Genomic DNA, 144,179 nt, shown 5'->3' on the forward strand with positions numbered 1-144,179 from the left:
TCTTCCATCCATTCCTTTCCTCTATTTCTACTCGTGTTCTTATTTTGCCATTTCTAGTGATATCTTTCAGTCGTGGGTTACCTATTCCTTGGATTTCAAATATTTCCCTCCCAGGGGTGAAGAGATTCGATCCTGTGAGTGCTAATAGTGGTGAATTATATTTCCATTCATTCTTTAAGTGAATGGTGTCCCAAATTTTAAATACATTTTTTGTTATTTCGTGCGTGTCGGTGTCCAATATTCTATATTTCCGTGGAATCCAAATATTCTTATGTAGTGTGGCTCCACTTATTGTGTTTTCCATTTCCACCCATTTTTTTTCATTTTTCTCATTTGTCCACTCTAACATTCGTGTTAAAACTATGGCTTTATAGTACCTACTTATATCTGGGACGGCAAGACCCCCATGCTCCTTTTTCCTTGTGATCAGCGTGTATTTAATTCTTGGTTTTTTATTAAGCCATATGTATTTTAGCATGATTGTTTTAATTATTTTAAAAAAACTCTGCGGGATTTTTACTGGTAACATCTGTAATCTGTAATTTATTTTAGGTAATATCGTCATCTTAAACATATTTATTCTTCCAATCCATGAAAGTGGCTGTATTCTTAACTTTTTCATTTCTTCTTTGACCTCATTGATCAGTGGAATAAAGTTTGCCTGATAAATTTTTTCGACTCTAGGAGTTATTTTAATTCCAAGGTAATTGAGTTCTTTTACCCAAGTGAATGGGAATTCTTTTTGTAAAAACTGAACTTCCTTTTCCTCTAGACCTATGGTAATTTTATTTAATTCCCGGTAGTCGATGCAGGGATGTAGGGAGTGATCCTTCTTCTCAACGAAGAAGATGCCCGCACCTGCAGGAGATGTGGAGGGGCGAATGAATCCCTTCTTTAGGTTTTCATCGATATAGGTTTTCAGGGTGCCCAGCTCCTGCTCAGTTAAAGGAAAAATCCTTCCGAAGGGAACTTCAGTTCCGGGTAAGAGTTCTATTGGGCAGTCATAGGGCCTGTGTACCGGGAGAGTCTCTGCCCCCTTCTTGCTGAACACATCCAGGAAATCCCGGTAGGGCTCGGGAAGGGATTGGTAAAGCTTGGTATTGGAGTCTAAGCAAAGGCACTGAGATGGTGTAATGGGTGTTCCCAGTAGACAGTGTTGTTTGCAATAACTGGAGAGAAACTGAATCTTTCCTGTGGACCAGTCGATGCTGGGATTGTGAGCTTGCAGCCAAGGCATTCCTAGGATAATTGGAAAGCGGGGAGAGGAGATGACATCCAGGCGTAAGAGTTCCTGATGTTCCGGGCCAATAGTGGCCAGTAAGGGAACGGTCTCCTGGGTAACTGGTCCGGAGCTGAGGGTGGAACCGTCTGCTAAGAATACTGCAAGTCCCTGGGCCTTGGGTTGGAGAGGAATACTATGGTTATCAACAAAGGTTCGGTCAATGAAGCCGCTGCATGCTCCTGAATCAATAATGACCGGTACTGGGATGTTCCTTCCAGGAAGCTGTAACATAACAGAAAATGTCAAATGGTTACCAGATCTGGGTAAGACAGGTGCACATAAAGAAGAGGACAGCAGGCACTTACGTCTCTTGTTGGGGCAGGCCCTCACAAAATGTCCTTGTTCTCCGCAGTACAGACACAAATTGAGCGTACGTCTGCGCGTCTTTTCTTCTAGGGTCAGGGATGGACGGAGCAGACCGAGCTGCATGGGTTCTGGAGCTTCTGTGGCTGGAGCAGAAGAGGCAGGAGGAACTTGATTCGGAGCACTAGGAACCCTGGGCAACATCCAAGTGGGACAGGGGTGGCTAACGGACCTCTCTGAACGTCTCTCTCTCAGACGGCGGTCAATCTGGATTGACAAGTTTATGAGCTCATCCAGCGTCTGAGGTATCCCAACACGTGCCAGTTCATCTTTGAGGGGATCAGATAACCCCAACCGATATTGGTGACGCAAGGCCACGTCATTCCACTCTGTATCAGAGCTCCGTCTGAACTCTACGGCGTAGTCTTCGGACGCTCTGCGACCTTGCTGCAGGGAGTGCAAGGCGGCTTCAGCAGTAGCCGTTAGTTGGGGGTCCTCGTATAGCTGAGACATTGCTAGGAAGAGGTCATCCAAGGAATCCAGAGATCTGGATTTTTGCTCCAGTAAACGGTGAGCTCAAGTTTGAGGCTCGCCGGTCAGTAGTGATATGACGAACCCCACCTTTGTGGCTTCCAGAGAAAACGTGCGGGGTTGTAAGGCAAAATACAGCTCACATGCGTTGCGGAATGCCCGGTACTTGCAACGTTCTCCAAAGAACTTTTCTGGTGTCGGTATCCTGGGCTCCGGGGGGAGCATTACTACAGAGGGTGCTACGGAAGGGCCGGCAGACGCTGCTCCTTGAGGAGATGCTGAGAGGGTCTGGACTTGTCCCTCTAATCTGGTATAGCCTTCTTGTAGGCTTTTGACTGCCTGGGTGAGGCCCGCTAGGTGCCTACAGAGTTCATCCATGGGGGAGGCCCCCTGCCCGGACTCGGTCATGGCTGCCTGATACTGTCAGGTCTCTCACTTACCAGACCAGAGAGTCCACTTGGGCAGAGGGTAGACTCCCTTACGTATCCGACTTGCGGCCCCTGGTAGAGCAGACAGGAAGCACACAAGTGCGGAGTGGTACCAGAGCCTGTGCAGGAGTCCGTATTTCGGAAGCTAGCAGTCTTCAGACAGCAGGTGATGGTTAGAGGCACAGGCAACGGATGCTGGGCAGGAGCTAAAGACAGGTCAATGCACAGGCTGGGTTTGGCAACAGGCGGGCAGCAGAGGTACAGGAGGAGCAGGCAGAAGCAAGGTCAAAACAAGCCGGGGTCAGATGCAGGCGGAGGTCAGAAGAATCCAAAGGCAAGCCGGGTCGTCAACAGATCAGGAACTCAGGAACTCAGGAACACAGGAACTAGGAACAGGAAACAGGAAACAGGAACTAGGCACAGAGCTGTTGATCAGGCAGCACTGATCAGAGATAACAGCAGACCTAAATAGGCTGATTGGCGCCAAACGCCGCGCTCGTGCGCGCGCCGATACGCACAGACGCCCGCGCACCTGCACGCGCCCGAGTGCGCCCCCGGACACCGGCGCGCACACCAGCACCACCAGGCACAGCGCGGCCAGCCAGACTAGACATGCCAGTGCCCCCAGAAGCACGCGCCCCAGCACGCACAGGAACGCGCGCACCAACGCGCCCCGGCGCGCACCGACACCCAACCAGGTAACCTCTCTGACAATCCTATCACTACCGCAGGCAGCTTCATTATTTAAACGTTAGTGTAGTGCGTCCTCTGCACAGTGTTCAGCTAAAGCTACAAGTTAGTGTAGTGCGACCTCTGCACCGTGTTCAGCTAAAGCTACAAGTTAGTGTAGTGCAACCTCTGCACAGTGTTTAGCTAAAGCTACCTGTAGAAGGTTGGTGTTGTTTTCCTGATCCTATCACTACCGTAGGCAGCTACATTATTTACACGTTAGTGTAGTGCGACCTCTGCAGAGTGTTCAGCTAAAGCTACCTGTAGAAGGCTGGTGTTGTTTTCCTGATCCTATCACTACCACAGTCACCTACATTATTTACACGTTAGTGTAGTGCGACCTCTGAACAGTGTTCAGCTAAAGCTACCTGTAAAAGGTTGGTGGTGTTTTCCTGATCCTATCACTACCGCAGGCAGCTACATTATTTAAACGTTAGTGTAGTCCAACCTCTGCACAGTGTTCAGCTAAAGCTACCTGTAGAAGATTGGTGGTGTTCATATACTAATAATACTACAGGCAGGCAGTTGATTTTGCTAGCTGCAGTATCAGTATATATATATATATATATATATATATATATACATATATATATATATCCCAGCTTAGTGCAGCTACATCTCATTGCAGGCCATTAGTATGTCTGGAAGGCCAACAAGGAGAGGCAGACAGTCACAAGCCAATAAAAGTGGGCAAGTAGGCTCTGTGTCTAGAGGCAACAGTGCTGGTCATGGACACGGTGCATCCTCATCAGCACGTGGCCATGGGACACGCTTGGCCTTTTTTTGGGCAGCTGGCTGTGTTGAGCCGCAACATGCGGAAGACTTGGTCGAGTGGATTACCAAGCCGTCCTCATCCTCCTCATCCTCTCTCACCCATGCTCAGGGTACTTTGTCTGGCAAAGCAGCTGACAACGCGGCCTCTTCCCTCGGCTCAATGGCATCAGTGACTCCTTCCCTAGCCCCACCATGTCCTCCTGAGGAGTTCCTCGAACTGTTTGACCACAGTGTTGGGTACATGCTCCAGGAGGATGCCCAGCGTTTAGAAGGCTCTGATGATGATACTGAGCTAGATGAAGCCAGTAACCTGAGCACGGACAGAGGGGGTGCCCAAGAAGGACAGCAATCTGGCAGTCATGTTCCCCCTGCTGCAGCATACGGCCAGGTTTGCTCCAATGATGAGGAGGGAGGGAATGATGAGGTCACTGACTCAACATGGGTGCCTGATAGGAGAGAGGAGGAGGAGGAGGCACATCACCAACGAGGCAGGATGCCCTTCAGGGGCCAGCCTAAGGGGAGCACACTGACTGCATCACACCTCAGAGCTCTGCATGTGCAGGGCGCTGCTGTCTCTGCGCGTTATTCCAAAAGTTCTTTGGTGTGGGCCTTTTTTGAGACGAGTGCATCAGATGGCACTGCTGCTATTTGCAATATATGTCTCAAGCATATCTCGCATGGCCAAAACATCTCCCGCTTGGGCACCACATGCTTGACCAGACATATGTTGACCTGCCATGCAGTTCGTTGGCAAGCGTACCTAAAAGACCCACACCAAAATACAAAGAGGACCTCTCCTTACTCCTCATCAGCTGGGATCTCCAACCCCACTATACTTTCAGTCCTCTCTGAGACCTGCACTGAAAGGAATGAAGGTGTAGAACTAGGTGTGCCACAGCCAAGTACTTGCGGGCAATCTGCTATCGGTACACCGACGTCAGATTGGACCAGGCAAATTTCCCTGCCCCAGCTGCTGCACCGCAAAAAGAAGTTAGCTCCCAGCCATCCACATGCCCAGCGGTTGAATGCTAGCTTGGCAAAATTGCTAGCACTTCAACTGCTACCTTTTCAGTTGGTAGACTCTGCCCCCTTCCGTGAGTTTGTGGGATGTGCGGTTCCTCAGTGGCATGTACCCAAACGCCACTTTTTCCCACGGAAGGCAATTCCGGCTCTCTACCGGCAAGTGGAAGGCAATGTCTTGGCCTCGCTGGACAGGGCGGTCAGCGGTAAGGTGCATATTACCGCTGACTCATGGTCCAGCAGGCATGGACAGGGATGTTACCTAAGTTTCACGGCGCAGTGGGTGACTCTTCTGGCAGCTGGGAAGGATACAGGACAAGGTGCAGTAGTGTTGGAGGTTGTTCCACACCTCCAAAATGCCACTACTAGTGATTCTGACACACCTCTCTCCTCCACCCCCTTCTCTTCTTCTTCCTCCATGGCCTCTTCCTGTGCTTTGTCCTCGGACCAGCGGTGCTCCGTAGGCATTCAAGGGGCTACTCAAGTACGCAGGCCAAAAGATGCCATGTGGTGCTTGAGCTGGTGTGCTTGGGGGACAGGAGCCATACTGGGGCAGAGGTTCTGTCAGCTCTGCAGGGGCAGATTCAGAGGTGGTTGATGCCACGCCAACTTAAGGCAGGAATGGTGGTTTGCGACAATGGCACCAACCTCCTCTCTGCCCTCCGACAGGGACAAATGACCCATGTGCCCTGTTTGGCTCACATCCTTAACTTGGTGGTGCAGCGGTTTTTGGGCAGGTATCCGGGCTTACAGGATGTCCTGAGGCAGGCCAGGAAAGTCTGTGTGCATTTCCGCCGGTTATATAATGCCAGTGCTCGGCTGGCAGACCTCCAAAAGGAATTTAACCTGCCCAAGAACTGCCTGATCTGTGACATGCCCACCAGGTGGAACTCAACGTTAGCCATGCTGCAGCGGCTGTACACGCAGCAGAGGGCCATCAATGAGTACCTGTGCGACTATGGCACCAGGACAGGGTCAGGGGAGCTTGTTTTTTTTTCCCCACGCCAGTGGGCCATGATCAGGGATGCATGCACTGTCCTGTCACCATTTGAGGAGGCCATGAGGACGGTGAGCAGTGACAGTGCATGCATTAGTGACACTGACCCCCTGGTCCACCTGTTGGAGCACACGCTGTGTGGAATAATGGACAGGGCACTTGAGGCAGAACAGAGACAGGAAGAGGAGGACTTCCTTAGCTCTCAAGGCCCCCTTTATTCAGACAGTGTTCCTGCGTGCCCGCTGATCACACAGGAAGAGGAAGAGGAGGAGGAGGATTGTGTCAGTATGGAGGTGGAGCCTGGCACTCAGCATCAGCAGCAGTCTTTAAGGGATCATTTACAGTCCCAAGAAACACATGGACTTGTACGTGGCTGGGAGGAGGTGGCTGCGGATCAAAGCCTGCAGAAGGATCCTCGTATTTGTGGTATCAAGGAGAAGGAACAATACTGGCTGGCAACCCTCCTTGATCCACATTACGAGGGTAAGGTTGCGGACCTTATCTTGCCATCGCAGAGGGAGCAGAGGATGAAACATCTTCGGGAGGCCTTGCAGAAAGGTCTGTGCAATGCATTCCCAGAGACTGGGAGGTTACAAACTCCTGTTTCTGGACAACATGTTGCTAAAGGCTTTGCTCAGTCAAAGAAGGAACGGTGGAGAAGGTGGCTGTCTGACCGATGCGTTTTTTAAAAAATTTTTAATCAGCAGCCCCAGGGTATAATCGGTTCCAGCAACCATCGCCAGCGTCTGTTTTACATGGTGCAGGAATACCTAGGGGCAAGATCTGACTTGGACACCTTTCCCACCGAAAATCCTCTGGGTTACTGGGTCTTGAGGATGGATCACTGGCCAGAGCTTGCACAGTATGCAATTGAGCTAGTGGCCTGTCCTGCATCCAGCGTTCTTTTGGAACGCACATTCAGTGCTGCTGGAGGCTTTGTAACCGATCACAGGGTGCGCCTGTCCACCAACTCGGTCGATCGACTAACCTTCATAAAAATGAATCAGTCTTGGATCACCACCAGTTACCAAGCACCTGATGCTGATGTAACCGAATAATTTTTTTTTGAAATGTCAGATCCCTTCAAAGACTGCCTATGCTGATGCTGAGTGACTATCCTGTTATGCTGAGTAATTATGCTCTTCCTCCTCAATGATCATGCTGATAGCTTGATCAGTGCCTAAGGCCCAATTTTTCAGCCCCTGTTTAAACAGGGGCGTGTAATTACAATTTTTGTTGCAATTCTTTGCAGCAGGGCTAGTTCCTGCGCTCCAACTAGAGTATCTGTGAGGGGTTGCAGTGTTGTGGCACCAGCACCAGTGCCTAAGGCCCAATTTTTCAGCCCCTGTTTAACAGGGGCATGTAATTATAATTTTTGATGCCCATTCTTTGCAGCAGGGCTAGTTCCTGCGCTCCAACTAGAGTATCTGTGAGGGGTTGCAGTGTTGTGGCACCAGCACCAGTGCCTAAGGCCCAATTTTTCAGTCCTTGTTCAACAGGGACATGTAATTAGAATTCTTGATCTAATATTTCACAGCAGGGCCCGTTTCTGCGCCCACCAAGAGTAACTGTGAGGATTTACAGTGTTGTGGCACCAGCACCACCACCACCACCACCAAAGGCCCAATTTTTCTGCCCCTGTTCAACAGGGTCATGTAATTACAATTCTTGATCTAATATTTCACAGCAGGGCCCTGTGTGGGCTTACAGTGTTGTGGCCACAACACCTAAGGCCCAAATTTCTGCTGAGTATATAGGGCAAGCCCCTTCTTTCAAACATCCAACTTACAAACGACTCCTACTTGCAAACGGAAGGAGACAACAGGAAGTGAGATGAAATCTACCCCTAGGAAGGGAAATTCTCTCCTGTAAGAGTTAATATGGGAAAAAACTTTTCTCCTTTACACTGATGCTTTATCACCAATCCTTGTTTCTCTAAAAACCCCACATTTTCAAAAAACATTTGTCATTGGGACAAAAAGTGAGGTGAAATCTTCTGAAGAGGAGCACAGACAGCAAAACAAATGTCACAGGGGTGATAACCCTTCCCTATGTTTTCCAAAAAGCTTAAAATAGATTTTTTGGCTGGAGCTAAACACGTTAAAAATGTACCAGTTCAAAATTACAAACAGATTCTACTTAACAACAAACCTACAGTCCCTGTCTTGTTTGCACCGCCTGTATACTGCTGTTCAGAGTATATAGGGCCTGGGGGCCCCACACCTTTCCTTTTTTAATTTGCGTGTGGAGTTCCCCTTAATACCCATACAAGACCCAAAGGGCCTGGTAATGGACTGGGGGGTACCCATGCCATTTGTCTCAGTGATTTTCATCCATATTGCCAGGACCCGACATTACATAAAAGCTGCAAGCAGTTTTAAATGACTTTTATTCCTTTAAAAATGTCATTTAGTGCAGGGACTGTTCTAAGCACGGGAAACACGCGCCACTTTACAGGCATACTATAGACACCCCCCAGGTATGATATTTAATGGAATATTTCACTTTTTTTTTTTTTTTACTTTAAGCATCATTAAAATCACTGCTCCCGAAAAAACGTCCGTTTTTAAAACTTTTTTTTTTGCATTGATACATGTCCCCTGGGGCAGGACCCAGGTCCCCAAACCCTTTTTAGGACAATACCATGCAAATTAGCCTTTAAAATGAGCACTTTTGATTTCGAATGTTCGAGTCCCATAGTAGTCAATGGGGTTCTAATGTTGCGAATTTTCGGTCCGTTTGCAGGTTCTGGTGCAAACCGAACCGGGGGGTGTTCGGCTCATCCCTACACTGTGGGTAGCAGCCATATATCTCAAATGTGCATAATCAAACAAATTCCCAATCAGGCGCGTCTTTCAGATGTGGCCTATATGATTGGCGGGGTCCAGCGTCCCTGTTGCCGGGCGACTTGACTGTTTCACCAATCCCTGTGTACTGTGCTGACCCCGTTAAGGCAGCCAGGAGCGCTGGCCTGTGAGGCCATTAACATCATGGAAACCCAAGGTGTCAAGGAACCCAGCTGTCTCTACCTGCCCAAAAAATAATAAAGATGTAGGCTGCACAACAGGAGTAAAGTAGGAGTGCCAAACTCAATTTTATCATGGGCCACATCAGCATTATGGTTGCCCTCACAGGGTCGGTTGTATCCTAAGACTAGATGTCTGAAGCACCCCAACCCCCCTTACGTCAGATGTCAGGAGCCCCCACCTTCAGAAGGAAAGAGTCACTCTCCCTCCCTTACATTGTGCTGCTGCCGAGAAGAAGCTGGGGGTGGAGCTGGGAAGCAGAAAGTGCAGGGTCTAGACAAGGACCTGAAGAGGGCTGGAGTCAGCTGCCGGAGTCTGCTGAATACTGAGACCAGGGGAGGTGGAGATGAGGGGGTGCTGCAGTTGCACAGAAAGTCACACGGTCTGTAGGAGGAGCTCTATCCTCCTATCTGCTGCTAACTGCTGAGACAAGGTGGGGGCTGCAGGGGAGGTGAAATGCCCTAGTGGGCCAGATTTGGCTTGCAGGCCTTGTGTTTGTGGTGTAAAGAGTCAGCCAAATAGACAAAACTAAAGAAGGGTAAATTGAAAAAATAGTCTAAGGAATTCAGAAAGACATCAAGACCAAAGGACAATTACAGATATAGATAAAGATGAAAAAGTATAGGTGAAGGAAAGGAGCTGGGACTGTCCACAACTGTAGGCCTGCATCGGCACATCTATTGGTTACCTGTGATTAGGGATGAGCTTCGTGTTCGAGTCGAACCCATGTTCGACTCGAACATCGGCTGTTCGATCGTTCGCCGAATTGCGAACGTTATGGGCCGTTCGCGCTAAATTCGTGTGGCGCGTCACGGCCCATAATTCACTGCGGCATCGCAGTGCATTGCTGGCTGATGATTGGCCAAGCATGCACTATGACCCGCATGCTTGGCCAATCACAGCGCTGTCAGTAGAGAGAGCTGTAATTGGCCAAAGCCAGGGTGGCTTTGGCCAATTATGGCTCAGGGGATTTAGTACACACCCCACACTATATAAGGCCGCCTGCACGGCGGCCCTGTGTAGTGTGTGTTCCGGTGTGCTGAGAGATAGAGAGAGAGAGAGACAGTGTCATTTGATTTGAGTTAGATAGATTAGGCAGAACAGTCAGTCAGTTAGCTGCACTTACAGTGTATTGTGTAAATATATGCATCCCAGGTGTTGCATATATATATATACACTGTATTCAGTTTAGCTAGATCCGTTCCTGTTATCTTCTATCTAGACTATTTACATTTAATGCAGTGCGTCCTGCTCACAGTGTTCAGCTAGATCCGTTCCTGCTATTTACATTTAGTGCAGTGCGTCCTGCTCACAGTGTTCAGCTAGATCCGTTCCTGTTATCTTCTAGACTATTTACATTTAGTGCAGTGCGTCCTGCTCACAGTGTTCAGCTAGATCCGTTCCTGCAATTTACATTTAGTGCAGTGCGTCCTGCTCACAGTGTTCAGCTAGATCCGTTCCTGCTATTTACATTTAGTGCAGTGCGTCCTGCTCACAGTGTTCAGCTAGATCCGTTCCTGCTATTTACATTTAGTGCAGTGCGTCCTGCTCACAGTGTTCAGCTAGATCCGTTCCTGCTATTTACATTTAGTGCAGTGCGTCCTGCTCACAGTGTTCAGCTAGATCCGTTCCTGTTATCTTCTAGACTATTTACATTTAGTGCAGTGCGTCCTGCTCACAGTGTTCAGCTAGATCCGTTCCTGCAATTTACATTTAGTGCAGTGCGTCCTGCTCACAGTGTTCAGCTAGATCCGTTCCTGCTATTTACATTTAGTGCAGTGCGTCCTGCTCACAGTGTTCAGCTAGATCCGTTCCTGCTATTTACATTTAGTGCAGTGCGTCCTGCTCACAGTGTTCAGCTAGATCCGTTCCTGCTATTTACATTTAGTGCAGTGCGTCCTGCTCACAGTGTTCAGCTAGATCCGTTCCTGCTATTTACATTTAGTGCAGTGCGTCCTGCGCACAGTGTTCAGCTAGAGCCGTTCCTGCTATTTACATTTAGTGCAGTGCGTCCTGCTCACAGTGTTCAGCTAGATCCGTTCCTGTTATCTTCTAGACTATTTACATTTAGTGCAGTGCGTCCTGCTCACAGTGTTCAGCTAGATCCGTTCCTGTTATCTTCTAGACTATTTACATTTAGTGCAGTGCGTCCTGCTCACAGTGTTCAGCTAGATCCGTTCCTGCTATTTACATTTAGTGCAGTGCGTCCTGCTCACAGTGTTCAGCTAGATCCGTTCCTGTTAAATTCCTACTGACCGGCAGGCTTGTCTGGTTACAGTATATAAAGCTACCTGAAGAAAATTACAGGTGTTCTATTTGATCCTATTAGTACCACGGTCAGGCAGCTAGACTATTTACATTTAGTACAGTGCGTCCTGCTCACAGTGTACAGCTAGATCCGTTCCTGTTATCTTCCTACTGACAGGCAGGCTTGTCTGGTTACAGTATATAAAGCTACCTGAAGAAAATTACAGGTGTTCTATTTGATCCTATTAGTACCACGGTCAGGCAGCTAGACTATTTACATTTAGTACAGTGCGTCCTGCTCACAGTGTACAGCTAGATCCCTTCCTGTTATCTTCCTACTGACAGGCAGGCTTGTCTGGTTACAGTATATAAAGCTACCTGAAGAAAATTACAGGTGTTCTATTTGATCCTATTAGTACCACGGTCAGGCAGCTAGACTATTTACATTTAGTACAGTGCGTCCTGCTCACAGTGTACAGCTAGATCCGTTCCTGTTATCTTCCTACTGACAGGCAGGCTTGTCTGGTTACAGTATATAAAGCTACCTGAAGAAAATTACAGGTGTTCTATTTGATCCTATTAGTACCACGGTCAGGCAGCTAGACTATTTACATTTAGTACAGTGCGTCCTGCTCACAGTGTACAGCTAGATCCGTTCCTGTTATCTTCCTACTGACAGGCAGGCTTGTCTGGTTACAGTATATAAAGCTACCTGAAGAAAATTACAGGTGTTCTATTTGATCCTATTAGTACCACGGTCAGGCAGCTAGACTATTTACATTTAGTACAGTGCGTCCTGCTCACAGTGTACAGCTAGATCCGTTCCTGTTATCTTCCTACTGACAGGCAGGCTTGTCTGGTTACAGTATATAAAGCTACCTGAAGAAAATTACAGGTGTTCTATTTGATCCTATTAGTACCACGGTCAGGCAGCTAGACTATTTACATTTAGTACAGTGCGTCCTGCTCACAGTGTTCAGCTAGATCCGTTCCTGTTATCTTCCTACTGACAGGCAGGCTTGTCTGGTTACAGTATATAAAGCTACTTGAAGAAAATTACAGGTGTTCTATCCCAGCTTAGTGCAGCTACAGGCCATTAGTATGTCTGGAAGGCCAAGAAGGAGAGGCAGACAGTCACAAGCCAATAAGAGAGGGCAAGCAGGCTCTGTGTCTAGTGCTGGTCGTGGAGACGGTGCATCCTCATCAGCACGTGGCCATGGGACACGCTTGGCCTTTTTTTCGGCAGCTGGCCATGTTGAGCCGCAACATGCGGAAGACTTGGTCGAGTGGATGACCAAGCCGTCCTCATCCTCCTCATCCTCTCTCACCCATGCCCAGGGTGCTTTGTCTGGCAAAGCAGCGGCCTCTTCCCTCAGCTCAATGTCATCAGTGACTCCTTCCCTAGCTCCACCATGTCCTCATGAGGATTCCCTCGAACTGTTTGACCACAGTGTTGGGTACATGCTCCAGGAGGATGCCCAGCGTTTGGAAGGCTCTGATGACGATACTGAGCTCGATGAAGGCAGTAACATGAGCGCGGACAGAGGGGGTGCCCAAGAAGGACAGCAATCTGGCAGTCATGCTCCCCCTGCTGCAGCATACTGCCAGGTTTGCTCCAGTGATGAGGAGGGAGGGGATGATGAGGTCACTGACTCAACGTGGGTGCCTGATAGGAGAGAGGAGGAGGAGGAGGAGGAGGAGGAGGAGGCGGCAGCACATCACCAACGAGGCAGGATGCCCTCCAGGGGCCAGCCTAAGGGCAGCACATTGACTGCATCACACCCCAAAGCTCCACATGTGCAGGGCGCTGCAGTCTCTGCGCGTTATTCAAAAAGTTCTTTGGTGTGGGCCTTTTTTGAGACGAGTGCATCAGATCGCACCGCTGCTATTTGCAACATATGTCTCAAGCGTATCTCGCGTGGCCAAAATATCTCCCGCTTGGGTACCACATGCTTGACCAGACATATGTTGACCTGCCATGCAGTTCGTTGGCAAGCGTATCTAAAAGACCCACACCAAAGAACAAAGAGGATCTCTCCTTGCTCCTCATCAGCTGAGATTTCCAACCCCACTAGACCTTCAGTCCTCTCTGAGACCTGCAGTGAGAGGAATGAAGGTGTAGAATTAGGTGTGTCACAACCAAGTACTTGTGGGCAATCTGCTTTTGGTACACCGACGTCAGATTGTACCAGGCAAATTTCCCTGCCCCAGCTGCTGCACCGCCGAAAGAAGTTTGCTCCCAGCCATCCACATGCCCAGCGGTTGAATGCTAGCTTGGCAAAATTGCTAGCACTTCAACTGCTGCCTTTTCAGTTGGTAGACTCTGCCCCCTTCCGTGAGTTTGTGGAATGTGCGGTTCCTCAGTGGCAGGTACCCAAACGCCACTTTTTCTCACGGAAGGCGATTCCGGCTCTCTACCGGCATGTGGAAGGCAATGTCCATGCCTCGCTGGACAGGGCGGTCAGCGGTAAGGTGCATATTACCGCTGACTCATGGTCCAGCAGGCATGGACAGGGACGTTACCTAAGTTTCACGGCGCATTGGGTGACTCTGCTGGCAGCTGGGAAGGATGCAGGACAAGGTGCAGTAGTGTTGGAGGTTGTTCCGCCACCACGCCTCCAAAATGCTGATTGTGACACACCTCTCTCCTCCACCCCCTCCTCTTCTTCTTCCTCCATGGCCTCTTCCTCGGAACCAGCGGTGCTCCGTAGGCGTTCAAGGGGCTACGCAAGTACGCAGGCCAAAAGATGCCATGCGGTGCTTGAGCTGGTGTGCTTGGGGGACAGGAGCCACACTGGGGCAGAGGTTCTGTCAGCTCTGCAGGGGCAGGTTCAGAGGTGGTTGACGCCACGCCAACTTAAGGCAGGAATGGTGGGTTGCGACAATGGCACCAACCTCCTCTCTGCCCTCCGACAGGGACAAATGACCCATGTGCCCTGTTTGGCTCACGTCCTTAACTTGGTGGTGCAGCGGTTCTTGGGCAGGTACCCGGGCTTACAGGATGTCCTGAGGCAGGCCAGGAAAGTCTGTGTGCATTTCCGCCGGTCATATAATGCCAGTGCTCGGCTGACGGACCTCCAAAAGGAGTTTAACCTGCCCAAGAACCGCCTAATCTGTGACATGCCCACCAGGTGGAACTCAACGTTGGCCATGCTGCAGCGGCTGCACACGCAGCAGAGGGCCATCAATGAGTACCTGTGCGACTATGGCACCAGGACAGGGTCAGGGGAGCTTGGTTTTTTTTCCCCACGCCAGTGGGCCATGATCAGGGATGCATGCACTGTCCTGTCACCATTCGAGGAGGCCACGAGGATGGTGAGCAGTGACAGTGCATGCATCAGTGACACTGTCCCCCTTGTCCACCTGTTGGAGCACACGCTGCGTGGAATAATGGACAGGGCACTTGAGGCAGAACAGAGGCAGGAAGAGGAGGACTTCCTTAGCTCTCAAGGCCCCCTTTATCCAGACAGTGTTCCTGCGTGCCCGCCAATCACACAGGAAGAGGAGGAGGAGGAAGAGGAGGAGGAGGAAGATTGTGTCAGTATGGAGGTGGAGCCTGGCACTCAGCATCAGCAGCAGTCTTTAAGGGATCAGTCCCAAGAAACACATGGACTTGTACGTGGCTGGGAGGAGGTGGCTGCGGACCATGTCGTTCTTAGTGACCCAGAGGACTCCGGACCGAATGCCTCAGCAAACCTACGCTGCATGGCCTCCCTGATCCTGCAAAGCCTGCGTAAGGATCCTCGTATTCGTGGTATCAAGGAGAAGGACCAATACTGGCTGGCAACCCTCCTTGATCCACGTTACAAGGGTAAGGTTGCGGACCTTATCTTGCCATCGCAGAGGGAGCAGAGGATGAAACATCTTCGGGAGGCCTTGCAGAAAGGTCTGTGCAACGCGTTCCCAGAGACTGGGAGGTTACAAACTCCTGTTTCTGGACAACGTGTTGCTGAGGCTTCGGTCAGTCAAAGAAGGAGCGGTGGAGAAGGTGGCCGTCTGACCGATGCGTTCAGACAATTTTTTGGTCCGCAGCCCCAAGGTATGATCGGTTCCAGCAACCATCGCCAGCGTCTGTTTTACATGGTGCAGGAATACCTAGGGGCAAGATCAGACTTGGACACCTTTCCCACCGAAAATCCTCTGGGTTACTGGGTCTTGAGGATGGATCACTGGCCAGAGCTTGCACAGTATGCAATTGAGCTACTGGCCTGTCCTGCATCCAGCGTTCTTTCGGAACGCACATTCAGTGCTGCTGGAGGCGTGGTAACCGATCACAGGGTGCGTCTGTCCACCGACTCGGTCGATCGGCTGACCTTCATAAAAATGAATGAGTCTTGGATCACCACCAGCTACCAAGCACCTGATGCTGATGTAACCGAATAATTTTTTTTGAAATCTCAGATCCCTTCAAAGACTGCCTATGCTGATGCTGAGTGACTATCCCTGAGTAATTATCCTCTTCCTCCTCAATCATCACGCTGATAGCTTGTAAGAACATTTTTGGTTCTGGGCGCCACCACCAGTGCCTAAGGCACAATTTTTCAGCCCCTGTTTAACAGGGGCGTGTAATTACAATTTTTGATGTAATACTTTGCAGCAGGGCTCGTTCCTGCATTCCAACTAGAGTGTCTGTGAGGGGTTGCAGTGTTGTGGCACCAGCACCAGTGCCTAGGGCCCAATTTTTCTGCCCCTGTCTAACAGGGGCGTGTAATTACAATTTTTGATGCAATACTTTGCAGCAGGGCTCGTTCCTGCGTTCCAACTAGAGTGTCTGTGAGGGGTTGCAGTGTTGTGGCACCAGCACCAGTGCCTAAGGCCCAATTTTTCTGCCCCTGTCTAACAGGGGCGTGTAATTACAATTTTTGAAGCAATAATTTGCAGCAGGGCTCGTTCCTGCGTTCCAACTAGAGTGTCTGTGAGGGGTTGCAGTGTTGTGGCACCAGCACCAGTGCCTAAGGCCTAATTTTTCAGCTCCTGTTCAACAGGGGCATGTAATTACAATTCTTGATCTAATATTTCACAGCAGGGCCCTGTGAGGGCTTACAGTGTTGTGGCCACAGCAACACCTAAGGCCCAAATTTCTGCTGAGTATATAGGGCAGGACCCTACTTTCAAACATCTAACTTACAAACGACTCCTACTTGTAAACGGAAGGAGACAACAGGAAGTGAGATGAAATCTACCCCTAGGAAGGGAAATTCTCTCCTGTAAGAGTTAATATGGGAAAACAAGTTCTCCTTTCCACTGATGCTTTCCAATCCTTGTTCCACAAAAAAACCCAAATTTTCAAAAAACATTTTTCATTGGGACAAAAAAGTGAGGTGAAATCTTCTGAAGAGGAGGAAAGACAGCAAAACAAATGTCACAGGGGTGATAACCCTTCCCTATGTTTTCCAAAAAGCTTAGAAAAGATTTTTTGGCTGGAGCTAAACACGTTAAAAATGTTCAAAATTACAAACAGATTCTACTTAACAACAAACCTACAGTCCCTGTCTTGTTTGCACCGCCTGTATACTGCTGTTCAGAGTATATAGGGCCTGGTGGCCCCACACCTTTCCTTATTTTAATTTGGGTGCGGGGTTCCCCTTAATATCCATACAAGACCCAAAGGGACTGGTAATGGACTGGGGGGTACCCATGCCGTTTGTCTCACTGATTTTCATCCATATTGCCATGACCCGACATGACATTAAACCCGCAAGCAGTTTTAAATGAGATTTTTTCCTTTAAAAATGACATTTGGTGCAGGGACTGTTCTAAACATGGGAAACACGCGTCACTTTACAGGCATACTATAGACACCCCCCAGGTACGATATTTAAAGGAATATTTCACTTTTTTTTTTTTACTTTAAGCATCATTAAAATCACTGCTCCCGAAAAAACGGCCGTTTTTAAAAGTTTTTTTTGCATTGATACATGTCCCCTGGGGTAGGACCCGGGTCCCCAAACCCTTTTTAGGACAATACCATGCAAATTAGCCTTTAAAATGAGCACTTTTGATTTCGAACGTTCGAGTCCCATAGACGTCAATGGGGTTCTAACGTTCGTGCGAACTTTCGGTCCGTTCGCGGGTTCTGGTGCGAACCGAACCGGGGGGTGTTCGGCTCATCCCTACCTGTGATTAGGGACAGGTGACAGATTGCATCCAGGGGTGGACTTCTGTCCTGTAGATATTCAGTCAGACTTAGGTAATGATAGATGTGCTGATACCAGCAGATATAGGCTTACAGCTAAGGACAGTCCCAAATCCTTGTCATTCAGTTGCACAGGCTTAGCAGCGGCCAATAATCAGAACACCTGGGATCCCGGGCCACAGGTATTCGCAGGAGAGCTCCTTTTCTGTGTGAATGAGACCTAAATAAGATAAATGCTTTCCAGGTGCAAGAAAACGTGTGCAAAGTCTTACAATTGTTTTTCTTTAAAAAGCAGCCACAGCCTGAGTGGAAAAGCCTGTTCCTTGCCAGCATGCTAAAGCAAAGGAACCTTGCTCTGTGTGTGGATGCAGTGGTCCCTCTGCTGATGTCAGACAACACCCTGTGCTGAATCACAACTAAAGCTCTACAACCAGGAGGGAGCATGATCTTTGTTGATTGTTGGCTTCTTGATTAATAGTGTTGGGTGAACGTTTCATCCCAAGCATCAGTTCAGGCCGAACATTGGCTGTTTGGCCCATTCGTCCAACATACGAATTTGCAGGGTGTTTGCTTTGCCCAATCAGGGCGCAGTATAAGCTAGTTGTTAAGGATCAGGGCCGGGAAGCCGGCAGTGGCATCCTTAACAACCGATGAGTTATCAGCTGTCAATGGGTTTGCCCGCCGACAGCTGAATAAAAAAAAAATTGCTGGTTAAAAAAAAAAAGAAAAAGCGGCGTTGGGTCCCCCCCAGGATAGACTAGCCCCTTATCTGAGCATGCAGCCTGGCAGGTCAGGAAAGGGGGGGAACAAGTGAGCACCCTACCCTCCTGAACCATACCAGGTCACATGTCCTCAACATGGGGGTGGTTGCTTTGAGGCAGAGGGGCTCTGTCAAAAAAAAAAAAAAAAAACAACGTGCGGCCCCCCCCAGAATCCATACCGGACCCTTATTCGGCATGCAGCCTGGCGGGTCAGGAAAGGGGGGGGACAAACGAGCGCCCTCCTCCTGAACCATACCAAGCCACATGTCCTCAACATGGATGGGGGTGGGTTTGCCACCCTAAAGCACCTTGTCCCCATGTTGGCTTGGACAAGGGCCTCATCCCCACAGCCATGGCCAGTTGTTGTGGGGGTCTGTGGGCGGGGGCTTATCTGAATCTGTTGGCTTGGACAAGGGCCTCATCCCCACAGCCATGGCCAGTTGTTGTGGGGGTCTGTGGGCGGGGGCTTATCTGAATCTGGAAGCTCTCTTTAACAAAGGGGCCCCCAGATCCCACCCCCCCTCCATGTGAATGAGTATAGGGTATGTATTTTAAGTACATATTTTGTAACTGTCAAAGTCTTGACCTCAATCTTGGTAAAATTATATAGTGTGATCTGAAGCTAACTATTCAAGCAAGACACCCCAAAAATATCGCTGAAATATTGAAATTAAACGTATGCTTCACAATATTTGCTGCTAATCAAAAGTCAAAAGATAAACGCAGATTAAAATTTGTATTTTTACTCCTGTCAAAAGTTGCTGCTTTCAAGAATTGTATAAAATGAACGTGTTAGCATAACTTTGGGACTTGCTTTGCTTCTCTATAGAAGAAGAGTAGCCCACATACTTTAGTAAAAAGCTCTATGATGAATGAACAGTTGTAGGTAATGGATACTTTATACAGCTACTGCTTTCCACCAATATTAGGAAATCTCCCTTCCCTTTTCCAGTGTGACCTTCCTGCTCTTACCCAGAGATCAGTGTGCCAATTTTTCAATTTGGTTGTAAATACTATACAATTTTCTTTAGGATTTTAGGCCAACAAGCACTGCTCAGGACATGGAGTTATTAGATAATGAATGATCTCAAGTCAAGCAAATCAAAGGTCTGATATATGTTGTTGTTATCCATGTGCCAGGTTGCCCATCTCAATAATATTGTTCCAGTATTTCATTTAGGTCCCTGGTGCTCAACCTGTGACCCTAGGGCTGCATGTGGCCCCAGCCATCAATGTATCCTGTCCTCACCCTCTGACCCTTATTTCCTCTATTAGGGTTGCCGTTTCTGGCAGTCCTTTCAAACATTACATATACTGAACAATATGTGCTCCCCTTTGGTGATATCAGGGGCCGCATTTGAGGCCCCCTTTAACTCAAACATTGAAAAGCACTGATTTAGATGTTTACTCCCCTGTTTCAAAGTGTACCCAGAGAGTCAAGATGAAAAAAATGTGAAATTCTCCCAGCAAATGTGTGAATATTTATGTAATATAGGCCACACACCGATCCAAAAAATATATATCTGAGGCATTATTGTTTTAAGAGAGACAAAAAGTCCCATCTATCATGATTCATTCATATTTTAGCAATTACCTACCTGTGATTAGATAACCCTCACCAGGGGACAAAATATTGGCCATTATATAGTGGTAAATACTTTTATAAATCTGAGATACGTCAGTATAGAGTTAATCAAACTCAGAGATGTAATCGAAACTTGGTAAGGTCTTTGTTGTTCTTTTGTGGTTCCAATAAGTTCATCATAGGTTTCCTGTTATATTAAAATGATCATGACTACAGAGCAAGGCAGTACAAATTGAAAAACAAGTCTTTCAAGTTTTCCGGTAGTGCCCAATACAAGATCTACTTTACTTCAACCTAGAGGACTTTTATAATGCCTTTTCTTTTGGGAGGGCTTTTGGCTTTTTAACTATCTGGTAAGTGAATGTATAATAAATTTGCGCCATGGATATGGGATCGAATTAGTTTGGATCCGCAGCAGGTACTATATCACAATATATGTGAAAATAACTGTCAATTTACTAAAGACCGCACTAAAAACTGCAAACCTGGCTAAAAGGCATAAATTGGGATAAAATATTAGGAACAAAGAATACGGAGGAGAGATGGGTTTGCTTTAAGAGCATATTAAATAAGGGCATTAGCCAATGTATCCCATTGGGTAATAAATTTAAAAGAGCGAACAAAAGTCCTGGATGGCTTAACTCCAATGTAAAAATGCATATAAAAGCAAAGGAGAAGGCCTTCAAAAAATACAAGGTTGAGGGATCATCCTCAGCATTCAGACTTTATAAAGAATGCAACAAGAAATGTAAGGGTGCAATTAGGACAGCTAAGATAGAACATGAAAGACACATAGCGGAGGAGAGCAAAAAAAATCCCAAGAAATTCTTTAAATATGTAAACAGTAAAAAAGGGAGGACAGACCATATTGGCCCCATAAAGAATGAGGAAGGACATCTGGTTACAAAGTATGGGGAGATGGCGGTATTGAATTTATTCTTCTCCTCAGTCTTCACGAGTGAATCGGGGGGCTTCAGTAACCAAAACTGCAGTGTTTATCCTCATGACACATAACAGGAAGCACCCAAATGGTTAACAGAGGACAGAATTAAAATTAGACTTGAGAAACTTAACATTAATAAATCACCGGGACCAGATGGCTTGCATCCGAGGGTACTTAGGGAACTCAGTCAAGTGATTGCCAGACCGTTGTTCCTAATTTTTACAGATAGTCTACTGACTGGAATGGTACCAGCTGATTGGAGAAAAGCCAATGTAGCACCAATATTTAAAAAGGGCCCAAAATACATCCCTGGGAATTACAGACCAGTTAGCCTAACATCAATAGTATGTAAACTCTTGGAGATGATGATAAGGGACTATATACAAGATTTTAGTAATAAGAATGGTATCATTAGCAGTAATCAGCATGGATTCATGAAGAATCATTCTTGCCAAACCAATCAATTAACCTTCTATGAGGAGGTGAGTTGCCATCTAGATAAAGGAAGGCACATAGACGTGGTATATCTGGATTTTGCAAAAGCATTTGACACAGTTCCCCATAAACGTTTACTGTACAAAATAAGGTCAGTTGGCATGGACCATAGCGTGAGTACATGGATTGAAAACTGGCTACAATGGCAAGTTCAGAAGGTGGTGATAAATGGGGAGTACTCGGAATGGTCAGGTCAGGGGTGGGTAGTGGGGTTCCCCAGGGTTCTGTGCTGGGACCAATCCTATTTAATTCGTTCATTGCCAGAAAAAAAGGGGGTGTGGGACTTTAAATGAAGCAGATGAGTAGTGGAGGAAGATAAATAAAAAGTATTTAATCATATTGATATCACAGCATACAGTCATATTCAATTCTATGTAAAACATCAAAGACGTGCAAGAATTACACAAAGCAAATTGTAACAGAATATACATAACAACGCATGATCAAAATGGATGTATAGGTAAATGAACAAAGAGGAAAAGGTATAAGCATATACCACAGGTACCATGCCCGCCGCTGGCACATGCACCCACAAGAAATCTGTGTTTCTACAGAGTAGGTATATAGATATCTTACAGTATAAAAATTATATTGGATAAAACAATGAAACAATAAGTGATGGTCCATGTAGCTGTAGCATCGAGTAAAGCTCTACGCGTTTCGTGGGTTTACCCACTCGTCAGGAGCAGATGCAGCAAGCAGTTCTATAAAATATATATAAAGAGATGTAAGAGACCATATTCTGAAAAAGAATTTCTTTTATGGTATAGATGGTAAGCTAGAGACACTCACCAACTCGGACCAGAATTGCAGCGCGGGATAGCCGGTACATGGTCGGCCGGGAACATAATTTTTATACTGTAAGATATCTATATACCTACTCTGTAGAAACACAGATTTCTTGTGGGTGCATGTGCCAGCGGCGGGCATGGTACCTGTGGTATATGCTTATACCTTTTCCTCTTTGTTCATTTACCTATACATCCATTTTGATCATGCGTTGTTATGTATATTCTGTTACAATTTGCTTTGTGTAATTCTTGCACGTCTTTGATGTTTTACATAGAATTGAATATGACTGTATGCTGTGATATCAATATGATTAAATACTTTTTATTTATCTTCCTCCACTACTCATCTGCTTCATTTAAAGTCCCACACCCCCTTTTTTTCTGGCAATTAATATAGGGATGGAGGCACCTTTTGGTGCCTCATTTAAAGTCCCAAATCCCCTCTCCCTCATTGTATTCATATATTCGGGATGGAAGCATTTGAGTATGTGGGATTGGCAGTGTTCCCCTGTCAACCCTGTGTGAGGCTGCCCTCATTTATAGGGTACCTTTTAATAAGGTTTATATATCTATATATGGATATTGTTAACATTTGCTATACATTGCTTATGAACATCTATATTTGTGAGTACTGTACAGAATATTGGCTATTATATACATGTAGCATCCCCTATGCAGGTCCCAAATACCCACTTTGAATATTTTTACTTATAGTTTTAACATCTACACTCTCTATGCCTAGGACCATTGTTGTGGGTTGGTTGTTTGGTGCATGGATCCGGCTGGGGTCCTTCCTTCACCGTGGGAGCTGCGATGCGCCTAGTGGGCCCCTCCCCCTCCTCCCTTCATCGGTCTTGTGCTCCGGGGGACTGGGCGGGCGCCCCTTCGCGCATCGGCGCCACGCCTGTCACGCTGCCTGTGTGACGGCGGGCACGTCGTGCGCATGACGCTAATCATGACGTCATTGCGCTGACGTCCAGCCACTACATCCAGTGCGCTGATATGGGGGAGTTTCCGCGCCGATTACCGAGTGTTCTATCGGTTCAGGTGCGGTACCTTCTCCCCCATTGGCCCACTGGCGTGGCGTTGGCGGCATATTTGTACACTCCCCTTGCAGTGAGCTGATCCACAGACCAGTCTCTCTCTGGGGTCACGGCACACTAGTCATGTCCATCCTCTGGTGCTGCTAGTTACAACGTTGGTAAGACCTTCCTCTTTGGCTTTGCATCTTTTTCTCCTCTCCTTTCTTGGTCCCACGTTCTAGTCACATACTCTTTCCACTTATTCAATTTTTTCACTTATCACCCATCTTGGTTTCTTACACTTGTATAGTTCCATGCACTCACTCATCACTCTATATATACTTCTTGAATTTTAGGCACTAACCCTACCACGTTACTTTTTTCTGTGGAACCACATTGGGTTTACTTACATACAATATTACCATTCCTACCCACATTAAGTCGCTATAACTATATATATATATATACCCAATATATCTTTTCTCAGATGTATTTGTTATACGAAGTATACTTTAACTATTGCTATATTAAATTCCACATTACTATAGTCCCATGTTTTTACTCAGTACTCAATATATGTTCCCATATTTTTAGTGGACTACCCCTAATACATTATTCGCCCCTGTGTGGCTACATTGGACCTATTTCTATATAAAATCATTACTCTTACTTAGATTAGGTTGTTATAATTACATACCTATCTATTATTCTATTTCCAGACACCTTGCTATATGAAATGTACCCAACTATTGCCACATGGATTTTCTATTCACCTCCTACACTTCCTTGTCACCATCTTACGTTGCTTTTGTGCACTATGCCGCCTCAGCTCCCGTGCGGGGGTTATGTTCCCGGCCGACCATGTACCGGCTATCCCGCGCTGCAATTCTGGTCCGAGTTGGTGAGTGTCTCTAGCTTACCATCTATACCATAAAAGAAATTCTTTTTCAGAATATGGTCTCTTACATCTCTTTATATATATTTTATAGAACTGCTTGCTGCATCTGCTCCTGACGAGTGGGTAAACCCACGAAACGCGTAGAGCTTTACTCGATGCTACAGCTACATGGACCATCACTTATTGTTTCATTGTTTTATCCAATATAATTTTTATACTGTAAGATATCTATATACCTACTCTGTAGAAACACAGATTTCTTGTGGGTGCATGTGCCAGCGGCGGGCATGGTACCTGTGGTATATGCTTATACCTTTTCCTCTTTGTTCATTTACCTATACATCCATTTTGATCATGCGTTGTTATGTATATTCTGTTACAATTTGCTTTGTGTAATTCTTGCACGTCTTTGATGTTTTACATAGAATTGAATATGACTGTATGCTGTGATATCAATATGATTAAATACTTTTTATTTATCTTCCTCCACTACTCATCTGCTTCATTTAAAGTCCCACACCCCCTTTTTTTCTGGCAATTAATATAGGGATGGAGGCACCTTTTGGTGCCTTATTTAAAGTCCCAAATCCCCTCTCCCTCATTGTATTCATTTAATTCGTTCATAAACGACCTGGAGGATGGGATAAACAGTTCAATCTCTGTATTTGCAGACAATACTAAGCTAAGCAGGGCAAAAACTTCCATGCAGGATGGGGAAACCTTGCAAAAAGATCTGAACAAATTAATGGGGTGGGCGACTACAAGGCAAATGAGGTTCAATGTAGAAAAATGTAAAATAATGCATTTGGGTGGCAAAAATATGAATACAATCTATACACTGGGGGGAGAACCTCTGGGGAATCTAGGATGGAAAAGGACCTGGGGGTCCTAGTAGATGATAGGCTCAGCAATGACATGCAATGCCAAGCTGCTTCTAACAAAGCAAACAGAATATTGGCATGCATTAAAAGGGGGATCAACTCCAGAGATAAAACGATAATTCTCCCGCTCTACAAGACTCTGGTCCGGCCGCACCTGGAGTATGCTGTCCAGTTCTGGGCACCAGTCCTCAGGAAGGATGTACTGGAAATGGAGCGAGTACAAAGAAGGGCAACAAAGCTAATAAAGGGTCTGGAGGATATTAGTTATGAGGAAAGGTTGCAAGCACTGAACTTTTTCTCTCTGGAGAAGAGACGCTTGAGAGGGGAAATGATTTCAATATACAAATACCGTAATGGTGACCCCACAATAGGGATAAAACTTTTTCGCAGAAGAGAGTTTAACAAGACTCGTGGCCACTCATTAAAATTAGAAGAAAAGAGGTTTAACCTTAAACTACGTAGAGGGTTCTTTACTGTAAGAGCGGCAAGGATGTGGAATTCCCTTCCACAGGCGGTGGTCTCAGCGGGGAGCATTGATAGCTTCAAGAAACTATTAGATAATCACCTGAATGACCGCAACATACAGGGATATATAATGTAATACTGACACATAATCACACACATAGGTTGGACTTGATGGACTTGTGTCTTTTTTCAACATCACCTACTATGTAAAAAAAAAGGTCAATATGTACAAAAAGTGTAAACAATTATTATGGAATCTTCAACTTTAAATAAAGTGACAATACGGCCAATGCAAATTAATTAAATCTATGCTGGCGTATCTCAAATTTATTAAAGTATTTACCCCTATATAAAGTTCAGTATTTTGTCCTCTTGTGTGGGTCATCTAATCACAAGTAGGGGATCGCTAAAGTGTGAATAAAACATGGCAGATGGAAAGCCTCTACGGGCTGATATGAGTTTAAGTCACTTCAGAAGATCCGCCTTACATGTTTCGATGTATAGCCATCATCAGAAATGGTATGACCAGTGGCGGCTGGTGTTTTTTTTTTTTTGGGGGTGGAGGCGGCAAACCACCCCCCCACCCTACTCGCTGTCTCGGTCCGGTACTTACCCCATCTAGGTGGCAGGTGGCGGGTGGTGAGCTGCGGCCAACGGCCAGTAGCTCCTGTGTCCTCTCCTCCATCATGGCGGCTTCTGCCGTGCGGCTCCTCCACTCCTCCTAGGCATTCAATAGGATTGCCTGTCCTTTCAGCCAATTGGGCGATGGGTCTCAAGACCCGCTTTCTGATTGGCCAGGAGGAGGATCAGTGTTAAAATAGCAAATATTCCTTTGATATTGTAACAAACCTGGGTGGGCTCGGTTTTCATTCTCTTCCCCCCGAGCCCACCCTATTTTGAAGTCTATTAGAGCCTCTGGCTCTAATCAGGTGCTTCAAAACCCCCCCCATTGGAATTCATGCATCTGGCATCCTGCAAGGGGCCGGATGCATGGATAGGGGGGAGGCACATATGCGTTCTTAATGGACAGGCCACCCCTTGGTATGATGGCTATACATCAAAACATTTCAGGCTGATTTTCTGAGGTGACGTGAACTCGTATCAACCCGTAGAGGCTCCCAATCTTTGGATGTGGATGGAACCGGTGGTGCTCGCTGTACTTTACCCATGCTGTTTCCCCCTTGTGTCAGGCAAGACACACAACAATGTACAAGTGTATCCAAATAATTTTAATAAATAATTGAAGTTTGGTTTTACACTATGTTGCACTCTGCTTGTGTTCCCTATACAGGTGCATCACATAAAATTAGAATATTATCAAAAAGTTAATTTATTTCAGTAATTCAATTTCCAAAAAAATCTTAGAGTGTCCTTCCAAAATCCAGAGATGCAAGCGAAGCAGAGAAGGGTCCCACCGCTCAGGTAGGCACAAGCCAATGTAGATAAGAGCCAGTGTAGTTGGAAGAGTCCCAGGTGCTGGCTGATGCAAGATGAAGCAGGACAATCAAGAAAAGCTGGAAGCCGCACACCGGTGTGCGGCTTCCAGCTTTTCTTGATTGTCCTGTCCTTCCAAAATACTAGTGTCCACCACCACAGAATAGAATTGCAACCTCCACCGCAAGAAATGCTCACTTACCAGCTGATAGGGACCTCCTATTATGGAAGGTTCCAATCGCTTGGGGCTAATACCCAGCCAGGGCCTTTGTCCAGTGAAGGGGATATCCCTATGGCACCTCTCACCAAGCCATAATCCAAAGACCAGGGTATGGATGTGCTCATATAGGAGTCCTGGTCTTTGGATTACAGGCTTGGTGAGAGGTGCCATTGGGATATCCCCTTCACTGGACAAAAGCCCTGGCTGGGTATTAGCCACAAGTGATTGTGACCTTCTGTAATAGGAGGTCCCCATCAGCTGGTGAGCGGGCATTTCTTGCGGTGGAGGTAGCGCTTCTATTCTGTGGTGGTGGACACTAGTATTTTGGAAGGACGCTTTAAGAATTTGGAAGGACATTTTACTTCACCTGGACTTTGTTTCACTTTATATATTAATTTATTGGCTATTTTAGGTGGATAATGAAGTCACCTTTGATTAGCACAGGCTTGTTCTCCTGTCCTAAGGACGTGAGAAATCAGTCTGTTTTTTCAGTAACTGAGTCCTGGTGGAGTCCTTCCAGCAACTCGCTCTTCTCCCTACCAATGAGGATGCAGGGGAAGGAGCAGATCGAGCGGCCATGGTTGTGTGAGGGCTCGCATTATGCAGTGTCAGTGAGCAGAGGGAGGGGGGAGGAATCACCTGCAGGAACTGACTGGGGACGCTCTCCCTCTCAATAGAGACTGTGTTACTCCAGCGGCGGCCCGAGTAAGATGCGGCGCATCCGCTACGAATGCAAACAAAAAAGACGTTGCCTTTTTGTAAAAGAAAAATATTTTTTTTTTTAATTGGGGGGCACATGGTGGGGCACAGCATAATGTTGGGGGGGTCAGGGCCCCCTCTGCCCCCCCTTGTGACGCCATTGATCAACGTAATGTTTTAAAAACAGTCCAAAAGCCCAAGTAGGGATTCACTAAAAAATGTCCATGGATAGTAGTAGATTCCACGTGAGAGGTAGGCCGGTTTCATACTGGTGCAACACGACAGCCGTCCTACTTTGGATCCGACTTTGCCCTGTGACTTGAAGCCGACATACGTCCGACTTTCAAACTAAACAGTAAAGTTAGCCCAAATTTTTTTGTATAATGTGAAAAATGATGTTACGCCGAGTAAGTAGATTTTTTAACATGTTATGCTTTGAAATTGCGCACACTCGTGGAATGGCGACAAACTACGGTAATTAAAAATCTCCATAGGCGACTCTTTAAAAAAAAATGACGGTTACCAGGTTAGAGTTACAGAGGAGACCATTTGCTAGAATTATTGCTCTGGCTCTGACGATTGCGGCGATACCTCACATGTGTGATTTGAACACCGTTTACATTTGCAGGCACGACTTACATATGCGTTTTCTTTGGTGCGTGAGCACACGGGGACAGGGGCACTTTAAACGTTTTTTTTTTCCTTATTAATTTTATTTTTTTATTTTTTTACAATGTCACTTTAAAAAAATAAATAAATAAAATGCTGATCATTGTTATTGCTGTCAAAAGGAATGTAAATATCCCTTGTGACATTAATAGGTGGTGACAGGTACTCTTTAGGGAGGGATCGGGGGTCTGAAAGACCCCAAATCCCTCCTTTGCACTTAAAAGTATTTAAATTCAGAAATTCTGAATACCGTAATATTTTTTAAATCGGCACTATTGGCAGCCGAGTAAATTGTTGTGACGTCGCTTCTGGAATTTTACATCGGAGACCCGATCAAAGCCAAATTTGCTTTGGTCGGGTCTCAGCCTAGGCGGCTGATGCGCCGGATGTGGCTCGGGTCTCCCGGTGGGACCGGAGTCCTGAGAAGAGTGGCAGAAGGAGGAGGGAGGGAGGGAGGAGGGACGTCCCCTCCCGCTCCTTAGGATAACAACCGAGCGGGGTTCAGGGGTTGGGCTTGGCCCTTACTTCCAGTGAAAGGAACTCTTAAGGTGTCAGCATACCAAGACATTTTGCACAATTTCATGCTCCCAACTTTGTGGAAACAGTTTGGGGATGGCCCCTTCCTGTTCCAACATGACTGCTCACCAGTGCCCAAAGCAAGGTCCGTAAAGACATGGATGAGCAAGTTTGTGGTGGAGGAACTTGACTGGCCTGAACAGAGTCCTGGCCTCACAAATGCGCTTCTGGAAGAATGGTCAAACATTCCCAGAGACACACTCCTAAACCTCGTGGACAGGCTTCCCAGAAGAGTTGGAGCTGTTATAGCTGTAAAGGGTGGGCCAACTCAATATTGAACCCTATTGACTAAGACTGGGATGCCATTAAAGTTCATGTGCGAGGCGTCCCAATACTCTTGGTAATAGAGCGTATTTAATAGTGAAACAACTTTACCCAAAAAGTTTAGACATGGAGGTAGCAAAGATGCCTCTGCTACCCCTTCAACCCATATTTTCAGGTAAAGCTCTTTTATAACTTTTGGGAACGTTTTTTTGTTGCCTGTACTTTTATTTTCAGATGATAACTGCTTCCCCTAGTTTCTTCTCATAGTTGCACAGAACAGGAAGTGAGGGAAAATCTCCCCAAAAGAGTCACTAGCAGAATAACTTTTTTTAACACTGTATATTAAAATTATTCTCCATATCTACTGTAATGGAAAGGGACTTTACACTGTGATGTTTCACTAGACTATAAATGGCAACATACAATAGATAAGGTTATCACTTCCATTATTACTCATTTATACAACACAGAAAAAATTTCTTTAAGGAAAATGTAACTATTCTTATCAGTCCCTACCCTCAAAGGAGCATCCTGTACACTCTAATGCCCCTAGGGGGCCAAATAAGAAACCAAGTAAACCTTGGAATAACATACAAACTCTATGCAGATTGTGTGCTTCATAGGAAACAAATTCAATGCAAGACTGCTCAACCCAGGGGCACTCCTTGGTTACAACTTTTCAGAAAGTCAAAATTTGCTTACTGCCAGTGGTCTGTGATTGGCGCTCTAGAGTACAGAATACGGCCAGATGTTCTTTAGCAGGAACAGTTTTTTTATTCCAACCAAGTTAATTAAATATACTTTTCTAAGTATCAATAGAAGTGTTTTAGTTTGTCCCATCCATGTCACTGTTGCTTTCCTGGGAACCTTGGTCCACATATATATATTTGAAAAAAATATAACAGGAAACAATAGTAGAAAAGGATTAAAAATTCTGAACACTATAATTATATACACTATATTACCAAAAGTATTGTGACACCTGCCTTTACACGCACATGAACTTTAATGGCATCCCAGTCTTAGTCCGAAGGGTTCAATATTGAGTTGGCCCACCCTTTGCAGCCATAAGAGCTTCAACTCTTCTGGGAAGGCTGTTCACAAGGTTTAGGAGTGTGTCTATGGGAATGTTTCACTAATCTTCCAGAAGCGCATTTGTGAGGTCAGGCAATAATGATGGACAAGTAAACCTGGCTCACAATCTCCGCTCTAATTCAACCTGAAGGTGTTCAATCAGGTTGATGTCAGGACTCTGTGCAGGCCAGTCTAGTCCCAACACCCCAAACTCGCTTATCCATGTCTTTATGGACCTTGCTTTGTGCACCGGTGCGCAGTCATGTTGGAACAGGAAGGGGCCATCCCCAAACTGTTCCCACAAAGTTGGGAGCATGAAATTGTCCAAAATGTCTTGGTATACTGACGCCTTAAGAATTCCCTTCACTGGAACTAAGGGACTAAGCCCAACCCCTGAAAAACAACCCTACACCATAATCCCCCCTTCACCAAATGATTTGGACCAGTTCACAAAGCAAGGCCCTTAAAGACATGGATAAGCGGGTTTGGGGGTAGAGGAATTTGACTGGCTTGCACAGAGTCCTGACCTCACCTCGATAGAACACCTTTTTGGTGAATTGGAGCAGGGACTTCGAGACAGGTCTTCTTGTTCACATCAGTGCCTGACCTCACAAACGCACTTCTGGAAGAATGGTCAAACATTCCCATAGACACACTCCTAAACCTTGTGGACAGCCTTCCCAGAAGAGTTGAAGCTGTTATAGCTGCAAAGGGTGGACCAACTCAATATTGAACCCTACGGACTAAGACTGGGATGCCATTAAAGTTAATGTGCGTGTAAAGGCAGGCGTCCCAATACCTTTGGTAATATAGTGTATATTTAAGATACAGTTATCAGAATATATTGTATTTCAGGTTGGTGGTGTTTTGGCGATTTCACTACCTCACTTGTTCCCTTGATCCTATCTGAGATTATAAATATAATAAGTGAATAACACCTTTTGTCTATATCAGAATAATGCCCCGTACACACGGTCGGACTTTTTTCGGACATTCCGACAACAAAATCCTAGGATTTTTTCCGACGGATATTGGATCAAACTTGTCTTGCATACACACGGTCACACAAAGTTGTCGGACAATCCGATCATTCTGAACGCGGTGACGTAAAACACGTACGTCGGGACTATAAACGGGGCAGTGGCCAATAGCTTTCATCTCTTTATTTATTCTGAGCATGCGTGGCACTTTGTCTGTCGGATTTGTGTACACATGATCGGAATTTCCAACAACGGATTTTGTTGTTGGAAAATTTTAGATCCTGCTCTCAAACTTTGTGTGTCGGAAAATCCGATGGAAAATGTGTGGTGGAGCCCACACACGGTCGGAATTTCCGACAACAAGGTCCTATCACACATTTTCCGTCGGAAAATCCGACCGTGTGTATGGGGCATAAGACCTTGTTGCGTCTCTTTCCTTAAAAAACAACTAACCACTGTGCTAAAGAAAAATAAAATAATCCAATTTATTTACGTAGAAGAGAAGTTGGCAATTAATCAAATCAAATATAATGCAATACAAAGTATATGGTACTACTCAAAAAAGAATATTACAACGTAATGTAAATACAGAATGTTACCAATACATGGAGATAACTACAGAAAAGAAAGTTACCGGAAAAAAAAAACAAAGAATAATGTTGATTCTTTATGTAGACATCCTGGTCTCCAGAAGTCTGGGCTCAATTAGAAAAATACAAAGCTGAGCTGTGTCTTGCTTTTATATTCCCTCTCTGCCCCACCCCCCAAAAAAAAAATAAATCTCTGGATCAGGTCATAGGGAAAGTTCCCGGCTTTGCACCAAAGTTATATCTTACTGTACCAGTCCATCTCTTGAGCTGTGGCTTTGGCTTTGGTTGACATTCCTTCTATTCTTATCTCTTTTTAAAGGAGAGTTGACATCAAGTTCGGGAGAGCCCAAGTCAATGTCTTCAGCAGAACACCATCATTAAATGTAGTAAACCCCAACAATGAGCTTCTCTTGCATCATCCTGAGACAGAAGGTGGATCTTCAGTTAAATAAAAAAAGACAAAAAAGTGCCAAAAAAATAAAAGTAGCCTTCCATAATCGTGGAGAGGATCTTGGTGGAGACCAAAAGCAATTAATTTATTCCATTAGGACTTTCTTTTCCAACAAGCCACCAAAAATTGGTTGAAGATCACATGGTTGGTTGACACAGAACATCAATAACATGTCAAAATCAGCAGCTCCACACTGTGCCAAAGCTTCTAAAGCAAGAACCGCCATAGTTTTTCTTTACAAGTGCAATTTGAATCGTAAGTTAAATGTTCACAAATAAATAAATGTATCTCTTTTTTCTCTTATTCCAAGTGCATAATCCAAACCAGTAAGCCATGTGTTTGTTTTTAAGGTCCCCAAAAGATGAGACAGAGCAAGAACACAAGGAACACAAGGTTGGTCTGATTAACGGTAAAACACCCACTCCAACAGGCACCTCATCCCAAATGAAGGTAGATCAGGACAAAGATGTTAAGGGGATTTTTGCGTTGAACCTTAGCACCGCAAAAATCCCCTTAAACTCTTTGTCCTGATCATGAGACAGAGCAAGTTTTTTAATTCCTTGTCATCTGTTGGGAAGCACATTTTTGGTGTCCTACTAAGAAACAGAGTTGGGGTCCAGATACAAGTGGCACCTTGAATCCTTGATTTCTGAGCACCCTTTTGGTAATAACACAATGGCTTTAAAACAAATACTGCAGGGTTAAAGCACACAAAACAAACACATTGAAGAAACTTGTGAGAAAATGTTTGCTCCCGCTAGAGCAAACGTATTTCACATTTGATGTAATCCCGAGGGCGTTGTAAGTCTGGGTGCCGAGTTCACAGATGTTTCTCGTGCTGCAGCCTCGGATGGCAGTCTTAGCAGATGTAGCTCCTGTTGGGAAAGTCACAAAAGGCATACATTAAATCAGTGAACCACTGTGGATTTCCAACTTTAAAGTGGAAGTTCACCCTAGAATTATCTTATGAACATTAAAGAGATTGTAAAGGTTCAGTTTATTTAAATGTAGCGGTGCCCCCGTGGGGTCGCCGTATGCTGTAGTTCCACCTGTCACCCTGCTCAGCCAGGCACCCACTTTCAGTCACTCTCCACTGAACAATGAACAGTCCATCAGTTTGTTTTTGCATTTTATTGAGGGGATTTAACTTGGATGGGGTAAAGGGAACATGGGATGCCCAGATAAATGAATTCAAGTAGATGAAGAAAATAGTTGAAATCTGTACTTGCAGTTTCTAAAGCTCCTCACTCCTCCAGCACATCACTTATGAGTCAACGTTGCTTCCTCTACTGCAATGCTTGATTCCTGACACAGCTAGCACTGGATTAGACCCCACTCTGAATAAAGATATGCCATTTGCTCACAGGGGTCTGCAGCCCCTATTGGTGTAGCAACCAATAGCTGTTGAAAAGAGTCTTTTTGTGCTAGTTGTTATTTAGGTGGACTACTGGTCCCAGTCAGTCCTGTGCAGACTCTGCCAACCCTCCTCTCTAACGCCAGCAACATCTCATTCTCTCCATCTGGCTTTTCATCCACTCCCAACATGTCTCTCCCAGATCTCCTGACTGTGCCTGTCACTCACTGAACCACAAATGGATCCCTCCTGATGAGTTGCCCGGCAGTGTTCCCCGCTGTTCCGCACTGTCCTTATTCTGCTCCTGTTCGGGACACCCCTGTATGAGGGGTTCCTTCCCAGCTCTCCGAGCCCTGGCCCAAGGTCACCCCCTTCCCCGCCCCAGAAAGGGGGCTCCCTCAAAGCCCTCGACAGCCTAACACTTCATCACTCAGTTCTTCCACCTGTACATCCCCCCCCCCCCAGCAGGCTGACCCTGGGTATATATAGGAGGCCTGCCCCCTGCCAATCCTAGTTGGAGTGTATCTGGGAGCCCTGACCAATCCCCATGTCACTCCAATGTTCTCTCCCCAGCTCCAGAACCTTCTAGAAACCAGAGGGAGGCGCCAGAGAGATGAAGTAACATGTCAGTCACCTGCTGCTGCACTAAACCACTCCCAACCCCCAGATCAAACCAACAGGCCTAGCTTTTAGCTAGGCCTGCCTAAATTTACCTGCACTGGCTGTAACAAAAAACAAACCTACCTCTAACAACTACCTACGGTAGAGGGTGCTACATAAATAACAAACATTTTATACTTACCTGCTTTCTATAATGGTTTTGCACAGAGCAGCACCGATCCTCCTCTTCTCAGGTCCCCTGCCGACGCTTTTGGCTCCTCCCTCCTGCTGAGTGCTCCCAGAGCAAGATGTTCCCTCTGAGGGCACTCATGCATGCTCGCTCTCAAGTGAGCTCTGTGTGTCTATGAGACACACAGAGCGCGGCTCAGCTCCGCCCCGGGCTTCCTTCTTACTGGCTGTGATTGACAGCAACAGAAATAAATGGCTCTCACTGCTGTGTCTCAGTGGGAGAGACCCCCAAAAGCCGCTGTTTCCGTGCACATTGCTGGATTGAGATCAGGCTCAGGTATTAGGGGAGCTGAGGGGGAGCTGCATGGGGATAAAAAACCTTCAGCCCTTAGAACTATTTTAAACAACAATATAATATATATATAGCATGATCCTTGATAGGTGGATCATACCATGGGGTTGATTTAGTAAAATTGGAGAGTGCAAAATCTGGTGCAGCTCTGCATAGAAACCCTTCAGCTTCCAGGTTTTTTTTTTCGTCAAAGCTTAATTGAACAAGCTGAAGTTAGAAGCTGATTGGCTGCCATGCACATCTGTACTAGGTTTTGTACTCTCCAGTTTTAGGAAATCTCCCCCATGTCTGAATTCTGTCTGTGATTCCGTTGACCAGCAATTAGCCTGAAACTGAGGGCCATTTACCAGCGATACCAATGCAACTCATGGTGTAGATCAGGGATATGCAATTAGCGGACCTCCAGCTGTTGCAAAACTACAAGTCCCATCATGCTCTGCCTCTAGGTGTCATGCTTGTGGCTGTCAGAGTCTTGCTATGCCTCATGGAACTTGTAGTTCTGCAACAGCTGGAGGTTCGCTAATTGCATATCCATGGTGTAGATCCTTCCTCCATGCTATCTACATCTTGAGTTAGTAAAACCTGACTAGGGGCCACTTTTTCTGTGCTCTGATGCTGCCAAAGATGTAGTTAACACAAGGGGGGAACTCATCGACATCATGAGTTGCATGGCAGGCCGTTTCAAATGCTAATTACTGGATATTTAGAGCACAGATAGAAGTCAAACTCTGTAATGTAAACCTCTGCTTTATTATAAACTTTGAAGGAAATGTGCTGCCTCTGATACCACAAGATGTTCTATGTTACTTTTATTACTAAAAGCTTATTCTACACCTCTCTGATTTGGTTTTATTTCATTACAGGGATTTGGCTTCCTCTAAGCCAGGGGTGTCAAATGCAATTGTTGGCCGCATCTGCATTATGGTTGCCCTCAAGTGGCCGGTTGTATCTGTAATGCCCCGTACACACGATCGGACTTTCCGACAACAAAATCCATGGATTTTTTTCCGAAGGATGTTGGCTCAAACTTGTCTTGCATACACACGGTCATACAAATGTTGGCCCAAAATTCCGAACGTGGGAACGCGGTGACGTACAACACGTACGACGAGCCGAGAAAAAGGAAGTTCAATAGCCAGTGCGGCTCCTTCTGCTTGATTACGAGCATGCGTGAACTTTTGTGCGACGGACTTGTGTACACACGATCGGACTTTCTGATAAGAACCTGCTCTCAAACACTTGTGGTCGGAAAGTCCGACAGCAAATGTTCTATGGAACATACACACCGTCGAACTTTCCGACAACAAGCTCACATCCAACATTTGTTGTCGGAAAGTCTGATCGTGTGTACGCGGCATAAGACTAGATGTCTAGAGCACCACACACCCTCTTACATCAAATGTCAAGAGCCCCCACCATCAGAAGTCAAGAGCCAAGGTATTCTCATTGGAGAAGGAGATGGCAACTGTTGAAGCTTAACCATCAAGTCAAGGAAAGTCGGTCCAACTTTGTCCTTGAGGACCAGTAACACATTTGTGAAGAATTCTCTGATTGATTCACCTGTAGTGAATGTTAAGTGAATGCCACATTCATGTCTTTAGAAATAAGCGCCTCCTCCCCCTTTTATGAAAAAAAAAAATAAGCCCCTATAGGGTTTGGTTTAACTCTACCTGTTAGATCCGAAGCCTGGAAGAAACACGAGTCCTCATTCCCCGTACATTGCAGTCTTTCTGAAGTGAGGCAGTCGGTGTCTTGTGCCATGCAATTTTGACACTGCATTCCATTTTTAACTGAACTGTCTGCAGAAACTTTAGGGAAAAAGACCATGAAAACCATATAAATAAATGAAGCTCAATAAAGAGAATGTACCGCCAACCTAAAAAAACTTGCAGGTAAAAGCGCATAAAATCAAGTACTACAAATGTTTACTGGGAGTATTTGACTAATTGTGAACCTCTGCATAGACAACTTTTATATAGAAGGGAACGGCGCCAACACACTAATCTAATGAAATAATCATAAACCAGTGCTGCTCCTAGAATTAGTGTGATACTGATAACAATAAAATAATAAAAAAATGGGCGCTAACTGATCAATCCAGTGTTAAATTAACCAATTCAGCCCCGGAAGATTTTACCCCCTTCCTGACCAGAGCACTTTTTGCGATTCGGCACTGCGTCGCTTTAACTGACAATTGCGCGGTCGTGCGACGCTGCACCCAAACAAAATTGATGTCCTTTTTTTCCCACAAATTGAGCTTTCTTTTGGTGGTATTTGGTCACCTCTGTGTTTTTTTTTATTTTTTGTGCTATAAACAAAAAAAAAGCGACAATTTTGAAAAAAATTCAATATTTTTTACTTTTTGCTATAATAAATATTCCCAAAAATATATAAAAAAACATTTTTTTCCTCAGTTTAGGCCGATATGTATTCTTCTACATATTTTTGGTAAAAAAAATCGCAATAAGCGAATATTGATTGGTTTGCGCAAAAGTTATAGTGTCTACAAAATAGGGAATAGTTTTATGGCATTTTTATTATTATTTTTTTTTTTTTTACTAGTAATGGTGGCGATCTGCGATTTTAATCGGGACTGTGACATTATGACGGACACATCGGACAATTTTGACACATTTTTGGGACCATTGTCAATTATACAGGGATCAGTGCTATAAAAATGCATTGATTACTGTAAAAATGTCACTGGCAGGGAAGGGGTTTACACTAGGGGGGGGGGGGGGATCAAGGGGTTAAGTGTGTTCCCTCAGTGTGTGTTCTAACTGAAGGGGGGAGGGGACTGTGTAGGGGAGATGACAGATCGCTGTATCGCTGTTCATACTCTGTATGAACACACGATCTGTCTCTTCTCCCCTCAAAGAACCGGAAACTGTGTGTTTACACACACAAATCCCGGTTCTCCTTGTGTCAGCAGCGATCGTGGGAGTCTGGCGGTGATCGTGACCGCCGGGCACTCGCATCTGCTCCTGTAGTGGCCAAACAAGCGTCGTAACATAATGTCGTTTCGCCCAGCCGTGCCATTCTGCCGCAGTACAACCACGGCGGCTGGTCGGCAAGTGGTTAATAATTTCATAAGAATTCCATAACATCAGTGTATAATCAAAATAAATGTCCATAAATATCAAATACCACAAAGATTATATATAAAAAATACCAAAACGAAAAAAATTGAAAAAAATCTAATAAAAATATCAATAAAAATATGAATAACAACATTGTTGGCCGAATTTATCTGGTGAGCACATTTGAATATCTCACTCTGGGTGGAGCACTACTTTTTTGATTAATGAAGCACTTTATTACACAGAATCATGGTGTTGGAGTTCATACATTGGACTGTTATCATTCATATTTTTATTGATATTTTTATTTGATTTTTTAAATTTTTTTCGTTTTTTTTATTTTTTATATATAATCTTTTTGGTATTTCATATTTATGGACTTTTATTTTGATTATACACCGATGTTATGAAATTCTTATGAAATTCTTCATTTATCACTGGATTGATCAGTTAGCGCCCTTTTTTTATTATTCTAACTTTTATAATATTTGAATAAAGAAAACATGGTGAGGTAATTACATTTTTTCTTACACAAAAAAGTTCAAGTGGTTTTTAAACCCTTGAAATACCATGTATGGCAATATCTCTAGGTGTACCATGTATGGAAATATCTCTAGGTGTACCATGTATGGAAATATCTCTAGGTGTACCATGTATGGCAATATCTCTAGGTGTACCATGTATGACAATATCTCTGGGTGTACCATGTATGGAAATATCTCTAGGTGTACCATGTATGGAAATATCTCTAGGTGTACCATGTATGGAAATATCTCTAGGTGTACCATGTATGGAAATATCTCTAGGTGTACCATGTATGGAAATATCTCTAGGTGTACCATGTATGGAAATATCTCCAGTGTACCATGTATGACAATAACTCTAGGTGTACCATGTATGATGATATCTATAGGTCTAGCATGTATGACAAGATTTCTGGGTGTACCATGTATGACAATATCTCTAGGTGTACCATGTGTGACAATATCTCTGGGTGTGCCATGTATGGCAATATCTCTAGGGGTACCATGTATGACAATATCTCTGGGTCTAGCATGTATGACAACATCTCTATGTGTACCATGTATGACAATATTTTTGGGTCTAGCATGTATGACAATACCTCTAGGAGTACCATGTATGACAATATCTCTAGGAGTACCATGTATGACAATATCTCTAGGAGTACCATGTATGACAATATATCTTGGTGTACCATGTATGACAATATCTATAGGTGTAAAATGCATTACAATATCTCTAGGTCTAGCATGTATGACAATATCTCCGGATGTACATGTATGACAATATCTCTAGGTGTACCATTTATGATAATATCTCTAGGTGTACCATGCATGACAATATTTTTAGGGGTATCATGTGTGACAATATCTCTAGGGTAGTATGTATGATAATATCTTTAGGTGTACCATGCATGACAATATCTCTAGGTGATCACTTACAATTAACTTTAGGTAGGTTGTAGTTGTTGGGGAAACACTGGGTCACCAGCTTCATTGTGCCTTTGAGGAAAGTAGCACTACCAGCAACCCCACACTGGTATATAGGTGAACATGTGTTGGTATATCTTTCAAAGCTGGCATCACCTGTGTAGAATGTTAGAACCAAGTAGTATTAATTATTAAAGTGGACCTGCCATGGACATGGTAAATACTTCAAGTGGTTCTCCAACTTACCCATCGTTGTTAGGGCATGAACAGTGCTACACACAGTGCCACTAGGGCAGGTTACATTTGTTCCTGGGCAATAGGTGTTGCTGGCATTGCCTGCAATATAAATAACAACGTATTAACATTTGGGTAAAAAATAACAGTAACAGATATGTGTATATGTAATCTATAGCCATTTTAGGGTATTTTTTTAATTGTATTATTATTATTATTATTATTATACAGGATTTATATAGTGCCAACAGATCCTCTTCTTCTGGGGTGCCCCGGCGGCACCCCTCCTCTACATCGGGAGCCCCCCGCGGAGAGCCGCATTACATAAGGGCACGCGTGTGGGCGTGCTCACGAGTCCCGCTGCTGCGCCATTGACACAGACAGCAGGACTGAGCCCCAACCTCACCCCTGCGCTTGCGTCACTGGATTTGATTGACAGCAGCGGGAGCTAATGGCTACTGCTGCTATCAATCTATCCAATGTAGACAAAGATAGCTGCTGGAGTTGCTGGGCTCGTGCTCATCGCTGGAACAACGTTTTTCACCTTAATGCAGAGCATGCATTAAGGTGAAAATCCTTGAGGGTTTACAACCCCTTTAAGACATTGGACAGAAAGAAGACTTTATTGTGCTATGCACTGATTTGGTTGAAAGGCGTTTTTTTTTTTTTTTAATTCCTTTAGTTCCTTTTCAATATAGCCTGTGTGGTTATACTGGTCTCTTTGGACCCAAGCCCTACTTCATAGAAGCCATGGTTTCCATACACTGCACTGATGGTGGCCAAAGAGCCTCAAACAGCTGTATGCAGTTTGGAATCAGTAGTTTTATCATACGCTTACACATAGGGTGTGCCAGGTGTGCCTGTGCACACCCTAATCATCCTGTGTGGCACAGATTTCCCCCTGTTTATTTGAAATCTGAATTTATTCTATTCTAAATTTCAAATTTCGGAAAACAGTAATATATTGTTATATTCTTTCTACTTTATTCTATTCTTTTCTATTGTTCATTCTATTCTATTAATTTCTATTCTATTTGAATTCGAATTTATACTATTTGAAATTAGATTTTCAGAAGATGGCTATATTCTTTTTATTTTATTCTACTCTCTTTTCTATTCTATTCTATTTTATTCTTTTCTTTTATTTTCTATTCTAGGTTGTTCTCTTTTACTCTATTCTTTTTTTTTTATCCTGTCCCTTTTTTTCTATTTTTTTTTCTGTTCTGTTTTATTCTGTTATAGTCTATTCTTTTATTTTCTATTGTATTCTATTATTTTCTATTCTATTCAAATTCCAATTTATTCTATTTGAAATTTGAATTTATTCTATTTCAAATTTCAGAAAACAGTAATATATTGTTATATTCTTTTGACTTTATTCTATTCTTTTCTATTCTATTTGAATTTGAATTTATTCTATATGAAATTCGAATTTCAGAAGATGGTTATATTCTATTTTATTCTACTCTATTTTCTATCCTATTTTATTTTTTTCTGTTCTTTTATTTTCTATTCTAATTTGTTCTATTTTACTCTATTCTTTTAATTTTTATTCTGTCCCTTTATTTTCTATTCTATTTTTTTCTATTCTTTTATTTTGTATTATGTTCTGTTTTAATCTGTTATAGTCTATTCTATTATTTTCTTTTATATTTTATTATATTATTATCTATTCTATTCTTGTATTTAATATTCTATTTTATTCTCTTTGGAAATTTGAATTTGATTTGGAACCTATTAGAATTCAAATTTGATTAGAAAATGATTCATGTTTGATTAGAAAACTATTTGAATTTGATGTGAAAACTATTTGAATTTGAATTTCATCCTGAAATTTTCATCCATTATTTCGGATTTGTTTGAATTCATTACTATTGTAATTTGGAAATTCAGATACATCCAAATTTTCAAATAACAAAAAAATTGTCCTAATTTCGGAATGAAACGAACTGAACATGTTTAGCTAGAAGGTTGTAATGGTGCACAATGAAAACCTGTGTCTTAGTGTTAACATAGAGCAAGAGTTACTCTACCAACATGTGAAATTGGAATGACCTATAAAAGTTAATATTAGAGATGTGCAATTAGTTTCATTCCGAATTCGTTTTTCCTCAAAAATCGGCAAATTCTTTAATTCGGAAACATCTGAATGAAGGAAATGCTGTTAAATGGATCTTTCCGATAACAAATTTTCTAAAAGAAAGAAAATTCGAAAGAACGAAAATCTGAAATTTGAAAATCCGAAAATTCGAAAGAGCAAAAATAAGAAAGAACGAAAAGCCGAAAATAAGAATGAGAATTCGAAAATTCTAAAATCAGAAAGAACAAATAAACATTCAGATAATTTCTAATATGATTAAATTATTAAGTTTATTAACTAATTATTATAGTAGTTTTTATTATCACTATTGTTTATTAATAATAATAATTATAATAACTATAATAATAGTTATAAACTATTAACTTATAGATATTGAAACTTCCTTTCAAATTTGGCTGTTAGTGAACAAAACAAAGTTAGGAATTATCTGAAATATCGAATGCTGCATCTAAACGAGTGGAACGTAAAAAATTAATAATAATAATAAAAACTATAATAATAGTTATAAATGATTAAATTATAGGTATTGGAACTTCCTTTCAAATTTGGCTGTTAGGGAACATAACGAGTACGAATGTATCCGAAGTTACAAATTATCCGAAATAACAAATGCTGTATCTAATCGAATGGAACGTAACAAATTAATAATAGTAAATAATAATAATAATAAAGCTATAATAATAGTTATAAACTATTAAATTATAGGAATTTCCTTTCAAATTTGACTGTTAGTGAACGTAACGAATATGATTTTTTTTTTGAAGTTATGAATTATCTGAAATAACGAATGCCGCATCTAAACAAATGGAATGTAACAAATTAATAATAATATTAATAATAATAATAATAATATAAATAAAAACTATAATAATAGTTATAAACAATTAAATTATAGGTATTGGAATTTCCTTTCAAATTTGGCTGTTAGTGAACGTAATGAATACAAATTTATCTGAAGTTATGAATTATCCGAAATAACGAATGACGCATCTAAACGAATGGAATGTAATGAATTAATGATAATAAATAATAATAATAATAATAATAATAATAATAATAAAAACCTAAAATAATAATAATTATAAACTATTAAATTATAGGTATTGGAATTTCCATTGAAATTTGGCTGTTATTGAATGTAACGAAGAAGAATAAGAATTTATCTGAAATTATCCAAAATAACGAATGCCGCATCTAAATGAATGGAACATAACAAATTAATAATAATAAATAATAATAATAATTATTAAAACTATAATAATAGATATAAACTATTGAATTCTAGGTATTGGAATTTCCTTTTCAAATTTAGTTAGTAAACGTAACGAATACAAATTTATTCTAAGTTCCGAATTATCCGAAATAACGAATACTGCATTTAAACGAATGGAACGTAATGAATTCAAATTTATCTGAAGTTACAAATGTATTCAAAATAACGAATATCAATCATAACAAAGAGATCGAAAAAAAATAAACGAATGCAATGAAAAGGAAAAAAAATTTTTTTTTCGGCAGTGCACATAGTTAATAAAAAAAGTTATGCCCACTTTTACATTACTTTCGGTAAATCACATTTTTCTACAATTTTTCCATTTGTCAGCCTATAATAAAACACCATCAATTAAATTATTTTATTTAATAATCTATTAAAACTTTGTGCTAAGGGGTTAATAGGACTGTGATAATTACCTCCACAATAGCAGATACTCTGATAGACAATACTTTGCCCGCCGATGGTGTATGTTTGATTGTTGCAGGCACTTGGTTGGGTACAGCCTCGGATGGCTGATGATTGGCCTGTTAAAAATAAACAATTGATGTGATTGGTTACACATATGATGAATTTACTGTACTTTCTGTACAATATACAATATGTTCCTGATATTCTGATATCATGTGTAAAGCCATTCCATACATGTATCAAGCGTGGAATGGCTTTACGAAGCACGTCACCTAATATGTGCTGTGCATACTACATGTATGTCTGCTATCTGGCTATATGCTCTAAGCCTGCCCTCTCATTATATTATATATATATTAACCATTCGCCACCAAGGCCAATTCTGACACTTCTCTCCTACATGTACAAATCACCATTTAGAAAATTACTCAGAACCCCCAAACAATATATATATATTTTTTAGCAGTGACCCTAGGGAATAAAATGGTGGTCCGTGCAACTTTTTATCTCACACGGTATTTGAGCAGCAATTTTTCAAACGGTTGCAGACTGGTTGGCGAGTTGAGCTGGGAATTTTCTCCGGTTTTGTTTCTCATAAAAGTGTTCTGAGTGGCTCATGAGCCACTGGAACGCTTTCAGAAACGGCGGAAGGGGATGTCCACCCCCCCCACCCCCCCTTCCTCCATCAGCTCGCTGGTGTTTCTTGGGCTTACCATTTCCCCCGGCTCACCCAAGAAACAATCTGACAGTGGGTCGGCTAGTCCCAGAGGTGATCAAAGAGTAGATCCTCTTTGATCGCCTCAATGGTCTTAGAGGCCCGGAGCGATGTCATGACCTCACTCCTGGTCCAGGCTGGAAGTAAACTATTTTTTTTTTAAAACATGAAGGTAGCTTTGACCTGGTTTAAAGAAAAAGATAAAAAAAAAATTCCTCTGACCTCCTCTTTAACTCCAAACAGGCAACCTGTAAAAGCGTTTAAAGCATTGCCTATGGAGATTTCTTAAGTAACGTAGTTTATCGCTATTCCACGAGCGTACAGAATTTTAAAGTATGACGCTAGGTATCTATTTATACAGCTTGTCTGAGCTTCAGAAAGCAGAGAGCAGGAAGCTGAACTTTGAAATTTCATTGACATGATAAAATCTTTGAACCCATGCAAAAACGAAGGGTGCCGCTCAAGGCTCTCACAGGTCCTCGTCTGCTGTCAGCTGCTGAGAGTACAGGCAGGGAAGGAGCTCCCAGCTTCATGGATATCAACGAGAAAAAGGAAAGTTCAAAAAGCCGCACATCACAAAACAAAACCCCTATGTGTGGAAAGTGAAAACAGCCTCAGCCCTGGCCACACCTCAATGTGTTTCGCCCCACCCATGGGGCCATATTATGGGGATCTGACTGCTCAGCATGGGACCTGGAAGCCAGTGGAGATCACTGGAGTAGAGATGTCCATTACAGTGCCTTCCAACTTCTAGGGGGATAGGCCAGGTATGGTGTATATGGTACATTGTTATATTGTCAGGACCAATTTATCTTTAAACAATTGGGTTTAGATCATGTAGCGCCCTCTAGTGTGCTATAAGCGGTAGTGCAGGCAAATTATACTGGCCCAGGTATAAATTTGAGCAATAGAATCAAGGTCAGGGTTATTAGTGGTTAGGGCTGGATGACTCATCCTGGCAGCTCTCTGGTGCCTCCCCCTGTTTCTAGAATGTGGGAGAAGGTTCTAGAAGTTAGTGGGCGGAATCTAGGAGGGGTCGCCTTGAATATTTAGGGCCCCTTAGCCAATCCTCAGGAAGTGGGCCTGGCAGGGAACTAAGAAGCCCTTAAATAAACATGAGCCAAGCAGGCCAAGGAGTCGGGTGGAAGATAGAGAAGCAGTGATGGGGAGTCTGTCGATGGCCCTTGAGGGACCCCTGCCAGGAGGGGTTTTACCTTGGGCTGGAGCTTGGGAGGCTGACCTGTAAGGATCCCACCACAGGAGGCTGTTGGAGGAAAGCTTTCCAGAAGGCAGCAGGAGCAAAGAGAGACAGAGTGAGTAGATCGGCATGGTACAGGGACAGACAAGGCGCGAGATTGCCAGCTGTAGCAGGTCTCTCTTAAAGACAGCGGTGTGCCTAAGTATTCATCCAACCTTGTCCTGGGAAGTCTCCAGTGTGTGTCAGTCGGGTAGACTGGGAAGAAGAAGCAGCCAGGTGGGCTGGTGAAGTTGCAACCGTTTGGGCTAACATTTCTGCTGAAAGGACCATCTACAGCTAATCAGATGGTGTTGCAGGAAGCAGTTCACTCCACATGTGTTACTTTTCCAAGGGACTGAGAGTTCCTAGCCTGTGAGAAGCTGTTGCTGAGCAAACTAAAAGACTGTTAGTTCTTAAAGTGGAGTTCCACCCAAAAGTAGAACTTCCGCTTTAAGTACTCATCGCCCCCTTACATGCCACATAAGGCATTACATTTTGGGGGGGTGCTTTGTTTTGAGTGGAAGTTCCTGTCCCACTTCCTGCTTCCGAGTCCGGGACACCTAGGCGACTCCTCCTCTCCCCCTAGGCGTTCCCTCGCTCTCAACAATCTTCTGGGACAAGTCACAGGTACAAGAAGATTGCCTGTCCACTTGGAGAGCACAGCGTGACTCGCTCATGCTCAGTGCATGCCCGGCCGTGAAGCCACAAACTGTCATTGGCCGGCTGACCACAGCGAGGCTCCGTGCGGCCGCATCACTGGACCGTGGGACATGTGATAATTCCTAACCCCATCCAAGTTATCATCCCCTAAAAAACAAAAACAAGCTCAAAGACTGTTTTTTCTAGATCTGGATGCAAGAAGGAAATGCTGTGTGACTGGCTGTGCAGCGGTGAGGAACCCTGACATCTACAACTCCTATGGGGTTAGTGCTATAATCAACACAAATGAAAAAGGAAAAAATCTCAGATATGACTTAGTGCAATTGTATCAGACAATGATATATTCTTCTTGTAAGGTTTCTTTAGAAAATAATATGGGATATAGGGATTTAATGGTTTTCTTGGAAGATGCTCTTGTAGACAATTAGCCACAATTTCCTCATTAATTTGCCTATATGTTAATGCAAAATCTTTGCTAACATGAAACTTTTTAAAACTGACTTTAGTACTTAGAGGTAAATCCAAAAAATACAATTGCTTACCTTTTATGTTTGTAGAATAGAGAACACACACAGTCTCGTTTCCAGTACACTGAACTGTTTGCTCCTTGTAGCACCATACAGAAGAAGATGATTGGCAGATAGGACAGGTCACTCCATTGGGTTGAGAGCTGACAGATGGCACTTTGAAAAGAACATACATTTATACTTTTAAATGTTGAATACAGGGGGGGGAGTATCTGGTCTTCTATGGTCACCTGGTGTCACACAGATATCAACTTGGCACTGGACCAACCATTGGTAAAGAAGTGCAACATTAGTTTCTATGGAAAAGCTTGGACATGTCTGATACTTCTTGCTCCAAACTTCACTGAGCAAAATTGTAAAGGCAACACTTTTTATCATGCCCCTATTTATCATGACCTGAACTCAAAAATCTACGACTTTTTCTATGTACACAAAAGGCCTATTTCTCTCAAATATTGTTCACAAATCTGTCTAAATCTGTGTTAGTGGCCATAATAAAAGGCCACTTTAAAATGTGAAGTTTTATCACACAGCACAATGCCACAGATGTCGCAAGTTTTGATGGAGCATGCAATTGGCATGCTGACTGCAGGAATGTCCACCAGAGCTGTTGCCCTTGAATTAAATGTTCATCTCTCTACCATAAGCCGTCCCCAAAGGCGTTTCAGAGAATTTGACAGTACATCCAACTGGCCTCACAACCGCAGACCACGTGTAACCACAGCAGCCCAGGACCTCCACAACCAGCATCTTCACCTCCAAGATCGTCTGAGACCAGTCACCCGGACAGCTGCTGCAACAATCGGTTTGCATAACCAAAGAATTTCTGCACAAACTGTCAGAAACCGTCTCAGGGAAGCTCATCTGCATGCTCGTCATCCTCATCGGGGTCTCAATCTGACTGCAGTTCGTCGTCTTAACCGACTTGAGTGGGTAAATGCTCAAATTCGATGGCGTCTGGCACTTTGGAGAGGTGTTCTCTTCACAGGTGAATCCTGGTTTTCACTGTACAGGGCAGATGGCAGACAGCGTGTATGGTGTTGTGTGGGTGAGCGCTTTGCTGATGTCAACGTTGTGGATGGAGTGGCCCATGGTGGCGGTGGGGTTATGGTATGGCCAGGCTTATGCTACGGACAACGAACACAGGTGCATTTTATTGATGGCATTTTGAATGCACAGATATACCGTGACAAGATCTTGAGGCCCATTGTTGTGCCATTCATCCACGACCATCACCTCATGTTGCAGCATGATAATGCACGGCCCCATGTTGCAAGGATCTGTACACAATTCCTGGAAGCTGAAAACATCCCAGTTCTTGCCTGGCCAGTATACTCACGGACATGTCACCCATTGAGCATGTTTGGGATGCTCTGGATCGACAAATACGACAGCGTGTTCCAGTTCCTCCCAATATCCACAGCCATTGAAGAGGAACGGACCAACATTCCACAGGCCACAATCAACAACCTGATCAATTCTATGCGAAGGAGATGTGCTGCACTGCATGGGGCAAATGGTGGTCACACCAGATACTGACTGGTTTTCGGACCCCCCTCCCATACAGTAAAACTGCACGTTTTAGAGTGGCCTTTTATTGTGGCCAGCCTAAGGCACATCTGTGCAACAATCATGCTGTCGAATCAGCATCTTGATATGCTACACCTGTGAGGTGGATGGATGTGTGTACATAGAAAAAGTCGTAGATCTTTGAGTTCAGCTCATGATAAATAGGGGCAAACACAAAAGTGTTGCGTTTATAATTTTGCTCAGTGTAGTGTAACCATAGTCCTCTCAGCAAGCACGCCTTGTTGACTGTAGGCTCCACAAAGGTGAAGGCTACATTTGTTATTTCTGAAGGTAAAAGCAGGTTCTACCAAACTATTTTCTGTTTTGAATAAGGTAAGGAAGGGTTAGAACCCTTGGTTGCTGTCCAGCACTCCATTAGAGAGACTACTATCATGGTGACAATGGTTTTAGCCTTAGCAGGTGAAGATAAGTTTGGCTTTTATAGTTGAGTAGGCTACTGCTACAAAGAAAGTAAGTTATCCCGACAATGTAATACAGTCAAGTCCATTTAATAATGTATATGGATTTAATTACACAGAGCTGCATTAATTACGTATGTGCTTGCGCCCTCACCTGGCAGGATGGATGAAGAGCAGTTGTCAAAAGCACAACAAGAAGTAGACATCTTGGTGTTCCCGTAGAGTGTGCTGATACTTCCGGTTTGATCACATTGACTTGGAGGTGTGCACGATCGGATGTATCTTGTTGACTTTGATCCACCTGATATTAAATAACTTCAGTTAAATTTGCATTCATTTACCTCCCATGATTTTTTTAATTATTTCCCAATCAGTGGAGTAGCACAGGTTGCCAGCGCCCAAGGTAACCTTCCTGAGTAGGGATGAGATCAGGCATGCACACCTCCCAACATTTTGAGATGGGAATGAGAGACACCTGCTAACAAAGGTCTGTAGGCATAGGACACGCCCCCTGCCACACCCACTTAAAGGAGAATTAACCAAAAAAAAAAAAGGTTAATTAAATCCAGAAGGGCTTTTTTTTACCACTACTAGTCCTTTATATTGGCTTTTAAAATGTACAAATGCAGCAATTTAGAAATCGGATGAAAGGTTTAGCACTGGGAAACACTTTTCGAAAGATAAAAAGTGCATTTTATATACAACTATATGGATCAGACCAAAATGAGGGACAAATGAGGGACAAATGAGGGACAGAGGAACGATGCTCCAAATCAGGGACAGTTCCTCGAAATCAGGGACAGTTGGGAGCTATGAGCATGACATGAGTCTGAACCCGCCTAAGCTAGCCCACCTAAAAGCTGCCAAAGTTGTCAGCAAATCATAGGAGGAAGAGGGGTTCCTTACCCCACAGCTGCATGTATGGGAGGAGAATGCCTCTCTGTCTATGATTGGCTGTCAGCTTTGACAGTTTTTTGTCTGATGGTTGCCAGCACAAGCATTGTGCCCCTTAACCCCCTTTTTGAATTTTGTGCCCCTGTGGCCTGGCTTCTCCCAAGCTGGTCTCAGTGAAAATTAGGGGACTTTCACACCGCTCTGTAGCAAAACCGCGGTAAAAATGCACATGCGTTTTTATAGCAATTTTGCTGTGTTTCAGATGCGTTTGCTGTGCATTTTTGGGTTGTCTGTACCCATGAAAAAATGGACATGTAACTCAAAAACGCACCAAAAGTGCAAACAATGTTGCCACGATTTCCATTAATTTCAATCGGAAGCTGCGTTTTTGGTGCGGTTTTCAAAACTGCATCAAAATTGCAAACTTGCATATTTATTTATTATCACTGTACTGGGGTCTGGTGCGTTTTTGGTTCATTTTTGATACATTCCAGTACACTCTTGTGCATTTTTGATGTGTTTTACTGCGTTCCAGTACAGTCCAGTACAGGAAAAATGCAGCATGTTCTACTTTTTTTTTTTTTTTTCTGGAACGCCCTGGAACTGACTGCACTGGTGTGAACTATGCCATTGGAAACCATATAATCTACTTTCCATGCGACTGCATGTGGTGTGAACTGGCCCTCAAAAGGAAACATTTTTCTTGCAAGGAAAAAAACGCAAAAAACTACCGTAACAGAAAATTGGAGATGAAATTTTAAAAAATGGAGATTGTTGATACCATGTGTATGTGACTGAGTATCTATCTTATGGGGCTTTAAATGAGGTTTCCTCTTCACAACACATTTAGATCTCTTCACCTTCTCTATGGTAGCATTGGGATTCTTGCTAAATCATTAAAATAAATCCGTCTATTATAATATAATGACACCGGGTTTATGTGAAGTGTAAACAGCAGTGGTAAGCCCAAAAGAAAATTTCTGCACACTGAAGCCACGTGAAGGAGGGAGTCTAAAGCAGTGGAGTGGAGAATCCCTTTAAAAATATCTTACCCACAGTGGATTCTGTATATGAGGTTACACAGACGGAGCCAGAAGTACAGGTGACATTGGGTCCTGAGCAGTTTGTTAAGTCCGTACACTCTGAGCATGATAGGCTATAGCCTGCATGTTAATTATAAAAAAAACAAAAAAAAAAAAACAAAGAAAGGTACATTTCCATGATTAAGCCATGACTGGGTGAAACATGTTAGCAGGGCATGATAGATAGATAGATAGATAGATAGATAGATAGATAGATAGATAGATAGATAGATAGATAGATAGATAGATAGATAGATAGATAGATAGATTTATAGATAGATAGATTATATATTATAATTATTATTATTATTATGTAAAACTCCATTATTAAGCCCATATATACTTATATATTTAATATATAATGCAATATAATATATACATTATTTATTATTATTATTAAAATTCTCACGTGTGTAGAAATCTGGATTGATTCATCTCTGCTTACAAAATACTGCCTATGAAAACTGAACCCCCCCCCCCATAGACAGCAATGTAAAAGAATACCTCCATTCGGACAGATGAACTTGAAGTCAAATATCGATCCTGCACTGTGAGATAGGTGGCCCAGACTACAGAAGCTTTTAGTAGCACAACCCCGAATCACAGCTGGAGCTCCTGTTGGAAGTAAATGAAACAAACAAAAAAAAAAGGTAATTTAAATAATTTAAGTAGCTCTAAACTCTAAGGGATCTATGTATAAAACGTTTGTTGTGCAGATGGACAAACATCTGCACAACCAGGACGAAAATTGCTGTATTTCTTCTACTATGTGTGGTTCCTATATCGCCATCTAGTTGCCACCATACTTTTTTTTAAGTATTTTATGAAAAAAAAGCTCATTATGGCCACTAGGTGGAGCTAATGATAATGAACAACACATATTACAGAAAATACAGTAATTTTCGTCCCGCAAATTTTTATCATATCGGCACAGCAAACGTTTTATACATAGATTCCTTCAAGTGTGGCATTTATTTTGCTAAGTGATTATGTATCGTAAAGATCTTGCTTTTTTTCCCCCATGAAATGGAGACATTTTTACATTTTTTTTTTCGTATGCTGGTGCAGCTGATCTCCTCCGGCTTCTGTGGTCACCAGTGGTGGCTGCTCCATTAGGGGCGCAGGGGCCACCCCCCTTATCCATGCACCTGTCCCCTAATCTACATGCAGGGCGCTGGACGCATGGACTTCAATGTTTTTTGTTTTTTTTTTAAGCACATGATTAGAGCCTGAGACTCGAATTGGCTTCAGAAAGGGTGGGCTCGGGGCGCAGAGCACTGCGCCCTGACCCCACCCAGTTGTGTGACAATAGCAAATTAATATTCACTATTGTCTTCCTGTTTCTCCTCTTGGCCAATCATGAAAGGACCTGATTGGTGTGGAGGAGAAGCCACCATATTGGCCAGGTGCAGAAGCAGGGGGGGAAGCCACCGTGGAGGAGACTCAGGGGGAAGCCGCCAAAGCTGAACGGGATGGGGTAAGTGTTGGGGAGTCGAGCGACAGGGGGGGGGGGTGTTGATCAACTGACTGAACGGGGTAGGGTGTTGGGTGGTTTGTTTGCCGCTACCCTCCAAAAAATGGAGCACCAGCCGTCACTGGTGGTCACCATCAGGAAACCATGCTTAGAAATAGTCCACAGGAAAGAGGAAACACCACAGTAGGTCATCACATATGGTCATCTCTTATTCAAAGCATTTCGGTCGTTAGACCTTAATCATGAGCCCCCCGCTCCAAAAAAGCCCCCCTCATGTTGAGGGTGTGTGGTCTGGTATGGTCGCACTCACCCCCCCCATTTCCTGACCTGCTGGGCTACAAACTCAGATAAGTGCCTGCTATGGATTGGGGGGGGGGGGGGGCCCACATCATCTTTTAAAATTTTGAAGTCGGGGTTCCCCTCAAAAAAAATCCATACCGGACCCAAAGGGCCTGGTATGGATTGGGAGGGACCCCACGCTGATTTATTTTCTTAATTTTTCATTTTCGGTGTTCTATCAAAAAATGCCTCCCATCAGATAATGCTTACGGTGGGTCTGCGCATGTGCAGTATGCAACATCGCTCCAGCTGATATGTTGATCATCTGGTGTGACGTCAACACAGCGCATGCGCAGACCGTCAGAGGCAGTACCTGACGATCTGCAAAGAGCCGAGAGAGAACGTACTTGTCAGATTCTGCCTTGCTGTTGCGGGGCTGTTGCGGGGCGGGTTTTGGGCGTGTTGAAGGGCGTGTTTTGTGTTTGTTGCAACTTGCCCTTAGACACAGCCAAAACCCGCTCTGCAACACACACATACCCGTCCTTTAACACACGGAAAACCCGCCCCGCAACAGTGAGGCAGAATGTGCCCAGTACAATCTCCATCGGCTCTTTGCAGATCGTCAGATAATGCCTTTGAAGATCTGCGCATGCGCTGTGTTGACGTCACGCCGGCTGATCAACATATCAGCTGGGGTGACGTTGTGTACTGTGCATACGCAGACCCATCGGAAGCATTATCCGACAGGAGGCAGTATTCAATAGAAAGAACACCGGCAATTCTTTTTTTTTACATTCAGCGGGGATGAATAATCAGTTCTTAAATGAGTTGTAAAGACAGAAGGTTTTTTATCTTAATGCTTTCTATACATTCTTGCGCAGTTGGCACCCGGTGCGGAAAAACATGATATCACCCCTCTCCACCAACTATAGTCCCCCCTCAGTACAGACCCCCCTCCAATAAGTACAGACCCCCCTCCACTAAGTACAGACCCCCCTCCACTAAGAACAGACCCCCCTCCATTAAATACAGACCCCCCTCTTTCAGTATAGACCCCCCACCAAGTACAAACCCCCCTCCCTCAGTACAGACCCCCTCACTAAGTAAAGACCCCCCCTTCCTTAGTTTAGACCCCCTACTAAGTACAGACCCCTTCCAGCAGTATAGACCCCTCTCCCTCAGTACAGACCCCCCTCCCTCAGTACAGACCCCCCTCCCTCAGTATAGACCCCCCTCCCTCAGTATAGACCCCTCCGTCAGTATAGACTCCGTTAGTGCAGACCTCCCCTCCATCAGTATAGACCCCCCTCAGTATAGATCCCTCCCTCAGTACAGACCCCCTCCCTCAGTACAGACCCCCTTCCATTAGTATAGACCCCCCTTAGTGCAGACCCCCCTCCATCAATATAGACCCCCTCTCAGAACAGACCCCCCTCAATCAGTATAGACCCCCCCTTAGTGCAGATCTCCCTCCATCAGTATAGTTCCCCCTCAGTACAGACCCCCTCCATTAGTACAGACCTCCTCCATCAGTATAGACCCCCCTTAGTGCAGCTCCCCCCTCCATCAGTATAGACCCCTCCCTCAGTACAGACCCCCCTCCCTCAGTACAGACCCCCTCCATCAGTATAGACCCCCCTCAGTACAGACCCCCCTCCATCAACATAGACCCCCTTAGTGCAGACCCCCTTCCATCAGTATAGACCCCCTTAGGGCAGACCCCCTCCATTAGTATAGACCCCCTTAGTGCAGACCGCCCTCCATCAGTATAGACCCCCTTAGTGCAGACCCCCCTCCATTAGTATAGACCCCCTTAGTGCAGACCCCCTTCCATCGGTATAGACCCCCCTCCATCAGTATAGACCCCCCTCCATAAGTATAGACCCCTTTAGTGCAGACCCCCCTCTATCAGTATAGACCCCCTTAGTGCAGATCCCCTTCCATCAGTATAGACCCCCTTAGTGCAGACCCCCCTCTATCAGTATAGACCCCCCTCAGTACAGACCCCCCTCAATCAGTATAGACCCCCTTAGTGCAGACCCCCTTCCATCAGTATAGACCCCCCTCAGTACAGACCCCCCTCCATCAGTATAGACCCCCTTAGTGCAGACCCCCTTCCATCAGTATAGACCCCCCTCAGTACAGACCCCCTTCCATCAGTATAGACCCCCTTAGTGCAGACCCCCCTCCATCAGTATAGACCCCCCTTAGACTTCATAAAATAGCGCATGAGGTATTTTATTAGTGTTTTTTAGTGAATGCCAACAACATTTTCAAAAAAACGCTTACTTACCTTGCCGCACACTCGGATGCAGTAAGATACCACAATGGAGTCTATTGTGCCTTACTGAACTGTCACTTACCAGTCATTTTTACAGAATGGATGGAGCAAATGCTCTCACTCCCGACGCATTGCATGGTATCCTCCGCTGTACACCATTCCGAATTTTCAGCCATACAGGTGGGACATGTCACTCCGTTGTATGACGAGTTGGGGGCTGGCCCTGTCACTTTGTATATAAAAACAAAAATGAAATGACATTTTAGGTTTTTGTGGCACATTTTGCACCGTATCTTATTTATCTCCAGCTGTCACCTTATATTATTAAAAAAAAAAAAAAAAAAAAAAACTTCATCCGTTTTCAGCGCTGTCACACTTTGAATGACAATTGCGCGGTCATGCAACGCTGTACCCAAACTACATTTTTATAATTTTTTTTCATACAAATAGAGCTTTATTTTGGTGGTTTTTAATCACCACTGGGTTTTTTTATTTTTCGCTTAAAAAAAGGAAAAAAGACAGAAAAAAAATGTAAATAAGTAATTTTTCTCCTTCACTGATGCGCACTGATGAGGCGGCACTGATAGGTGGCACTGATGGGCACTGATTGGTGGCACTGATAAGGGGGCACTAATATGCAGCACTGATGGGCACTGATAGGCGGCATTGATGGGCACTGATGAGCTGGCACTGATGGGCACTGATGAGGAGGCACTAAAATGCAGCACTGATGGGCACTGGTAGGTGGCACTGATGGCCACTGATAGGCGGCATTTTTGGGTACTGATGGGCACTAATAGGCGGCACTGATGTGCACTGATAGGCACTAATTAGGTGGCACTGATGGGTACTAATGAGGGGACACTAATATGCAGCACTGGTGGGCACTGATAGGCAGCACTGATATGCAGCACTGATGGGCACTGATAGGTGGCACTGATAGGCAGCACTTTTGGGCACTGATGGACACAGATAGGTGGCAATTATTGGCACTAATAGGCGGCACTGATGAGCAGCACTTTTGGGTACTGATGGGCACTAATAGGCGGCACCGATGTGCACTGATAAGCGGCACTGATGGGCACTAATGAGTTGGTACTGATGGGTACTAATTAGGGGGCACAAATATGCAGCACTGATGGGCACTGATATGCAGCACTGATATGCAACACTGGTGGGCACTGATAGGCAACACTTTTGGGCACTGATGGACACTCATAGGCAGCAATTATTGGCACTAATAGGCGACACTGATGGGCACTAATGGGTGACATGTATGGGCACTGCTATGTGGCACTGACGGGCACTGCTAGGTGGCACTGATGGGCACTGACAAGCACTGTAAGGCAGCACTGATGGGCACTGGCAGGAATCACTGATGGGTACTGATAGGTGGCACTGATGGCACTGATTGGCATCACCGGTGGGCACTGAAGGCATCACTGAGAGGCTGCACTGATCGGTGTAGATGTCCCCACTGAGGAAAGCCGCTTATCTGCTCTCCTCTCCTCGTGCTCAGTCAGCGGGAGTAGAGGAATGCCGATAACCGGCAACTCCCATTTACACTGTGATCAGCTGTGATTGGACACAGCTAATCACATGGTAAAGAACCTATGTCATAGGCTCTTTACTGTGATCGGTGATGCTTTTAAAGCCTGGTCCTGGGCTTGATCTTTCGTTTCTATCTGGGTTGCAGCTTTAAAGCCGTATTAAACAGCAAACATTTATTATATTGCAGCTTACCAATTCCCTGACCCCCCACCCCTTCAACCTCTGCAGCAATGCTGGCAGCACTCATACGTCTATTTCCCAAAGACAACCTCTGGATATGACGCTGAGCATGCGCACTCAACTTCTTTGGTGGACCATGGCGAGGCCTGTTCTGAGTGGAACCTGTCCTGTTAACCACTTAAGGACCAGAAGATTTGCCCCATTAATGACCAGGCCATTTTTTGCGGTACGGCACTGCGTCAATTAAACTGACAATTGCGGGGTCGTTTGACATTGTACACAAACAAAATTTGCATCCTTTTTTTCCCCACAAATAGAGCTTTCTTTTGGTGGTATTTGATCACCTCTGCAGTTTTTATTTTTTGCGCTATAAACAAAAAAAGAGCCAAAATTTTGAAAAAAAAAAACAAAATTTTTTTTGATTTCTGCTATAATAAATATCCCCCAAAAAAATGTTCTTCATCAGTTTAGGCCGATATGTATTCTTCTACATATTTTTGGTAAAGAAAATTGCAATAAGTGTATATTGATTGGTTTGCGCAAAAGTTATAGCGTCTACAAAATAGGGGATAGTTTTATGACTTTTTTTATTTTTTATTTTTTTTTTACTAGTAATGGCAGCGATCTGCAATTTTTAGTGGGACTGGGACAGATTGGACACGTTTGACACTTTTTTTGGGACCATTGACATGTATACAGCGATCACAGCTAAAAATATCTACTGATTACTGTATAAATGACACTGGCAGGGAAGGGGGCGACACTAGGGGGGCGATCAAGGGGTTAAGTGTGTGTCCTAGGGAGTGTTTGTAACTGAGGGGGGGATGGGACTGCCTGGAGGAGGAGATCGATCGCTGTACATAATCAATAGGTACAACAGGTCTGTCTCCTCTCCCCTGACAGAACGGAGATCTGTCTGTTTGCGTTGACGGATCTCCGTTCTGTCTCTCTCAGTAGCGATCGTGGGTGCTAAGATCGCGGACATCGTGGGCGCCGGGCACGTGCATCAGCTCCTATGTGACACGGCGGGCGCGGGCGCCTCTTATACCCCTTAAAGTGCCCGCCGTACAGCTAAGCCGATTTGCACGGGGGGAGCCAACCTGCCACCGTATAACGACGGTCGGCTGGTCAGCAAGGGGCTGCGCAAATACCACGTGACATAAAATATTGTAACGACCGCCATTTTATTCTCCAGGGTCTTTGCTAAAAATATACACTGTATATAAAAATACTGATTTAACTTGCAACAAGTGTCAAAAATAGGCCTGGTCCTTAAGTGGCTAAACAAACATATATACACTGTATTATTGAGTGTGAAAATGTTACATTACAGTAGATTGACCAAAAGCTTTCATCTTACATAATCACTTACATGCGGGTTCGGGTAGGGTGCAGTTGTTGGTTGAACAGATGGTCACCAGCCTTTGTGTTCCATTGAGAAAGGTGCTACTCCCAGAGATGCCGCATTGATATATTGGCAAACACGCACTGTTATTGACTTCAAGGCTTGTATTACCTGTATAAAGGTCATAGTAAGTATGCAATGGGACCAGGTACTTTTCGAATACGCTTACTGTAAGTGTTTGTAGAACTTACCCATGGTGGTCACAGCGTACACTCTTGCACAGATGGTGCCACGAGGACAGATAACATTGGTGTCAGGGCAATAGGTGTTGCTGGCGTTGCCTTAGAAAGATAAAACCAACAAGACATTAATGTATTGCTCCACATAGGTACAGATGTGTCCTCTTTGCAACATATCTCTTGAACCAAGGACTTGAACCATATCTCTTGAACCTTCTTTAACCACTTCAGCCCCAGAAAATTTAATCCCCCCCCCCCCCCCCCCTCCTGACCAGGCCATTTTTTTTTGCGATAGGTCACTCAGTTACTTTAACTGACAATCGCGCAGTCATGCAACGCTGATGTAAAATGATGTCCTTTTTTTCCCACAAATAGAGCTTTCTTTTGGTGGTATTTGATCACCTCTGCGTTTTTTATATTTTGCGCTATAAACAAAAAAAGAGCGACAATTTTGAAAAAAAAAACCCTTTTTTTTTTAATCACATCTTTTATTATTACTTTTACATACAAACAACAAAAGCAGCAAAAACAACATACAACCAAAGCATGTATTGGGAGGAGAAAAAAAAAACAAAAAAACCCTGGCCCCCATGCCCCCCCCCTCTCCCCATACTCATTATACATCCAAAAATTCAGACCATCTTCTCAATATCTTTTCAAATTTCCCTGGGCAGCCTCTATGTAGAAGAGTATATTTTTTCCTTAACCACTTGCCGACCGCTGCACGCCGATATACGTCGGCACAATGGCAGAGGTGGGCAAATGGGCGTACCTGTACGTCCACTTTTAATCGGCGGGGCTAGCGGAGCGCGCCCCGCAGACTCGATGTTCGCCGGTGTCCCAGCGATCGTGTCACGCAACCGCAGAACGGGGAGATGCCTATGTAAACAAGGCATTTCCCCCGTTCTGCCTAGCAACATGACAGGGATCTACTGCTCCTTGTCATCGGGAGCAGCGATCGCTGTCATGTGAGTGGAAGCCCATCCTCCCCCGCAGTTAGAATCGCTCCCTAGGACACACTTAACCCCTTGATCGCCCCCTAGTGTTTAACTCCTTCCCTGCCAGTGACATTTACATAGTAATGATACTGGTCCCAAAATAGTGTCAAAAGTGTCTGTTGTGTCCGCCATAATGTCGCAGTCAGGATAAAAATCGCAGATCACCGCAATTGCTAATAAAAAAAAATAATAATAAAAATGCCATAAAACTATCCCCTATTTTGTAGACACTACAACTTTTGCACAAACCAATAAATATACGCTTATTGGGATATTTTTTTTTTACCAAAAATATGGAGAAGAATACGTATCGGCCTAAACTGAGGAAATGTGTTTTTTTATATATTTTTGAGGGATATTTATTATAGCAAAAAGTAAAAAATATTTCTTTTTTTTTTTAATTTGTCGCTATTTTTTTGTTTATAGCGCAAAAAATAAAAACCGCAGAGGTGATCAAATACCACCAAAAGAAAGCTCTATTTGTGGGGAAAAAAGGACGTCAATTTTGTTTGGGTGCAACATCGCGTGACCGCGCAATTGTCAGTAACTATGGAGTTTAGGACATCTCCATAACATATGTATTAAATTAGCATTGCTCCCTTTACATCTTCGACATTGGGCTGTATCTCTGCGTTTCCACTGTAATCGTTTCTCAGGTGTATAATGAACCCTGTGTAGAATTGATAATTGTGTTCAATTTTGTGTTGAGGATAGGGGTGCCAGGGGTGTTGCCGACAATGCCAGTGCCCAGTGTTCATCTGAGATTGGTCCTACATCGCAAGACCAGGCTGACCTTGCTGGTATGTCCACAGCTCCTTTAAATTTATCATGTAATATATCATATCCTTGTGATATCAAACCCTTTTTCCTTTCTGTCTTTTCCAACAAGGCTATTACCACTGATTTATTACATTTCAATTCATGCGATCGGCCCTGGGCATTTAATGCGCGCCTAAGCTTTAAAAATTGAAAAAATCTTTGATTTGGGATATTGTATTCGTTTTCATCACATCTTCCTGGAATAGCTGTACCATATACCTAATGCCCCGTACACGCGGTCGGACATTGATCGGACATTCCAACAACAAAATCCATGGATTTTTTTCCGACGGATGTTGGCTCAAACTTGTCTTGCATACACACGGTCGCACAAAGTTGTCGGAAAATCCGATCGTTCTGAACGCGGTGACGTAAAACACGTGCGTTGGGACTATAAACGGGGCAGTGGCCAATAGCTTTCATCTCTTTATTTATTCTGAGCATGCGTGGCACTTTGTGCGTCGGATTTGTGTACACACGATCGGAATTTAACCGATCGGATTTTGTTGTCGGAAAGTTTTATAGCCTGCTCTCAAACTTTGTGTGTCGGAAATTCCGACAGAAAACGTCCGATGGAGCCCACACACGATAGGAATTTCCGACAACACAATCCGATCGCACTTTTTCCGACGGAAAATCCGACCGTGTGTACAGCTATTCCTTAGTCCCTTAAGCCTCCATATCTCAAACCTTCCCAGTTTCATCAGTTCCCCATAACTACTATTGTTCCATATTTATTTTTTCTTTATTTCCGTAATTCTTTTCATTTCCTGCCGTACCTTGTCAGGAAATGAAAAAAAGTAGGAAATATTTTTTACTTTCTGCTATAAAACACATCCAATAAAAAAAAAAAATCAAATAAATTAAATTTCTTCTTAAATTTAGGCCAATATGTATTTTGCTTTATATTTTTTGGTAAAAAAAAAAAAAAATACATGTTTTGGTAAAAAAAATCTCAATAAGCGTATATTGATTGGTTTGCGCAAAAGTTATAGCGTCTACAAACTATGGGATATTTTTATTGAATCTGTATGGATTTTTTTTTTTTTTTACTAGTAATGGCGGCGATCAGCGACTAATAGCGGGACTGCGACATTGCGGCAGACAAATCGGACACAATAGTATGCAAGTTCTTGGAGGGGATGATAAGGGACTATATACAAGATTTTAGTAATAAGAATGATATCATTAGCAGTAATCAGCATGGATTCATGAAGAATCGTTCTTGCCAAACCAATCTATTAACCTTCTATGAGGAGGTGAGTTGCCATCTAGATAAAGGAAGGCCCGTAGACGTGGTGTATCTGGATTTTGCAAAAGCATTTGACACAGTTCCCCATAAATGTTTACTGTACAAAATAAGGTGCGTTGGCATGGACCATAGGGTGAGTACATGGATTGAAAACTGGCTACAAGGGCGTGTTCAGAGGGTGGTGATAAATGGGGTACAACAAAGAATTCACCCTGGGACTTTAAACTTTAAATGAGCCGCACACCTGGTGCCATGGTCAAGTTCAGTGGTGAGTATGGGGTCCTGTTTACCATCAGTGGCTTCTCCAGCTTTCATGTTTAGGGGGGGCACATGGGGGGACAGGGACAAAAGTAGAGGGGCAACGATAAAATGCAATTTTATACATACAGTATATATATATATATATATATATATATATATATATATATATATAATATATATATATATATATATCCTGTGGCCCTTTACTACGATCCCACAGCGGCCCTTTCACATGTTCTGCAGTGAGCTCCCTTCCTACTGTATTGGGCCCCCCCCAGGGTGGCAGAAAACAAGAGATATATGTCACCAGCATACCAAGAAAATATAAGGGTCCAAAGCAGTGGGAGAACTATCAGGGTTGCAAAGGTTTTCTTGTCACCGGGCCCTGGTGTTCTGCCACTGTGGGGTTCCCCGGCCTCCTCTTGCTGTCCTGCCCCTGCTATTGACAGTGCTGGTCTGGCATCTCTTGGAATTTACAGGCTGGTTCTCCTGTCCTAAGGATGGGAGAAATCAGTCTGTTTTTTCAGTAACTGAGAGTCCTGGTGGAGTCCTTCCTGTACTTCCTGCTCTTCTCCCTGCCAATGAGGATGCAGGGGAAGGAGCAGATCGGGCGGCCGTGGTTGTGTGAGCGCTCGCATTATGCAGTGTCAGCGAGCAGAGGGAGGGGGGAGGAATCACCCGCAGGAGCTGACTGGGGACGCTCTCCCTCTCTCTCACCAGTAACAAGAAGTCCAATTAGCTTTCAAGACTTTACTTTTCCAGCTTCAAAGCTGACAATTTTAAGGCATACAACTTCAGGGCATACAGCTTCTCACCAATTTTAGTCGGAGTTATTGCCACTTTCTCAGGTCGGGCACTCTATGTCCTATCCCCAACTCCCTCCAATCCTGGGCACTGGGACCTCTTCAGGTATCCCCCAGCTAAGGAATACCAATTACTGGAAGCACTATATTTCTGAAGGAAGGGCTCCACTAGGTCCCATGGGGGCCAGCTCCATAATTCCACTTTTGTCCTCACAGCTTTCCAAACGAACCCCTCCCACTCTCTCACATAACACACTATTTATCAATGGTGAGGGCGCTACCTAGTGGCCAGACTGAAAATGGCACCAACACCCCCTTACAAGTGTATCTAAAACCTTTTTTTGTCTCAGGGATTCCAGATGCGTTCATTCATCAATTTTACCTCCACAATAACAGTTAGATGTGTAAGTAATTCCTGTTCCATTGGCTCTGTATCTCTCACTTCCACATGTACGTCTGGCACATCCTCGAACGGATGACAAGCCCCCTGTTGAGAACAAAAGACAGTCAATAGTAATTATTTTTATTACTTTGTTGGCAAACATTTGACTTTTTTTATTTAACCAAAATTTGGTTTAAAGTGGTTGTAAAAATATACCCAGTGAAGTGACTGGCTTCAGGTGATACACAGCAATTAAACAAATCCTCCTACATAAGTTGTACCTGTTTATCTGCAGTCTTCTCTTCTCTACACCCATTCAAAGTTCAGAATTTATAAAGCTTGTCTGAGATTTCAGAAATCAAAGGGTGGGGAGCTAAGATTACATACTGCAGAGCTCACTGAGGAGAGCCAAGAACTATTGGAGGGAAGGGAAACACCTCCCTTCACACAGCACACAGGAACAAAGCTGATGCTGTCAATCATAGGTTGTGTGCTAGAGTTCCCTCCCCTGTCACCTTTTTTCTCTTGGTGACAGAAAAAACTTGTCAGAAGCAGATGCAGAGGGAGGAGGCAGCAGTCAGAAATGACACTTAGTGCTCTGGATTGAGACAGGTACACATTATAGAGGGATATGCTTCAGATACCTAAATATGTGACAAATGTGGGCTGTTGGTAAGAAGCGGATGCTCCTTAACATCAAGATAAATCTGCTTACCATTTATGTTTGTAGAATAGAGAACACACACGGTTTCCTCTCCGGTACAATTCACGGTTTGCTCATCATAGCACCAGCCAGAAGAAGAAGATTGGCAGGTGGGACAGGTCACTCCGTTGAGTTCAGGGCTGACAGGTGACACTTTGAAAAGAACATTCAAAAATGAATTCCAAAAAGTCGAATTTAGGAGAGCAGCTTCTCTTCCGAGTTACAAAGATGTATTTTAGGTACTTGAAACAATTATTGACTTTCTAGTATGCAGGCAAGCATTTAATATTCTGATATTTCTTGCTTGTAGATACCACCAAAAAATGTCACAAAAGAGAGGCGACTGCCCCTTTGTAAAGTGTACAGCTATTTATTTATTTATTGATTGATTGATTGCGTTTTAATTTTGAATAAAGTAGAGAATAGACATGTGCATTAGTTTTCGTCCGAATGCATTTTGTGTCCGAATTTTGAGTACTTTCACTATCGTTTTAACAAACGATAACGAACGTGCAGAATCCGAAAACTGAGAGATCCGACATAAACATTTATTTTCATTTTCGTCGCGACAATAGTTCGATATAGATAGGAGATTCGACATGGCGCTGACAATAGCGATCTGTGTCCATCGAACCTGTGGTCGAATGTGCCTAACCTTAGCTCTATTAGTCCAAGATTATTCTACATAGAGAGAAAAAGATTCTACATAGAGAGAAAAGATTCAACATTATAGAGACAATAGTAAAAACGGTCGAATGTGCCTAACCTAACTTTATTAGTCTAAGATTATTCGACATAGAGAAAAAAGATTCGACATGAAGATTCGACGAAGCAGTCACCACAACATTTATGGTCAAATTCTCCGCCCATAGGCTATAGAAGAATTCTAATGTTGGTTGACTAGTAATAATAATTAATAAATATAATTATTACTAGTGTCATACAACATTAGAATTCTACTATAGCTTGTAGGCGGAACATTCGACCAGAAATGTACGATTGCGGCGTCATACAGTTTAGCTGCTCCGTCAAATCTTCTTAGAACATTCGACAGACACCATAAGCCTTCAATGACAGATTTGACCTTAATTATTTCGGATTTTTAAATGAAACAAAATAAATAAAAACTAATTTCGGGAGTAACTAAATAAATTTATTTTTTGAACGAAAACGAAATTCCGAAACAAAATATTTCAGTGTGCAGATGTCTAGTAGAGAATGGTAAAAGCTAAATTCCAGGTATAGATAATCTTACATAGTTACATTGATCCAGCTCGGTCCAAAGAACCATGCATTTATCATTCCTGTGGGTTTTCTGTGCACGTTGACATGACGAGCAGCTGCCCTGCTGCTTACTGAACAGGGGAGGTGGCCCAAATGGCATAGATGCCATTCAAAAAACACTTAGCATTTTCTCAATGGATGCAAAGAATTCTATGAGTGGATGAGATAGTGAATGGGATATCCCCACCCCGATTCTCCACCTCATCCACTCAGAGAATGCTTTGCATTCATTGGGAAAATCAAAGGGTGGTGCCTGTGCCAGTGCCAAGTAGGCTACCTCCCGTTTTATCAATGCGGTAGGGAAGCCACTTGGAAGCGATCTCCACTAGCTTGAGACCCGGAAGCTAGTGGGGATTGCTGTAGTAACAAGGTTTCCAGCTTCCAGGGAGATTGCCTAGGTATGGTGTTTGTGTAGAAGAGAGCTGATTGGAGGGAAGGGAAACACCCCCCTTCACACAGCACACAGGAATAGAGCTAATGCTGTCAATCACAGGCTGTGTGCTGGAGCTCCCTCCCCTGTCACCTGGACCGATGTAAAAATGTTCATACCTAAACTTCAGCTTTCAGCCCCCATCAGGTTTTATTTTATTAATTTATTTAGATGTCTTAGCACTTTCAGGGAGATTTCCCTTTACTTCCCTTCACCAGAACAGGTTTCTGTACTGAAAATTTTTCCCTCATCAAATATGACAACTCTAAAATGTTGGTTTTTCCCATCACTATCTGCACTGGAGACAATGTTACCCAGGATCAATAAAGTGGACACAGCTCAGTGATATTGATATGTTTAGAAGAATTACAGTCAACGAATAATTGGAGAAGATGGAAGTTACCTTGGCTCCCTATAGTAGGCCAACATTTCTCATCAATAATTAAAAGGAAAGATGTCTGACAGGTGCCTTCACTGACCAGATGCTATAGGCGATGGGAGTTCTAACAGTTTAACGTGTGAAACACAATGTTTGGCAGCTGACTTCAGTCCTTCTCTGGTCCTCCACCAGAGGGTGGAGAACTCTTGACTTTAGTTGGTGGCATGGTGTGCCCTGGACATCTACTCTTACAGATACAACTGGCCCTTTGAGGGCAACCATAATGCAATTGAGTTTGACACCCTTGCTTTAACAGATGTGTGGTGCGTTTAGGTAGCTTTATTACCTGGCGGAGGGGATGAAGAACAGTTGTCAAAAGCACAGCATGAAGAAGACATCGTTATGTTACCATAAGGGGAGCTAACAGATCCAGTTCTGTCACATTGGTTTGAAGGTGCACATGACCTGATGAATCTTGAAATTGGTCCACCTGTTAATTATTTGAATAAAATAAATTTATTGTACATTTCCTCATACATAAATTATATGAAATGTCCAGACATGAAAATAATATCTTAATTTGGCTTTCCTCTTGCCCCTAAGCAAAGGCGTAGAACTGTTTAGGACCTCTCTGCATTGTAATGTGGAGGGGTTCTGCCTAACCATTACTCAAAAGTCATCGATCTTGAAATCATGGCTGTTGATCTATTGACTTGTACTTGAACTGACAACACTCATTTACCAGCAGTTGTACCTCAGGAGAAGACTTACATCCTGGAATAGTTCATATGGTGCATAGTCATACTGGAATTGGCACTGCATTGAAAGAAGCTCTTGTAAATGTAACTCACCGACAGTGGAGTTTGTATATGAGGTTGCACAGACAGAGCCAGTAGGACAGGTGACACTGTTTCCTGTGCAGTTTGCAGAGTCCATACACTCCAAGCATGAGATGGAATAGCCTATAATTTGAATAAAAACAGGATAAAAGTGAGCACACATTTTTGAAGCCTTAGTCTTTTTTTAAGATAAGCATGATAGAAGTCCTAAGGTAAACCAACGTGCAGTCAGCAGAGGCACCTGTTAAAAGAATATTAGGGTCAAAGCTCTTTTGACCATACTTCTCCTGGGGATCACAGGAGTGCCCTTTGTTCTGAATTCCTTTGACCTGAGCCGGTCCAGACTCTGGAGAGAACCCAACTTTAATGTCGGGATACACCCAGATGCCTGGTCCGGCAGCTGGCTTAGCCTCTCATTAAGCCTCTACAGCCTGGTGCTCCAGTTAGCACTGGAGGGGTAGAGTGGAGAATAAATTCTTCAGGAAAGTCAATATTTAATGATTATAAGAACATGTTCAAATACACTATCCATGTGTTCCATGGCTCATTTTTGGCCACTTTTTCAGGAAAGGCATACAGTACACTTTAATAGGCAGTACTTGTGTGCCTACCTTCAGCCCAAGGTATACTTTCAGAAGGAGTTTAACAGTGGCAGACCCATTTGATTTCTCTAATTATTGCTTTGGGTCATTGGAAAGAAAAACTGCTGTAGGCTAAGGTATCAAATGTAGGCTGCTAGGCATATACCTGCAGCAGCCTCCTAAACATCCATGGCCATGCCCAACTTTTCTAAACAGACCAAACTCCAGCACTTTCTGGTGGTTCCAAAGCTTGATCTTCCCCTCCTGCCTTCTGCACATCCCTATTAGCCAAGTAGTAATGGTAAAAGTATGTGGCGCTAATCTAAGTGTACCACTCACAATGGTAAACAACACTTCAAAAAGTGGCCAAAAGCTCCGTACTAACTTCATATACAATGCCCGTATTACCTATAGACAATAAAGCAACCAGTAACCACCTGAAAGGGTAAGTGTGAACCAGTGTAATTGCTGTGTTCACATGAGCACTACACTTCAGTGAGCACTCCTATCTTCTTTGGTTGAGGAGCAGCCAAACTATACTAGAGTGCTAGATGCTAGTGATCATTCCTAAAACAAATGAATATATAAGACATCAATTGTGCCTAGTGCTCCTAAGATCCACTCTGTGAAACTATGATCACAAATGTAGCAGTAGTTGGTAGTGAAAAAAATAATATAAATAAATAAATAGCAATTCTTACAATAGATCATAAAGTGTATCTAGTAATTCACAACTTAAAGTGATCAAGTGCAAAGCAAGGTGACAATCGTGCAAATACATGCATAAAAATGCGATTTTAAAAGGATGGTTCCAAGGTTCACCGCCCCTCCCACCTGAAAAAATTAATAATGTGGAATATAAAAAGCAAAAAAAAACTTGTAAAGATAAAAAAATAGTGACATAAATAGTGTTCAAGTCCAAAATAAATAATACTTCATGCGAATCAAATCGTTTCTGCTGTTACTTTCGTTTTGATTTGTAAGTTACTACGTTTGTTTCAATAAACCTTGATTCTAAATACTTCACTATGGGAGCATCCCCTTCTTCCTTATTGTCTTTTTGGGGTCTGTGTGAGCGGTGGTAACTACTATTGAAAGCCTGACCCACGCACACCCTCTGGAGGAGGTGAACAGCTGCTGGACCCTGCATATAGCATTAACCATCTGCTTGACTTGGCCCATTGGGGGCCTCCAATTGAGGTGAGAGGCTGGGGGAAACACTTGTGTGCCGCACCAGTTTTGAAGTAAATGAATTCAGCACAAAGTCACCTTACTGGCACGTCATTATTGACTGTTTATATGGACATCAAGAGTCGCACTGCATGAAGTATTATTTATTTTGGACTTGAACACTATTTATGTCACTATTTTTTTATCTTTACAAGTTTTTTTTTGCTTTTTATATTCCACATTATTAATTTTTTCAGGTGGGAGGGGCGGTGAACCTTGGAACCATCCTTTTAAAATCGCATTTTTATGCATGTATTTGCACGATTGTCACCTTGCTTTGCACTTGATCACTTTAAGTTGTGAATTACTAGATACACTTTATGATCTATTGTAAGAATTGCTATTTATTTATTTATATTATTTTTTTCACTACCAACTACTGCTACATTTGTGATCATAGTTTCACAGAGTGGATCTTAGGAGCACTAGGCACAATTGATGTCTTATATATTCATTTGTTTTAGGAATGATCACTAGCATCTAGCACTCTAGTATAGTTTGGCTGCTCCTCAACCAAAGAAGATAGGAGTGCTCACTGAAGTGTAGTGCTCATGTGAACACAGCAATTACACTGGTTCACACTTACCCTTTCAGGTGGTTACTGGTTGCTTTATTGTCTATAGGTAATACGGGCATTGTATATGAAGTTAGTATGGAGCTTTTGGCCACTTTTTGAAGTGTTGTTTACCATTGTGAGTGGTACACTTAGATTAGCGCCACATACTTTTACCATTATTACGTTGTTTATCAGGGTGAGTGAGGACACCTCTTATGTTGGCAGCTGTTCTAATTTCTGGTACCATTGTCCATGATTTTTGGGAGTGGGGTTGTGCGCACTAGTCCTTTACTATTTTAGCTTATTAGCCAAGTAGACTGCCCTTCATAGTGACGTACCAAAAGGGACTTAGTGGCAAGCTTGGAGCTACAACCATTCTACTGGCACAGTGTGAGAGGTATGAGTAGGCACCTCTAGTCAACCAATTTACCATACTTAGTGTTTTTTTTTTTATGTACCTCCTGTAGGGCACTTAAATGCATATTCAGATAGGTTTGCACTGTGAGATACAGGTAGTTGGCCAAGATAACAGTTACTTCTAGTGATGTGGTAATAAAAATGTTTGTGGGCAGGGTTTAGTGGCAAGCTCCGAGATACCACCATTCGACTGGTACAGTTTAGTAGGCTGCAACAGGTATATGTAGACATCTCTAGACAATCACTCTTCTATACATACGTAGTACTATTGTTACATACCTCCTGTAGGGCAGATAAACTTAAAATCAAATTCAGATCCTTTAGCGCTGTGAGATAGTTGGCCAAGATAACAGTTACTTCTAGTGGTACAGCCACGCATGACAGATGGGGTTCCTGTTGTAGGGAAAAAAACTGCTTTGGAATCCATATACAAATGACAAAATGCTAAATTCTATAATGATAAACAACTGATGATAATACAGCTAAAACATTAGCGGAATGGAAAATCATAATAGACATACCCAACAGTTTTTCTGTGTGGACCATACACACGGTCTCACTCCCAGTGCAATTCATGGTAGTCTTCGCTGTACACCATTCAGAATTATTGGACATACAGGCAGGACATGTCACCCCATTGGCTGTTAAATTAGGACTTGACCCTGTGAGATAAAAAAAAAATGAGAAAATGATTGAGGCAATCCTTGACTGTAGGCATACTGTATTTTTGGTTAGTGCAACCAAGCGTAGCCCAACAATATCCATTAATAAATTTCAGGATGGGTTTGGAATGTTATTCTTTCTTATAAGAGAAGGATAGTGGTAAAATGGTAGTTTTAGTTATTTTACTTTTTTTTGGGAAAAAAAGGGGCAGGTTGCTACAGACAACTTAGTATATTAGTTAGTATAACAGACAAGTTAGTATATATATATATATATATATATATATATATATATATATATAAATAAATATATTAATATATATATTAATAAAAAAATGAAATTCTCAATTCCACAGAAAAAAAATAAAAAATCAACACAGAAGCATACCATGTGCCAAAAGCAGACATGGTATATTATGCAAATGGTCACTTACAAGTTGGATTGTTTAGATTGCAGTTATTAGTTGAACAGATGGTCATCATTCTTAATGTGCCGCCGGGAAAGGTGGCGCTACTGGAGATTCCACACTGGTATATTGGCAGACATGCAGTCCTATTTATTTCAGAACTTGCGCTACCTGCAAAAGAGCATAATTGCTTATTAAAGAGGACCAGTCTTTCCACATAGTGATGTTACTCTAGTACAGTTGTGGAAAATGCTTGTTCAACTTACCAACAGTACTTAGAGTTTGAACTCTTGCACAGATGGTGCCAGTAGGACAGGTTACATTGGTGTCTGGGCAATAGGTGTTACTAGAATTGCCTTGAATTAGAAAAAAAAATAACAGTTAGTTTCTTTCTCTAAACAATTAGAAATTTCCATAACTTCTCTCCTAGAATTCTCTAAAAGCAGGGGCAAGTTCTTCCTTAAGGAAACCGCTTCCATGATAATTCATACAACTAGAAGGTAGGTAGTAAGGCAGAATGAATGGATCACACACTTAGGTAAAGTGGGTGCAAATATTTGAATGTTTGCTCATGGCTTTCTTCCTGTACCAGTTCATTTACCTTCTCATTGGGGTCACACAGGCTCCTTATAACACCTTACTCCCATATTACTATCATCTACAGATGAGTGAACTCATAAAAAAGTTAGATCGGAAAAAACTGTCTGTGATGGACATGAGACCTGCAAATATCTTCTGGTTTAAGAAGGCTCTATTAAGTTTCCTGATACTTGAGGGGAATGGTGGTGGGGTGAGGGGTTTGATTCCTTTTACCCCACCTCAGTGCCACGATAATAGCATCTTGGGCCCCTGGGCAAATTAATGCACTAGGGTCCCTACCAGGTGGTGACCTGCGGCATAGTTTAAAAAGTTTCAGTTATGCATAAACACAGTGAGTCATCAGCACTAATCACTCAGTGTGTTCATTTAGAAAATGAAGAGGCAGGTAAATGACATATTTATCGACCCCTCAGTTACATGGCCCTTTCTTGGCTGATTGTTTTCTTGTCTGCCATTTTTTTGGACATATTTATCAACCAGTTTCCCAGCTCATTATCCTGAAGATCCCATTGCGTGCCTGCAGCTGCTAGCGGGAGAGGAGAGGAAAAAAGCCAGCAGCGCTGGGAAGGAAGGAGGTGGGGCACACCGGGGGGGGGCACAGGCAGCGGGGGGGGGGATCCGATAGTGGACAGGAGGTGGTGATAAGTGTGGCAGGTGTTGGAAATAACTGGGGCTGATCTCTCCCTGCAGCAGCTGAAAGGTGACAAGAGGAAGGAGGAGATGCTGGCTTTCAGCTGCTGCAGGGAGAGACACACAGAAGAATGGTTTCAGTTATTCCCAACATCCGTGCACTGATCACCTGCTTTGTCCACATATGATTCCCCCTGCTGGGGGGGGGGGGGACTGCAGGGCCCCTCATGCACCTGGCCTACTCATCATAAGGTGTCTGGTTGTTCCCTTATAATACTTACAAATAATTTCTTTCATAACTATATGAGCTCAAAAATTATAATACCTCCGCAATAGCAGGTAGACTGGTACGTAATAGCTGTTCCATTGACACTGTATTTCTGACTACCACAAGTTCCTTGTTGGGTACAACCACGAATGGATGACAAGCTTCCTGTTGGAAAAAAAAAAAGAATAGCTAATGGAAAGAACTAGAAGTGTGTATGTGTTTGTAAATATGTACTGTATGTTTTTGTGCATATGTATAAAAGTCTGTACCATTAATATGGATTTCCAAGCATAAGACAAATGCATCAACATTGGTCTTTCATGCCATCCACAAGACCACTAAGTGCAAAGGTCCAGTAAGTGTTTGGTGTAACACAGTGGCGGATGGTGTTTTTTTGCACTCCCCCCCCAGCGGGCGATCGGTCAGTCATCCAGCCCATCTTACCCCATCTAGGTCACAGGCGGTGGGAGGTGGCTTCCATCGCATCTTCTGCTCCTCTGCATCACAGCGGCTTCCACCATGCGTCTCCTCCCTCCTCCTCCTTCTAGGCATCCAATAGTTTGGCTGTCCTTTTAGCCAATCGGGTGAGGGGTCTCAGGACCCGCTTCCTGATTGGCCGGGAGGAGGATCAGTGTGACAATAGCGAATATTAATTCGCTATTGTCACACAACTGGGTGGGCTCAGGGGGCAGTGTTCTGCGCCCCAAGCCCACCCTTTTTTTGAAGCCTCTGGCTCTAATTAGGTGCTTAAAAAAAACAAAAAAACAAAAAAAAAACCTCCCCATTGGAATCCATGCATCTGGCACGCTGCATTAAGATCAGGGGGCCGGACGCATGGATATGGGGGGCGGGCATCCATGCACCCCTAGTGGACAGGCCGTCATTGGTTTAACATATTTGTAACCCCCCCCCCCCCAAAAAAAAAGAATACTGAGGAAAATAATATAAGAACTAATGTTAAAGTAGATTGAAACCCTGGCTGGATGACATTTGGTTTGCCCATGCACCCTGTGTATCAAACAGTTTCAAGTTTTTTCCCATAAAACCCTATTCCCACCCTTTTTTAAGCCTTTGTTACATTGTTGCTGATCTCCTCCAATTAGGGTTGCCACCTCATCCCTTTAAACCCGAACACATATGAATTACACAGGTTCTGAGGCTGATTTAATGCAGATAAGGAACTAAGCAAGTTTAATTACCACCTTAATCGGCCACAGAACCTGTGTAATTCATATGTGTTTGGGTTTAAAGGGATGAGGTGGCAACCCTACCTCCAACCCTTCTCAGCCACGTCTTGTCTTCATGCACCCACCCCAACGTCACTGCACATCATTGTCCTGGACTGGCTTTCTTATAATGACAACGGTGGACCACACCTGCTCAATGTGTGTTGGCATGGCCATTTGTAGTTTCCACCAGGGGCAGATGTGAACGGGTGAAAACCTAGGAGCACAATTTGGAGGAAGTGGTCATCCTATAACAGGAAGGGGCCTTCAAGGCAAGATTATATTAATGAAAGCTGAGGATTTGAAATTTCATTGACATGAAAAAATGACGAACAAATTTGTTTGTTTTGTTTTTGATTAGTTAATTTAGTTATTTAGTTTCGTTAAATTTGGTTGAGTAGTCCATACAATATTCGGAATCTGTATTCGGAATTCTTATTCTTTGAATTTACCAATTTTTTTTTCGTTTCGAAGCGTTCAAATTGATACATTTTGAATTGGTCGAATCTAAACCTTTAGATTTTATTTTTTTTTCTATTCGAATGTGGCAAAGTAAACAAACAAAAGAAAAATCTTCATCAAATGATTACAATGACTCTTTAAATCACCTATGGCTTAACTAAAACAGCATTATTTCTAAAATGGTACTCTAATAACACACACGGTCTTTGAATTCAGCAATATGTGTACAGTTAGAATTCGACTGGAGTTCGATGTAAAATTCGAATCAAGTTTCAGTCCGAATTTCCGAAATTCAGACAAATTTCGTTTCGTTATTCAGGGCATTCTGTAAAATTTGTTTATATTGTAATTCGGATATATCAGAATCTCCAAAGAACGAAAAATTTGTCCAAATATTAATTCGGAATGAAACGAACCGCACATGTCTAATATGTATTCTGCCACATATTTTTGGTAAAAAAAATCCCAATAAACGTATATTGATTGGTGTACGTGAACGTTATAGCGTCTACAAACTATGGTATATATTTATGGAATTTTTTTTATACTAGTAATGGCAGCGATCAGAGACTTATAGTGGGACTGCGAAAATTGCAGTGGACAATCAGACACTAATTGACACTTTTGAAGCTTTGCGGTAACCAGTCACACTAATACAGTGATTGGTGTTAAAAATATGCACTATCACTGTACTACCCTGTTTCCCCGAAAATAAGACCTAGCGTGATTGTCGGTGATGGCTGCAATATAAGCCCTACCCTGTTTCCCTGAAAATAAGCCCTACCCTAAAAAGAAGATCTACAAGGACTTTAACTAGGGCTTATTTGGGGGGTAGGGCTTATATTGCAGCCATCACCGACAATCATGCTGGGTCTTATTTTCGGGGAAACAGGGTAAGGACACTAGCAGGGAAGGGGTTAAACATCTAGGGCAATCAAAGGGTTAACTGTGTGCCTAGCCAGTGGTTTTATGTACTGCTTTTACTAGGGGAAGAGATGGATTTTATACCCTGCTTTGCAGGAACGCAGTATCCATCCCTTCCCCCTGTCAGAACAGAGATCTGCCTTGTTCACATAGGCAGATCACCATCCTGTGTGTTTTTACCAATGATCAGCAGGTGCCGGAGGACATCCAGTGCCTGGCACCCACAGATTGGCTTCTGCTGTGATTAATCACGCCCCCTACAGGTGGAAAAGCAGAATCACGTACTGTATATGTGATTCTGAGCAAGAAAGCCGCCCTGTAGCAGTAAAATCGGTTATGGGGTGGACGGCAAGTGGTTAAGAAAGTAGCATAGAGTGGCCATCAATTGTTTTGCCAATTAAGCTACCAACATGTCTTTGGAATGTGGGGAAAAATATTGACGGAAACCAACACAAGCACAGGAAGAACATGCAAATGGCATGCAAATAGTGTTCTGATTAGGGATGAGCCGAACACCCCCCTGTTCGGTTCGCACCAGAACATGCGAACAGGAAAAAAATTCGTTCGAACACGCGAACACCGTTAAAGTCTATGGGACACGAACATGAATAATCAAAAGTGCTAATTTTAAAGGCTAATATGCAAGTTATTGTCAATAAAAGTGTTTGGGGACCTGGGTCCTGCCCCAGGGGACATGGATCAATGCAAAAAAAAGTTTTAAAAACGGCCGTTTTTTCAGGAGCAGTGATTTTAATAATGCTTAAAGTCAAACAATAAAAGTGTAATATCCCTTTAAATTTCATACCTGGGGGGTGTCTATAGTATGCCTGTAAAGGGGCGCATGTTTCCCGTGTTTAGAACAGTCTGACAGCAAAATGACATTTTGAAGGAAAAAACTCATTTAAAACTACCGCGGCTATTGCATTGCCGACAATACACATAGAAGTTCATTGATAAAAACGGCATGGGAATTCCCCACAGGGCAACCCCGAACCAAAATTAAAAAAAAAAAATGATGTGGGAGTCCCCCTAAATTCCATACAAGGCCCTTCAGGTCTGGTATGGATATTAAGGGGAACCCCAGCCAAAATTTAAAAAAAAAATTGACGTGGGGTTCCCCCTAAATTCCATACCAGACCCTTCAGGTCTGGTATGGATTTTAAGGGGAACCCCGCGCCAAAAAAAAAAAAAAAAAAACGGCGTGGGGTCCCCCTAAAAATCCATACCAGACCCTTATCCGAGCACGCAACCTGGCAGGCCGCAGGAAAAGAGGGGGGGACGAGAGTGCGGCCCCCCCCCCTCCTGAACCGTACCAGGCCACATGCCCTCAACATTGGGAGGGTGCTTTGGGGTAGCCCCCCAAAGCACCTTGTCCCCATGTTGATGAAGACAAGGGCCTCATCCCCACAACCGTGGCCGGTGGTTGTGGGGGTCTGCGGGCGGGGGGCTTATCGGAATCTGGAAGCCCCCTTTACCAAGGGGACCCCCAGATCCCGGCCCCCCCCCTGTGTGAAATGGTAAGGGGTTACTTACCCCTACCATTTCACTAAAAAACTGTCAAAAATGTTAAAAATGACAAGAGACAGTTTTTGACAATTCCTTTATTTAAATGCTTCTTCTTTCTTCCTTCATCTTCTTCTTCTTCTGGTTCTTCTGGCTCTTCTGGTTCTTCCTCCGGCGTTCTCGTCCAGCATCTCCTCCGCGGCGTCTTCTATCTTCTTCTCCTCGGGCCGCTCCGCACCCATGGCATGAGGGGGGAGGCTCCCGCTCTTCTCTTCATCTTCTTCTTTATCTTCATCTTCTTCTTCATCTTCTTCTTCTTCTTCTCTTCTTCATCTCTTCTTCCTTCTTCATTTCTTCTGCGGGCCGCTCCGCATCCATGCATGGAGGGAGGCTCCCGCTGTGTGACGGCGTCTCTTCGTCTGACGGTTCTTAAATAACGGGGGGCGGGGCCACCCGGTGACCCCCCCCCCTCTGACGCACGGGACATGACGGGACTTCCCTGTGGCATTCCCCGTGACGTCACAGGGAAGTCCCGTCAATTCACCGTGCGTCAGAGGGGGGCGGGGTCACCGGATGGCCCCGCCCCCCGTTATTTAAGAACCGTCAGACGAAGAGACGCCGTCACACAGCGGGAGCCTCCCTCCATGCATGGATGCGGAGCGGCCCGCAGAAGAAATGAAGAAGGAAGAAGAGATGAAGAAGAGAAGAAGAAGAAGAAGAAGAAGATGAAGAAGAAGATGAAGATGAAGAAGAAGATGAAGAGAAGAGCGGGAGCCTCCCCCCTCATGCCATGGGTGCGGAACGGCCCGAGGAGAAGAAGATAGAAGACGCCGCGGAGGAGATGCTGGACGAGAACGCCGGAGGAAGAACCAGAAGAGCCAGAAGAACCAGAAGAAGATGAAGGAAGAAAGAAGAAGCATTTAAATAAAGGAATTGTCAAAAACTGTCTCTTGTCATTTTTAACATTTTTGACAGTTTTTTAGTGAAATGGTAGGGGTAAGTAACCCCTTACCATTTCACACAGGGGGGGGGGCCGGGATCTGGGGGTCCCCTTGGTAAAGGGGGCTTCCAGATTCCGATAAGCCCCCCGCCCGCAGACCCCCACAACCACCGGCCACGGTTGTGGGGATGAGGCCCTTGTCTTCATCAACATGGGGACAAGGTGCTTTGGGGGGCTACCCCAAAGCACCCTCCCAATGTTGAGGGCATGTGGCCTGGTACGGTTCAGGAGGGGGGGGGGGCCGCACTCTCGTCCCCCCCTCTTTTCCTGCGGCCTGCCAGGTTGCGTGCTCGGATAAGGGTCTGGTATGGATTTTTAGGGGGACCCCACGCCGTTTTTTTTTTTTTTTTTTTGGCGCGGGGTTCCCCTTAAAATCCATACCAGACCTGAAGGGTCTGGTATGGAATTTAGGGGGAACCCCACGTCAATTTTTTTTTTAAATTTTGGCTGGGGTTCCCCTTAATATCCATACCAGACCCGAAGGGCCTTGTATGGAATTTAGGGGGACCCCCACATCATTTTTTTTTTTTTATTTTGGTTCGGGGTTGCCCTGTGGGGAATTCCCATGCCGTTTTTATCAATGAACTTCTATGTGTATTGTCGGCAATGCAATAGCCGCGGGTAGTTTTAAATGAGTTTTTTCCTTCCAAATGTCATTTTGCTGTCAGACTGTTCTAAACACAGGAAACATGCGCCCCTTTACAGGCATACTATAGACACCCCCCAGGTACGAAATTTAAAGGGATATTACATTTTTATTGTTTGACTTTAAGCATTAATAAAATCACTGCTCCTGAAAAAACGTCCGTTTTTAAAACTTTTTTTTGCATTGATCCATGTCCCCTGGGGCAGGACCCGGGTCCCCAAACACTTTTTATGACAATAACTTGCATATAAGCCTTTAAAATTAGCACTTTTGATTTCTCCCATAGACTTTTAAAGGGTGTTCCGCGGCATTCGAATTTGCCGCGAACACCCCAAATTGTTCGCTGTTCGGCGAACTTGCGAACAGCCAATGTTCGAGTAGAACATGAGTTCGACTCGAACTCGAAGCTCATCCCTAGTTCTGATCAGAATGCTTAATTTTACTGAACATATCTTGCTTGCATAAACTATTTTTTCAAAAAAAGGCAAATGACTTACCACCTATGGTAGTAGAATAGAGAGCACACACAGTCTCATCTCCAGAACAGTCCACCGTTTGCGTATTGTAACACCAGCTGGAAGAAGATGATTGGCAGGTTGGACAGGTCACTCCGTTGGGTTGAAGGCTGACTGGTGGCACTTTAAATCAGAACAGACAGAAACAATTATGTTTTGCAAATGGTGGAATGCAGAAGTTGGCCACTCTTCTCGCTGGTCATCTTGACAATGGATTCAACAATTTTCAATGTACAAGGAGAAATGTGGAAGCCTACTCATAACATGGACCACCAGAAGTATCTACAAGCAGACCACAATGAGTGGAGGTCACAGTCCAGCCTCACAATGATGTGGGCAAAAGGCAAAGGGATTGCATTCCATTTTTAATCTAAAACCCATACCCAGGTGCAGCTGCACCTTTTATGACATGATTCATTGCCACACCCACTGAAAATTCTGTTGAGTCAACCAACATACTGTAATGTTTGTTAAGGGCTGAAAGAAATTTTGGCCACCCATGATTGTGAAATGGATCTTTCAGGAGCAATAACTAACCCTACACCTACTGCAACGTTTCTCTCCATCTCTTCAGATGTCTTTCCGGATGGCCATCTGAGCCCTATCCTCTTTTTCTTCTGTCTTTCCTTTCAGCAGGAAGTCCTTGATGAGAGCAGTGCTGACATAACTGGCCTGCTAGGCCATTTCATGTGGCCTCTTCTGTAGCTGCTGTACCTACCCTCGTCTCCGCCTCCATCTTGTCTCAGTGGTCAGCAGAAGAAAAAAGGAGAGAACTCCTACACCAGATCCTGCCCTTCCTTGTGCAGCCACAGCAACCCCCCTCCTTCTCCACCTCCCCTGGTCTCCGACAGCTGACTCCGGCCCCTCCCTGGTCCTCCTCCAGACCCTGCATGTTCTGCTTCCCAGCTCTGCCCCCATCTTATTCATTGAAGCAGCACAAGGTAAGGGAGATGCACTGTGATGTAAGGGAGGGTGTGGGACTCTTAAATTCTGATAGTGGGGGGCTCTTGACATCTGATATAAGGACAGGTGAGGTGCTTTGGACATCTAGTCTTACAGATACAACTGGCCTTTTCAGGTCAACCATAATTTTGATGTTGCCCACAATGAAACTGAGCTTGATACCCTTGCTCTACATCAATACACTATGAGAGTTGGGCACTGTCAGGGTAATGGCCGTAGGACAGGCAATCCTGCCAGTATCTGTCATGGTCGAATCCCCGTGCGCATGCGCGGGCACAGATGCACGGCGACGGCGGGTGCGCGCGCGCACCGTGGTAATTATTGGCTCCCTCTGGCCTATTTAAACTTGCTGCAGATGCATGCAGGTTACTGGATTATCATCAGCTTCCTGTGTCTCCTGTACCTGCTATCTGTATCTGATTCCTGTTTACTACCTGGCTTGCCTGACTTCTCCTGCTCTCCACCTGCCTTGACCCCCGGCTTGGAACTGACTATTTTCTAGTCTCTGCACCTGTACCTTGATTGTCCGCACGGTGTTTGACCCCTGGCCTGGCTACTGACTCCGTTCCTGGTTTATCCTGCTGTACCTCATCTCAGACTGATCCTGCTGTGTATGACCCCTGGCCTGGCTATTGACTCTGTTTCTGGTTCTCTCTACTGCTCCATACCTGGGATCTCTCCTCGCACGGTTGCCCAATCAGTTTATCCAGCGCACCCCAGCTGCCCTCTGCTACCCAGCTACCCAGCAGCACCACTTGGCAGTCTGTGCACCTTTGGGCACCATACTCCCTGTTTCACTCCCAGGGGTACGCTACATTTAGCCGCAAGGGGTGCTCTCTCAGCAATCTGGCCTCGCACCCAGGACTTGACAGGAACCATGGTGATACCCCCTGAGCGGTCAGGTCCATGATGTCCACCACTAACTGTATGTCCTCAGGCTTCCACATTAAATGACGTCAGGCATCATTCAGTCCAGAAGACTGAGGACATCTGGTGGCAAAGAGGTGGTACTGCAGGGGACAGCTCTGGCCAATCCTCTAGGGAGGCTTAAAGAAAGAGAATTTACCCTAGAGATGGGCTTTAACCCCGAACTGAGGAAGTGAGAATTTAAAGCCACAAAATGCATTTTGGGGGGAAATAACACAATTTGAGGTTCAACAAACCAGATGACTCCAATTCATCCTTGTTCATGCATAATGGGTGACTCTGCCGCTTGGACCACAGACTGTCTTTTTTCAGACCTTTCCTAACTCTCCTAGTTCAACACCTGCCTGAGAACCCCTGCAGAGGATCAACAATTGGGACCTACATGGTAAGGAGAATAAGCTTTATAATCCTGCGTGGGGACAGGGTATAGCTGATTATCCAAGAGTCAAAATGAAGGAATCCGAATTAATATGTATGAATTCGTTATTTTATTAAGTTGAATTAATTTCCCCATTCCCAAATGACTTTGTTTGTTGGGTGGTGCACATGCAAATTAAACAAATGGTCTCTCAACCCCAATACAAAAAGAATCTTATTCGAATATTCGCGCTACGCTCACTAGAATAAAAGAAAATAGATCTGAATCAATTCAGATTATTTGTTATTAGACATGTGCAATTTGTTTTGTTACAAATCGAAATTCGGGCAAAATTTATGTTATACAGAGATTCAGGTGTATCTGAATTTTTGAATCACAATAGTAACGCATTTCAACAAATTTGAAATAAGTTATAACAAAATGAATTATGCTAATTCAAATTTGAAAATTTATTAGAAAATGAATTTGAATTTGAATTGAAAACATATTGCATTAAATACAGTAAGGCAGAAAAGTGAAATAAGATAATTGCTACCTAGGCTGCTAAATAGAAAAGAAAACAAAAGAATGGAAATAAAAATAATAGAAAAGAATGTAATGTAATATAATAAAATATACAGTAATATAATATAATGAAATACAAAAGAACAGAATAGAAAAGAATGTAATGTAATATAATATAATATAATATAATATAATATACAGTAATATAATATAATATAATATAATATAATATAATATAATATAATATAATATAGTATAATATAATGAAATACAATAGAACATAATAGAATAGAATAGAATAGAATAGAATAGAAAAAAATAGAATAGTTTACAATAGAATAGAATAAAATAAAATGAATATTGCCGTCTTCTGAAATTCAAATTTCGAAATTCTCATTTCGAATTCAAATTTAGAATTCTGAATTGATTTGAAAATAAGGGTTATAAGACATGAATCTGATTGTACCAAACAAAGTCAGAAAACGAATCATTTTAACATAACAAATATGACGAAACAAAAATTAGTAACTTAACTAACAAATCCAAAATAAAACACATTTTTTCTGTGATGCACATCTTTATTCGTTATGTCGTTATGTTATTTCAGATGATTCAAACATTAACAAAAGCTCCAAGCTATCGCATCATGTCATTCGAATGAATACAAATTATTTAGTTGTTTTTGTTCTAATTAATTGCGGATTCATTGAAATTCATTACTATTGTGATTCAGAGATTCGGATACATCTGAATCTCCGAAAAATGAAAATTTTGTCCGGAATTTCCATTTGTAAACAAAACAGATTGCACAAGTCTAATAACAAATGATTCAAATTGATTCGGATCCATTCCTTTTTATCCTAGTGAGTGTAGCATTATTATTCTAATAAGATTCCAATTAATTAGTTGTTTTCTTTAAAAGTAATTGCGGATCCGTTGAAATTCGTTACTATTGTGATTGGGAGACTTGGATACATCCGAATCACACAAATTTAGTCTGAATTTCGATTCGTAACAAAATGAGTGGCACATGTCTACTTATAAGCTACAAGTAGGATATTCCTGATAACTGAAGACCACTTTACTCCAATTTTAGTACTAATTAGAAAATTGTCCCAGTATAAACTTCCGCAGATAGTACTACGTAGAGAGCTGACTGTACACTTTATATAATGTTTAGGTCCTTGTTTACCAAGTATTGCACTTACCTGGCAGAATGGGCTCGGTGCAGTTATCCAAAGAGCAACAGGAGGTGGACCACTTCATAGTGCCATCAAGAGTGCTAATGCGTCCTGTTTTGTTACATCGATTTTGAGGCGCACATGACCGGACATATCTCGTAGAGTTCTGTCCCCCTGTCACCAATAGAAAATAATACAAATAGTTCTATGAATATGAACTTTCCACACTGTGGTCAAATCTTTTCATCCTCCACCAACCATACCAACATGACCATCAACATGGTGCCAGACCGGGCCAAAGAGGGTTCTATGTATATACATTGGAACATTGTTCCGGAAGGCTGTGTCAGCAGAAATGTGAATGGGTCCCCAACCTTGGCTCTGACTATGGCTGATTCTAAAGATTTACACCCTATCGGCTTTGAGCTGGATGGTCCAGTTTTATAGGCAAGGTTGATTGTAAACCTCAGAGATCAAAAATGAACAAAGCACATCCCTCTATAGTACCGTATATACTCGAGTATAGGCCGACCCAAATATAAGCACCTAATTTTACCACAAAAAAACTGGGAAAATGTATTGACTTGAGTATAAGCCTAGGGTGGGAAAATGCAGCAGCTACTGGGTAAACAATGCCCACCTGCAGCCTCATTGTGCCCATTTGCAGCCTCACTGTGCCCATTTTCAGCCTCATTGTGCCCATTTTCAGCCTCATTGTGCCCATTTGCAGCCCCATTGTGCCCATTTGCTGCCTCACTGTGCCCATATGTAGCCTCACTGTGCCCATTTGCAGCCTCACTGTGCCCATATGCAGCCTCACTGCGCCCATTTGCAGCCTCACTGTGCCCATATGCAGCCTCACTGTGCCCATTTGCAGCCTCACTGTGCCCATTTTCAGCCTCATTGTGCCCATTCGCAGCCTCACTGTGCCCATTTGCAGCCTCATTGTGCCTCATTGTATCTGCAACCGATTACTAAAACAGCGGGTGTCTCCCGCTGTGTTATGCAGTCTGTTTGGCGCCGTCCATTGTAACAAAGCCCACCTCCTCCTTGTCCGTGATAGAGGAACACTGATACAGTTTCCCAGCATTGTATCAGTGTTCCTCTATCACGGACGAGGAGGAGGCGGGGCTTTGTTACGAGGACAGCCGCCAAACAGACACTGCATAACACAGCGGGAGACACCCGCTGTTTTAGTAATCGGTTGCAGATACAATGAGGCATAATGAGGCTGCAAATGGGCACAGTGAGGCTGCAAATGGGCACAATGAGGCTGCAAATGGGCACAGTGAGGCTGCATATGGGCACAGTGAGGCTGCAAATGGGCACAGTGAGGCTGCATATGGGCACAGTGAGGCTGCAAATGGGCACAATGAGGCTGCAAATGGGCACAGTGAGGGTGAGTTTTAGAAATCGAAGGTATGGCTGCTGTACAGCTCACTCGAGTATAAGCCGAGGGGGGGGTTTCAGCCTAAAACTTGGCTTATACTCGAGTATATACGGTATGTATTTGTCCCAATTAAGAGCACTAAGGGTCATTATCTTGCTGCTATCTGCATGAGTCACTTCTGACACCAACTAAAAAAAAGGTGACGGGGAGGGAGCTCCAGCAGGTTGTGATTGGCAGCCCCAGCTCTGCTTCTGTATGCTGTGTGAAGGGGGGGTGTGTCCCTTGCCTCCAATCAGCTCTTAGATCTCTCCTCACTGAGCTCTGCAGTTTGTAACTTAAGCTCTCTGCCCCCCTGTTTTCTGAAATCTCATACCAGCATTAGAAATTCTAGAGTTTGGCTGTAGAGGAGAGAAGACAGCAGATAATAAGGTACAACTTATGTAGGGGGATTTGCTTTATTTCTGTGTATCACCTGAGGCCAGTCACTTTACTGGGCCTATGTAGGAGCTTACAACCACTTTAACCACTTGCCGACCACCCGCCGCAGATGTACTGCAGCAAGGTGGCTCGGCTGTGCAAATCGCCACCCCCCGGTACGGCGATTCGTTGCACTAGCTTTCATGGGCGCGTGTGGGGGAGCCAATCAGAATGGTCCAGCGGAATCGATGTCCGCCGGCCGCCCGCGATCGTTCCCCACAGTGGCAGAACGGGGATCTGCCGAAGTAAACAAGGCAGATCTCCATTCTGTCAGGGGATGACACTGAGATCTGTCATCCTGCTAAGCAGGAAGACGGATCTGTGTGTTTCCCCAGGCAGCCCATCCCCCCATACAGTTAGAAAACAAAAACAGGGAACACACTTAACCCCTTGATCGACCCCGCTGTTAACCCATTCCCTGCCAATGTTATTAGTACAGTAACAGTGCATATTTTTAGCACTGATCATTGTAAAAATGTCACTGGTTCCCCAAAAAGTGTCAAAAATGTCAGTTAGGTGTCTGGTCTGTCCGCCGCAATGTTGCAGTCCCGCTAAAGACCACTGATTGCTGCCATTACTAGTAAAAAAAAAATGCCATAAATCTTTCTCCTATTTTGTAGACGCTCTAACTTTTGTGCAAACCAATCAATATACGCTTATTGCGATTTTACCAAAAATATGTAGAAGAATACATATTGGCCTAAACCACGGATATACAATTAGCAGATCTCCAGCTGTTGCAAAACTACAAGTCCCATCATGCCTCTGCCTCTGGGTGTCATGCTTGTGACTGTCAGAGTCTTGCTATGCCTCATGGGACTTGTAGTTTTGCAACAGCTGGAGGTCCGCTAATTGCATATCCCTGCTCTAAACTGATTAATAAATTTGTTTTTTTATATTTTTTTTATGTGTTGATGTGTTTTATAGCAGAAAGTAAAAAAATATTGGTTTTTTTTTTCTAAATTGTCGCTCTGTTTTTGTTTATAGCGCAAAAAATGAAAATCGCAGAAGTGATCAAATACCACCAAAAGAAATCTCTATTTGTGGGGAAAAAAAGGACGTCAATTTTGTTTGGATACAACGTCGCACGACCGCGCAATTGTCAGTTAAAGTAACACAGTGCCGTATCGCAAAAAATGGCCTGGTCATTAAGGGAGTGGTTAAGTTGAACTCTGGCCTTCCCTTCAGTCTCGCATAATTGTAGAGAAGAGGAGAAAAAGAGCAGCGCCGCTCTAAGTGTAACAAGTTAGTTAAAAGATTATTGTACTGTCTCCTCTCCTGGACTGACTGTTGCAGCAAGTCAGATAGAGCCCCGCCTCATTTCCTGTCCTGGCTGGGGGACGCCCAGCATTATCTAGTCTTTCCTTCCCAGCCTGACTGTTTTTTGCCTATCCTTTCATTCATTGTATTTCAGTTCTTTTAATTATGTTAGCTCCGTGGGTGTTACCTAGGGCAGTCTGCATGCAAATACAATCTGCTTAAGAACACCCACCCCTCCAGACTAACATGCACCCACATTATAGCCACTGGATGGAGCAGACAATCATAATAGTAATAATAATAATAATAAATATTAATAATAGTATTACAGCTCCAGCTAGTGGCCATAATTGAGCATTTTCCTGATTCACTCTCTTCTGTATGAGTGAAAGACATTCAGCCTAAAGACAAAATAGCCTAAAAACATTTGTTTCTTTACAATGCGTATTTAGCCACGCCCACTTTAGATTAGCCACACCCACTTTTTTTTTTTCTTTTTACTGCTGGCAGCCCCCCATTCCAACTGTTCTGTTTTTCATGGACTAAAAGCAGGAAACCCTTTTTCAACTCCTGGATGCATCGGTCCTCATTCAGGATCTGTTTTGATTACAATCAACATTTAAACCTAAAACTTACCCACAGTGGATTCTGTATAGGAGGTTGCACAAAAATAGCCCTCGGGGCAGGTTACAGCATCACCCGTGCATGATGTGGAGTTTGTAGACATGCATTCTATACAGGTGAGAGAATGACCTGGTTTAGGGAAAAAAGAAGATTATTTTGTATTTTTTTGTCCAGTCCAGGAAAAGACATGAGAACTTATAATTTAAGCGTACTGAACCTAATACCTTAAAGTCTATTTATAAAAACAAAAAAAAAACACTAATAATCCCTGTAATGTGTCTAATATGTGTAATTCCAATGATTTGACTCCATCTAGTGGCCATATTGTGATATTTTGCTGAATTACAGCGCCCAGAAAAATGCTGCATTATAGCCACTAGATGGAGCTGACGAGCATGGGAAATGAATTTTTTAGACACATCACTGGGATCATTTGTAATGGTTGTTCAAATGCTGAGGCATTTGCAAAGCTTTTTTTTTTATAATTAGACCCCATGCACATTCGCTGAAGTATTATTAGCTTGGATGCAAGTATTGTTTTTTCTTTCTTTTTATTGTCAGTTATCAAGTCGTAGAAGAAAAGTAATAAATGGTCATGTTTATGTATTTATTTGTTTATTTATTTTGTTCTGTCCTGAGATTTAAATAGCTCTGCCACACACCGCAGCCCTGTCTGGCCAGGCAGGAGACCTGATTTTTCTCGGCTGTAGTTACAGTATGTGTTCTGATTCAGAAAATCATAGTCACTATATGTCTATCAAAAACATTAGAAATGTACAATTTCCATAGAATTTCAACAATATTTACAGTGTTGTCAAGTTTCATCAGGTGTCCCCATCAAAGTGCCCCTTTCCATCACATGTGCCCATCACATGTGCCCTTTCCATCACATGTGCCCATCAGAGTGCCCCTTTCCATCAAATGTGCCCATCAGAGTGCCCCTTTCCATCACATGTGCCCATCAGAATGCCCCTTTCCATCACATGTGCCCATCAAAGTGCCCCGTTCCATCATATTTCCCCATCAGAGAGCCCGTTTCCATCACATGTGCCCATCAGAGTGCCCCTTTCCATCACATGTGCCCATAAGAGTGCCCCTTTCCATCAACTGTGCCCATAAGAGTGCCCCTTTCCATCAACTGTGCGCATCAGAGTGCCCCTTTCTATCAACTGTGCCCATCAGAGAGCCCCTTTCCATCAACTGTGCCCATCAGAGAGCCCCTTTCCATCAACTGTGCCCATCAGAGTGCCCCTTTCCATCACATGTGCCCATCAGAGAGCCACTTTCCATCACATGTGCCCATCAGAGTGCTCCTTTCCATCACACGTGCCCATCAGAGTGCCCCTTTCCATCACATGTGCCCATCAGAGTGCTCCTTTCCATCACATGTGCCCATCAGAGTGCATCTTTCCATAGTATGTGCCCATCAGAGGGCCCCTAAACATAGTATGTACCCATCAGAGGGCCCCTTTCCACAATATGTGCCCATCAGAGTGCCCCGAAACATAATATGTGGCTATCAGAGTTCGCCTTAACATAAAAAGTGCCCATCAGCGTGCCCCTAAATATAAACTGTGCCCATTAGTGTGCCCCTGTAAACAGCATACCAGCAGGTAAGTAAACAGCATACTTTGCAGGCAGGGAGCAGGAGCCGGGAGAAGTAGTGAGCTGCAGGGGACAGGTGTTGCACCGAGAACTTTACGGAAGGGGGTGGGGCACACACGTGACATCATTGGTTACTAGGAACGCACGCAGTCCCAGCAACCAATGACTGCTGAGCGGGGGGAATCTGGCACTTCAGACTGGCAGGCTGGCAGTCCGGACAGGAGCGTAGCTCGGTCTGTGTCTGGACACGGTTAGCCCGGGTTCACACTGCTGCGACTATTCATATATTTTTTTTCAACTTTTTTTTATCACTATTAAAATGTATCTTAACGTGTTTTGTTTTAGTGATAATGTATAAAGGTCCTACAGAAGCTCCAAAAGAAGTCACGGTAGTGGTGAAACATGTAGAGGCAACCATTCTTTTGTATTGTGACCACTGAGCTTTATTGTGCTCTTCTTTAAAATATATATAATTGTTTCTCTTAAATATGTTTGTTGAATAAAATGTACCGTATATACTCGAGTATAAGCAGACCCGAATATAAGCCGAGGCACCTAATTTTACCACAAAAAACTGGGAAAACTTGTTGACTCGAGTATAAGCCTAGTGTGAGAAATGCGCGGCTACTGTAAGCGGAAAAGAGGGTCAACAATGCCCATTTGGCAAGAAATGGACAGCTTCCCCGGTGGGGCTTTAGACAGCAATATCTTAAAGTCAAGAATAATCTACAATATATAGCCAGTAAGTGCATTTATTGAACAATAAGCAAATGTCATGTTGTGGTTCAATTTGCATTATAACATATAAAGCTGGCCAAGTGGTACAATACATATTCCACAATATAGAATTGACACATTTTCACAAAATTGTATACAATAGTACATATCCAGACTGTAGACAGTATAAATTTCCGACGCGTTTTGACCTATGGACGGTCATTCTCTCTTTATTAACAATGCCCATTTGCAGCCTCACTGTGCCCATTTGCAGCCATAGGTCCCCTGAACTTCAAACTCGGTAGTTAAGGGTTCCTAGATGCCCCCTAGCTGCAGCCAAAATTTGGGGTCTCTGGACCCAAAGGGTCCCGAAATGACATTGCTGCAGATGGACACTGTTGACCGACTTTGGGGCCCCGTATCTCGGGGCCACTTGGTGCTAGGAACCCCAAATTTGGTGTGCAAACCCAGTGGAACTAGCACGACAACATAACGAAGCTAGGGTTCCTAGCACCAAGTGGCCCAGAGATTTGGGGCCCCAAAGTCGGTTCGGAAAAGATCAAGCACATTTCTGCAGCAGAGAATGACATTTTCTGAACCGACTTTGGGGCCCCGTATCTTGGGGCCACTTGGTGCTAGGAACCCCAGCTTTGGATATGTTGTAGTGCTCGTTCCACTGGGTTGGCGCGCCAAATTTGGGGTTCCTAGCCCAGAGAGTCGGTTCGGTAAATGTCATTCTCTCCTGAAGAAAAGTGCTTGACTCGAGGATAGGCCGAGGGGGGCATTTTCAGCACAAAAAAAATGTGCTGAAAAACTCAGCTTATACTCGAGTATATACGGTATCTATTTTTGTAATATCAATTTCCATCGATTGTTTGCACCTTTTAAACTCCAATTGTGTTTTGATCATTTTTAATATATTTAATAGACCTAAAGGAGGCAGATATAGGAGAGGCTCACTGTTGGGATTCACAGACACTTCAAGTTTAGTTCAAGTGGATGAAAGGTGATCAATAGGACTCAGGGAGAGGCAATCTGCTGATTAAACAAAATTATATTTCAAAGGCAAATCGTACTTACTAGGCGCCGCGAGCAATGACAGTGCGAATAACGTCCCCAACACAAACATTGTGGAATTGTCCAACTTTTGTTGTAACCCGTCTCTGAGGAATGGTCTCTGTAGTCAGCGAATGGCTTCCAGCAGGGAGGGTGACTGAGCGAGGAGAGCGAAGAGACGAGGAGGAGGAGGAGGAGGAATGCAGAGTCTGTGGTGCAGTACAAATTTGGGCTGGGACTGACTCTCCCTTTCCTTTTCTGCATGAATTTCTCAGGTGTGTCATCAGACGTCACCACCTGTCCTACATATCTGTACACACAATGCCACATACCCGCGTCAGCACCATGCTTTGAGCCCATTTACATCTATCTTTGGTGCTGTGGAAATGCACATGGCAATGCGTGATTTACTGCAACACGTGGAGTACGTCCTGCACGCTTTATCACATTGCAATGCCATTGATTTTCAATGGGACTTTAACCACTTACAGACCAGAAGACTTTCCCCTCTTAATGACCGGGCTGTTTTCTGCGATTCGGCACGGCGTCGCTTTAAGGCCCCTTTCACACTGGGGCGGTGGGGGCGTCGGCGGTAAAACAGCGCTATTTTTTTTGCGGCTGTATTCGGCCGCTAGCGGTGTGGTTTTAACCCCCGCTGGCGGCCGAAAAATGGTTAAAACCGCTCGTACAGCGCGGCTATAGCCGCGGTATTGCCGTGGTATAGCCGCGCTGTCCCATTGATTTCAATGGGCAGGAGCGGTGAAGGAGCGGTGAACACACCGCTCCTTCACCGCTCCAAAGATGCGGCTCGCAGGACTTTTTTTACCGTCCTGCCAGCGCACCTCAGGCTTTCACACTGAACAAACAGCGGAGGCTGTTTAGGGGCGGTTTGCAGGCGGTATTTTTAGCGCAATAACGTCTGCAAACCGCCCCAGTGTGAAAGGGGCCTAACTGACAATTGCGCGGACGTGCTACGTTGTACCCAAAACAAAATTGACGTCCCCCCCCCACAAATAGATCTTTCTTTTGGTGGTTTTTGATCACCTCTGCGGTTTTTATTTTTTGCGCTATAAACAAAAAACAGCAACAGTGTTTTTTTACTTTTTTTGCTATAATAAATATCCCCCCCAAAAAATGTAAAAAAAAAAAACAATTGTGTTCATCAGTTTAGGCTGATATGTATTCTTCTACATATTTTTGGTAAAAAAAAAAATCAGCGTATATTGATTGGTTTGCGCAAAAGTTAAAGCATCTACAAAATAAGGGATAGATTTAAAGAAAAGAAAAAAAACAGTATTTTTTACTTTTTTTGCTATAATAAATATCCCCCCCAAAAATGTAAAAAAAAACAAATGTCTTCATCAGGCTGATACATATTCTTCTACATATTTTTGGTAATAAAAATCACAATCAGCGTATATTGATTGGTTTGCGCAAAAGTTATGGCTTCTACAAAATAGGGGATAGATTTAAAGCACTTTTATTAATTATTTTATTTTTACTAGTAATGGCGGCGATCAGCGATTTTTAGCGGGACTGCGTCATTGCGGTGGACAGATCAGACACTTTTGACACTTTTTTGGGACCATTGACATTTATACAGCGATCAGAGCTAAAAATAGCCACTGATTACTGTATAAATGTCACTGGCAGGGAAGGGGTTAACACTAGGGGGGCAATCAAGGGGTTAAGTGTGTTCCCTGGGAGGTGTTTCTAACTGTATGGGGGCTGGGCTGACTGGAGGAGGAGAGAGATCGCTGTTCCCAATCACTAGGAACAGCAGATCTGTCTCTAACTCCCCTGTCAGAATGGAGATCTGTCTGTTTAATGTCAAAAGGAGCTTGGATGTTGTGGAGTACTTCTGATGTGAAAGGGGGGACTGTGATGTTATGGGGGGGGGCTTCTAATGTGAAATGGGGACTCAGATGTGAAAAGGGAACTCTGATGTGAAGGAGTGGCTCTGCTTTGAAAGGGGGCTTTGATGTTATGGAGGACTTCTGATGTAAAGGGGGGGGGGGGGGCGCTCTGATGTGAAATGGGTACCCTGCTGTGATAGGAGGACTCTGATGTAATAGAGGGAGGGGTCTGCTGATGTGAAAGGAGGCTTTGATGTTTTGGAGGATTTCTGATGTGAAGGAGGGGCCCTGAATTGAAAAGGGAGACTATGAAAGGGGGACTCAGATGTGATGGGGTGGACTCTGATGTGAAATGGCAACTCTGGTGTAAAAAAGACTGTCATTGATGTGAAAGGGGGACTCTGATGTGATGGGGTGGGCTCTGCTGTGAATGGGAGACTCTGATGCGAAAAGGGGGACTCTGGTGTAAAAGAGGGTCATTAATGTGAAATCATCATCATTATTAGTAGTAGTATTATTATTATCATGATCATTATTATTACTATTATTATTATTATCATCATTTTTATCAGCATTTTTATTATTATTATTTTTATCATCATTATTAGTATTATTATCATGATCATTATTAGCATTATTATTATTATCATCAGTAATAGTATTATTATTATTATTATTATTATTATTATTATTATTTATATTATTATTATTATTATTATTATTATTATTATTATAATAATAATTATTATTATTATTATTATTATTATTTACATTATTATTATCATCATCATCATTATTAGCATTATTATCATTATTATCATTATCATTATCATCATCAATCATTATTATTATTATTATTATTATTATTATTATTATTAATAATAATAATAATAATAATAATAATGATAATAATAATGATGATATCATCATCATTATTATTATTATTATTATTATTATTATTATCATCATTATTATAATTATTATCATTATAATAATAATAATAATAATAATAATAATAATAATAATAATTATTATTATTATTATTAGCGTCATCATCATCATCATCATCAATATGTGCTTTATAAGTGTTAGGAGGATGAAGGTAAATCTCATACACTGAGTTGTATTTGGATAAACGTGTCTTTTCTATACACACATTTGGATGACTTCTCAGCTCCTAAACTAGCAAACCAGAAGGAATGTGAAATGTCCGGTTCTTCTGGAAAGAAATCTATCCTGTACACTATGTGCAGAAAAATCTGTCCAGACACATCATTTATTTTTCTGTCAGGCCTGAGGCTGGGTTTAAACTTGAATATAAATACAAAATTCGTCTGACTTGTGTCACCAGCAATAAAATCAAGGGAAATTTTAACATTTAAGTTTGTATGGACGCGGGGATCTAGTAGAAACCCTCCAATGGGTGACAACTGCCTACAGATTTCTTCTCACATAGGAGAGATTTCCTTACAATTTCTAACGTGTCTCCAATACTAGAAAACAAGGAGAATCTCCCCAATGAGACCAAAAAACATTAGATATTTTTTTAACCATTTCCTTCTGTATCCAAAATGAAAACAAGGTTTAGCTTCTGAGATACCTGATTAAGCAAAGCAAGTCTAGCTGTGTTTTGGTTACTTAAAATTGCGATTGTGTGAAATTTTTGCTTTTTTTTAAATTTCTTGTTTACATAATTGGTTATTTAATATTTTGTAATTTGGAAATTTGGAAATCGTCATGCACTTCACACATTAGTAGATAACCAGATGACTATAGAACTAAACAGATAACATCTCACATTTGAACTACCGTATATACTCGAGTATAAGTCGAATTTTTCAGCCCTTTTTTTTGGGCTGAAAGTGTCCCTTCGACTTATACTCGAGTCCCTGCCGTCTGTCTGCATGATCAGCGTGTCATGCAGGCAGACGGCGGCCGGCGTGTAATGATACTGTTCGCCGGCTATTGCAGCTTTCAAAAGCCGCGCCTCCTGCTCATCTGTGATAGGCTGAACAGCTGTCAGTGTACAGCCTATCACGGACATTCTCTCATCCTCGTCTGTGGTATGAGAATGAGAGAATGTCCGTGATAGGCAGTCAGCGGTCAGCCTATCACAGACGAGGAGGAGGCGCGGCTTTTGAACTGTGGAATGGCCGCCGAACACTATCATCACACGCCGGCCGCCGTTTGAAGATGGAGATCGCCACAGGGAGGATGGAGATCGCCACAGGGAGGCTGCACAGGACACAGGTAGGCTGCACATGCACACAGGACACAGGTAGGCTGCACATGCACACAGGACACAGGTAGGCTGCACATGCACACAGGACACATGCACACAGGACATGTACAGGACACAGGACACATGTACAGGACACAGGACATGTACAGGACACACACACATGTACAGGACACATACACAGGTCACAGGTAGGCTGCACAGGACACAGGGAGGCATGCAGCTGCAGATGGGCATTGTTGACCCTCTGCCATTTCTCACCCTCGACTTATACTCGGGTCAATACATTTTTCCCAGTTTTTTGTGGTAAATTAGGGGCCTCGACTTATACTCGGGACGACTTATACTCGAGTATATACGGTAAATCTCTCTGAGATTCAAATGCTTTCTATGATGACAAAAGGGCATGAGAACATTTATAATGTTAATATGATAAAGAGATAGGAGTTCATACAGTTTAGTATATATATATATATATATATATATATATATATATATACACACACACACATATATATATATATATATATATATATATATATATATATATATAATAAGTATAACTAATATATCACAACTTTGGCACATCTACAGCCGTGGCCAAAAGTTTTGAGAATGACACAAATATTATTAGTCACAAAGTCGGCTGCCTCAGTGTTTTTAGTTTTTTTTTCAGATGTTACCATGGTATACTGAAGTATAATTATAATATAGTACAAGCATTTTATAAATGTGAAAGGCTTTTTATTGACAATTAAATGAAGTTTATGGAAAGAGTCAATATTTGCAGTGTTGACCCTTCTTTTTCAAGAGCTCTGCAATTCTCCCAGGCGTGCTGTCAATCAGCTTCTGGGCCACATCCCAACTGATGGCGCCCCATTTTTAGCATAATCAATGCTTGGAGTTTGTCAGAATTTCTGGTGTTTTTTTTGTTCACCCGCCTCTTGAGGATGGACCACGTGTTCTCAATGGGATTAAGGTATGGCTATTGACCCAAAATTTTTATGTTTTCTAATGGCAAGGTGCTCCATCATGCTGGAAAAGGCATTGTTCCTCACCAAACTGTTCTTGGATGGTTGGGAGAAGTTGCTCTCGGAGGATGTTTTTGTAATATACTTTATTCATGGCTGTGTTCTTAGGCAAAGTTGGGAGTGAGCCCACTCCCTTGGCTGAGAGGCAACCCCACACATGGAAGGTCTCAGGATGCTTTACTGTTGGCACAACACAGGACTGATGGTAGAGCTCACCTTTCCTTCTCTGGAGAAGGTTTTTTTCCGGATGCCCCAAACAATCAGAAAGGGGATTCATCAGAGAAAATGACTTTACCCCAGTCCTCTGCAGTCCAGTCCCTGTACATTTTGCAGAATATCAGTCTGTCCCTGAATTTTTTCCTGGAGAGAAGTGGCTTCTTTGCTGCCCTTCTTGACACCAGGCCATCCTCCAAAAGTCTTCTCCTCACTGTGCTTGTAGATGTCCTCCCACCTGCCTGTTGCCATTCCTGAGCAAGCTCTGCACTGGTGATGCCCCGATCCCTCAGCTGAATCAACTGTAGGAGATCTAGGAGTCCTGGCACTTTCTGGACTCTCTTGGGAGCCTTGAAGCCTTCTTCACAGATGCAGTGGAAATGTTTTTTTTATGGGATTAAGACCATTTTCAATGCAAAGAGGGACTTTGCCATTAATTGCAATTCATCTGATCACTCTTCATAACATTCTGAAGTATATGCAAATTGCCATCATAAGAACTGAGGCAGCAGACTTTGTGAAAATTAATATTTGTGTCATTCTCAAAACTTTTGGCCACAGCTGTAGTCTCTAGTTCTGTTTAGTCTTAATAATATTAATTGCAATGCAGCATTGCGTCTAACCACTAGAGGGAGTAATCCGCTCAGACAGATCGTTTAGTTTTTGTGCCACATTCCTAATCTTGATGTGTCGAAATTATATTCATAGTGTAAGTATGGGACTTTAAAGGCACAGAATTTTTGGTAAAAAATAACATTTATTACCAGTGTAACAAATTTTTCGGCAGTGCACATGTCTAGTTCTGATGAAGAAGAAGCCCTGCGAACCACATAGACTGCTTTTTGAATGCTAAGCTTACTACAACTGCATAATTTGTCAATCCTTCCTTCCCATTTTTTGTGGGGATTTTGTATGTGGTTTTAAACATTGTATATAATGAAATGATTTTCTTACTTTCATAAAAATACAAGTTTTTCACCATAGAGTATCCATAGTTTACTTATAGGGCCTATTTAAAGTGATAGTAAAGGCTTCTTGTTTTTCTTTTTTTTAAAATAACAAACATGTTATACTTACTGTACCTGCTCTGTGCAGTGCTTTACACAGAGCAGCCCGGATCCTCCTTTTCTCTGGTCCCCAGGCGGCGCTTCAGGCCCTTCCCTTCTGCTGGGTGCCTCCAGAGCAAGCGGCATGCTGTGGGGACACCCAAGTAGGTACACTCCCAAGCCAGGGCTCTGAGTGTCCATTCACACACAGAGCCGTGGGTCGGCCCCGCCCCCTCTTTCTCCTCATTGACTCACTGGCTGTGATTGCCATTGGCTCCTGCTGCTGCCTCAGCCAATGAGGAGTGAGAGTCCCTGCAGAGCCAAGGCTGTTGTGCACATTGCTGGATCACGATGGGGATCAGGTACATATCGTGGGGGGCGCTGCAAACAGAAGGATTCTTGAGCCTTTGAAACCAATTTGAAGCCCCCTATACAGTGCCTTGAGAACGTTTTCATACCCCCAGAAATTTTCCACATTTTGTCATCTTGCAACCAAAAATGTAAATGTATTTTATTGGGATTTTATGTGATAGATCAACACAAAGTGGCACATAATTGTGAAGTGGAAGGAAAATGATAAATGGTTTTCAAAATTGTTTACAAATAATTATGTGAAAAGTGTGGGGGGGCATTTGTATTCAGCCCCCTTTACTCTGATACCCCTAACTAAAATCTAGTGGAACCAATTGCCTCCAGAAGTCACCTAATTAGTAAATAGAGTCCACCTGTGTGTAATTTATTTTCAGTATAAATACAGCTGTTCTGTGACGCCCTCAGAGGTTTGTTAGAGAATCTTAGTGAACAAACAGCATCATGAAGGTCAAGGAACACACCAGACAGGTCAGGGATAAAGTTGTGGAGAAGTTTAAAGCAGGGTTAGGTTATAAAAAAATATCCCGAGCTTTGAACATCTCACGGAGCTCTGTTCAATCCATCATCTGAAAATGGAAAGCCTATGGTACAACTGCAAACCTACCAAGACATGGCCGTCCACCTAAACTGACAGGCCGGGCAAGGAGAGCATTCATCAGAGTAGCAGCCAAGAGGCCCATGGTAACTCTGGAGGAGCTGCAGAGATCCACAGCTCAGGTGGGAGAATCTGTCCACAGGACAACTATTAGTCGTGTTCTCCACAAATCTGACCTTTATGGAAGAGTGGCAAGAAGAAAGACATTGTTGAAAGAAAGCCATAAGAAATCCCATTTGCAGTTTGCGAGAAGCCATGTGGGGGACACAGCAAACATGTAGAAGAAGGTGCTCTGGTCAGATGAGACCAAAATTTAACCTTTTGGCCTAAAAATAAAATGTGTGGGCAAGTCCCCCACCCGCAGACCCCCACATCCACCGGGCAAGGGTTGTGGGGATGAGGCACTTGTCCCCATCAACATGGGGACAAGGTGCTTTGGGGGTGACTCCAAAGCATCCCCCCCATTTTGAGGGTATGTGGCCTGGTACAGTTCAGCGGGGTGCTCTCTCATCCCCTCCTCTTTTCCTGCAGCCTGCCAGGTTGCGTGCTTGGATAAGGGTCTGGTATGGAATTTGGGGGGGGACTCCTGCGCCATTTTTTTTTTATTTGGCACAGGGTTCCCCTTAATATCCATACCAGACCTGAAGGGCCTGGTATGGATTTTGGGGGAACCCCCGTGCAATTTTTTTTTACATTTTTGGTTCGGGGTTCTCCTTAATATTTTTTGGTTCGGGGTTCTCCCCCCAAAGGGCCGGTAGTGGACTGGGGGGGGGGACTAATGCCGTTTTTTCAATGAGTTTTATTTATTTTGCTGAGACCTGACAATTCATTCATTACAGCCGCGATCAGTCTTAAATGACTTTTTTCCTTTAGAAATGAATTTTGCTGTGGTGCTGTTCTAAACTGTTCAAAACTCTGGAAAACTGCGCCACTTTACAGGCATACTATAGACACCCCCCAGGCACGATATTTAAAGGAATATTTCATTTTTATTGTTTCACTTTAAGCATTAATAAAATCACTGCTCCGTTTTTAAAAACTTTTTCCTGTCGCATCATGGCAGCATACACCTATGGGTTGTGGCTCCGCCCCCGCAACCTGATAGGACCGCGTAGCTATTAAAGTCTGAGAGAGCCCCTGCCCCAGCATTCTCCTTTTTTTCCTCACCTGTCAAGGACCGAAAACATGCATCCCTTACCTAAAACATTCGCCCCAGCCAGGTTCTAGCCTCTCCTGGGTGGAAGTCCTATCCTGTACAGCCTCTAAATGAGCTCAATGGAAGGAACCCCACTCTGATGGTCTCAGGGGTATGTTACAATACATTACAAACCTTAAACAGGTTTATGGATCGCAGCGGTCTCCAGCTCCTTTCTGTGCACCTGTGGGTAACTTCCCCTCCTGTCTGTCTCCATAGCTCCAGCTGGTCAGGACATCCCACTTTCCAGCTTCCAAAATGGCGTCGGAGGCCTCAGAGCGCATCTGAGCATGCTCGAGCGTGACGTCATCACCCCGCGACGGCGGCAAGTTTAAAAATGCTGTAATGTCAGCATTTTCTTGTCTCTTCTCTCCTGAGCCTGTAAGGGGGAATTTTGACCGGATTTCTTTTGCTACTCTACCCAGCTGTTCTACCCTGTCTCTCTCTTACTATCTCCACGCCCAGGTAAGATCTATGATGGTTTTTTTCTTTGCTTGTTTACTATCTGCTATCCCATGCATGCTAAGCCACCTATATAATTATAGGTTGATTCATCACCTTTCATGGAGACCGTTGCCCAGGTAGACCATCGCCAGCCTACTAGGTAAGAGGGGATGATGGGTAAGTATGAAGAGAAGGAAAAAGAGAGCCCTCACTAATGCTGTTTAAATTGAACAGCCCCACCAGGTCTTCCAGATCGTCACATTCAAGACGAGGGGAGCCTTCAAGAAGGAGCCGCTCAAGCCACAGGCAGAGTCGCTCAGAGCGCGGCAGAAGTCGCTCAAGTCGCAGAAGCCGCTCAAGTCGCAGGAGGAGCAGATCAAGTCGCAGGAGAAGCCGATCAAGATCAAGGCATAGTCGCTCCCACCACAAAAAATCCCCTGCGCGCAGGAAATCTCCTGTCACCCAGCCTTCCCGTCCACCCGGGAACTCCTGCTGGATTTGCGGTGCTACAGCACTTCCAGACAAACTGGCCTGTCGCACATGCTTCATTGAGGCAACTAAGGACAGAGAAACAGAGGCAAGAGAACCAATTGATCCATCACCACAAGTCGCAGAGCCAGAAGCCAGCAGACCTATACAAAGTACCTCATCCACTGCCCCATCATCATCAAAGACGTCAGACCCTCTCTCTGACACTGATGATCTAGAGGCATCCACCGGCTTCGACTTCTCATTGATCGACCCATTCGTGAAGTCAGTAAAAGAGGCGATCGACTGGGTGGAAGAAAAAGAAACTCCTCAAAAAGTGAGGAAATACTTTCCAAATCTTAAAAAAGACCCAGAGAACTTCCCGTTCATTGAGGAACTTGAGGATCTAATTAAGGATGAGTGGCAAAAGCCAGAGAAAAAAACTGGCCTCAGCAACAGATTATCAAAACTCTATCCACTTAAAGAGCCTAACGTCAACCCACTAATATCTCCTCCAGTGGTCGACTCCTCCCTAATGCGCCTCGCCAGGCACGTAACACTTCCAATAGAGGATGCAGTCACATTCATAGACGTCCTGGATAGAAAGATCGATCTGGATCTTAAGAGAACCTACCTCTCGGCAGGTGGCGCTTGCAGGCCAGCAATAGCATTGGCTGCCGTCGGTAAGGCTATCTCAAGCTGGTCCACGATGGCCGAGAAGCTGGTATCGGAAGGAATAGAGCAGGAGAAAGTTATCTCAGCACTCCAAGAACTTAGTCTTGCAGGCGACTTTGTCGCAAAAGCCTCTGTGGATATAATTAAAACCACTTCAAGAGCAATGTTAAGCTCAGTAATGGCCAGAAGGGCGCTCTGGTTAAAACCCTGGTCGGCAGATCCCTCCTCAAAATCCAATTGGTGCAAAATACCCTTTGATGGAGTAAACCTTTTTGGAGAAAAACTGGACGTGGCTATTTCTAAAGTCACGGGGGGAAAATCGGGACTCATCCCTTCAGATAGGAGGCCCAGGCAGCAGAGACCACCGGTTTCTAGAAGAAATCTGCCAGATAAATACAGAGAGGCAAGATCCTACAGGCCCGGAAAAGAGTATAGGAGGAACTGGAAGAATCCCCAGTCATCATTCCTCAAGCTCCAAAAGTCTAAGACCCCTGCGTCAGGGGAACAAAAGTCTTTTTGAAGGTGCGTCCGCCCAACCAGCTTTAGTGGGGGCCAGACTCATGAGTTTCAAGCAGGTCTGGGCGGATACAATAAAGGACCCATGGACGATAGACACTGTCCAGTTCGGCCACAAATGGAAATTCAAGACACGGGCTCCAAGAGACCAATTCTCTGTAACCAGATTACCTGCATCTCGGGAAAAAAGGATGCTACTGACAAAGTACGTCCAAGACCTGTTACAAAAGGAAGCCATAGTGGAAGTTCCAATATCCCAAAGGTCAACGGGATTCTACTCCCCGTTGTTTCTGGTGAAGAAGAAATCGGGGGATCTACGCCCTGTCTTAGATCTAAAGAATCTCAATCGCTCAATCTTAGTCGAGACATTCAAAATGGAGAGCCTCCAGTCAATTCTTCGGGCCATGAATATCGGGGATTGGATGCTTTCCGTCGATTTACAAGACGCCTATCTGCACGTCCCCATTCACATCTCATTCCAAAAATTTCTCCGCTTTGCGGTAGGTCTACATCATCTACATCATTTTCAATTCCGAAGCCTCCCGTTCGGGATCTCCACCGCTCCAAGGACATTCACAAAAATCTTACTGCCAGTAATAGCCTTACTAAGAGAACAAGGATTGAGGGTCCATCATTACCTGGACGACATCCTTTTGCTAGCAGACAATCAGGATTCCCTTCTACTGCATCGATCCATTCTGATTACCACCCTACAAAACTTCGGCTGGATCATAAACTGGGGGAAAAGCAATCTGCAGCCCACTCAGAGAATGATATTCCTGGGGGCGGAACTAGACACCCGTCTCAATACGGTGGAACTTCCGCAGGAAAAAATTCCCAGCCTCATTCAGAAGGCAAGAAAGTTATTAGCCTCTACCACACTACCAGCCCGGGAGTACCTCAGCATACTGGGGTCATTCTCAGCAACCATCCCAATGGTACAATGGGCCCAATGGAACACCAGACCTCTGCAAGCATCATTGTTAAAACAATGGAACGGGGTATCATTGTCTCAGCCGATCATAGTCCAGAAAGAAATAAAACAATCACTCTGGTGGTGGACCAGATTGAACAATCTGAAGAGATGCACGCATATAGTCCCTCTTCCTCAGGAAATAATCACTTCAGACGCCAGCCTGAAGGGCTGGGGGGCACACTACCGCCATCACGCAGTCCAGGGCCTTTGGACATTCAGAACACAGAACGTGGTTTCAAATATATTGGAGATGAAAGCAGCTTTCCAAGCTCTGTTAGCCTTCAGCCCCCTCCTCAGGGGGAAAGAGGTCCTGCTAAAATTGGACAACAGAGTGGCAGTTGCCTATATCAACAGGCAGGGGGGCACCAGGAGTCGCTCCATGATGCGGGAAGTCCGCCCAGTCTTCGAGTGGGCACAGCTGAACCTGTCGGGATTAACGGCAGAGTATGTCCCAGGAGTCCAAAATCAACTAGCCGACTCTCTAAGTCGGACCTTTGTATCAAACAACGAGTGGGCCTTAAGTCACCAAGTCTTTACCCTCATAACCCAGACCTGGGGGATACCGGATATAGACCTGGCGGCAACACCGGTCAACACGAAATGCCAGAGATATCTAGCCAGAATTCCTTTCCCATCGGCAGAAGGCACGGATTGCCTACAACACGACTGGAACTTCCGTTTGGGGTACATATTTCCGCCAACACCACTCATTCCGAGATTCTTACTCAGACTCAAGAGGTCGAAAGCCACAGTGCTAGCAGTCCTCCCATTTTGGCCGAGACGACCATGGTTTACGACGCTCCTCCAATTGAGCACAGCAGAACCACTGACACTCCCAATGACAGCGGATATACTGTCGCAGGGGCAACTCCTTCACCCATTTCCGGAGAGGCTGCATCTAACAGCATGGAGATTGAAAGGACTAGGTTCTTAGTCCAAGGTTGCTCCCAGAAAGTGATAGACACTCTCCTCCAGGCCAGAAAATCCACGACCAATAAAACCTATAAAAGGATCTGGGAGAGTTTTCTCTTAGTCGCACAACAGCAATCCTGGAACCCGACATCTCCATCAGTTGCTCAGATCCTCGAGTTTCTCCAGTTAGGCCTAGATAAAGGTCTTAGATCTAGTACCCTGAAGGTACATGTATCAGCCCTATCCGCTATGACAGGAGTGAAATGGGCTCAAGAACCTCTCATCATCCAATTTCAGAAGGCTTGCCTAAAGTTGAGACCACCTAGGAAACCTTCCTTCCCGACATGGGATCTTTCAGTAGTGTTGGAAGCCTTATCCCATGAGCCATTTTTTCCGTTAGAGAATATTTCCCTGTGGGACCTAACTCTCAAAGTCACTTTCCTAATAGCAATTACATCAGCTAAAAGGGTATCGGAAATTCAGGCCTTACAGGCTAAAGAACCATACTTGATGTTCTATCCAGACAAAGTAGTCTTAAAGCCATCGGATCGCTTCATCCCGAAAGTGTCATCATCTTTCCACTTTAACCAAGAACTATGTCTCCCCACTCTCTCCACAGAACAGGGTGATCCACATCCGCTTGACATAAAGTCGAATATCCAGGCCTACCTCCTGGCAACCAGCAATTTGAGGAAGACAGAGGACCTACTGGTCATTCCTCATGGGTTTAGAAGAGGACAAGCAGCAACCTCTCGCACCATCGCAGCATGGTTGGTGAAGATCATTAAGAGAGCTTACGCATCTAACAATGCACGAGTACCTGAGGGCTTAAGGGCACACTCCACAAGGGCAATGGTGACCTCCTGGGCGGCCTACTGCAGGGTATCAGCCGAAACCATCTGCAAAGCAGCCACTTGGTCTTCAAAAACCACTTTTATTTCTCATTATAAAGTGGACTCCGCTAGATTGTCCACGGTAGAATTTGGGAGAGCAATTATTCAGGCTAACTCCTCAATACCTTCTAAATAAAAACTTATCTTTTGCTCATACCCACCCAGTTTGCGAGTTATTCCCCATAGGTGTATGCTGCCATGATGCGACAGGAAAACGGAAAATTGTATACTCACCTTTCCGTAATTTTCCTTTCCTGTCGCATCTCATGGCAGCATACAAATGCCCACCCATCTGAGGTGAGGTATATATACACGGAGAATGCTGGGGCAGGGGCTCTCTCAGACTTTAATAGCTACGCGGTCCTATCAGGTTGCGGGGGCGGAGCCACAACCCATAGGTGTATGCTGCCATGAGATGCGACAGGAAAGGTAATTACGGAAAGGTGAGTATACAATTTTCCGTTTTTTTGCATTGATACATGTCCCCTGGGGCATGACAGTAACTTGCATATAAGCCTTTAAAATAAGCACTTTTGATTTTTCATGTTCGTGTCCCATAAAATTTAACAGTGTTCGTCCAAATTTTTTGCTTGTTCGCAAGTTCTGGTTCTGGGGGGGGGGGGGGAGGTGTTCGGCTCATCCTTACTCTCTAGATGTGCAAAGCTGGTAGAGACATCCCCAAAACAACTTGCAGCTATAATTGCAGTGAAAGGGGGTTCTACAAAGTATTGATTCCGGGGGGGCTGAATACAAATGCATGCCACGATTTTCACATATTTATTTGTAAAAAATTTGGAAAACCATTTATCATTTTCTTTCCACTTCACAATTATGTGCCACTTTGTGTTGGTCTATCACATAAAATACCAATAAAACCTTTTAGGTTGTAACATGAAAAAACGTGGGAAATTTCAAGGGGTATGAATATATTTTCAAGGCACATCATTTGGATATGCTTAATACTGTAAGTTTAGTTTATTTGGGATGATGCCCTCTAGTGTTATCTTTACTATAAATTATCAATTGCAATGATATTCCACCTCTTTTACAATTTTGTTTTGTTTTACACACACACTTACTTTTTTTTTCGTTTAAGTTTTCAACCTGTATAAGAGACCAGGTATCTTAGATTATTAAAAATTATTGACAGTGAACCAAATATCCGGAGCACAGAACACTGATTTATAGAATGCGCCAAATAATTTTTCAAATTGCAGGGTTTGAATGGAAACATGCGACTAGTGTGCCAAATTTTACAAAAATCCCAAAGTGCAATCTGCCCTAAATAAATAAATAAATATATTATTTTTAGGAAAACGTGCTCATAAGTATTTTGCACAATGGGGGGTGTGGAAAATTGCCCAAAGATTTTGATGGCACAAGGGAAACACACACAGAGCGACATCGATATAACATTACAGAGTCCCTTATTCTTCCACTCTCAATCTATAACTAAAAGTTTTTTTTTTATGGAATTCTTATTTAAAGCAACAACAATATAGCTGAAATATTTGGTGACAAAATACCACAAACCCTTTACCTTTAGTGGAGCAGTCAAACTTAAAATCAAATTGTGATCCATTTGCACTGTGAGTCAAGTTGGAGAAGATACAGTTCGTTTTAGTGGCACAGCCCCGGAAAACCATTGGTTTTCCTGTAAAAAAAAAATACAAATTGTACACAGTGTGAGAAATTAGGGCCACATTGGATGGGCAAAAGGCATACAAGTCCAAGAAAAAACATACTTAGAACACGCTAATGTCCTTCTTGTACAAGCTTCTCCACCCATGTCATCAGGACCGGGACAAGGCGTGGGCAGAAGGGGGGCGCTTGCCCTGGGCGCTGTCTTAATCTGTGGTGAGGTGGGCGTACTGGGAGCTTTGGTCGCTGCTCCTGTCTCAATGAAAGTAGTGACTTTGTCTTACATTCACAGCATGATGTACTAATTTTCCAACTCCTCCCTTCCATCCAACTCTGCCTTATCTCTGATATTAAAGTGATTGTAAAGGTTCATTTAAAAAAAAAAAAATAACGTGTGCAGTTGGATTTGCATAGAGCAGCCTGGATCCTCCTCATATCGGGTCCCACCCGATGCTCCTCGCCCCTCCCTCTGATGAGTGCCCCCTCAGCCAGCAGCTTGCTACAGTGGGCACCCAAGCTGATTTAGAGCTCCGTGTATCCATTCAGACACGGAGCCCCGACCCGGCCCCACCCCCTCTCTCCCCTTATTGGCTGACTGAGTTTGATTGACAGTCACGGGAGCCAATGGCACCGCTGCTGTCTCTCAGCCAATCAGAGGGAGTGTCTGGGACAGCTAAGACACTCGTGGACATCACTGCAGAGAGAAGGGGCTCCGGTAAGTAATTAGGGGGTGCTGGGTAGGCTGCTACACACAGAAGGTTTTTTATCTTAATGCAAAGAATGCATAAAGATAAAAAAAAACCTTCTGCCTTTACAACTTCTTTAAACACTCCCTCCTTCAGCAAGCCACACCCCTGCCCTCAACTTGCTCTCCTTCCCAGGACACCCCGCCATCTTCCCTGTTACTCTCACTTGGTCCGGCTCATCTCAGCTCCACCCCTGTCTTCACTTCTCTCACTACCTTTCCTATATGATCGATCCCATGAATGGGGGGCGCAGTTTGCCATCATTGCCCTTGGCACTTAATGGCCTTGTCCCGGCACTGCATGTCATGGGATTTTTTGGGTGAAAACTATGACCTAAATGTGCTATTAGAGGCAGCATGCATTCTGCTTAATAGACTTAATTTGCAGCTGTATAGACTACCAAAATAAAGAAAGAAGAGATAGCTTTATGTTCGTGGAATTGTAAAGAGCCTTCTGACTCCTCCTGGCATCCCCTGCACCCTTCTCTTCTACAGTTCTCTTTCTGAATTTAGCTACAAATATCTAGAGGTTGCCAGAAGGGGCAAAACATTTTTTTAAAGCTGTCACAGTTTGTACATGTTCAGTGCCTTGGTGCTGCCCCCTCCAACTCTGTAGCCTTAGGCACTGGTCCATTAGTACCATTGGGTACTGAGTGCATGCATACATTTTCTGAAACCTGGATCATACAGGTAATGTTAATCATTTATGGGCAACATGAAATGCAACACAAAAATTTTGATCCCTGGGCCAACAAGTCCAACTGTTTTAGGCTCACATACTACTCCAGTACATGTGTGGACTATCCCACTAATGACTTCAACAGCACGCGTCAAACAAAGCCAAAGAAGTTTCCCCACCCAACTTACCAACCAGCCTGCTACCAACCAAATTAACCTGTCTAACAGTTTGCGTTAAAAAACAGGGGTCTAGTTTGCACACATGTGCAAATACGTGAGTACGTTGCAGAGCCACTTCACGGCACCCCAGTATTATCTTCAGTCCTAACTCTATACATTTTTGAGAGCCCCCATAGTAGAAGCACATGCATAACGATGGATAGATAGAAGGCACGTGAGCCTGGGGGGAGCCCACCCCTCCTTAAAGGCACATGGGAACACTAGACACCCAGCTCAAAGCACAATGGCAGAAAAGGTTCCAGAGCATCATCTCAATAGTATTCCAACAGTACAAACAAATGGCCACTTCCCCCACCTTTAACTGGCCTTCGCAGCAAGGAGCACATGGAAAGTCAGGATCATTTGGTTAGTAGCAGGCTGGGGGTAGTGGCCTTTTGTTTGTACTGTTGGAATACTGGTGAGGGGACACACTGGACGCGAGACTCAACTGCCCTAGTTGGTAGGTTGAGCTGGGAATTCTCTTTGGTTTTGTTGGACATGAGTCTCCCTTCTATGTGCTCCTGGCTGCGAAGGCCAATTATAGGAGGAGCCCCCCCCCCCCAAACACACTGAGAGTCTTGCCTTTTTTTTAGGTAACTTGGCTGTAAGTCACCCAAAGTGCAGGAGAAACACCTCAGCAGGTGTCACACCCTAGGCACTTCATACATCCAGCACATGCCAACACCTTGAGTCATCTGAGGATGTTTGTGAAAATTTATTGATGTAGAAGTACTGTATATTCATGAGTGATCACCATAATATTTCATCTGATGAAACAACTATATCTCTTTTTGTTACAATTGTTCCATTGGGTGAAAGGATCAAAAACCAGATGGAGTACGAAAGACTCCAGCCTTCCATGATAATTCCTGATGGGGCAGGAGACCACAGTATCTGGACATGAAAGACTTTAACCTTCAACCCTTCAACAGAAGGATGGTGTGACATAAGTATCACCTAGGAGAAAGAAATACAAAAAACTGACTGGCTGAGTAACTGGGGATTTAGAGGCAGAGAAGCATGATTAAAGTTTACACAAGGTAGTTGACAGTCAGGTCCCAAACCACACCAACTTTGGTAAGCCTTGCCCCTGCAGTGCTAGTCTACCCTCTCAAATTGAGGATAATAGTCTGAGCTGCTTGAAAAATGCTCTTTGCTCTTTTGGCATATCTTTAAGATGAAGACAATTGTACGTCAAGCAGCTCAGCCAATTGTCCAGAATCTAAAAGGGCAGACCAGCTCTGCAGGGGCAAGGCTTGCCAAAGCAGGTGTGGTTTGAGAGCAATATGGGCATGGATTTGGATATCAGAGCAGAATTTAGGAAGACAGAAAGAATTATTACCTGACACCTTTGCATTGTAGGTCAAACATGCTGTTTCATTACCACTGCATTGCATGGTATCTTTAGAATCACACCAGTCTGAATTTTCTGCTACACAGGTCGGACATGTTACTCCATTGTATGATGATATTGGTCCTGTCACTAGTAGAAAATATAAGGGAAAAAAAATAGTTATAATTTTATCAGACAAATTAGCGACACATGTAGGTTTTTTCTCATTTAGCAAAGTCTATGTGATAATGTGTGTTTGCAACCCCTGTGCCTGTAATCCTGTGCAGAAGATTACTACTGAAGATGACACAAAACTCTAAGCAGATGCACAGTTAAGAAGTGGTCATGGTCAGATTTCATTCCATTGTAGTGCATCCCTAGAGCAGCTGGAGAAGAAAATGTAGCACCCTGTCCTATGCAGGGGTCCTATATAGGGGTGCTATCTAAATGTAAGCATGTTGGTTGGTAGTCAGGCCAGACTAATTTATAGTATTTTTGTACAATTGGTTTTCCCCTAAATTCAGTGAAGCTGTGGTTTCTCTCTGCTACCAGTAGCTACTGTAAGACCAAGTTATGAATATTTATGTTCCTCCAAGCCAATCAGGAGCACGTTTACTGCCACTAATGTATGCTGGGGAAAGCATAAATATTTGGGGAGGACCATATTAGCTCTCTCTTCCCCCTGGGCTGGGGCCAGACAGAGCTGCTTCTTTAGGCCTCCATGTCAGAAGAGGCCTTTATGTGACTGTGTTTGGAGATGTCCCCATCTGTATGCAGCATGAAGTCCTAGTTGGAGTCCTTGCCTCCAGGGGTCGGGGGGAATACAGAATGTATGTATCAAGCTATACCCTTGTAGTCATTTTGTCTAAAAATCTGTCTTAATATTTCTACCTTGAATTGTCTTGCTGTGTGACAGAAATGATAAATGTACAACTTTGACTCTTTCTTTAAAAAAGACAAACAACCTACTGCTGATAAATAATCACTCTTTGCCAATTAATATACTGTATTAAAAGTGTATAGCATAATTTAAAAAAAAATCTATTTAACTTTAAAGCAAGGAAAAAGGGTTACAAAAATGACCACTTTTTTACAATTTTGTTCCCTTTGCATTGATTCCATATAAAGTTAGAACCAGACAAAGTGTTCCATGTGAAATTAAAAGTGAACTCACTATCTAGATGTTTTGAGTAATACATTAGTGTCAGGGCCTAGATCACCTGCTGGGTGCTTCCCAGAGTAGGAGGTTGCAGTTCCAGTGTCCACCAGCCGGTGTCTCCCAGCAGCAAACAGATTCCACTAATCAGTCTCCACCTGATGCTGGTTGCTGGACGGATATTTAGCCCAGGTTCACACTGACTGTGGGTTAAAAATCATGCAAGTTCAGCTGAACTCAAACAATTTTAAACTGTCAATGCAGTCCAATTTTGGAGGCGATTTGAGAGACATCTGTGTGAGTTCCTGCAATGATGTCTATTCAAATCGCCCCCAAAGTCGCCAAAAGTAGTACAGAAACTACTTTTGGGAATTGGTGCCGCGTCGCAAAGTCGGCGTCACACCGATTCGGATGGTCCCATTGCCAGCAATAGCCACTGATTTGGCATGCGATTTGACACGTCATGCCAAATCAGCCCAATGTGAACATTGGTTTTGTCTCTCCTCCACTATTACACTTTGCATTATGCTTGCTGTGCTAGCTCAGATACTGCTGCCATTTATGCTGCTCCTGATCTTGCTCTTGCCCTGCATCCTGAATATAGTTAGTTGGCTTTCTGTTACTTAGTTAGTCATTTTGGTATGCTTGTAGTTCACTTGTGTCTTCACATTTGCTTGTTTCCTGTTTTCTAGTGAGTGGATGTCTTTTGTTTTATTATTAACACATTTTCTTTACTAAATAAAGTCTGGTCTCAATGTCTAAGTGTAGCTACACAGATCTGTCCATCTCTGTTGCTGATTCCTGACAATTCGTTTTGGTACCTTAGTTAGCTGTTGGGAATCCAACCATTATAAAAGCCATTATAGTGTATTTCAGTGACTATAATATAATTATTGTCTCCAAAAAGTTTAATATAGGAAAATAAATAAATGAAATAAGACCTACATCTGTTTAGGTCACAGTGACCCTATGGGGTAAAGAAACACAAAGTTCAATGGTTGCAGGTGGAGCATAAACTTTCTCCATGCAAGATAGAATAGGTCACTCTCAATGTCTCTGGGGGTCCCAGTCCTGGATGCTCTGGCAGGTTCTCAGGCTGGTGGTGTACAAGACCAGAAGAAATAAAAAGGCCTGTTCAGTGGTAGTCCGAAAGGCAGAGGTGCCCATTTTTCACAGCCCCAGGAAGCGCCGGAATCCACCGGCCGCATCCCTTGGAGCCTACAAGACTCTGTGCACACGCCGCTCCATAAATGGAGAATTCCTGCAGTGCTACATGCCATTTTATACTTCATTTCTGAATGAATTCTATTAAATCATAAAAACGCTACACTCAGATTGGCGCTTGTACTCTCTTCCTCGCCCATTTTCGCATTACTAAGGATGTGTTATGCCCCGTACACGCGATCGGATTTTCCGACAACAAATGTTGGATGTGAGCTTGTTGCCGGAAAGTCCGACCCGTGTGTATGCTCCATCGAACATTTGTTGTCGGACTTTCCGCCATCAAATGTTGGCTAGCAGGTTCTCAAATATTCCGCCAACAAATGTTTGTTGTCGGACTTTCCGATCGTGTGTACACAAGTCCATCGGACAAAAGTCCATGCATGCTCGGAATCAAGTATGAGCCGGAAGCGCTCGGTCTTGTAAGACTAGCGTTCGTAATGGAGATGTCATGTACATCTTGTACGTCACTACGTTCGTAATTGTTGGCCAACATTTGTGTGACCGTGTGTATGCAAGACAAGTTGGAGCCAACAACCTTCGAACAAAAATCCACGGTTTTGTAAGGGGCATAAGAGTCATCAGGTTTAACCCCTAGGCGCCAACGGTATGCAAACATGTGGCCTCTCGGCGGGTGGGCCGTGGCACAGAGAGGCCGCATATTTGTGTACCAATTTTCAGACACGACTGTGCATAGAGCACGCCCCCTGCATGCTTATGACACAATTACCTGTGGCTAATGGAAAGCTCCTGATCGTTTCTTTCAATCAGGGGCTTTCCAATCAAGTGACCTCCGTGACGGGCAATCACGACGGTCACATTAACATAAACCCCACCTACCAGCATCTGAAACCCCTTAAAGGGCTGGAAGGCGCCGACGCAAAGTGGTTAACAAACATTAAATTGCTTTATTGCACAAAAAAAATAATTTTGTGGCTTTATCTTGCCACTTCTTCAGTTTCAAATGAAGAACCAATATTCAGTGGTCTCCCACTGTGTGGTTTCTACTAAGTGGGTCTATTTTAGTTTATATTTAAGAATCCACATAAGGCAATCATGTCTATGGCCCCTCTTAAAAAGTCACACTATGCAATCAACACAAACTAATATGTGCATCAACTCATGAACCTGATGATGTCATCATTACAGCAAAAACATCCAATTGAGGTTATGAACTATTTACACACCTTAAAGCGGAGTTCCACCCAAAAGTGGAACTTCCGCTTTAAGTACTCCTCGCCCCCTGACATGCCACAATTTGTATGTCATTTTTTGGGGGGGGGGCTGGGTACCTGGTTTGGAGTGGGACTTCCTGTCCCACTTCCTCCTTCCGACTTCTGGCCGCCTAGGCGACACCTAGGCAGCCCCTCCCTCCCGGCAATGTTCTGGGACATGTCCCAGAACATTGTCTGGCCATTGACAGAGCGCGGCGTAGCCTGCGCCCGGCTGTAAAGCCGCAAACTGTCACAGCCGGGCGCCCACACTCACAATGTCGGTGCTGCGAAGAGGAGCAAGAGAGAACGGAGGCTTCGGGCGGCCGCATCGCTGGACCGTGGAAAAGGTGAGTGTCTGTTTATTAAAAGTCAGCAGCTATACTTTTTGTAGCTGCTGACTTTTAATAAACTCAAAAACCAGTGGAACTCCGCTTTAAATGAGCACTTACACAAAGGTTCAGGTAGATTGCAGCCACTGGTTGAACAGACGGTGACCAGCTTTACTGTGCCATTGAGAACGCTGAGACTGCCAGAAATCCCACACTGGTCAAGTGGTAGACATGTGCTGTTATAGGTTTCAAAGCTGGTATTACCTGGATAGAATCAAGAAATATATTAACAGTGAACTAGTGTCACTTTACTCAGTAACATATTCTGCAAATATTTTAATAACTTACCCAGAGTAGTTAATGAGTGAACCCTTCCACATACAGTGCCTATGGGGCAGGTTGTATTGGTGTCCAGGCAGTAGGTATTGCTGGAATTGCCTTACAAAATATAAAGAATCAATATAAAAATAGCAACATATAATAATTTGTATCTTACTTGTCTGCTTTGTTTACCAAGCTGAATAGCTCAAGCTGAAATTTAGACACACAGTTGAGTGGGTCAGAACTGTTATCTCCTCCCCTCCCCTTTGAGGTGTACAGTAAGTTTCAATTAGAGAAAGGGCGTCTGAAAGTGAACAGCTCCTAATGTGATTTGTTTTTAGAAACACAATCCCTGCATGCACCCTGAGTTAAATATTTATGTGTAAAAATAAAGATTTTATATTAAAACTAAAAACAACTGCTGCCAATTCATGATGCCATACAGGTAGTCACACAATGTTATCCTAGAGTCTTTATGTCGGGTGCTGAACAACTAGGGGCATTGTGGGAATATAGAGATACATTTTGAAAATATTTTTAACAACTTAATTTAATTTATTTTAGTAATTGGGGAAAAAATCGACAGTGTCTTTAAAATAAAATCCAAAGAACCACAGAAAAAGTGAAGTAAAATACCTCCGCAATAGCAGTTCGGCTGGTAAGCTATGCTTGTTCCTTTGACTGAGTATTTTTGACTGCTGCAGGTACTTTGCTGGGTGCACCCTCGAATAGACGACACACTTCCTGGTAAAAATAAATAAATAAATCAACAGCGTGTTCTACATCAATATTTCTTATTCTAAAGTTTCTACTTGACAAATAACATTTATTATTATTATCATTATTTGTATTATAATACAGGATTTTCACAGGGCCAACAGTTTGCGCGGTGCTTTGCAATATAAGGGGGGAGGACAGTATAATTACAACACAGTTCAATACAGAAAAAATAGGAATTTAGGTGGAGATGGGGGTAGACTTCCCTGAATGAAGGAGTTTTCAAGGATCGCAGTGTTATGGAAGGCCTTGTATGTTGTGGTTAGTATTTTGAATTTTATACGTTGGGCTAGTGGAAGCCAGTGAAGGGATTGGCAGAGAGGGGAAGCAGTCATGGATCGGCGTATCAGGCTATGAACATTAAAGTATTTACCAATTCCTAACAGTGTGCATTCTTTAACCGCTTGCCGCCCACCCAACGTCATATAACGTCGCGGACTTTGAGCGTTGATATCTGATTGATGCCTACAGGCATCATTCAGATATCTTCTTTTAGAGCTGGCGATTCCCTGCACCAAATGACCAATCATGTTCAGCTGCTTGATCGTTCTTACGGGCGGGGGAGGGGATGTCCCCATCTCCCGCCGCCCTCCGGTGCTTCTACCCACTCACCCATGCGATTGGTGAGACGGAGAAGGGATTAGCTGGCACCAGATGTTAATCATAGAGATTTCCGGTGGGCCAGATGGTTCCCGGAGTCTCGTTCGGAGGTCGGGCTCAATGTTATGACGTCACGCCTCCTGCCTCTGCATTTGAGAAAATGGCGCCGCCTCGGCTGGGAAGCCGAGATTGTTTTTTTACATTGTTTTTATTTCAGGCTTCTCAACCTAGAGGTTAGATATGAGGACTTATAGACCCCAGATCTCACTGTAAAGAGGACCTGTCATGCCATATTCCTATTACAAGGGATGCTTACATTCATTGTAATAGAAATAAAAGTGATAAAAACATGTAAAAAGAAAGCATCAAACTAGAAAAATGTAATGTAAAATGTAAAATTAACAAAAGAAATAAAAATCAAAGCGCCCCTGTCCCCGCGTACTCGCTCGCAGAAACGAACGCATACGTAAGTTTCGTCCACATATGTAAACAGCGTTAAAACCACACATGTGCGGTATCACCGCGAACGTTAGAGCGAGAGCAATAATTCTAGCACTAGACCTCCTCTGTAACTCAAAACATGTAACCTGTAAAAAAATTTAAAGTGTCGCCTATGGGGATTTTTAAGTACCGAAGTTTGGCGCCATTCCACGAGTGTGTGCAATTTTGAAGCGTGACATGTTAGGCATCTATTTACTCAGCATAACATCATTTCTCACAAAATACACAATCTCACAAAAAATTGGGCTAACTTTACTGTTTTTTTTTTCTTTAATGCATGAAACTGTTTTTTTTTTTCCAAAAAATACGCGAATACTGTGCAAGATAATAAGTTGCAACGACTGTCATTTTATTCGCTAGAGTCTCTGCTAAAAAACATATATAATGTTGTATAATCTAAACTTTCTAGCAAAAAAAAATGATGATTTTTACATGTAGGTGAGAAATGTCAGTATTGGCCTGGGTAGCAAGTCGTTAAAAAGAGCTTTCACTGACCTCTCTAACTGTAGGTACTGTGGAATAATTAATCCTCAAAATTCACAACAAGAGCATCTAGGATTGTGTTTTATCTGTGACTAGAATGCTAAATCGCTTTTGAATCACTGCTGGGAGGACAGAGCAGGGAAAGCCAAGTTTCCTAAAAGAACAACTTAAAAAGCTCCTGCATTTTTGCTGGGAGATTGAATGTGAATTACTCCACAAACCTGTAGCTAGAGAGGTCAGTGAAGGTTTTTTTTTTTAAGATTCACATTCCATCACCTATACTTTAAGTCCATACAAATGTACACCACTGATCCTGGGCCAGATGTTGGTTACTATTCTACCAAAGTCCATGTTTGACTTTCTTATTGGGAACCGGCATGATGTACTGAAATCTTAAGCAATGTTATCAGCCGAGTCCAGTTCTGTCTGTGTACTACAGAACACCTTATATCTATGTTATGAAGAAGAGGAGAGTGGGAGGTTTTGCAGTCCTAACATACTACCTATCCTAGGGTGACAGCGCTGCTCTTCCACTGACACAGTACGGTGAGTGGGCATTCTCATCGTAGGACAGGAAGTCAAGTTTAGGTAAAAATAAAGGAAAAAAGCCTGAAAAATTAAAACGAATGCAGCCACAATATCGAAGGATGGTAATATGCAATATATCATATTTTGTTCTTGGGTTTAGATGCACTTTAATTCTCAGGAACCAATATCACCTACTGATGTTGTGTCTACTGGTCTTATTAGACAGAGGTAGCGTTTGACCCTTCATTCCATTAACTTTGTGGAAAACAAAACATTGCGCTACTCAAAATGTAATAAAAACATTCCTAACAGTCTTGTAGGACCAGCCAAGAAAAGCTGGCCATACACAGAGTCGATTTTGCCCGGTTTCTGATGTACTGGCTGAAATTTGCTCAGTCAATAGCCTTGTCAGCTGCCTCCTGCCTGACATCCTTCAACTCATGGAAAATTGTTGGCCCATTGTGTGCCTGTATCCAATCAGATGTAGCTACTGTTCACGTATTTTGACAGCTTTCAGAGCAGACTGTGAAAATATATACAGTAGTTACATAGTTGCATAGTTGATAAGGTTGAATAAAGACACCAATCCATGCAGTTCAATGTGTGTGTGTGTGCTTATGTCAATACCATATCCCATATTCCTGTTTATTGCGTTCGCTAAGATGCCCATCCAAGAGTCTTTTTACATTTTCACCACTTCCCGTTCACACCACTGATTGCGGAAGGTTGTTCCACATCCTTACCGCTCTGACAGTAAAGAACTCCTATGCAGTTGAGGGTTGTACAGGGGGCACTGTGATGGGGGCTGTGATTGCTAGGGGCACTTTAATGTAAAGGGGCACAGTGATATAAAGGGGGCTGTACTGTAAAGGGGCACTGTAATCATTACAATGCCCCTATGCAGTTTAGTCCCCTTTATATCACAGTATCCCTTTGCATTACTGTGTGGAGGACCCATCACCATTATGGATTATCCTGTAACCAACTGCCCTCACGAACGCCCACACCCCAGTCCCAGGAAAAACTGCCTGCTTAGTCTAAAATGCCCAGGCCTATTTTTTGTCCCAGTCCGGGCCTGGTAAGAAGTATATCCATCCATGCTCTGTAGCATTAATCTGTTAGATTCCAGGCTGAATGGAAAAAAATGTATATATTTGTATGACCAGCGTAACTCATGTGCATGTCCTACAGCCAGTCCGTACTTCTAATGCCCCGTACACACAGTCGGACTTTCCGACGTAAAATGTGCGATCGGAGCTTGTTGTCGGAAATTCCGACCGTGTGTAGGCTCCATCGGAATTTCCGTCGCACAAAATTTGAGATCTGGTTCTCAAATTTTCCGACAACAAAATCTATACGTGCAAATTCCGATCGTGTGTACACAATTCCAACGCACAAAGTGCCACGCATGCTCAGAATCAAGCAGAAGAGCCGCACTGGTTATTAAACTTCATTTTTTTCAGCTCGTCATACGTGTTGTACGTCACCGCGTTCTTGACGTTCGGAATTTCCGACCAACTTTGTGTGACCGGGGGGATGCAAGACAAGTTTGAGCCAACATCCGTCGGAAAAAATCCATGGATTTTGTTGTCGGAATCTCTGATCAATGTCCGATCGTGTGTACGGGGCATAAGAGTGCCCTAAGGAAAATTATGAGTCGGATTGTGTTTCATCTCTATTGTTATTTTGGTTATTGTTAGGTCTGTTTCACGTTTCCATTTTGTAGAAAACTTCTTGGAAGTGAACATTTGTGAACTAATAAAACAATGTACAAGAAAAGAAAGCTATCTCGATAATACACACAAGCAGTTCAATGATCTTGTTGCTATCATGTTCACCAGGGGAAGCCCATACTTTATGACATACAGCAAGAATACCTTTTCTCTTTGGGTTCCTTGCAGCAAAATGACTTACCAGCTATGTTAGTAGAATAGAGAACGCACACGTCTTCCTCTCCTGTGCACTGCAGAGTCTGATTATTGTAACACCAAATGGAGGAAGACGATTGACAGGCTGAACAGGTCACGCCATTGAATTGAGAGCTGGTAGATGGTACTTAAAAAAAAAAATACATAATTACATACTGTACATAAACTAACTACTGAATATAAAATCACATTTTGGCTCTAACAGGTGCTTACATTGCAATGAGTCATTGAACCAGCTACTGTTCCCCTAGGCTAACCACTATTCCGTAGCTCCAATTATAGGGGCTGGCACTTTCCTTGTCTCATCTATACCTATGTAGAGAACAGTACTGGAATAACATAATGACAGCATTGCAATTACAAGTAAAATGAAAGTAATACTATGTAAGACACAACCCAAATGTGGTTACTGTCTTCTTCAATGTGCCTTCAAGGGATGTACAGTATGTGTTGAGTTTAGTAATCCGCATATATCACTCCGTACTGGCTCTATGCAATTTAAAGCGTAATTGTTATTGCCTAATTCTGTAAGTGGCTTTATTATTTCATGTGGATTAATGTAATTATGCTCAGTTTGTCTTTCTGTTATTCATTCATGCTGGCCGCTATTAATTTTCCAGGGATTTTATCAATGGGCAGTTACAGAAAAGGATCGCACAGAGCACTGTTTTTGCCATTTGCGAGCCAGGTACTGTAGTGAGAGAAGCCCAGGGAAAAGAAACACAACGCCTCTAAGTGCAGTATTGGTAAACCATTTAATGATAAGTCAAAAGTGAAACTACTCATAAAGGGAGCATAAACACAAGCATGATAGTAATCCTGCAGCAAAATCCGGGGGTGGTTTTAATCACATTTATTTGATCTGTGTACACCTCCAGGATCTTTCCTCAAATGAGCGCTGAGTTTATTTTTTGTCTGTTTGTATCTGCAGAGGAGTCCAGGGGCTAACTGGCAACTTTTGGCCCAGGGTGCAAGTACAACCCAGAGGCCCACGGTGTAGCACCCTGGCCGCTCCTCCAGTTCTTCCTCTTCCCTGCCTCCTCCCGACTCCCATTCCAGGCTGAAGCTCAGCTCCAGGTACTCTTTGCTCAACAGGCAGGTCGAGCTGGACAGCGCCTGGTACACCGACTCCAGGTTCCTGAGCTGGCCAGCAGGGGCTGCAGAGGGAGCTGGGGTGGCTCGGTCAGGGCTGGCTGGGGTATCAGAACCTCTGGTGGGGCAAGGAGCCAGCCTCTGCTTGTACATGGCATACACCATCCATGTCGGGGGGCGGCCTGCACTCTGTCCTCATCCCCCACTCGGTAGGACACTGGCGGGAATTTTTTACTTCTCTTCACCAGGAAGACTTTAGGCATGTCTGTGGTAGAAGTCCCTGGCTCAGTCCTCCCCTGTCTTAGCTCGTGCCTTAGTCTGAGTAGAGTTTACAGCCTTAGTGTCCAACCTGAGGCCTTAGGAAAAACATGGCCCTTTGGTACTTGTGCAGTCTTCAAGCCCCAGTAGTCAGAACATTGGTTTTTTAAAGGGACTGTAAACTGTAGCAGTCTCAAATGCCCAATCCATGATTCTCTCCTGCAGTATGCCTTTAGTCTCAAAACACTTCTATGTTATCTACTGTAGCGTTGCATATAGTGAATGTTGTGTATGGCCCCTTAGTGACATCAGGGGCCAAAGTTGAGGCTTCCTGTATCTATTAAGCTGACCATCACTGTACCATTTATGAAAAAGAACTGGTCAATCTTTTAATAGGCTCCTACACACTGAAATACGCTAGAAAAAGTGCAGATATGGGCACAAAGTGTGAAAGCAACAGCAGCCATTATCTGGACAGAGAGATAAACATCTCAATAGCGACAGCAAAGACTCTTACAAGCCCAAGAAGTTGTCTGGAAGGAACTAGATCTGCAGACTGGATATCTGGACTCAAGTGGTGGGCGGAGAAGAAGAGGGTAAGGAGAGGGGAACCCATGTGATAGCCCTGAGAGGTCAATGCAGCAAGAAATGTGTCATGACAGCCATGCAACTAGCATTTTCATATAAATAACTGAACAACGGCAGTCTACACAGTTTTCTTAGTGGAGATTTATTTTAAAAAGAGGTTAGGAAATTGTACTTTACCTGGAAGAATGGATGAAGAACAGTTGTCAAAAGCGCAACACGAAGAGGACATCTTGGTGTTACCATCAATTATGCTGATGCTCCCCGTTCTGTCACACTGGCTTGAAGGTGAACATGAGCGAATGTACCTTGTTGACTTTGAACCACCTGTTATTAATTTATGCAAATTAAATGTACTATTCGAAAAACTAGGTACGCCACAACCTATATATATATAGCACCAAGCATGAAAACAATATATATAAACAGACTCACACATTTTGAAAGTTTCCTTCCTTAGGGCCACAAGTATATTCTTGTAGTCTTGATGGGGGAACCTCAAAATGTTCTGGTTTGTTTTTTTCAGGTATAAATATTTGGTCTCTCAACCATTGTGTGTGCTTTTTCTCTTCTAAATCTTTTCATCACATGATGACATAACTGTATTTGAATGTCATAATACCTGTCAGGACCAGGATCTGAACCCACGACCTCTGCTGGGCGCATGGTCTTGCTGAGCCACCTGAGATACTGGACAGCTCCCTGTCTATTTCATCTTGCATTGTACTTGTCTCTGTTGAACCTTAAATTCTTTGCTCCTCCCATACATTTTCTGATTTAAGCCATGCCTCTGCACTTCCTGATTCCTAGATCATTGTGCTCTCTCCAGTCAATATCTTGCACCTTTGCGTAGCTGCAACCATTTGTTACTGACCTTTGGCTTGTTCCTTGACTACACCTCTGCTTGTTCCTAACCTGCAACCACTTGTTACCAACCTTTGGCTTGTTTACTAACTGTGCTTCTGCTTGATCCCTACCTGCTATATCTGCTACTGGGCCCTGGCTTGCTCACCTCCTGGTGGGGCAACCCTGAGTACTGTCACCTGGTATTAACACTCAGCAAAATCCATCTCCACCATCAGGAGCTCTGATGGTGGAGATCAGTTAGTGCTTAGACCCCGCACCCTGGGTGACCTTGCTTTATTCGTAAGGCTGACCTGCTTGTGTACATATCTGGCTGGTCTGTGGTTGCCTCTCAATTGCTATTATAGCTAATGGTCTGTGAGCCTGACCCCTGATCATGACCTGGGCAGATTTTTCAGCAGCTATACTCTAGAAGTAACATAAGACAATGGAACCTACTCCAGAAGGAACTAGGAGAGATAGGACACCCCCTATATACAGTACTTACATGTATCAAGGTTCTATTGTTCTTATGGAGGATTCCTTTAAATGTGACTTACCCACAGTGGATTCTGTGTATGAGGTTGCACACACATATCCAGAAGGGCAGGTAACGTTGTTTCCTGAGCAGTTTGTTGTGTCTGTACATTCCGTGCATGATAAAGAATAGCCTGCAAATACATTTATAAAAGGAGGAAAGTCAAGATGTTACGTATGGAGAAATATTGGCTACACGCAACTGACTGTAAATGACTGTCACCAAGCGGAAACCAGGACGCCTCCAGTAGGGCTCCTTTAACCTAAATGGATGAAAACCTGAGAACAAGCCAGCCTTTGGTAATTGTTTTTATTGCTGTCTGTGTCCTCGCTGGATGAATGAATCCTCTCCATGTTTTCTGATAACCATATGTTCAGTGGTCAGCAAATAAAGTTAAGCCTCTCTCAGTTGACTAGCCAACCACATAGAAATGTATGACCGGTTCATAAGATGCCCAAGTTGATTCTGGTTGTAAAATTGTAAGTCAATTTTTTTTTTTTTCAATTTGAATGAGAGGCCTACAGGTAAGTATTTTAGTATTATAAGGGGGCTTTCTTACAGGTTCAGCAGCATTGGGCAGTGGACCGTAAAGAGACCCTGTCACCAGAACTTTAATATCAATAAAATGACTCCTATAAGATTATATGTGTATTTAGCATATTAAATAAAAGCCAAGACATTGTTTCCTTTTACTTACGTTTGAAAGAAAAGACTTAAAAAAAAAGCCAAGACATGTACACGATTATCCATCTGGGCCCACTACCATTATTGTACCACTGATTAAAAAAAAGCCTTTGAATACTGTACCTAAAACTATGATCAAATTTCGTACGTACCTCTAGAGGAGCAGATAAACTTAAAATCAAAATTCGATCCAGATCCTGTCATACTGTGTGACAGGTGGCTAAGGTAACAGTTACTTCTAGTGGCACAGCCACGAACCACAGAAGGAGTTCCTGTGGAGGAGAAAAACATTTTGTATTGAGATGGGTACACCATTTACTGTACTTCAGACTTCAATTTTCTTTTATATATGATGTTTAAACCAATAATAAAAGGTACTTTTAACTTTATTTAGTATATGCTGTTGAAAAAATACTGTTTATGTTCTTCTTTTAGGATATGTTCATATTTCAATTTTCTTGGCCATCCTTAGTCTTGTGTTTCTTCCTTGGTGAGGTGGGAGAGACATTAAGAGGTCTATTTATAAAGCAGCTAATGGGACTTTTATCAAACCATCTCTGGTGGGGAATCTTCCAGGTCCATGTGATTTTAATACATATAGCTTTTCACACATTTTAAAGATTTTTTGTATTTGCTCTATTGTCTACTTTCTATACCTGATGAAGGGGAAGTGCTGAGCCCCCCCGAAACGCCTTGGCTGTCACAAAATGAATAAACATCTTTTAAAGGACTATACAAGCTGGTGTGGCTCTCCCATCCTTTCAAAACTTTAGTAAACACCTCTGGGGGTCCAGCAAAACCCCACAGTTGCTGGTGAGCAGCTTATAGGACCGTAAATCACCCATTGTGTTATAGTGCATCTCTGTATGGTTCAGTGCTTCTACATTGCAAAAATTGCATTTGTTTTAAATAGACGTGATTGATTCTCCATCAGAGGATGTTTAATGAAAATCACATTTGCTACTTTATAAATGGACCACTTATTGTGCTTAATAGAATATGTACCATGGACCATTAGTAGTAGATATTCGTAGATAGAATATGTACCATGGACCATTAGAAGTAGATATTCATAGATAGAATATGTACCATGGACCATTAGTAGTAGATATTCGTAGATAGAATATGTACCATGGACCATTAGTAGTAGATATTCGTAGACAGAATATGTACATGGACCATTAGTAGTAGATTCCAATCTCTTAGTATGGTATAAAGATTTCTATTGATGGCCATGCATGTGGCCATGCATGCATGTGTATTGTCAAGAGCCTTCAGCTTTTGAAGAATGATTACTTGTAATATAATGGTTCATGCCATCTGCTTCCTATGGTTTGAACCATTATTCCCTCTGGTCTACCAAACTGGAGTTGAAAACCAAATTTTGAATAGCATTTTGGTGGCCATCTTCACTACAGATTTGATTATTCAAAACCAGTGAAGGACCAGATGGGTTGCAGACTGCTGTAGACTGTTCAGTTCCATGTGACTTTTCTCCAATGCACTGATCCTACTTTGGATGGGTGAGGCTTGTCAGGGTGGCCAAATGTGAACATGGTTAGTAGGATAGGTCCAGAAGCTGAAGGTTGGGAAATACAGCTCATACCTACAGTATTTAGGTTTCTGGATGTTACAGTGATAGGATACATATTGGGGAAATTTACTAAAACTGGTGCACTCAGAAGCTGGTGCAGCTCTGCATTGTAGCCAATCAGCTTCTAACTTTGGCTTGCTTAGTTAAGCTTTGGCAATAAAACCTGGAAGCTGATTGGTTTCTATGCAGAGCTGCACCAGATTTTGCATGCTCCAGTTTTAGTAAATCATCCCCATTGCTTTTCCAATATTCTATGACATTAAGCATGGTGAGGCAGCTTAAAAATGAGTGGAATTTAACTGCACTTACCTGACAGTTTTGAACTGTAAATTAAACACACGTTCTCACTCCCGATGCATTGCATGGTATCCTTTGCTGTACACCATTCAGAATTTTCAGACATACAGGTTGGACATGTCACCCCATTGTACCCTGAACTGGAACTTGGTCCTGTCACTTAGTAAACAAATAAAAAAAATATTGTCAAAAAATTTTGATTTTGTCAAAAACATTATGTCAGGAGAAAAACAAAACGGCAGCAATCCTTATCATTTAGGAACAAAACCACATATATTAACAGTTTTATCAGGCTTTACCAGGCAAAGTAACAGACTTGCAAAGTGGCAGCCCGTCCATAAGGGGCACATGGGTGCTGCCCCCCCCAATCCATGCGCCATGCCCCCTAATCTACATGCAGGGTGCCCGATGCATGAATTTCAATTGTTTTTTTTTTTAAGCACGTGATTAGAGCCTGAGGCTCTAATAGGCTTCAAAAAAGGGTCGGCTCGGAGTGCAGAGCACTGTGCCCCGAGCCCACCCAGTTGTGCTGCAATAACAAATGAATATTCACTATTGTCAGACTGATTCTCCTCCCGTCCAATCAGGAAGCTGGTCCCACTGAGACCCGTCACTCTATTGGCTGAAAGGACAGGCGATCCTATTGGCCGCCTAGGAGGAGGGGGGAGCAGACGCACGGCCGTCGTGAGGAGACATACGAGAAACCGTCGCCCGGAGGGAAGCACTGCTCAATTGACGGGGTAGTACGGGGCCGACCGACCGAACAACGGGGGCGAGGTGCGATTGACTCGACCAACTGACCCAAGTTGCGGTTGACCCGACCAGGTGGGGGGGGCTGTGGGTGAATTGTTTTCCATTCCACCCTGCAAAAAAAAAAACACCAGCCACCACTGGACTTGCATATATTTTATATACAATATATTTAATGAAAAACAAGATAAGTAACCTGTACCCAATATAAGATAAGAGATAAGAGGGCCTGGGGGTAGCAAGAGGTTGGGCTATAAAGGATATATACAAACATCCACTTTTAAGTCTAAACTGAAAATTATCTTTTTAATGATTTTTTTAGCTGCGTGATCAAACGTAATCTTTAATATAGTGCCTATTGATGAATAATCTTCTGACACAATCATGGCCAAACATGGCACCATGCATTGAAGATAACCTTAGCTTCAAGAAATCATCTACTAATAACCATAGAAGTAAATGGAAAAAAAAGTTATTGGCCAGTTATAGAGGCAATCTCCATAATTTTGCCATAAGAATTTTGGTTGCAAGTTGTTTGGGCTCAAGGATGTCAATCAAGGTGTTCTCGGAAATACCGTTTTGATTCATATAAGCGATGGCACAGTTACAGCCATTTGTATCTTTTCCTTTGGACAAACCTGGTTAATCTCATATGAAACACAATTAAATCTTTATGATGAAGGGAATATGGTGTGATTATCGAGCAATCACTTACATGCGGGTTCTGGTAGATTACAGGTGTTGGTAGAGCAGATGGTGACCAGCCTTAGTGTTCCATTCAAAGAGCTTGCACTTCCAGAGATTCCACATTGATATATTGGCAGACATGTACTGTTATTTATTTCAACACTTGCATTACCTGTTTAAAAAGATCTCCATTGGTATTTGAAGTGAAGCTTCAGATTTAAGGCAAGTATTAGTTTTGGCATATGTATTACTCACCCACAGTAGATAGAGCGTGAACCCTTGCACAGATGGTGCCACTAGGACAGGTTACGTTGGTGTCTGGGCAAAATGTATTGCTGGAATTGCCTAAAAAACATTTGAATATAAATCTTCTCAAGGGGTATGAAACTATGGTAAAGGATTGAAGGTGTAATTCTCAAAATTGGAGATGCACTTAAAGGTTTGAACAGATGGTACACCTTGTAAATTTGGGTCAGTTTAAAGGTTTGCACATAGATTCCATAATTCCAAAACTCATGAAAGTGTCAGATTCTGAGGATTCCTCAGGCAGTGGTTATTCTTCAATACAGTAAAGAGTTGGAGAGGTAAGAATTCAATATCTTCTTTAATTTACACTTATATTAGCAACAAAGTGGCTATAACCGGGAGGAGTTACTAGTCCAGTGTTAACTGATATATGACTTCATTCTAGCTAGTGGACTGTGATTCTAGAACCATGGTCTCCTTGATACAGTTAAAAAAAGAATGGCCCTTTTAGGAATATCTTAGTATAGTTTAGGAAGAGTGCATCATATTTTGGAATTCTTCAAGAAAATTCTAACTTTAACATTCCCAAATGAGGAATAAACTCTTCCATTTTTATATCTGTGATAGACATGAAACCTGCAAATACCTTCTGTTTTAAGAAGGCTCTATTGTTTTTCTTAATAATTGTGAGGGAAATGGTGGGGGCACTTTTTGGTTCCTTTCAGCCCTACCTCATCATAAGGTGTCTGGCTATTCCCTTATAATATTCCCAAATAATTACATAACTGTATGAATGCATAAATGACAATACCTCCGCAATAGCAGGTAGGCTGGTACGTAATAGCTGTTCCATTGACACTGTACTTCTGACTACTGCAGGTTCCTTGTTGGGTACAACCACGAATGGATGACAAGCTTCCTGTTAGAAAAAAAGAAGAGTAGTTAGTAGAAGGAATCAGAATTGTGTATGCGTTTGTACAGAAAATATGTAAATTTGTGTGTATTGGCGCATGTGTGTACAATTTTGTTAGGTGTAACATATTTGGAACCCACCCTCCCCAAAAAATATACGGTGCCTTCAAAAGTATTTATACACCTTGAAATTTTCCACATTTTGTCATGTTACAGCCAAAAATGTGAATGTATTTTATTGGGATTTTATGTGATAGACCAACACAAAGTGGCACATAATTGTGAAGTGGAAAGAAAATGATAAATGTTTTTCAAACGTTTTTACAAATAAATATGTGAAAAGTGTGGTGTACATTTTGTATAGCGCCCCCTGGAGTCAATACTTTGTAGAACCGCCTTTCACTGCAATTACAGCTGCAAGTCTTTGTGGGGATGTCTCTACCAGCTTTGTACATCTAGAGAGCAACATTTTTGCCCATTCTTCTTCGCAAAATATCTCAAGCTCTGTCAGATTGGATGAAGAGTGTCTTTGAACAGCAATTTTCAAGTCTTGCCACATATTCTCAATTGGATTTAGGTCTGGACTTTGGCTGGACCATTCTAACACATGAATATGCTTTGATCTAAACCATTCCATTGTAGCTCTGGCTGTATGTTTAGGGTCGTTGTCCTGCTGGAAGGTGAACCTCCTCCCCAGTCTCAAGTCTTTTGCAGGCTCTAACAGGTTTTCTTCTAAGATTGCCCTGTATTTGGCTCCATCCATCTTCCCATCAACTCTGGCCAGCTTCCCTGCCCCTGGTGAAGAAAAGCATCCCCACAAAATGATGCTGCCACCACCATGTTTCACGGTGAGGATGTTGTGTTCAGGGTGATGTGCAGTGTTAGTTTTCCATCACACATAGCATTTTGCTTTTAGGTAAAAAAGTTTTATTTTGGTCTCATCTGACCAGAGCACCTTCTTCCACATGTTTGCTGTGTCTCCCACATGGCTTCTGGCAAACTGCAAACGGGACTTCTTATGGCTTTCTTTCAACAATGGTTTCCTTCTTGACATTCTTCCATAAAGGGCAGATTTGTGGAGAACACGACTAATAGTTGTCCTGTGGACAGATTCTCCCACCTGAGCTGTGGATCTCTGTAGCTCCTCCAGAGTTATCATGAGCCTCTTGGCTGCTTCTGTGATGAATGCTTTCCTTGCCCGGCCTGCCAGTTTAGGTGGACGGCCATGTCTTGGTAGGTTTGCAGCTGTGCCATACTCTTTCCATTTTCAGATGGTGGATTGAACAGTGCTCTGTGAGATGTTCAAAGCTTGGGATATTTTTCTTTTATAACCTAACCCTGCTTTATACTTCTCCACAACTTTATCCCTGACCTGTGTGGTGTGTTCCTTGGCCTTCATAATGCTGTTTGTTCACTAAGGTTCTCTAACAAACCTCAGAGGACTTCACAGAACAGCTGTAATTACACTAAGATTAAATTACACACAGGTGGACACTATTTACTAATTAGGTGACTTTTGAAGGCAATTGATCCCACTAGATTTTAGTTGAGGGTATCAGAGTAAAGGGGGCTGAATACAAATGCATGCCACACTTTTCACATATTTATTTGTAAAAAATGTTGAAAATCATTTATCATTTTCCTTTCACTTCACACTTATATGACAGTTTGTGTTGGTCTATCACATAAAATCCCAATAAAATACATTAAAATTTTTGACTGTAATATGACAAAATGTGGAAAATTTCAAGGGGTATGAATACTTTTTCAAGCCACTGTATACTGAGCAATATATTATTATAAAAACTAATGTTAAAGCAGATCTTAACCCGAACTGGATGACATTTGGTTTGCCCTAGCCCCTGTATATCAAACAGTTTTTGTTCCCCAATAAAATCATGTTTCCACTTTTTTTTTTTTAATTTGTTACATCCCAGTGTTGATGATCTCCTCCAATCCTTTTTAGTCACATCTTGTCTGCATGCACTCACCCCAGAGTCACTGCACATCATTTCTTTCTTATAGTGACAATAGTGGGCCATGCCTGCTCAATGAGTGTTGGCATGGCCACATGTAGTTTCCATTAGGAGCAAATGTGAAAGGATGAAAACATCGGAGCACGATTTGGAGATAGTGGTCCTTCCATAACAGGAAGGGACCTTCAAGGCAGGATTACTATTAATTATATTAATGAAAGCTGTGGATTTGAAATTTCATTGACCTGATAAAATCTTTGAACCCTTTTAAAAACTAAGGGTTCCGCTCATAGCTTCAGCAGATACTCATCTGCTGTCAGCTGCTGAGAGTGCAGGCAGAGAGGGAGCTCGCCCCAGCTTTGTGGATATCAATGAGAAAAAAAAGGAAAGTCCCAAAAGACGCACATCACAAAACAAAACCCCTGTGTGTGTAAAGTGAAAACAGTCTCAGCCCAGGCTCCATCCAGCCACACCCCAATGTGTTTCGTCCCACTCATGGGACTTAATTATGGGGATCTGGCCACTCAGCATGGGACCTGAAAGTCAGTGAAGATCACTGGAGTAGAGGTGTCTACTACAGTGTCTTCCAACTTCTGGGGGCATTGGCCAGGTATTGTGTATACATTGTTACATTGGTCCAACCTTGACCAATTCATCTTGAGGCAATTGGGTTTAGATCAAACTTAAGACAATTTCAACACAAATGAAAAAGGAAAAAATCTCAGATATGACTTAGCAGTGCAATTGTATCAGACAATGATACATTCTTCTCGTAAAGTTTCTTTAGAAAATAATATGCTGTAGGAGGAATTCAATAGTTCTATTGGAAGATGCACTTGTAGACAATTCGCCACAATTTCCTCATTCATTTGACTATATGTTAATGCAAAATATTGTTAATATGAAACTTTTAAAAGTTGACTTTAATAATTAAAGGCTTCATGTACACGGGACGTTTCTCAACCTCTCCTGAACGCTGGAACATCACAGCTAGTAATCCACATTTAAAAAAGGGGAGTTTAGCAGCGCTTACAAGCCGTGTTTAGCCGCATTTGCGTTCAGGAAAGTTTACTAAAGATAACCTCAGGAGACCCTCCCAAATGATTAGGAAGCACTAAAAACAAGTATTTATTAACTATTGTTAATATGGATCCCATGATGAGCGTGTGTGAGGAAATGCTCCTGATGTTGCTTTTGCTGAGGCTCCAAAGATGTAGAAAATTGCGTGAGAGGACCACTGGACACATCCATTGATGGCTCAACGCATGTCCACAGGATACTTTTCTAAAATGTATGTTCAGCTGCGTAATTACCCAGAGAATTGTTTTAGTTTTACACGTATGTCAATTGCCACCTTTGCCGTTCTCTTGGAAAAGGTTAGACGCCGTCTAGTTCGCAATTTCTCAATGGTTGACAGGTGAGTGAAATTACTATTCAACTTCAGCGTCAAGTAATGCAAGTCGTGTATTGTACAGCATAATTGGCTGATAATGGGAATATCCCATGGTATATCAAGCCTGCATACAGTGATAATTGAGTTTTTGGTGTGTTTTTAGCATTTTTAAGGCTCAAAAGTAATAAATAAAATGTTTCCATTTAAAAACGCTACTAGACAAAAACACGCCTAAACATTTAGCCATGTTTAGCCGTGTTTAGCTGCGTTTGGCGTTTGAAACGCCTCTAAACACAGCTTCTGAACGCATTTTTTTTTGGGGTTCCAAAAAAGACTTTAAACGCAACTGCCTAGAAACTACTATAAACGAACCTGTGTACATGTACTGATAAGATAACATAGAGGAGAGTTCAGGAGCAGTTGAAAAATATGCCCAACTGCTACTAAACGTCCATTTACCAGCAGCAGTGTACTTGAGGTCTTATGCCCCGTACACACGGTCGGATTTTCCGATGGAAAATGTCCGATCGGAGCGTGTTGTCGGAAATTCCAACCGTGTGTGGGCTCCATCGGACATTTTCCATCGGATTTTCCGACACACAAAGTTTGAGAGCAGGATATAAAATTTTCCGACAACAAAATCCGTTGTCGGAAATTCCGATCGTGTGTACACAAATCCGACGGACAAAGTGCCACGCATGCTCAGAATAAATAAAGAGATGAAAGCTATTGGCCACTGCCCCGTTTATAGTCCCGACGTACGTGTTTTACGTCACCGCGTTCAGAACGATCGGATTTTCCGACAACTTTGTGTGACCGTGTGTATGCAAGACAAGTTTGCGCCAACATCCGTCGGAAAAAATTCATGGATTTTGTTGTCGGAATGTCCGAACAAAGTCCGACCGTGTGTACGGGGCATTAGAGGTAAATCCAAAAAATACAATCGCTTACCATTTATGTTTGTAGTATAGAGAACACACACAGTCTCATTTCCAGTACACTGTACTGTTTGCTCCATGTAGCACCATCCAGAGGAAGATGATTGGCAGGCAGGACAGGTCACTCCATTGGGTTGAGAGCTGACAGATGGCACTTTGAAAAAAACATACATTTAGATAGATAAGTAAGATAGATAAATACTTTATTGTCATTGCAACGCAAATTAGAATGAAATTCTATAAAAGCTCCACACATATGTAAACATACACACATGTAAACATTTATACTTTCAAAAGTTGAATACAAGGAGGGTGTCTGGTCTGCTACCGTTACCTGGTGTCACACAAATATCAACTTGTCATTGGAGCAACCATTGCTAAATATCTGCGATATTCATTTCTATGGAGAAGCTTGCATTGTCTAATACATCTTGCTCCTAACTAGGCTAACCATAGTCCTCAACAAGCAAGCAAGCCTTGTGTATTCTGGGCACCAGTTCTCAAAAAGGATATCGGGGAACTGGAGAAAGTGCAGAGACGGGCAACCAAACTGATAAGAGGCATGGAGGAGCTCAGCTATGAAGATTAGAGGAACTGAATTTATTCTCTCTTGAGAAGAGGAGATTAAGGGGGATATGATCAACATGTACAAATACATAAGTGGTCTATATAGTGAACTTGGTGTTGAGTTATTCACTTTAAGGTCATCACAGAGGACAATGGGAAACTCTTTACGTCTAGAGGAAAAAATAATTTATCTCCAAATACGGAAAGGTTTCTTCACAGTAAAAGATGTGAAAATGTGGCATAGACTCTCTTCAGAGGTGGATTGGAAGAAAAGATAAGGAGAACACAACTCTCCCATAAGGTGATGGGACTTTAACCGATATGTCACTGCCACTGAGGTAACCACAGGCAATAAATCGTGATAAAATCTAAATTTATTACAAAGTATACAATAGTATACAATTTGATAGTAACATTAGGCCATATAGAACATTGGCTGACAAATGATACTCAATCCATAAAAACTTGAAAGATGCTTGTATGTGGAGTAAGCAGGCGCGTTTTTCAGAATCAATCAATTAAAATCAATATCATGTAATTTGATGCATGTAGAGCTGCCCGGAAGAAGCAGTCAATGATTCTGTGAAATGCGTCGGCTTACTCCACATCATCTTTCAAGTTTTTATGGATTGAGTATCATTTTTCGGCCAATGTTCTATATGGCCTAATGTTACTATCAAATGTTATGCTATTGTATACTTTGTAATAAATTTAGATTTTAACATGATTTATTGTGTATGGGCTTACCTCAGTGGCAGTGACCTATCCTTTAAAGTCCCATCACCTTATGGGAGAGTGGTGTTCTCCCTATCTTTTTTTCCAATTTACTTCCTAGGGAGGTGGATATGACAATCTGTCCGTAGAACTGGTCTAAATATTTCAAACATATACATTATCTTACAAAAGTGAGTACACCAACCTCACATTTTGTAAATATTTTATTATATCTTTTCATGTGACAACACTGAAGAAATTGTCAGAGAGGTTACCTCGGTGGACATGGTGTTGGTCGCCGTGGTGTGCATCGGGGTGCGCCGGTTCCTGTTTGTCCTGGTGTGCGTGCTCCTGTAGGCACTGGTGTGTGCGACTCGGCTGGCCCTGGTGTGCACGCCGGTTTCAGACGCGTGCACGGGTGCGCATTAGCGCGCGCGTTCCTTTGGGCACTGGTTCGCATCGTCCGGTAGATGCTGGTGTGCGCGCCAGTGTGCGGGTGTGCGCACCCGTGCGCGTCAGTGCGCGCGCCCGTGCAACGTTTGGCGCCAATCTGCCTATTTAGGCTGGCTGCACTCTCTGCTCGGTGCTGCCTGATCAACAGCTCTTCCGTGCCCTTGTTCCTGTTTTCTGTGACTGTACTTTGATCTCCTGACAAACCCGGCTTGCTTCTTGGACTCCTCTGAACTCTGCCCGCACCTGACCTCTGGCCTGTTTGACTACTCTTCTGTTTGCTCCCTTGTACCTCGTTGCCTGCCTGTTGCCAAACCCAGCCTTTATCCAGACCTCCCTGCTCAGCTCGTGCTCAGCTCCTGTTTGCCTCTGTTCCAGCTGGCACCTTGCTGCTTAAGGACTGTCTATCTACAAGCATCTGGACTCTATTACCAGGCTCCCATACCACTCCGCACTCCTGTGCTTCCTGCATACTCTACTAGGGGCCGCGAGTCGGACGCGTAAGGGAGTCTACCCTCTGCCCAAGTGGACTCGCCGGTCTGGTACGTAGAAGTCTGATAGAAATGACACTTTGCTACAATGTAAAGTAGTAAGTGTACAACTTGTATAACAGTGTAAATTTGCTGTCCCCTCAAAATAACTCACCACACAGCCATTTAATGTCTAAACCGCTGGCAACAAAAGTGAGTACACCCCTACGTGAAAATGTCCAAATTAAGCCCAATTAGCCATTTTCCCTCCCCGGTGTCATGTGACTCGTTAGTGTTACAAGGTCTCAGGTGTGAATGGGGAGCAGGTGTGTTAAATTTGGTGTTATCGCTCTCACTCTCTCATACTGGTCACTGGAAGTTCAACATGGCACCTCATGGCAAAGAACTCTCTGAGGATCTTAAAAAAAATGATTGTTGCACTACATAAAGATGGCCTAGGCTATAAGAAGATTGCCAAGACCCTGAAACTGAGCTGCAGCATGGTGGCCAAGACCATACAGTGGTTTAACAGAACAGGCCTCGCCATGGCCGACCAAAGAAGCTCAGTGTCATATGCAGAGGTTGTCTTTGGGAAATAGATGTATGAGTGCTGCCAGCATTGCTGCAGAGGTTGAAGGGGGGGGGGGTCAGCCTGTCAGACCACACTGCATCAAATTGGTCTGCATGGCTGTCTTCCCAGAAGGAAGCCTCTTCTAAAGATGATGCACAAGAAAGCCTACAGTTCTACAGTTTACTGAAGACAAGCAGACTAAAGACATGGATTACTGGAACCATGTCCTGTGGTCTGATGAGACCAAGATAAACTTATTTGGTTCAGATGGTGTCAAGCGTGTGTGGCGGCAACAAGGAGAGGAGTACAAAGACAAGTGTGTCTTCCCTACAGTCAAGCAAGGTGGTGGGAGTGTCATGGTCTGGGGCTGCATTAGTGCTGCCGCAACTGGGGAGCTACAGTTCATTGAGGGAACCATGAATGCCAACATGTACTGTGACATAGAAAAAAGAAGTGGAATTAAAGAGGTAATTCCAAAGAAAGCAATTCATCAGGGAGGAACAGGCAATTAACAAAAAATATATATGTAAAGTTTATTGAGCAATTTACTTAAACACCAATCAAAAAACATGATTAAAAAAAAAGTACCTTGTGTGTGTTTAGACAACGTTGTCTATTTTAATGAATTGTTGGTGGTACTTTTTTTAATCATGTTTTTTCATTGGTGTTTAAGTGAATTGCTCAATAAACTTGACATATATATTTTTTGTTAAGTGCCTTTTCCTCCCTGATGAATTGCTTTCTTTGGAAAAAGTGTCATTTCTTCAGTGTTGTCACATGAAAAGATATAATAAAATATTTACAAAAATGTGAGGGGTGTACTCACTTTTGTGAGATACTGTATTTTCTCTCCAGAGGTGGTTCTGGCCAGCTCAGTAGATTGCTTTAAGAAAGGCCTGGATTCTTTCCTAAATGTACATAATATAACAGGGTACTGACATTTATAGGTAAAGTTGATCCAGGGAAAATCTGATTACCTCTCGGGGGATCGGGAAGGATTTTTTTCCCCTGCTGTAGCAAATTGGATCATGCTTTGCTGGGGTTTTGACCTTCCTCTGGATCTACTGTGGGTATAGGATCGTGTATATGGGATTGTATTTTTTTTTTTTTGGTTGAACTGGATGGACTTGTGTCTTTTTTTCAACCCGACTAACTATGTAACTACAGTATGTAACTATGAATTGTAGGCTTCACATGGGTGAAAGCTACATTCCTCATATCTGAAGGTTAAAAAGTGCAGGTTGTACTAAACTTTTCTAAAATTTTGAATAAGATAAGCAAGGGTAAAAAAAAAAAAAAAAGATAAGGAAGGATTAGAACCCGTGAATGCCATCAGAGACACCATTAGAGAGACCACTATCTTGATAACAATGGTTTTAGCCTTAGCATGTGAAGGTAAGTTTGGCTTTTATAGTTGAGTAGGCTACTGCTACAAAAAAATAAGTTATCCTGACAATGTAATGCATTCAAGGCCATTCAAAATGTGTATGGATTTATTCACGAATATAGAGCTGCATTAATTAGTTATGTGATTGTGTCCTTACCTGGCAGGATGGATGAAGAGCAGTTGTCAAAAGCACAACAAGAAGTAGACATCTTGGTGTTCCCATTGAGCGTGCTGATACTTCCGGTTTTATCACATTGACTTGCAGGTGCGCACGATTGGATGTATTTTGTTGACTTTGATCCACCTGATATTAAGTAACTTTAGTTAAATTTGCATATATTTACCTCCAATGATTTTTAACTATTTCCCAATCAGTGGAATAACAGGAGTTGCTAACGCCCGAAGCACCTTCCCGAATAGGGATGAGATCGGGCATGATATGAGTCTGAACCAGCATAAGCTAGCCCACCTAAAAGATGTCAAAGGTGACAGCAAATCATAGACGGAAGAGACGCCCCCACCCAACAGCTGCATGTATGCAAGTGGCTTGATGTGGGACAGAGAATGCCTCCACTGCCTGTGATTGGCCGTCAGCTTTCACAGCTTCCTGATGGTAGCGTAGGTTGCCAGCACCTGGGCCAATGCAAGTACTTTTGCCTTTAGCCCCTTTTAGAATTTAGTACCCATGTGGCCTGGCCTTTCCCCTGCTGGTCCCAGTGAAAATGATGCATCCTCCCTTGCCACTGCAGTGCCCTGTACTGGCATAGATGAGAAACAGCCACACCCCTCACGAAAAGAGTCCTCACTTTGAAGTGGAGGGAGTGTATCTGGCCAGGCCTGCTGCTGATTACTGAGAGTACAAGGTCTAACTCTGGTACCTATTGGCCTGCACAGTCATATTTAACCTCCCGAAAAAACTACTGTAAGAGAAAATTGGAGATGAGATTTTTAAAAAATGGAGATTGTTAGTACCATGTGTATGTGACTGTGTCTTATTGGGCTTTAAATGAGGTTTCCTCTTTACAAAAAATTTAGATCTCTCCACTTTCTCTAAGTTAGCATTGGGATCCTTGATAAATCATTAACCCCTTCCAGTCTCCGCCTCCTGGCCCTTTAACTGGATCTAAATGCTGGAAGACAGAGGCAGGCTTTCCGATCATGTGGCCGCTGTGATTGGCAGTCACAGTGGTCACATTATCGGAAACAGGGGCGGCTGCTCCATACACGATGCAGGGGCGCCGCCGCCTTAATCCATGCACCCGGCTATTAATTTATTTCATTTTGGCTGGTACCGGGGGCCGGGGGGCGGGGAGGATGTACAGTGAAGATTGGTGGTTTGTTTGACGCCCCCCCCCCCCCCCCCGCTGGTGCTCCAGTGGTTAAAATAAATCCATCTATTATAACATAATGACACGGGGTTTATGTGAACTGAAAACAGCAGTGGTCAGTCCAAAATAAATTTTTGCTCATGGAAGCCACATGAAGGGGTGACTCTAAAGCAGTGGTCCACTTCCCTTTTAAAAGTGGAGTATCCCTTTAAAAATATCTTACCCACAGTGGATTCTGTATATGAGGTTGCACAGACGGAGCCAGAAGGACAGGTGACATTGGTTCCTGTGCAGGTTGTTGAGTCCGTACACTCTGAGCATGATAGGTTATAGCCTGCATGTGAAAAAAACAAAGAAAGGTACATTTCCATGATTAAGCCCATGAGCCGGTGAAACATGTTAGAGGGCATGGCTTGGGGGGAGGCAAAGCTGAAGCCTTTCTGGTGCACTTAGAACTGAGTGGTTTTCCTGTGCGAACTTCATTTTTACAATTTTGAAATGTGTTAGGAATGTTTGCCTTGGTTTTTTACCTTTTTTGTTACATTACAGCCTTTAGTTCAATGTTTTTTTAATCTGAATTATATGTGATGGATCAGAACACAATAGTCTAAGTTGGTGAAGTAAAATTAGAAAAATATATACATAAAACTATTTTTCAGAAATAAAAAATTGATAATTGGCACGTGCGTATGTATTCACCCCCTTTGTTATGAAGCCCATAAAAAGCTCTGGTGCAACCAATTACCTTCAGAAGTCACATAATTAGTGAAATGATGTCCACCTGTGTGCAATCTAAGTGTCACATGATCTGTCATTACATATACACACCTTTTTGAAAGGCCCCAGACGCTGCAACACCTAAGCAAGAGGCACCACTAACCAAACACTGCCATGAAGACCAAGGAACTCTCCAAACAAGTAAGGGACAATGTTGTTGAGAAGTACAAGTCAGGGTTAGGTTATAAAAACATATCCAAATCTTTGATGACCCCTAGGAGCACCATCAAATCTATCATAACCAAATGGAAAGAACATGGCACAACAGCAAACCTGCCAAGAGATGGCCGAACACCAAAACTCACAGACCAGGCAAGGAGGGCATTAATCAGAGAGGCAGCACAGAGACCTAAGGTAACCCGGGAGGAGCTGCAGAGTTCCACAGCAGAGACTGGAGTATCTGTACATAGGATGACAATTAGCCATACGCTCCATTGAGTTGGCCTTTATGGCAGAGTGGCCAGAAGAAAGCCATTACTTTCAGCAAAAAACAAAATGACACGTTTTGAGTTTGCGAAAAGGCATGTGTGAGACTCCCAAAATGTATGGAGGAAGATGCTCTGGTCTGATGAGACTAAAATTGAACTTTTTGGCCATCAAAGAAAACGCTATGTCTGGCTCAAACCCAACACATCACATCACCCAAAGAACACCATCCCCACTGTGAAACATGGTGGTGGCAGCATAATGCTGTGGGGATGTTTTTCAGCAGTCAGGACTGGGAAACTAGTCAGGGTTGAGGGAAAGATAGATGGTGCTAAATACAGGGATATTCTTGAGCAAAACCCGCACCACTCTGTGTGTGATTTGAGGTTAGGACGGAGGTTCACCTTCCAGCAGGACAATGACCCCAAACACACTGCTAAAGCAACACTTGAATGGTTTAAGGGGAAACATGTAAATGTGTTGGAATGGCCTAGTCAAAGCCCAGACCTCAATCCAATAGAAAATCTGTGGTCAGACTTAAAGATTGCTGTTCACAAGCGCAAACCGTCCAACTTGAAGGAGCTGGAGCAGTTTTGAAAGGAGGAATGAGCAAAAATCCCAGTGGTAAGATGTGGGAAGCTCATAGAGACTTATCCAAAGCGACTTGGAGCTGTGATAGCCACAAAAGGTAGCTCTACAAAGTATTGACTTTAGGGGGGTGAATAGTTATGCACATTGACGTTTTCTGTTATTTTGACCTATTTGTTGTTTGCTTCACTATAAAAAAAAAAAAAAATCTTCAAAGTTGTGGGCATGTTCTGTAAATTAAATGATGCAAATCCTCAAACAATCCATGTCAATTCCAGGTTGTGAGGCAACAAAACACGAAAAAATGCCAAGGGGGTTAATACTTTTGTAAGGCACTGTACATGTGTTAATAATAATAATAATGATGATAATAATTTTGTATTTTTAAAAGCAACTAGTGTAAATACCTAAATTTGACTTGGTGTCAGGCTCTTACAATCCCCTACAAGGCAGAGCTAAAACTGGAAGAGGGAGGGGCAGCACAAGAAGCCAATCAGTTGTGCTCATGTACTAACAGCATACTGATAGGGGGTAGAAAGCAGAGTGACGGAGAGATGGGTTTATCAATCTGCTGCTTCTTTTTCACTCTCCAATCACAACCATCTGTATTGGTAATTCAGGATAATAACAGCTAAATAACAACTAAATAAGCCCTCAGGAACGCTGGTGGTTTGCCTCAATCTGCCCCCCCCCCCCCCCCCCCGCTGGCTGCAACTAGTATATAAAAATTATTAAAATTAAATATTTTTTAGCTTTTTTTTAATTAAATTGAACATCGGTGTGGCTTTTGCTATTTCAGTTTAAAAAATTACCTCCATTCGGACAGATGAACTTAAAGTCAAATATCGATCCTGCACTGTGAGATAGGTGGCCCAGACTACAGAAGCTTTTAGTAGCACAACCCCGAATCACAGCTGGAGCTCCTGTTGGAAGTAAATAAAACAAACAAAAAAAAAAGGTCATTTAAATAATTTAAGTAGCTCTAAATTCTAAGGGATCTATGTATAAAACGTTTGTTGTGCAGATAGACAAACATCTGCACAACCAGGATGAAAATTGCTGTATTTCCTCCACTATGTGTGGTTCCTATATCGCCATTGCCATCTAGTGGTCACAACATTTTTTCCCTGATTGAGGTATTTCTGGGGGAAAAAAATGCATTATAGCTACTAGGTGGTGTTAACGCTATAGCAAATACACGTATTAGAGAAATGACAGCAATTTTCGTCCTGATTGTGCAAATTTATTTCATATCGGCACAGAAAACATTTTATACATAGACTCCTACATGTATAACATTTAATTTGCTAAGGCACTCTGTATCATAAACATTTTTTTTCCATGAAATGCTCTTTTTGCATTTTTTCTTCCTCTTTTTTGTATGCTGGTGCTGCTGATGTCCTTCAGCATCTATGGTCACCATCAGGAAACCCATGCTTAGAAACAGTCCACAGGAAAAGACCAGCACCACAGTAGGTCAGCATATATGGTCTTCATTTATTCAAAAATAGTGGAATACAGCTGGATAAAAACCAACGCGTTTCGACCATTGTGCTGAAACGCATTGCTTTTTTATCCAGCTGTATTCCATTATTTTTTTTAGATATATATATTGTATATGCTGAAATACTATCGTGCCAGCTTATTCCTGTGGACTGTGTAGTTTTTCGGAGACCTTCCAGCCTGAGCATCTAGGATTTGGAGCTGCGAATTGTAAAGGAGGTTGGCATGTAGGCAGGATGTGTCTTCCAAGAGCCTGCAGGAGACCAACAGCACTGACTCTACTAAAAATGGCAATTCCTCATAGAGGTTGATTTACTAAAACTGGACAGTGCAAAATATAATGCAGCTCTGCAGAGAAACCAATTAGCTTCCGGGTTTTATTGTCAAAGCTTAATTGAACAAGCTGAAGTTTGAAGCTGATTGGCTACCATGCACAGCTGCAAAACATTTTTCACTCTCCAGTTTCACTCACTTAGGCCGGGTTCTCACTGGTACAACAAATGCTCCGACATTGGGAGCTCATGTCACGTGACGTGTGAAAATCAATGTTTCCCTATGAGAGCCATCTTAACTGGTCTGACACAAGTCGGTCCGACTTTGAAAATTCTCCCTGCACTGCTTTGGTCCGACTTTGATCCTACTTCAGCCCATTGAATATCACTGACATTTGGATCAAAGTCAGATCCCCGTCATAACTGAATCGACTTTGGCATTCGACTTGTGCTCTGATGATCTTGAAGGGGAACTCCACGCCAAATTTAAAAAAAAACGGAATGGGTTCCCCCTCCAAGAGCATACCAGGCCCTTCGGTCTGGTATGGATTTTAAGGGGAACCCCCACGCTGAAAAATGGCATGGGGGTCCCCCCAAAATCCATACCAGACCCTTATCTGAGCACACAGCTCGGCAGGTCAGAAAAGGGGGTGGGGACAAGCGAGCACCCCCCTCCTGAACCGTACCAGGCCTAAGGGCCCCCCTACCCCAAAGCACCTTGTCCCCATTTTGATGAGGACAAGGGCCTCTTCCCGACAACCCTGGCCATTGGTTGCTGGGGTCTGAGAGCGGGGAGCTTATCGGAATCTGGAAGCCCCCTTTAACAAGGGGGCCCCCAGATTTCGGCCCCCACCCTATGTGAACTAGTATGGGGTACATTAAACCCCTACCCATTCACCTAAAAAAAGTGTTAAAAATAATACATTACACATGTTTTTAAAGTAATTTATTAAGGCAGCTCCGGCGTCTCTTCTGACTTCTTCTCCCCTCTCCGGCTCTTCTGCCTCCTCCGCTGATGTCTTCTGCCTCTCCCCGGTTCTTCTCCGCTGATGTCTTCTAGCCCTCTCCGGTTCATTGTCTTCCGCCTGTGCCGGATCTTCTTCTGATGGGTCTTCTCCACTCAATGCTGATGTCTTCTAGCCCTCTCCAGTTCTTCTCCCTCTGTCCTCTGTTTTCTGCCTCTGCCGGGTCTTCTCCGCTGTCTTCTCGCTCTTTTGCCGCTTCTTCTTCGCTGTCTTCTGCTTCTGTTCTTCTTCTGATGTTGACTCGATGCTCTCTCCCGCTCTAATGCTGGGTGCACGGTGTGCCACTACTTATATTGGCATGGGGCAAGGTCACCGGAGGCCCATCCCTTATGACGTCATCGCCCCATCAGAAGAAGATCTGGCACAGGCGGAAGACAATGAACCGGAGAGGGCTTGAAGACATCAGCGGAGAAGAACCGGGGAGGGGAGAAGAACCGATAGAGGCAGAAGACAACAGCAGAGGAGGCAGAGGAGCCATAGAGGGGAGAAGAAGTCAGAAGAGACGCCGGAGCTGCTTTAATAAACTACTTTAACACCCTGTGTGCTGTGTTTTATTTTTGAAACTTTTTTCAGGTGAATGGGTAGGGGTACGATGTACCCCATACTCATTCACATAGGGTGGGGGGCTGGGACCTGGAGGCCCCCTTGTTAAAGGGGGCTTCCAGATTCCGATAAGCCCCCCGCCCGCAGACCCCGACAACCAACGGCCAGGGTGGTCGGGAAGAGGTCTTTGTCCCAAGCAGAATGGGGGCAAGGTGCTTTGGGGTGGGGGGGCACAGGGCAAAGTGGGATCCAAAGTGGTATGACTGTCATGTTGTACCAGTGTGAATCCAGCCTTAGGGTTTAGATTTTCTTAAAGAAACACACACACAGATTGCACTTACCAGTCATCTTTACAGAATGGACGGAGCAAATGCTCTCACTCCCGATGCATTGCATGGTATCCACTGCTGTACACCATTTTGAATTTTTGGACATACAGGTGGGACATGTCACTCCGTTGTATGACGAATTGGTGGCTGGCCCTGTCACTTTGTGAATAAAAACAAAAATAAAATCACATTTTAGGTTTTTGTGGCACAATCTCCACCGTATGTCATTTATTTCCAGCTGTCACCTTTTTTTTTTTTTTTCAAATAAAACTCTGGTGATCCAGCCAGTTAGTCTGTTGTTTTTTCTTTTTTTTTTCAAAAGAACAAGCTCTTTGGAAATGTAACTAGCAAGGTTAATGAGAAAAAAACATTCAACACTGACTGGGGTGCTCACATTCCTGAACTTTTATTTATTTGAATAAAGTAATTATCCCGACAGAAAAATAAACTGCTGCTATAACTTTTTGTGTAACCGAAGTGTGAGCTTGAATTTGGAATTTTTTAGTTTCTCAAATGCCCCGTACACACGGTCGGACTTTGTTCGGACATTCCGACAACAAAATCCTAGGATTTTTTCCGTTGAATGTTGGCTCAAACTTGTCTTGCATACACACGGTCACACGATCGTTCTGAACGCGGTGACGTAAAACATGTATGTCGAGACTCTAAACGGGGCAGTAGCCAATAGCTTTCATCTCTTTATTTATTCTGAGCATGCGTGGCACTTTGTGTGTCGGATTTGTGTACACACGATCGGAAATTCGGATTTTGTTGTCGGAAAATTTTATATCCTGCTCTCAAACTTTGTGTGTCGGAAATCTGATGGAAAATGTGTGATGGAGCCTACACACGGTCGGAATTTCCGACAACAAGGTCCTATCACACATTTTCCGTCGGAAAATCCGACCGTGTGTACGGGGCATAAATCTGTTAGTACAACTAACATCCCCCCACAGACTGACAATTCTGCTGACTGCTGTGCCCCATCTTCTCCTTCGTCCAGAGTGGAGGCACTCTAATAAAGGAAATGTGTTACTGGGTAGATCACCAGGTGAAAACAGAGGGAGAAAAGGCCTAAAAAAGAAAATGAATGAAGCCACCACATCTAAGCATTGGTACACTGTGATAAATGAAATTTTTGGTTTTGGGTTGACTACCGCTTTAACCGTTTGCCGTATATTTACCGTGGCAGGGCAGCATGGGCAGACTGAATCACTTACATGTACATCTTCAGCATAATTGCACGCAGCACACCCCCTATGGCAAGCAGCGTACCGCTCCCACCACGCTGTGGATTGCAGCTCCGGATACCTGGCCGCTTTGAGTGGCTGGGGTATCATCTGATCGCTATGCGATCACAAGATCCCAATGTAAACATAACTGTTATGAATGGGTTTTATTCATAACAACTTTGTATTGTGATGCTGTGATTGGCCCACAGCTATCACTTGGTACCTGGGCCAACCACAGCATCCTGTACCATGTGATAGTTGCTGGCCTATTACAGCACACAATAGTAAAATCACAGCTGTTACTAGTGTAAACCACTCATGAGAGTTCAAAACTTTTCAAAAAAATTGGTGTTACAGTGATTATCACTATAACCTCAAAGTGTAATATATATATATATATTATATATATATATCTCCCTGATTACCCCCCCCCCCCCCCACAGTAGTACAAGTGAATAGTAATTTTATAGTACTAGATTTTTTTACTTTTTTGGTCTTTTTCCATTTATCGGCGTATAATACACACCTTCATTTTAAGAGGGAAGTTTCAGGAAAAAAACAAAATTTTAAATAAAGAACTTTGGAGCAAAATAAGGATCAGTGCCCATCAATGCAGACTTATCAGTGCCCATCTGCAGCCTCAACGTTGCCCATTACGACAGCCTCACCAGTGCCCATCTGCAGCTTTGCCATTGCCCATCATTGCAGCTTCACCAGTGCCCGTCATTGCATCCTGATCAGTGCCAGATTAGACAGAGTCAGATCTTCTGTGTACTCGGCTCGGCTTGGGGTCATGCCCAGTCCCACCTCTAGGCCCATTTCCTATGATTGGCATAACACCAGTCCAATGCTGGGACATGTGATGTCAATGCTAGGAGCCGTCCAGAAGGCAGGACTGGCCGTGACTGCAAACCCCCTCCTTACCCCCTGAGGCAGCCTATATTTGCGTATATCACGCACCCACGATTTGCCCTCTTTTTTCAGGGGGGGGGGTGTGTTATATGCCGATAAATAAGGTATATAGCAAAAAATCTAAAACCCGGAGGTGATACCACAAATACCACCAAAAGAAAGCTCTATTTGTGAGAAAAAAAATGATATCAATTTAATTTGTGTACAGTGCAATTACCAGTTAAAATAGCGCAGTACTAAATAGCAAAAAATGCTCTGGTCATGAAGAGGGGTAAAAACACCAGAGGTCAGGTGGTTAAACATTCATAAAATACTGTATTACTGAATGAGATAATGTTACATACAATAGAGAGACCAAATGTTTGTTTTTGTTTTTTTCCCCCCGCAGAGTCTTGCATGGTGCATCATTATCTTACATAATCACTTACATGCGGGGTCGGGTAGGGTACAGCCATTGGTTGAACAGATGGTCACCAGCCTTTGTGTTCCATTGAGAAAGGTGCTACTCCCAGAGATGCCGCATTGATATATTGGCAAACACGCACTGTTATTGACTTCAACGCTTGTATTACCTGTATAAAGGTAGTAGTAATTATGCAATTGGAACAGTTACTTTTCAAATTCGCTTACTGTAAGTGTTTGTAGAACTTACCCATGGTGGTCACAGCGTACACTCTTGCACAGATGGTGCCACGAGGACAGATAACATTGGTGTCAGGGCAATAGGTGTTGCTGACGTTGCCTTAAAAACATAAAACCAACAAGACATTAATGTATTGCTCCATGCAAGTACAGATGTCACCTCTTTGCAACATATCTCTTGAACCAAGGACAAGTCCTTCTTTAAAATATAAAAGAAAGAGACAATAGAACCCTAGATTCTCAGAGAACATAGTGAACTTTGCAGGCACAACATGAGGCAATCTATTTAAATAATATACCAATCTTTATTCCAAAAATCCGTTAAAAATGAGTAAACATAAAATTTATTACAGCACCCTCTACATTCAATAGATCAACAATACCCAATCCCAAGCATGGAGATCCAGATCCAGCCGAACAGTGTGTATAGTAGATGGAAGTTCATCAATGAAAAATATATATGTATGATGTCAGCATGGATATCACAGATCAACTTTGCAGTTCCTCCATACTTTATAGTCAACGCGTTTCACAAGATGCTTGCTTGCTTCTTCGGGATTGATTGGGTGGGAGCTGTTACTGAATTCAAGATATACAAGAGGTATTCCATAAATGTCATATCTTATTACAGGATGTATTTTTCATTTGTTACACATTTGCATATTCTGTACCTACATATATTTGTGCAACCTATCCAAAAATATATAAAACAACAACAAATCAAAGGTTTGTGCTCGCCTGATTGGTCTTATCGCCCATGTCTCTACATTCAAGGCCAATCAGACAAGCACAAACCTGCGATTTGTTTTTGTTTTGTTTATTTTTGGATAGGATGCACAAATATAGGTATAGAATATACGAATGTGTACCAAATGAAAAATACATCCTGTAATAAGATATGACATTTATGAAATACTTCTTGTATATCTTGAATTCAATAACAGAACCTACCCAATCAGTCCCAATGAAGCCAGCAAGTGTCTTGTGAAACGCGTTGACTATAAAGTATGGAGGGACTGCAACGTTGATCTGTGATATCCATGCTGACATCATACAAATATATTTTCCATTGATGAACTTTCATCTGCTATACACACTGTTTGGCTGGATCTGGATCTCCATGCTTGGGATTGGGTATTGTTGACCTATTGAATGTAGAGGGTGCTGTAATGATTTTATGTTTACTCATTTTAACAAATTTTTTGAATAATTGATATATTATAGATTGCCTCATGTTGTGCCTACAAAATAGGGTTCTACTGTATTTTCACATAACCTTTATATTCAGTTTGGATGTTGGCAAGGTGAGGGGAGGGTCCTCCTTTTCCACCCTTCTTTAAAAGTTAAAGGGTAACTCCATTTTTGTGGGGTAAAAAAAAATAGCAAAAAATAAAAAAAATTTGTATATCATATAAAATTGCAACACAAGTCATACTGTAATTGAATGCTATCATAAATTACCTTTCCTTTTCAATCTGCAGCTCTGTAATTTCCTGCAATATGGTAACCTGGGAGTGTTCTGTACTCAGATAATGTACAGAACGCCTCCTCAAAATAAAATTCCCTGCTTGTGTGATTGGCTGACTGGTTTTCCTAGAAGTCTGCACTAAGGTACAAGTCAGATTTTGGGCATCCCTTGCAAAAAAAATGTAATTTTTGGTGAGATACTCCCAAAGGGAAATCACATATCAAGGGATGCAGACCCTGCCACTTTCCGCAACAGAGCCATGCAGGTGCAGCAGCTGATTGATAATTATAAAATTATTCACATTCATTTTTTACATGGACACAGATAAACAAACAGCTATTTCTTAAAAAAATAGGAATCTGTAACAAAGTTTGTTAAAATCCCAGGACTGTATCTTTGTTGAACACTTCCACCCTCACTATTGGTCATGTCTCCAGTAAGGAAAGTGG

The 144,179-nt window shown here is 43.2% G+C and overlaps 1 protein-coding gene and 1 long non-coding RNA gene across 2 annotated transcripts; both read right to left on the reverse strand.

Moving 5' to 3' along the window:
• Window positions 1–31,691: 31,691 nt before the first annotated feature.
• On the reverse strand, window positions 31,692–88,895 carry LOC141110431 (uncharacterized). Its single transcript, XM_073601776.1, has 25 exons — window positions 88,653–88,895; window positions 85,263–85,379; window positions 81,527–81,673; window positions 77,528–77,668; window positions 71,327–71,434; window positions 70,038–70,127; window positions 69,799–69,942; window positions 69,224–69,364; window positions 68,982–69,095; window positions 65,931–66,041; window positions 65,426–65,569; window positions 62,999–63,139; window positions 62,284–62,388; window positions 57,781–57,870; window positions 57,557–57,700; window positions 54,536–54,682; window positions 50,924–51,034; window positions 50,390–50,500; window positions 48,598–48,744; window positions 46,471–46,611; window positions 43,325–43,432; window positions 39,544–39,633; window positions 39,310–39,453; window positions 36,437–36,574; window positions 31,692–33,146 (listed from the first exon to the last, which is right to left on the reverse strand). The coding sequence occupies exons 1-25, from the start codon at window positions 88,699–88,701 to the stop codon at window positions 32,953–32,955; spliced, it is 3,117 nt and encodes a 1,038-aa protein (XP_073457877.1). The 5' UTR covers window positions 88,702–88,895; the 3' UTR covers window positions 31,692–32,952.
• Window positions 88,896–110,721: 21,826 nt separating this feature from the next.
• On the reverse strand, window positions 110,722–111,666 carry LOC141110432 (uncharacterized). The gene is made up of 3 exons (XR_012236290.1): window positions 111,553–111,666; window positions 110,944–111,033; window positions 110,722–110,859 (listed from the first exon to the last, which is right to left on the reverse strand). It is a non-coding gene; the product is annotated as an uncharacterized lncRNA (long non-coding RNA).
• Window positions 111,667–144,179: the final 32,513 nt, after the last annotated feature.

Source organism: Aquarana catesbeiana, linkage group LG10 (genome assembly GCF_042186555.1).
Source record: "Aquarana catesbeiana isolate 2022-GZ linkage group LG10, ASM4218655v1, whole genome shotgun sequence".
In the NCBI taxonomy this organism is placed as follows: domain Eukaryota; kingdom Metazoa; phylum Chordata; class Amphibia; order Anura; family Ranidae; genus Aquarana; species Aquarana catesbeiana.

Excerpts from the sequence above, each read along its gene's own strand:
- LOC141110431 (XM_073601776.1), bottom strand. The coding sequence starts at position 88,701 with ATGTTTGTGTTGGGGACGTTATTCGCACTGTCATTGCTCGCGGCGCCT. Across the intron at positions 69,096-69,223 it reads CCACACAGAAAAACTGTTGG|GAACCCCATCTGTCATGCGT; the intron begins GTATGTCTATTA and ends TCCCTACAACAG. Across the intron at positions 36,575-39,309 it reads CAACCTACCTAAAGTTAATT|TTTCTGCAGACAGTTCAGTT; the intron begins GTAAGTGATCAC and ends TTTTCCCTAAAG.